This window comes from Pongo pygmaeus, chromosome 12 (genome assembly GCF_028885625.2).
Source record: "Pongo pygmaeus isolate AG05252 chromosome 12, NHGRI_mPonPyg2-v2.0_pri, whole genome shotgun sequence".
NCBI lineage: Eukaryota > Metazoa > Chordata > Mammalia > Primates > Hominidae > Pongo > Pongo pygmaeus.
The window spans coordinates 45574628-45703196 of NC_072385.2; the positions used below are offsets into that span (position 1 = coordinate 45574628).

The following is a 128569-nucleotide window of genomic DNA, read 5'->3' on the forward strand; positions in this document are numbered from 1 at the left end:
AACAGCAACAAGATGTACATTTATTGTGAAATGCTTTAATTTTCTTTGAAATTTAAAATAAAGCCTATTTATAAGGGCCAATTTTACTTTCCTGTGTCACTTCGCACTGATTAGAAAAAAAGTAATTTAGTGGAAAAACACTTAACTATTACCTTTCCCAAATTCAGTTGTCATGAATTATAAATTTATTGTAATTCATTTGTTTTTATAATTATGTACCATAAGTGCACAAAAAAAAAGTTGTACCCTATAATGCTTCTTTAAAAGTTCCAATATTTAAAGTAAAATCTTAGACAGTTAAGGCATTTCAAAATATTTTCATTCAAGGAATGTTTGAGCTTCCAAATATGAAAAATTGACCCTTACATGTGTCAATGTTAAAATAAATGCATTTCAGATAGTTTGAAAATAACGTTGGTTGACCTATACCTTGTCGCATTCTTCAATATTTGTACCATATAAAAGAAATTTTTCTATCATGGATGTATCTTCATTCTACGCAGCATAGTGTAGAGTAGTCCTTCCAAAGAAATCCATAATATTTGGATTGGCACCATTTTGCAGCAGAATAGTTGCACAAGCCTCCTGCTTCAGTTGTACAGCCTGTCAGTATTAGACCGAGAAACATGCAAATACTGAAAAATCAAAATAAACACTCCATAGGATTTACTAACTAGTTATATAGTGGTATTCCAATGAGATAAATTCATTTTATCCTATGTGCTTAAACCAAAGCCATCTCATGCTCAAAGAGTCAGCTACTATATACCTTGATCAGAGGTGTCTTGCCTTTACGGTCGTAGCGGTTAAGTTCACGTCTTCTGGACACCAGGAGAAATACCATTTCCGGTTGGCCAGTGGCACAGGCCAAATGTAGGGCAGTCCTGTGAGAGTGACAGGACTTTTTAAAACATGTAACTGTAAAGCATTAATTAGCATGTTATTTCTCTGTCTTCAAACCAAATATGTAATTTTCTTGTGAAGAGAGTACAACATTTGTTAGCGCTTATTACTCACCACATTAGTGAAAGAGCAGGCTATTTAACAGAAAAGGCTTGGCTTTTGGATTCAGTTTAATTGGGGCTTAAAATTTACTGTAAGCTCTGTCACTTAGCTGTTATTTAGCCTTTCTTTGCTTCAATTTCCTTATCAATAAAATATATAAGAGAATAGTAGCTATCCAACAGAACACTGCTGTGATGCTTACATAAGAATCTATGTACAGCATTTAGAACACTTTCTAACACAAATAACAGCTCAATAATTTTTAGATATTACTATTTACAAAGACATTTTAATTAAGTAAAATGATACAATCATATCTACATTGAGGTATCTATTAAAGATTAGATGTATCATTGTATTTCATTCTCAGATGCTCATTTTCTCACCGTTCTCTTATATAAGCTACTATTCTCTTATATATTAACATCTGACATTGGAATACTGTTTACAATTCATTATTTATTATAACTGGCAACATTTTAAACATTATCTTATTGATATATAAAGTTATGTGGCATCACCCAATCTGTGATGCCTTACATTAAGTGGGATACAGTACATAGAACAGGCAGTTCTACTCATATAATTGGCACATAAATAAAGTACTGTGGAAAAAGAAGGCAAAAATAAAACAACAAATTTTTAAAACAAAGTAATTCTTACTTCAATTTTCAAAAAAAAAAATCCAAAGAAAACTCAGGATTCAAAGGAATAGGTATGGCTCATTTTTTTCAATACTTACAGAATGTTATGTAAATTAGGTATTTGCAATGATTAATAGTAGTATTTGAGACTGTCATAAGTTTTTGAAATGGCAGTTAAAGGTTATCTTTTACTATTTTCTAACTTCAGAATTGCTTTTGTTTAAAAAAAAAAAAAAAAGGAATAAAAGATCCAATTGGGATTCAGTCCTAATGCTTCCATTTTAAATCTCTCAGCTTGCTCAGGCTGGGCAGGTAAACATGAAGTTGTTAAGGGTGGAAGAGTCCTGAGAGATGGTGGAATGTGTCTGCTACATAATAGGTATTCAGGTTATGCTTGATGAATAACTGGATTGAAAGAATGCATACATACAGTTGGGGAGTTTATTATGAAAAAAACTATAAATTAAAGCAGTGCTTTTGGAATAGTGATAATCACTTATATTTGCTTGTTTTCATTTTCATGAGGACACTGATAAACTAAAATAATTAATGTAAAATTGTTTGCATATATGTAATAAAACTATAATAAAAACCTATATACTAAAATCTATGCATAATAAAATAATCAAGCACAAATAAAAATATTCCCTCTGCCTCTGAAGAGGCTAAAAGTTCACAGAAGATACCAATAAACAAAAAAATAAAAATAAGGCCAGGCACAGTGGCTCACACCTGTAATCCCAGAACTTTGGGAGGCCGAGGTGGGGGGATCACCTGAGGTCAGGAGTTTGAGACCAGCCTGGCCAACATGGTGAAACCCCGTCTTTACTAAACTATACAAAAATTAGCTGGGCATGGTGGCACACACCTGTAATCCCAGCTACTCAGGAGGCTGAGGTGGGAGAATCACTTTAACCTGAGAGGCAGATTGCAGTGAGCTGAGATCAGGCCACTGCACTCCAGGCTGGGCGACAGGGTGAGACTCCATCTCAAAAATAAACAAACAAACAAATAAATAAATAATAAAATAAAATAGGAAGTGAGAATTATTTTTTTCTTTGCAAGATTTATACTTCTTCTTTTCCCAAGGATAATTTCATTAATAAAAAATATTTACTAGAAGTTTTAAACATACTGATCATTTATACATCACAGATAAGAAAAAATATCACAATACACCTGCCAGAAAAGAAGAAATGTTATATTTTGTACACATATTTGGCTTACAAATACCACAGACTGTTTGTGTGTATGTATAATCAAACCAACTTTTTTTTCAAAGTACATCTTCACACCTCAACATACATCTGTATCTACTGACATCTGCAAAGCTCCCATATTGTCCCATCCTATGGATGCACTGAAATTTATTGATAAATTTATAAAATTTATAAAATCCATTATAAGCAGTTTTCCAAATACATTGCTATTTTAAGCAGTGCTGAGAAAAACAAATTGCATGTATCTCTATTTCCTAGAGATATTTTAGTATCATGGAATTGATGGGTGAAGGGCACATACATTTTTAAAGTGTGATACTTACCAACAAAGTGTCTATTTGAAAAGTCATCAGAAACGTAAACTTTAAACAGCAGTATATGTACTGCTACTCTTTACCCTCACAAACTTGTGGATAGAAAACAGTATTTCATTCCTTTTTTAACTTAAATACCTTCTCCTCCCAGGAACACTAAATATTTTTTCCTATGTGCATAGGTTGCTTGAATATCTGAAAAAAAAAACGCTTTGCTCTATTTTAAATGAGAGTTCTTATTTGAAGAATTCTTTGTAAAACGATATCACTTTTTTATCTAATATGTATATACACATATTGTCTTTTGTTAATTTTTTCTTACAAACTGGATGTTTTTTTATTTTGCTAAATCGACCTTCAGAATGTGTGCTTGTGATATTTGTAGGAATATAAACATGTATAAGTAGGCATTTATGTTTTTTTCTGTTATCTTTCTTATTTTGTGAATTTAAAATTTTTAATCTACATTCCATAATGAACTTGTTTCTGTGACATAAAAATCTAGCCAGATTTCTCCAAATAGCAGGCACTTCATTTATGAGTAATTCATCTTTTCCTACTAATATGAAATGTCACCATTATCCAATTCTATTAGATTGGTGCAAAAGCAATTGCGGTTTTCGCCATTACTTGTAATTGCGGCAAAAACCGCAATTGCTTTTGCACTAACCTAATAAATTCTTACACATATTGGTGTGTTCCTGGATTTTCTAACCTGTTCCATTCACTGATTTCTTGTTTCAGCTGTTAGTAAATAACTTGTGGAAATTAACAACACATTTTCATATCTAGAAAGGCAAGTCTTTTTTGACTCCATTTCAAAAGTTTTCTTAATGTCATCACAATAGTAAAAGACAGCACGAGTAATTCAAAAATGTTAACACTTTGATAACTTTATTTGGATTACGTAAAATTTATAAACACAGAAAGAGTTCAGAACTTTAGAAAAATGTGTCTTTCTATTCAAGAACACAGATCATCTTCCCACTTCAAAGTTTCCCTCTAAGGTCCCTCAGTGAAAACCACATTGACATAGGTGTCCATTGATATCAAATAAATATTGGATTTTTATCCAAAGAATTTTTAGTCAGGAAGTTGATATATTATGGAAATGATTTCTCTCATTATGCAACTTTCCATAATATATGTAACATTATGCTTTAAAATGTGTACATTAAAAATAAAATGCTGTACATGCTGAATTTTATTAGTGAAATCACTTTAAAATGATTTATAAAGAAGCAGCATGGTGATTGATTGGAAACCAGCTGAAGTTTTGTTTTTGTTTTGCTGCTCGTGAAAATGGCCTGGGTGCTCGCCCCCGCCAAGGTTTCCACATCCCAGGTGCGGCTGAGCCTGCCAGGAAAGAAAGTCCAGCCCCTTTGGTGACAGGACTCGCCCCCCTCACTTCTGCATCCCTTTCCCCCACCCCATTCACCCCCACACCTCACCCCCACCTCCAGTCCTCTATCCCATTGAACCCTCACCCCATCTCCCACCCCACACCGTCCACGCCCCTACCCCCCAAGCCTTCATTCCATCCACCTCAGCCCATTCACACCCCCACCCCATGCACCCCCTACTCCCCACTCCCATCCCCCAACTCACTCCACACCCGCCACCCCATATACCCCCACTCCCCAGGTCCCGCTCCACTCACTACCACCCCAGCCAGGCATCCCCTAGCCCCCGTCCATACCCCGAGCCCCGGACCATCCGCCCCGCAGCCCTCAGCCTGGAAGGGGGTACTTCTCCACATCCACAGGCCTCCTCCCGCAGCCCGGGCTCCCGGCCCCCATTACCTTTCCTCCTTGTCTCTCTCATTGGCGTCATGATACTTGAGCAGAAGGTACTCCAGTTTCTCCAGATTACCATAGAAGACAGCTCTGTGGATCCTCCTCAGATGAGACGATTTAATGTGGTATTGGGGAAATGAGAAGCCATCCGAGCACAAGCGCTCCCTGAGGGCGGGCCACCTCTCCGGCTGGTAGTCTTCCAAAATCGTCCGGCTGCAAATTGTAGCCTGGGAACGCTCCAGCCGTATTTCAGCTCGCCTTCGGGGATCGCGGCCTTCGGGGATCGCCGCCTCCGAAGCGCAACAACAAGCAATGCAGTCTGTCTACGGACCTTCGCACAGACTCTCAGCGCCTCCCGCCTCTCAGCAGAAACGCCCAACAGAACCGTTAGGACCAGTGAGCACGCGCACCTTAGCCGGCCCCACCCAACAGGCCCCAGGCAGAGAAACCGCCCTAATGGCTCTCTCGCCACGCCACGTGCAGGCGGCGGTTGCTGGGGAGGCGCCGCCGGCTGGTGTGGCTCCCTGGAGCGCGAGGCACGCCCTGCCCCAGGGCCTGTATGACTGTCGCCTGCGCGCTCTTCTCCTCTTCCACCGGCTCCTGACGCGCGGAGTCCCCCGCGCTGGGCCCTCTGCAGCCCAGGGATGGCGTTGAGTGGCGCTTCTCCGCCTGGTGCCGCCGCCAGACACACTGCCCGACTTCGCCACTGCGTCGCCCCGGGCCCCCGCGCTGATGGGCGCGAGGCGGAAGGACTGGATCCGGGGTTGCCACCGCTGCAGCCAGCGCACCACTTGCAGGTGGCAGCTGCAGCTGGGGCTCCGGCGGAGGTTGGCGGGGCTCACCTGGGATGGCCTCCTGGTCCCTGAGTGCGCCGCCTATCTGGCCGGAGGGTGCACGTCTCCTGCACCCCGGGCTGAAGCCCATGCCCAGCGCTCCTGCCGCAGACTGCCTGACTTGCCGCTGCCCGGCTGGCCCCGGGGTCCGCGCGGCTGGAGGCGCAGTCCTGGTCGGGGATTCCCAATCCTCGGCGACCCCTGCTCCATGTGCTGGTGGCGGCTGCAGCTGCAGCCCCGGTGGGCTGACGTGGCTTCCTGGAGCTGCGGCCGGCCGCGCCCAAGGGCCCCACAGGCTGCGCCGCCCTTGCCAGCTGCTCCTGACCCGCGCCCAGAGCGCAGGACCTGGGGCTTGGCACTCTGCAGCCACGGGGATGAGGCTAAGCACTGGTTCTCGGCCTCGTGGCGCCGCTGGGGCCACAGCCTGACTTCACCACCCCGTCGCCCAAGTCGTGTGATGGGCACGTGTGAGGAGGGGCAATCGAGGTTCCCATGGCTGCTGCCTGCATGCCACTCCGTGGCCACTAGGATAGGGCTGAGGAGCCGCCAGGGGATGAGCACGTCGTCGTGGCCATCGGGATGGGGCTGAGAGTCTATCTTTATCCTTATGCGCCTGCCCAGCTGACTTCCCGACAGCCACTAGCGTCCTGTCAGGGACCACAGCGTCCTGTCAGGGAGTCCTTGCTGCTGGGGCGGTGGTGGGGAGGGCGTGGAGAATCAGGGATGGTCTGGCCGTTGCTGCTGGTGCCTGACGTGCAGGTGGCAGCTGCACCTAGGGCACTGGCACGGGCTGGTAAGTCTTCTCTTTTGGATGGTCTCCAGGTAGCCCATTGTGCCGTGGCCAAGCCCGAGGGTCCACTCCACCTTAGCCCACACTAGGAGGGGCCACAGGCACGGGCACTGCTGGCCAACCAGAAGGGGATCAGCAGCCAGTTCAGCTTTCCTGCCCCCGCAGGGCCTGGTTGACAGTGGTGGCAGTGTCTGGCACCAGAGTCCGCAGTTAGGGTCCTGGTTGGGGGAAGGGGTGGGCAGATAGTGGTTGACTGGCCACTGCAGCCCAAGGGAGACATGCAGGTGGCAGCTGCACTATAGGTGCAAGAGCAGGCTAGCAGGGCTCCCCTGGGATGACCTCCAGGTTGCTGAGTGTACTGCCAACCTGGCTTAAGAGTCCACTCCTACTTCACCCTTGCCTGGAGCATGGACCGTGGCACTGGGCACTCTGCAGCCACGCGCATGGGGCTGAGGGGTGGTTTCCTGGGGTGAAGCCACTGACACACCGACTGCCTGACTTCATGCCATGTGAATAATTGCAACCATGTGAATAATTTCATTAAATGTAAATTAAGCACATATATTAAAAGAACAAAGCTGGAGGCATCATGCTACCTGACTTCAAACTATACTACAAGGTTACAGTAACCAAAACAGCATAGTACTGGTACCAAAACAGATATACAGACCAATGGAACAGAACAGAGGCCTCAGAAGTAACACCACACATCTACAATCATCTGATCTTTGACAAACCTGACAAAAAACAATCAATGGGGAAAAGATTACCTATTTAATAAATGGTGTTGGGAAAACTGGCTAGCCATATGCAGAAAAATGAAACTGAAACCCTTCCTTACACCTTATACAAAAATTAACCCAAGATGGATTAAAGACTTAAACGTGAGACCTAAAACCATAAAAATCGTAGAAGAAAACCTAGGCAATACCATTCAGGACATAGGCATGGGCAAAGACTTTATGTCTAAAACACCAAAAGCAATGACAACAAAAGCCAAAACTGACAAATGGGATCTAACTAAACTAAAGAGCTTCTGCACAGCAAAAGAAACTATCATCAAAGTGAACAGGCAATCTACAGAATGGGAGAAAATTTTTACACTCTATCCATCTGACAAAAGGCTAATATCCAGAATCTACAAAGAACTTAAACAACTTTTCAAGAAAAAAACAACCCCATCAAAAAGTGGGCGAAGGATATGAACAGACACTTCTCAAAAGAAGACATTTATGCAGCTAACAAATATATGGAAAAAAAGCTCATCACTGATCATTAGAGAAATGCAAATCAAAACCACAATGAGATACCATCTCACGCCAGTTAGAATGGCAATCATTAAAAAGTCAGGAAACAACAGATGCTGGTGAGGATGTGGAGAAATAGGAATGCTTTTACACTGTTGGTGGGAGTGTAAATTAGTTCAACCATTGTTGAAGACAGTGTGGCTATTCCTCAAGGATCTAGAACTAGAAATACCATTTGACCCAGCAATCCCATTACCAGGTAGGTATACACCCAAAGGATTATAAATCATTCTACTATAAACACATGCACACATATGTTTATTGTGGCACTATTCACAATAGTAAAGACTTGGAACCAACCCAAATATTCATCAATGATAGACTGGATAAAGAAAATGTGGCACATATACACCATGGAATACTATGCAGCCATAAAAAAGGATGAGTTCATGTCTTTTGCAGGGACATGGATGAAGCTGGAAACCATCATTCTCAGCAAACTAACACAAAAACAGAAAACTAAACACCACATGTTCTCACTCATAAGTGGGAGTTGAACAATGAGAACACATGGACACAGGGAGGGGAACATCACAAACTGGGCCTGTTGGGGGATGGAGATGGGGGGTTAGCAGAGGGATAGGATCAGTAGAAATACCTAATGTAGATGATGGGTGGATGGGTGCAGCAAACCACCTGACACGTGTATACCTGTGTAACAAACCTGTACATTCTGCACATGTATCCCAGAATTGAAAGTACAATAAAAAAAATTTTAAAAAAGAAGACATAAGAATTCTAAGTGGGCACATACCTAACATCTGAAATTTAACATATATGAAATAAAAATGGTTAGAACTGAAAAGAGAAACCCGCAAACCTACAATTGTAGTTGGGGCCTCCATTATAGTTGGAGAGTTTAACACTTCTCTCTCAGTAATATAAGACAAGCAGACAGAAAATTAGTAAGGATGTAAGAGAACTGTATAACATATTAACAAACTAGATTAGATTGATATTCACATAGCACTTCACCTCAAAATAGTAAAATATACATTCTCTTAAGTACATATGGAATAGTCACCAAGATAGCCCGTCCTGGGTCAGAAAACAAACCTAGATACATTTAAAAGAATTGGAATCATACAATATATGGTCCTTGATTACATGGAATTAAATTAGAAATCAGTAATAGAAAAATAAATGGAAAAACACTTAAATACTTGGAAATTTAAAAACTACTTCTAAATAACTGAAGGGTTAAAAGGAAATTTGAAGAGAAATTAGAAAATATTTTGAACTGAACAAAAAATGAAAATGCAACATATCATAATTTGTGGGATATTAGCTAAAGCATTGCTTACAGGGAGATTTATAGCACTAGATGCTTACATTAGAAAAGAATTCTTAAATCAGCAGTCAAAGCTCCTTCCTGAGAAGGCAGTGCTGCTTGAGCTGATAATGGTCAATGTGAGATTAAATGACTTAATGTAAGGGAAGTTATCAAAATGATGTTATACATAGAAAGAACACAGTAAGTACTTTCGAAGAGTGGATGAGAGGTGGTGATAACTTAGAGAAGTGGAGATGAAGATGAAAGATGTGGATAAAGATATTTGGGAGTAAAAATCAACAAAATTTTGTGATGGATTGGATATGGAGTGGGGAGGGGGAAGGGGGTATAAGCATGACACCAAGTCTCTGACTTCCACATCTGGATGGATGGTGGCAACATTCAGTAGGATGGGGAATATTGGAAGAGGATTAGGTTTGGAGGAGTTGACGTGGGCTTGGTTTTGCTCATGCTGAGTATACTGCTAACACCCAGCATGAAGAAAGTGCCTTTATTTCATCTGAACTCGGGATAAATGAACTTATGTTATGATAGTGATCCTCCCTCACTTCTGTAATACATTTTGCACAAAATCACTGCCACAAATGAGTCAGTAGGTGTCCTCCATGACCAAGAAGAGCTGAATTGCTTTCTTTTTCATACATAGAGCCTGCAGAGCAAGATTATCCTAAGCAAAAAGAACAAAGCTGGAGGCATCACACTACCTGGTTTGATACTTTTTCCTGTTCCTCTCCTTGTTCTCATATATAAGAACATAAAAAAGAATGGAATTTTGTTTTGAATAATGTATCAGAATAATGAAATGTACTTCATGAAACAAATTTATGTCAAATTTCCAAATTGAAAGTTATGGAACATATTTAATAGCTGCACAGATATGCATGCTGTTTATGGAAGAGTGTTTCTTTAATAAATCTAAACCTAGTTATGAATAAAAAGCCTTGTTGCTAAAACTAACTAATAAGACACCACTTCCAGTAATGGCTGAGTCAGCTCCTCTTGGACCAACCCGCCCAGAGACAGCAATTGTAAACTCTGGGAAAAATAAAAAGCAACTACCTGAAAGCACTGCAGAGCATTCAGAAGTGGGCAGACACTGGAGAGGGGCCTCAAGCCTTTAGTCCACTGGTTTATTTTTTTTCTCTTTGTTTTCTCTCTTTTTTGTTCCTCTCTTTTCTTTTTCCTGTCTTCCTGTATTAGTTTGTTCTCGTGCTGCTGATAAAGACATACCCAAGACAGGGCAATTTACAAAAGAAAGATTTATTGGACTTACAGTTCCACGTGGCTGGGGAGGCCTCAGAATCACGGCAGAAGGGGAAAGGCACGTCTCACGTGGCAGCAGACAAGAGAAGAGAGCTTGTACAGGGAAAACTCCCACTTTTAAAACCATCAGATCTCGTGAGATGCACTCACTATCACAAGAACAGTGCAGGAAAGATCTGCCCCCATAATTCAATCACCTTCCACTGGGTTCTTCCCATGACATGTGAGAATTGTGGTAGTTACAATTCAAGATGAGATTTGGTTGGGGACACAGCCAAACCATATCATTCCACCCCTGGTCCCTCCCCAATCTCATGTCCTCACATTTCAAAACCAATCATGCCTTCCCAACAGTCTCCCAAAGTCTTAACTCATTTCAGCATTAACTCAAAGTCCACAGTCCCAACATCTCATCTAAGACAAGGCAAGTCCCTTCCACCTATGAGCCTGTAAAATCAAAAGCAAGTTAGTTACTTCCTAGACGCAATGAGAGTACAGGCATTGGGTAAATGCAGCTGTTCCAAATGGGAGAAACTGGCCAAAACAAAGGGGCTACAGGCTCCATGCAAGTCCGAAATCCAGCCAGATAGTCAAATCTTAAAGCTCCAAAATGATGTCCTTTGACTCCATGTCTCGTATCCAGGTCACACTGATGTAAGAGGTGGGTTCCCATGGTCTTGAACAACTCAGCCCCCGTGGCTTTGCAGGGTATAGCCCCCATCCTGGCTGCTTTCACAGGCTGGTGTTAAGTGTCTGCAGCTTTTCCAGGAGCACAGTGCAAGCTGTCTGTGGAGCTACTGTTCTGGGGTCTGGAGGACGGTGGCCCTCTTCTCATAGCTCCACTAGGCAGTGCCCCAGTAGGGACTCTGTGTGAGGGCCCCAACCCCACATTTCCCTTTCGCACTGCCTTAGCAGAGGTTCTCCATGAGAACCCCACCCCTGCAGCAAACTTATGCCTGGACATCCAGACATTTCATACATCCTCTGAAATCTAGGCAGAGGTTCCTAAACCTCAAGTCTTGATTTTTATGCACCCACAGCCTCAACACCACGTGGAAGCTGCCAAGGCTTGGGGTTTGCACCCTCTGAAGCCATGGCCCAAGTGGTATCTTGGCCCCTTTTATTCACAGCTGGAGTGGCTGGTACGCAGGGCACCAAGTCCCTAGACTGCACACAGCATGGGAAACCTGGGCCTGGCCCATGAAACCATTTTTTCATCCCAGGCCTCCCGGCCTGTGATGGGAGGGGCTGCCATGAAGACCTCTGACATTTTTCCCATTGTCTTGGGGATTAACATTTGGCTCCTCGTTACATATGCAAATTTCTGCAGCCAGCTTGAATTTCTCCTCAGAAAATGTGATTTTCTTTCCTATCGCATTGTCAGGCTGCAAACTTTCCAAAGCTTTATATTCTGCTTCCCTTATAAAACTAAATGCTGCTTAGAAATTTCTTCCACCAGAAACCCTAAAACATCTCTCTCAAGTTCGAAGTTCCACAAATATCTAAGGCAGGGGCAAAATGCCACCAGTCTGTTTGCTAAAACATAACAAGAGTCACCTTTGCTCCAGTTCCCAACAAGTTCCTCATCTCCATCTGAGACTACCTTAGCCTAGGCCTTATTGTTCATATCACTATCAGCATTTTTGTCAAAAAGCCATTCATCAAGCCTCTAGGAGTTTCCAAACTTTCCCACATTTTCCTGTCTTCTTCTGAGCCGTCCAAACTGTTCCAATCTCTGCCTGTTACCCAGTTCCAAAGTTGCTTCCACATTTTTGGGTATCTTTTCAGCAACACCCTACTCCTGGTACCAATTTACTGTATTAGTTCATTCTCACGTGCCGATAAAGACACACCTGAGACTGGGCAATTTACAAAAGAGGTTTATTGGACTTACAGTTCCACGTGGCTGAGGAGGTCTCACAATCATGGCAGAAGGTGAAAGTCATGCCTCAAATGGCAGCAGACAAGAGAAGAGATCTTGTGCAGGGAAAACTCCCATTTTTAAAACTATCAGATCTCATGAGACTCATTCACTATCAAGAGAACAGTGCAGGAAAGACCTGCCCCCATAATCCAATCACCTCCAACCACATTCCTCCCATGACATATGAGAACTGTGGTAGTTACAGTTCAAGATGAGATCTGGGTGGGGACATAGCCAAACCATATCACTTTCTGTGTGTCACTTGAGCATTTTTTTTTCTTTTTTGAGACTGAGTTTTGCTCTTGTCACCTGGGCTGGAGTGCAATGGCACGATCTCAGCTCACTGCAACCTCTGCCTCCTGCGTTCAAGCAATTCTCCTGCTTCACCCTCTCAAGTAGCTGTGATTACAGGTGCCCGCCACCACACCCAGCTAATCTTTTGTATTTTTAGTAGAGATGGGGTGTCACCATGTTAGCCAAACCTCCATCAGTTCCCCCAGCCCTGGGACTGGCAAACTGTGAGTGAGACTCATTCATGGACTGTGACTCCATTTAGCGGATTATCAACCAGCATTAAGAAGTGAAGCCACAATGGCTCACACCTGTAATCCCAGCACTTTGGATGGGAGGATTGCTTGAGGCTAGGCATTTAAGGCCAACCTAGGCAATAAAGTGAGATCCTATCTCTAGAAAACATTTCAAAAAATTAAATCCCAAGTATTCATTCAAGCTGAGCACCTACTCTCTCTCTGCCAAGCACTGGCGATACAAAAATAAACAAGAGAGACATGGCCCCTGCCTATGGAGCCTGATGCATAATGAGGGCGGTGGAGAACAGCCAAGGAAATCTGTAAAGGTGCCATGCCTGTCACAGTCCAGTAAGAAACAGAAACCATGATAGGTGCTTCATATGGAGGGCATTCAATACAAGGACTTGTTGACACAGTTGTTGGAAGGCTGGATGAACAGAAAGGGGCCACCGAACAATCCAGAGAATAATAAGCACTCACAGCAGCTGCCACCCACCCCCAGAATCAAGGACAGAAGGGCAGCGAGGCTGATGCTCAAACATATAGATGAAGCTGTCTCTGCCTTCCCAGTGCTCAGACCAGAGTGGGGGTGCTGGGAGACAGTGTTCACCCTAAAGAAAGGGCACTGGGACCCTCATTTCCAGCTGCTGCTGCTGATTCTGGAAAGACAATGGCAAGGCCTGGAAAAGGCAGTAGGAAGCCCCCACTTCTCTCCTAACATCCCAGCCTCCCTCCAAGTCTTCCCCTGCCAGAACCTAGCAAGCATCCAACCGCCGAGGGAGCCCACACCACATAGCAGAGAGATGATGGGAACCACCTGGCCTGGCCCCGCATCCCTGGCCACTCCAGCCCCTGTCTGAACTTCCAGCCCTGGTCTTTCCCTGGCTGTCCAGCAGGACCATAAGCAGCCGTCCCTGAACCAGTGGCCTCTCTGAACTCGGCCAAGACAAACAACCAAGCACACTATCAGAAGGCCAGCCCACCCAGAGGGGTCCACAGAATTGACGGCTGCCCTGAAGGAGCCACCTGCTGCTGGCATGGAGCCTAACAGAGAGGCCCCGGGAAGTCTGACCCACTGGACCCAGGGCAAGCCCCAGATAAGGAGCCTTGCCAGTAGAAGTGCTGGCTGTCTCTGCCATTCTCAGGAGCTGTCTCCCTGGAGAACTTTCCCCTGGGCAGGGCAGATCTGTGGGAGTCATGAGAGGCTCCTAGAGTGCTGTCCAGATTGGCAACACTCAGGGCAAAGGGCCCTAGTGCGGAGGAGCTCGAGGACCCTGGCCTTTGCCCCCTCATCTCTTTCCAGCCCCTCCCCTGCCTCGTCCATCCCTGCCAGCCAGCCCCTAGCCTCGGGCCCTCTTTGCCTCCTGAAGAGACCAGCCTGTCCCTCAGTCACCACCTGGTCAGGCTCCCCCATCTCAGCCAGAATGGATGGCTGCTCAGGCCCCACACAGGCCCCACCTCATTGGACAGGGCCAGCCCTTGTACTACGTTCCACAGCACTAGCTCCCTGTGGCACCACTTCCTGTCCCCTGGCCACAAACTGTCCCTAGAAGATACCAGCGGGGTCCCAGAGTACAGCCTCAGTGGGATCCCCATCCAGAGGGGCCGAATATCATGGGTCTGGGACTCCAGTCTTCAGACCTCTTTCAAAAAAGGCTGGATTCTTTGAGCTTTGCTTTTTCACCTCAGCACTATTCACAGATTCCCCCACCAACCTCCCCCCAACACTGCCCATCTGGAATCTCTCTCTGCCCCAGCGATGTTGGGGGAGGTATGGAGGTGGGTGTGTATTAATTTGAGCACCGTCCTCTCTGACAGCACATATTTTAGTAGTGTGTCCTATGTACCAGGGCAGTGGGGCATCTTAGGATGACAAGGGGTGCCGGTGGGGTCAGGGAGGAGGCAGGGTGGTGGGAAAAGCCTTCCCGGGAAATCCTGAGGGAAGGTTGCTCCCTACCCTACTGGGAGAATTTCTGGGGCCTGGGAGGTGATGGAGCAGGAAATAGGTGAGGATGAAACAAATACACATCTGTCCCCATTTGGTTCAGGCTCCTGGCAGGAATGCTGGTCTGTGGCTGGGCCACAGTGAAAGGCCCAGAAGGCAGCAGGCGGTGCCACCTTCATGGGCGTCTGTCCCAGGAAGCTGAGGCTGTGAGCAGCTAGTGAGTGGTGTGTCCAGCAGCCCCCTCCTCCTTTCTCAAGTGAGTCAGTGACATGTACCAAGCACTTGCTTTATGCCAGGCTCCATGCTTTACTCCAGGGACAGAGACCTCCGGGCACAGTCCTGCCTGCAGGAGCTCAGAGTTCCAACAGGAGGCAGGGAAGAGACAAAGAGACACAATGAAAGTGGAGAGTGACCCTAAGGGAGGTATGCTGGGGGCTTGGTAGTCAAGGGTGGCTTCCTAGAGGAGGTGACATGGTCTGGTCCCTGCCTTTCAGGGTCTGGTCCATAGATAGACTGGGGGTCAGTTGGGGAAACCAAAGCAGGCAATCCATCAACCAGGACTAAGTGACCTGGTGCCTAATGAAGGGCTCATCTGCTGGAAGCACAGATGAAGGTTTCAGTTCAAACTGAGGGTACTGAGTGGACCTCCCTGGGGTAGCTTTCCACTAGACTCAACCCTCTGTGGGTTCTAGAAACATCTTAAGGCTATAGAACTCGACTTGCTCCAAGAAATCAGAGCCTTAAATAAGCCAGAACAGGGGCTATGCGTGTACCCCTTGAATTGTAGCTCCATGCTCTCCGATGCCATAGCCGCTCACCACAAGTGACCATGGAGCACTTGGAAAGTGGTCAGTTCAAAATGAGATGTGCCAAAGTTAAGTACACATGGCATTTTGAAGACTTCGTACAAAGAAAAAAATATGAAATACTCCTTATGTGTTAAAATAGTAATATTTTAGATATTTTGTGTCAAATAAAATATTTTACTAAACTTAATTTTACCTGTTTCTCTTAACTTTTCCAGTGTGGAGACCAGAACATTTAAGATTATGTGGCTGGCATTTCTCTCAAGCAGTGATGTTTCTGTTCACACCTGTGCTGCTCTGGGTCCAGCTCCTTGTGGGCTCTTGCCTCATGAGTGCTTCTCATGGGTTCACAAAGAAATCAGCAGCAGCATCACTGGCACAGAGGAACAGGGGCCAGATGCAGCTAAGCCCAGAGAACCAAGCCCTGGAACCTTCAGAACTCATCGGTGACTGGAAACTGGTCTCATCCTCCACTAAGAACAGCTTCTGAAATAAATGAGGATGCATGCCATTCTCCTATTTGAAACTCAAGCTGGAAAACCCCCAAACCTGAGAACTCTCAAAATGTATTCGCTCTGCCATCAGAGGGCATTCAGAGATATTACTGCCACTGCATTGAGGCTGACAGAGATGCAACCGGCCAGGACTTCAGTTCTGAGCTGCTTCCTCTCCCACCTTGCTGCTGAGCAGATGGTTTAGACATAACAGAATGGGGCTTCAGCACTGAGTTTACTCATCTGTCTACGTAATGCACTGTCTGCAGACACCAGGCTTTCCTTTCCTGGGAAGTCTTTTCCTTCCCTCTTTGGATTCTGCCTCCACTGCACTGGCCACGTAAACTGTCACACTTCCATTCCTCTCAAAACACCATTACAGATGTTTATTTGCTGAGGCCAACTTGGGCACATTTGAATACTAGGCTATATTGGAGTGTTTTGCTGCCCTGCAATACAACCCAGTTACTAAAAAAGCAAAGGCATTGAACCTATGTTTAAAACCTCAGCTCATCTGATTACTGCGTTAGTGGAAAGTGAAGGCTGACGCAATCCTAAATCTGGCAGCTTCAGCTACCAGGTGCGACAGGAAGTGAGCAAAGTCAGGTATCTGAGAAGCAAGTCACAAGAAATGGTTGTCATGGCACCAGTGAAGTCTGAGGGCTGGAGTGACATCTTGGGGTATCTGGGACCTGACTCCTGCACCCCAGTGCCAGGTACACACAACTGCTCAATATCAGTTAGTCAAAGGAACTGACAAACTCAGTATCAGTTAGTCAAAGGGTGGAAGAGTTGATTATAGAATGCTCAGGCCCTCTGGATCCTAGGGGCTTCTGCCATATCTTCAGAGACAGAGATGTTGCCCCAGATGGCTGGGAGCTGGCCTGGCTCTATCAGTCAGGCCTCAGTGTTGCTACAAGCTGGCCTGGCAGCCACAGCCAGGCCACGATGTTCTCATGTGGAACACAATTTCACCAGTATCAACATCAGACAAGGCCACTCCGTGACCATGATGAAGACAAAACCAAGGCTATAATCACACAGACAAAACATATTGTCCACATCACAAAAACTGCCCAACATCATTAATGAGTAGGTTACTCATTAATGTTTTTTACCAATGGTAGCTTTAGGTTCACTCCATTCTTCTTACTTTCTAGGTAAGAATTGTTAAAGATATCCAGTTATAGAAGTAGCCCTGCTTCCTGAAGGTATCCAATCCAGAGCTAAGCTCTGCTTCCTTGGGCCTAAACCTTCTAAGTCCTAATACTGAGATAACTGCAGCTTCCCATGGCGTGTGATTTCCCTTATTCAATGGGTAAATAAATCCAACTTTGTTCAACTGTGTGTGTGTTCCTGAATGGTCTTTGGCTACAAGGAATTAACAGTCCTCAGCCATAAATGCCCCTTCGCAGGCCAGCAATGCCTCTGGTAGCCACTGTGCCTAAATCATAGGTAGAAAGGAGGAAAAAAGGAGACAACGAGAGAGAGAAATCAATGGTTGTCAAGTTCCATTCCAGAGTGACAAATAAAGATGACTTCTACAAAGGGCACTTTCCTGCTGCCCACCCGAGGCTACGTGCAATGTTCTCCTCCTTCCTCCTACCAAAGAAAGCGCAGCAGAAGACAGAAATGGATTATTATAGGATTAACCATGAGCCTACACGCACAACCCAATCATTCACTAACTCCAGTACTTTAACAAATTACTTGTCACGCAAGTTACAACTTATGGACACAATTGAGGAACACAAACTATTCAAAGCCCTATAACCACCTTGAAGTAGGAACAAGGCCTAGAGCCAGAGAAGTCTGGTCCGCTTTCCAGTCTGTGGCCTGAACAAGTTACTTAAACTAAGCCTCAGTTTCTCACTCAGCAAATTATAAGAACAAACACCATAAAGATGCCGTAAGCTAACAGGGCAAAAACCCAAATAGTGCCTGGCACGCATTCAGGTTCAAATATGATAGCTCCCTGCTTCCCCTCCTTGCCACTTCAGGATAAAATTTGAAACTACTGAAATATAATAGTTCAATAAAAATAGTACATCAAAGCAAAGCCCAATCCCTGAAATAAAAGGTAGCTTCTTGGAACGATTACTCCAAACTTAGCTTTTTTGTGGAACTTGCCTGTCTCCATTAGAATTTTCCCATAAAAAGTCACAACACGCCATCTCTGGCACTTCTTGAGAGCAACTTAAGAGTATCCTCCCAGACACTACAAAACCCCCAACCTGAAGACCAGGGGTTCCAGGGCTGGCTCAGTCACTAACTAGCTCTGTCTGTGACAAGTGACTTATCCTATTCAGGCCTCTTTCTCCACTGTAAACTGACAGCTTATTTAACTTTAATTAGAAGCACTTTAATGGAGTCAAAACAAGCAAAGACTCCACGTAGGAAGCTGTTGCCAGACTCACCTGTCAGCCACTTTCCCCACCCATGACTCACCTCTTGCCCACCTGCCCACCATGTTCCTCCACTACATCATTCCTCCATCAAGGTGCCTGTCAGGCTCACCAGGCTGGAAGCCCCTGGAGCACAGGAGGATCTTACTCATCTATGTCCCATCCTCTCCCTCCCACTAGTGCCCACTAGGAACTGGCCCATGATGGGAGCTCAAACAGTCTGATCAATGAAGAATATAAAAACTTAATGAGAAGTTGTAGCTGAAACCAAACTGAATAGATTTTATTCAAATCAGAGTGATTTTCCTCCTTTGATACCTTCCAGAAGTGTGACTGCTTACCTTCATTATAACCATTTCCCAAAAACCAAACTTACAGCTCACCCTTGCCCCTGAGATTCATCATTAAGCACATGTACTGGCATGTGGGTCACAGGAAAAAAATTGTTTTTTCCATCTAATTTATTCCATCTAACTCCCCAGAAAGATCGCATTTAATGAGCTTTAATGAAGAATCTTTAGTCAAAATGTACCTCGCTGTACGTGTGCCTAAAACATAGCACGTGTTTTGTTTTTTTCAAGAGAAGAAAACCATAACATCGACATTCAAAGGAACTGCAGATCCATCACAGGTGCGAATGCCTGTGAAACCCACAGAACATTTACATGTGATGTGGTGCATGCAGGTGTTTTTCAGAAATTCAGCTTAACTTTGTTGTTTATCTTTATTCCTAAATTTAATCCATGCCACAAGAGCTTCAAAGGATTATGTCAAAAATTAGTTCTATCAAGATCTCAGCTAAGATGTAGTGCCCGTTTTGTGCAAAAATTATAACCCAAATTAAAAGAAAATAAAGTATTCTTAACAATAGGCTTCCTAACAATATGTGAGGCAACTATTTTTAAAGAGCACCTTGAGAGTGAAGAGGGAATTCTGAAAGAAATAAGCATCTTTAATGCTTTCTCTCCTGATTAACTTTCATTCTACAACTTGATTTAGCAAGAATTTAGATGCCAACATGTCTGATCATTATTATCCAAGCATCAAAATAGAGAGTAAAATGAAGGAAATGACTGTTCCAAGTATTGTGCAAAGTTAGCAAGGGGAAATCAGGGTTCTCAGCATCAAGACTCTTTAACAGCAGGATGGATTCCTTTGAGCCTTGTCTAGAATGCTCACTGAGCTGGTCAGGCCTTTCCTTTCCCTGTTATGAGGCTCTTTTCTGAAGAGCTGACTGTTTATTAAGCAGACTGTCTGCAGATTACAGAGTTGGGGGTGCTAATGAGGAAATTCAGGTTGGGGGTGCTAATGAGGAAATGCAGCAATATGATTTGCTGCATATCAGCTTCCATGACTAAAGAAGGTTTCACTAATATAAAACGTGGAGATAATTTGTGACTTTTGTTCATCTGTGTTACCCTTCATGCATGAAGAAAATTAATACCTTGCCTGACAAAGGGCTATGGCATATTTCCTTAGATAACTGACATATCTGGAAGACAGCTCTCCCAGAAATAATGAAAGTATTTACCTATTCTTTGGTTCAAGATTTCTTGAGTGAATTCCACCCCTTATCACAGATCTGGGTGGGCAAAACTGATTCCTCTCCCATCTTGGCTTTCCTTCTGTGGCCATTTAAATTTAAATTCTACAATAAAGACAAAAGAGTCAAAATGGCACCACACTGTTTTATTTAAACCTGCAAACAATATAAAGAGGTAAGGACTTCTGATGCCAAATCATGCAAGTAATAACAAAGGAACAGAGAAAAATATTAATAACAAAAAGAAAATCATTAAAAATAAAAAAAAACAAAGTACTTCACATTTCACAGCAGTGCTTTGGCAGTACTGGCAAGCATTTCTGGTCAACTGCTTCCAACAGCAGGAATATGAAGAAACCCCCAGATCTTAGCAAAAGTGTAACCACATTTTCTCCCTGACAGCTTACATTCCGAGTCATTCCATACTATACCGCTCCACTCCAGTTTTATAAACCTGATCTTAAGATGTAACTAGGTATTAGGTGTGCTCACAATAAAAACTAACTAAAAACAAATCAGAGGGTAGCAGACAAGTAAACAAAGTTTCCAGTAAGGCATCAAGAGATCACTGCTGGTGGGCCTCTCACTTTACCAGCTTAAAGAAGTTTTGATTTTTATTTCTCAGCAAACTCAATATTCAGAAGCTTTACCAGCAGACTCAAGTCAAAGGTTTTAAATACAGTTCACCTCTCTTTTTTTTTTTTTGGTAAATATTTCATATAAAACATGAACTCAAGTTCTACTTCATTTAAAAAACTGAATATTTTAATAGTAAAAATATATGTTTATATTTCTCTTTTTAAAAAGACATTTAATAACAATACTTCATAAGACTGGATTTAACTTCCCCTCCCACTCTTCCCCCCGCCCCCCCACCACAAGTTGTCCACCCTGGCAGAGATACATTAAGGCAAAGGCTCCTAGAGAGGTACGTCCACCTTGGCTGTGGGCTGGAGACTCAAGGTGAACACACTCTGCTCCTTGCAGGGTCAACAGAAAGGCTTCTCCCTCATGTTCACTGAGCCATCCTGCATCCCAAAGTAGACTCTCTCAGCCATGTTGATGAATAGGCCTGTGTCCACCACACCTGCAGGACAAAGGACAGAAAGAAACATTGTTTCAGCCTCCCAAAGCAAAAACAGACTCAAAGACTGCAGGGTCACTAGAAGCAACTGTCATACACAGCATTGGACGAATGACAAATCTAAAGCCTTTCTCTCCCACAGAGCAATGAAAAGAGATTCTGATTATCTTCATTTCTTCTTGCCACCTCTTTCTCCCCTCCCACTTTGGCCTTCTTTCTGTACCCAAACATGCTAAGCTTTGTCCTGCCCTGAGGCCTTTGTTCATGCTGTTCCCTCTGCCCGAGCCAGTCATTGTCAAGCGCTTCAAGGGGCTGGCTCAGCTCTGTCCTTCAGACATATCAGATGGCAAGTCATCCTCTAGAGACCCTCCATGACTACTCCAACCAAGAAGCCCCACTACCAGTTATTTTCAATCATACCACCAGCCTTGAAAGATTTCCTCGGAATGGGAGGAGATATTTGCAAAGCATATACCTGACAAAGGACTCATATCAAAAATATAAACAATTTATAAATCATCAAGAAAAAGACAGAATCCCCATAGAAAAATGGGCAAAAGACTTGAAGAAGTACCTCACAAAAGAAGCTATCCAAAATGGCCAATAAACATTTTAAAAGATGCTCAAATTCATTCACTGAAAGGAAATACAAATTAATATTACAAGATACCACTACACACACACTGGAGTCAGTGTAATGAAATTCTGCTGGGATGCAAAGACACTCATACACATTGATGGTGAAAGCTGAGCTGGCAAAAGCACTTTGGAAATGTTCATCTTCCAAAGCTGACGGATTTAAACCTAACCACTCAGCAATTCTACTCCTCGATATACAACTGTTAGGCTTACATTTGGTCATCAAAAGACATGTGTAAGATGTTGATAGCGGCACTTTTCCTATTAGCTAAAAACTGATAATACCCAAATGTCCATCACGAGTAGAACAGAGACTGGGTATGGTGGCTCATGCCTATAATCCCAGCACTTTGGGAATGAAGCCCAGGAGTTCAATGGAGCTCCAGATGGAGCTGATGGAGCCCAGGAGTTCGAGACCAGCCTGGGAAACATAACATAGAGATGGCAGCTCTACAAAAAACACAAAAATTAGCCAAGCATGCTGGCACATGCCTGTAGTCCCAGCTACTCAGGAGGCTGAGGTGGGAGGATCGCCTGAGCCCAGGAGCAGAGGTTGCAGTGAGCCATGATTATGCCACTGTACTCCAGCCTGGGTGACAGAGCAAGATCCTGTCTCCAAAAAAAGAAAGAGAAAAAACTAAAAGAGTAGAATAGATATAAACTTTTTTTCACACACATACAGATGATGGAATATGATTCAGCAGTGAAAATTAACAGCTACACACAACCTTTACCAAGAATATTTACATATACTCACACATACTTCAATGACATAAACTTTAACTGTAAGAGTAACTGTAACTGTAAGAGAAAAGGTATAATGGACCAGGTATGCAGGGAAACAGATACCTGCACACACTGCTGGTAGAAGGCTAAGTGAATACAAGCTACAGACGGCAATTTGGTACCATCTAACAAAAATCACAGACACATTAATCCTTTCATCCAGTGATTCCCTGCTAGCAAAAATCTGCAAACATAAATGACCACTAGTGGTGATCCAGTTAAGTAATAATGTTACATAGGTAAAGTGGAATACATGCAGGTATTCAGAAAAAAAAGGAACAAGGAAGCTCTTTTATAAGCCAGTGTGTAATAATCTCCAAGACAGGCAAGGCAGGAAACAGAACATGTATAAAGCAGGCTACCGCTAGTGTAAAAAGGGGTGGGGCGGGAGGAGTTTCAATTTGTGTGTTTATGAAAGTCTATCTCAAAGGCCACACAATTTTGGTAACACTGGCTGCCTCCAGATAGGGTAACTAGTTGGTTGGAAAAGTGGAAAAGAGGACTTGCCACTGTTTAACTCATAATTTTAAACTACACAAATTCAAAAGGATAAATACAATGAAAACTTGCAGGAAAATGGCAATAGAAGACAGGATTAATGTGCAGCACCCACTTGGACAGACAGAACAGTGTGTGGAGACACACATTGTGAACTTTTGCTCCAAGAACCACCACAGGAACACACCAGGAAAACCAAAAGAATTCACAGACCCTTTGAAAGAAGTGGCTTGCTGCTGCAAACTCCATAAGACAGCCAAAAAACTGTGAGTTCCCAAAGTGTGAGAGGGGGAAAAGTTTGCCTCTGAACATACATCCCCACCAGGGAACCTGAAAAATCCAGATCACAGGAGACGGATTTAACTTTACCTAGAGCTGAAATGGATTTAGAGAGCTGAGCAAACTATAAAAGTAGAAGCAGCAGCAGGAAGAGCCCTGTAGACACTCCCAGTCCCCAGCTTGAGCCCAGGGAAGCCATCCCTGGCTCTATCTCACAGGGGTCCTTGGGGAAGAAAAGGCAGCCAGCAGAACTGGGAAGGGGCCACAGGGTGAAGGAAGCTTCTAGCTGAACTTCGTAATAATTTCAACTGAGCACAAATTTTCCTGAGCAGAATCCGGTGGGGGACAAATGGGAAGTGCAGATACAAATGAAGAACCCACAGCCGAAGGTGCAGGCAGGCAGGCAGGGAGGGGCGAGGCCTGAGAGGCCTGCTTGCTTTCTCAGTAGGGAGGCCTGTAGCCTGGGGCAAGATCTCAGCCCTGCTCACCATGGTGGGGCATGGCGGGAGTGAAACTGGTCTTGCTGGCTGTGTGGCAGCTGGGTGGGGGTCTGTCACTGGCGGCTTTCTCCTACTTCCCTGGCAGCCTGTATGACGCAGAAGAGGCAGCCATAATCCCCCTGGGAACATAACTCCATTGACCTGAGAACCACCCCCCCACCCCACACAGTGGCCACAGCAAGCCCTGCCCAAAGAAAGTCTGACTCAGACCCACCTAACTCTGCCCTAACCTGATGGTTTTTCTCTACCCACCCTGGTAGCCAAAGACAAAAGACATAAACCCTTGGGAGCTCTATGGCCCTGCCCATTACCTAAGAAACCAAAATACTTATCCTGGCCAACGTAGACAAGCTTGTATCCCCCTATACTACTGCAGCTGATGCTTTCTTGAAAGCACCACCTCCTGGCTGAAGGCCAACCAACTCAAGCCACTACAGAAACTCGTAACAGAACAACCCTGCTCCAAAAAGGGGAAAACAACAGCTAATTCCACCGCCTGCAACATCCTGGCTAACCAGAGATCCTGAGTCTGTCCACATGGCAACTTCACTGCTAGCATAAACCAGCATTCAAGAAAACCAGTGCACTAAACAAAAATACAACCAGGGACTTCCACAGAGTCCACTTCACTCTCCTGCCACCTCCACCGAAGCAGGTGCTGGTATCCACAGCTCAGGGACCTAAAGACAGATCACATCACAGGACTTTCTGCAGACATTCCCCAATACCAGCCTGGAGCCCGGTAGCCCCACTGGGTGGCTACCCCCAGAAGGGCATAACCACTGCAGTCCAGCTCTCAAGAATCCTCATCCTTAGGGGAAGGCGGAGAACACTCCATCAAGGGATCACCCCATTGGACAAAAGAATCTGAACAGCAGCCCTTGGATTCCAGATCTTTCCAATGAAACAGTCTACTCAAATGAGAAGGAACTAGAAAACAAATTCTGGTAATACGACAAAACGAGGTTCTACAGCACCTCCAAAAGATCACACTAGCTCTCCAGCAACGGATCCAAACCAAGAAGAAATCTCTGAATTGCCAGATAAAGAATTCAGAAGGTTGATTATTAAGCTACTCAAGGAGGTACCAGAGAAAGGTGAAAACCAACTTAAAGAAAATTTAAAAGGACTCCAGAGAAACAGATATCATAAAGAAAAGACAATCAAACTTCTGGAAATGAAAGGCACATTTGAGAAATGCAAAATACACTGGGAAATTTCAACAACAGACTAGAACAAGTAGAAAAAAAGAACTTCAGAGCTCGAAGACAAGGCTTTCAAATTAACCTAATCCAAGAAAGACAAAGAAAAAAAGAATCAAAAAAATGAACAAAGCCTCCAAGAAATGTGGGATTATGTTAAACAACCAAACATAAGAATAACTGATGTTCCTGAGGAAGGAGAGGAGAGAAATCAAAAAGTTTGGAAAGCTTACTTGAGGGAATAATTGAGGAAAACTTTCCTGGTGTTGCTGGAAATCTAGACATCCAAATAAAAAAGCTTGAAGAACACTCAGGAAATTCATTGCAAACAGATCACCACCTAGGCATACAGTCATCAGGTCATCTAAAGTAAGACAAAGGAAAGAATCTTGAAAGCTGCCAGGCAAAAGCATTAGGTAACCTATAAAAGAAAGCCTATCAAATTAACAGCAGATTTCTCAGCAGAAGCCCTACAAGCCAGAAGGGACTGGGGTCTTATCTTTAGCCTCCTTAAACAAATTAATTATCAGCCAAGAATTTTGTATCCAGCAAAACTAAGCTTCATAAATGAAGAAGAGATACAGTCATTTTCAGACAAACAAATGCTGAGAGAATTCGCCACTACCAAGCCAGTCCTACAAGAAATGCTAAAATGAGTTCTAAATCTTGATACAAAACTCACAATACACCTAAATAGAACCTCCTTAAAGCATAAATTTCACAGGACCTATGAAACAATATCACAGTGCAAAAAAACAAGGTATCCAGGAGACAACTACCATGATGAATAAAATAATACCTCATATCTCAATATTAACGCTGAATGTAAACTGCCTAAATGCTCTACTTAAAAGGTACACAATGGGCCAGGCTCGGTGGGAGGCCAAGGCAGGCAGATCACCTGAGGTCAGGAGTTTGAGACCAGCCTGGCCAATATGGTGAAACCCCGTCTCTACTAAAAATACAAAAAAATTAGCCAGGCATGGTGGCGGGCACCTGTAATCCCAGCTACTCGGGAGGGTGAGGCAGGAGAATTGCTTGAACCTGAGAGGTGAAGGTTGCAGTGAGCCAAGAACATGCCATTGCACTCCAGCCTGGGCAACAAGAGTGAAACTCCGTCTCAAAAAAATAAAAAGATACACAATGGCAGAATGCATAAAAATCCACCAACCATGTATCTGTTGTCTTCAAGAGACTCACCTAACACATAAGGATTCACATAAACTTACTGTAAAGGGGTGGGAAAAGATACTCCACACAAATAGAAACCAAAAGCAAGCAGGAGTAGCTATTCTTCTATGAGACAAAACAGACTTTAAAGCAACAAGTTAGAAAAGACAAAGAGAAACATTATATAATGATACAAGGATTAGTCCAACAGGAAAACATCACAATTCTAAATATATATGCACCTAACACTAAAGCTCGCAGATTTATAAAACTGTTACTACTAGACCTAAGAAATGAGATAGATGGCAATACAATAATAGTGGGGGACTTCAGTACTCCACTGACAGCACTAGACAGGTCATCAAGACAGAAAGTCAACAAAGAAACAATGGAATTAAACTATACCCTGGAGCAAATGGACTTAACAGATATCTATAGAACTTTCCACCTAACAAGTACAGAATATATATTCTTTTCTTCAGCCTGGAACATTCTCCAACAAGACAGGCTACAAAACAAGTCTCAATAAATTTTAAAAACTCTAAATTATATCAAGTACTCTCACAGATCACAGTGGAATAAAATTGGAAATCAACTCCAAAAGGAACCCTCAAAACTATACAAATACATGGAAATTAAATAATCTGCTCCTGAATGATCTCTGGGTCAACAATGAAATCAAGATGGAAATTTAAAAATTATTTGAACTGAATAATAACAGTGATACAACCTATCAAAACCTCTGGGATACAGCAAAAGCAGTGCTGAGAGGAAAGCTCATAGCCTTAAATGCCTAAACCAAAAACTCTGAAAGAGTACAGATAATCTGAGGTTACACTTCAAGGAACTAGAGAAACAAGAACAAACCACACTCAAACCCAACAGAAGAAAAGAAATAACTAAGATAAGAGCAGAACTAAATGAAATTGAAACAAAAAATACAAAAAAGATAAATGAAACAAAAACCCGGTTCTTTGAAAAGATAAAATCGATAGACCATTAGTGAGATTAACCAAGAAAAGAAGAGAGAAGATCCAAATAAGCTCAATTACAAATGAAATGGGAGATACTGCAACCAATACCACAGAAATACAAAAGATCATTCAAGGCTACTATGAACACCTGTATGTGCATGAACTAGAAAATCTGGAAATATACAAGCCTCTTAGATTAAAGCAGGAAGAAACAGAAACTATGAACAAATCAATAACAAGCAGCGACACTGAAACAGTAATTTTAAAAACTGCCAACAAAAAAAAGTCCAGAACCAAATGGATTCACAGCTGAATTCTATCAGACATTCAAAGAATTGGTAGCAATCCTACTGAAACTATTCCAAAAGATGGGAAAAAAAAGGGAATCCTCTCTAAATCATTCTATGAAGCCAGTATTACCCTAATACCAAAACCAGGAAAGATCATAACAAAAAAAGAAAACTACAGACCAATATCCCTGATGAACATAGATGCAAAAATACTCAACAAAATACTAGCTAGCCAAATCCAACAGCATATCAAAAAGATAATACACCATGATCGAGTGGGTTTCATACCAGGGATGCAGGGATGGTTTAACATGTGCAAGTCAACAAATGTGACACACCACATAAACAATTTAAAACAAAAATCATATGATCATCTCAATAGATGCAGAAAAATCATCTATCAAAATCCAGCATCCCTTTATTATTAAAACTCTCAGCAAAATCAACATAGAAGGGACATACCTAAAGGTAATAAAAGACACCTATGACAAACCTACAGCCAGTATTATACTGAAAGGGGAAAAGTTGAAAGCATTCCCCCTGAGAACTGGAACAAGACAAGGATACCCAGTTTCACCACTTCTATCCAACATACTACTGAAGTCCTAGCCAGAGCAATCAAACAAGACAAAGAAAGGGCATCCAAATCAGTAAAGAGGAAGTCAAACGGTTGCTGTTCACTAATAATATGATCATATACCTAGAAAACCCTCAGGACTCATCCAAAAAGCTCTTAGATCTGATAAATGAATTCAGTAAAGTTTCAGGATACAAAATCAATGTGCACAAATCAGTGGCACTGCTATACACCAACAGCAACCATGTAGAGAATCAAATCAAGAACTCAACCCCTTTTATGACAACTGCAAAAAAAATAAAATACTTAGGAGTATAGCCAACCAAGGAGGTGAAAGATCTCTACAATGAAAACTACAAAATACTGTTGAAAAAAACCACAGACAACACAAATGGGACACATCCCATGCTCATGGATGGGTAGAATCAACATTGTGAAAATGACCATATACTGCCAAAAGCATTCTACAAATGCAATGGCATTCCCATCAAAATACCGCCATCATTCTTCACAGAACTAGAAAAAAAATCCTAAAATTCATATGGAAAAACAAAGAGCCCACATAGCCAAAGCAAGACTAAGCAAAAAGAACAAATCTGGAGGCATTACATTACCTGACTTCAAACTACACTATAAGGTCATGGTCACCAAACAGCATGGTACTCGTATAAAAGCAGGCATATAGACCAATGGAATAGAATAGAGAAGCCAGAAATAAAGCCAAACACTTACAGCCAACTGATCTTCAACAAAGCAAACAAAAACATCAAGGGGGAAAGGACACCCTATTCAACAAATGGTGCTGGGATAACTGGCAAGCCACATATAGAAGAATGAAACTGGATTCTCATCTCTTATACAAAAAATCAAATCAAGATGGATCAAAGACTTAAACTGAAGACTTGAAACTATAAAAACTCTAGAGGACAACACTGAAAAATCCCTTCTAGACACTGGCTTAGGCAAAGATTTCATGACGAAGAACCCAAAAGCAAATGGAACAAAAACAAAGATAAGTAGGTGGAACTTAATTTAAATAGAGAGCTTCTGCACAACAAAAGGAACAGTCAGCAGAGTAAACAGACAACCCACAGAGTGGGAGAAAATCTCCACAATCTATACATCTGAAAAAGGACTAATATCTAGAATATATAAGGAACTCAAATTAGCAAGAAAAAAAATCCCATCAAAAAGTGGGCCAAGGACATGAATAGACAATTCTCAAAAGAAGATATACAAATGGCCAACAAACATATGAAAAAATGCTCAACATCACTAATGATCAGGGAAATGCAAATCAAAACCACAATGCGATACCACCTTACTCCCACAAGAATCAAAAAATAATAGATGTTGGCATGGATGCAGTGAAAAGGGAATACTTTCACACTGCTGGTGGGAATGTAAACTAGTACAACCACTATGGAAAACAGTGTGAAGATTCCTTAAAAAACTCAAAAGTACAACTACCATTTGATCCAGCAAAACAACTACTGGGTATCTACCCAGAGGAAAAGTAGTCATTATATGAAAAGGACATTTGTACACACATGTTGATAGCAGCACAACTTGCAATTTCAACAATATGGAACCAGCCTAAATGCCTATCAACCAACGAGTGGATAAAGAAAATGTGATATATATACACATACACACACACACCATGGAATACTACTCAGCCATAAAAAGGAATGAAATAATGGCATTCACAGCAACCTGGATGGAGTTGGAGACCATAATTCTAAGTGAAGTAACTCAGAGATGGAAACCCTAACATAGTATGTTCTCACTTATAACTGGGAGCTAAGCTATGAGGACGCAAAGGTGTAAGAATGATACAACAGACTCTGGGGACTCGGGGAAAAGGGTGGGAGTGGGACGAGGGAGAAAAGACTACGCACTGGGTACCGTGTACGCTGCTTGGGTAATAAGTGCAACAAAATCTCAGAAATCACCACTAAAGAACTTATCCATATAACCAAACATCACCTTTTCCCAATAACTATTGAAATAATTTTTAAAATTTAAAAAAAACTCCCAAAGACAGCTCCCAGTAAACAAATGAAATGGAGTAGTGATCGAGTAACGAAAAGCCAACAGGCAGAGCAAAGAGTTGCTGAACACAAATAAAGGTCCCTGACACCAAACTGTGCCTATGCAACTGGATCCTTCCAAAGATGAACAAAGTAGCCACTCAAGACCCGTTTTCAAAACGTCTGCAGTATAAGGAGAAAGTTTCCACTGATCCAAAAGACAGTTAAACCAGGTTCAGAAAAGGTTTTAAAGAAAGAGCAGAGATGAATGGGCAGCAGTCTAAGGTAAGACTTTAGAGCAACTTCTCTTTCAATTACTGAGATGCTGGGTGTGACTGACCTCCCCCAACTCCTTGATAAAATATAGTGGAAAGAGCAGAGGATGCTAAATGTGAACCTAGGGGAAAGAACTCCAGTAGCCCTGGCCCTTCAATTCAGTCACTCTGCTCTGGGTGGAATACAACAAAACATCAAAGGGAGTTGTTCTCTAAGTGTCCTCACATACTGTGTACGAATGCACATGGTAACAGAGATAAACAGGGAAACTCGTCCTACTTCTGTTCTCCTGATACTTGTCCAGCCGTGAATCTAATGGACTCAATCAGGAAAAGAAAAAATGAGAAAAGATACAGCAAACCACTCTGATTGTCCTGTAGATATCACATTATATGATTTAATACCTAGGCTCTTTTATCATTTTCCTCACTTTAAGTTCCTAACAAAACTCTGAACGTCTTTAGGATGCAGCTTCTACATACTTTTTATGAAGAATCACATAAGGGAAATTTCCTTACAAAGGACATTTCAGAATCTTAAGAAGCCAAGAAAGGTCTAACCAGGAGCAAGAGTGACACCTAGTGGGCACTGCAAGAAATCCACCTATACGGCAGCCACATTGGTGAGCCCTTTCCTCCTGGGGCCCTGGGTTTGTTTGCATTATCACCAAGGACAAGTTCTCCCATTTTACTAACAGTGATTTGCAAATCTTCTCTTCCTCCTACCTTCTTGGCTGTTTAGTTCTTCCACTAAAGAGAGAACACTAACCAAGAAAATGAGTATAAGCCAACTCATCTTTTTGACTTAACGTGGTAAAAGACTGTCAATAAAAAACTAAAATAAAATAACAAACTAAAGTAGAATTGGGGCCAGGCACAGCGGCTCACACCTGTGATCCTGGCACTTTGGGAGGCCAAGGGAGACATTGAGCCCAGTTCAAGACCAGCCTGGACAACATCGTGAAACCCCGTTTCTATAAAAAATTCAAAACTTAGCCGGTCCTGGTGGTGTGCGTCTGTAGTCCCACCTACTGGGGACACTGAAACGGGAGAATTGTTTGAGCCCAGGAGGTCAATGCTGCAGTAAGCCATGATCACACCACTACACTCCATTCTGGGTGACAGAGCGAGACCCTATCTCAAAAAATTAATAAATAAAGTAGAACTGGAAGAACTAGCTTTTCATTACACAGCTTATATTCACACTATTTTAAATCCCAACTAGCACAGGTATATCTTAGAATCTTAGTATATTTAATTAATAGTAACAATAGTACTTTTCTTTCAAGGGATTTATTCATTCAACAAACACTTTCCCTTCTGCAATGGGCACTGTTTTAACTCATTTAATTCACCCAACAACCTTATAAGGTAGGTACTAGAATTAACTAGCACCTTCTACATAGGAAGAAACTCAGGCACAGAGATGTTAACTAACTGCTAAAAGGTAACATGCCAGAGCACACCTGGGTTAGGATCCTTATCCAGAATAGTCTACTCCATTAAACTGGACTGAAAGGTCCTGTCAGCCAGTTCTGGCCCAAGAATACTCCATGATAGGGAATATTCCGTTAGCCTCTTAGTCTCGCAATATCCTAAGAAGCTGATACCTCTCAAGACTGCCTCCTCCTTTTAATCCCCCTGTACGAGCCCTTGATACCTCCTCTAGCCTGGACCAGGACTCCAGCCTCATAACTCATCTCTACACTGCCCACCCATCCTTCACGCAGAGCCCCATCCTGGCTCTTATTCCATCATTCCCTGGCACAGCTGCATTAGAGGCTCCCCAAGGCTCTAAATGTTCATTTTACATAGCCTCTCCTCGCCTCCTGCTTCAGCAAGTAAGCATTAAACATTCAGGGTCTAGTGGCAGACAACTTAGGGTGCCCATCTTGGTGCTGTCTTTGGGCAAATGGCTTAACCTTTCTCAGCCAGTGCCCTGCTCTGTAACTACCTCATCAAACTGGGAATTAAAGGAAACATTTTTAGACACTTAGCACCGTGTTTAACTTATGTTATGCCAAGGCATGGATGAAAAACCACCTCTACACCATAGAACATCCTCACATTCTCCCAAAAAGAAACTTTTTGTGCACTCTAGACTCTTGGTATTCCTCTAGTAGAACTGAGCACATTCTATCTTATTTGTAGGCATGGCTTCTACACATACACACAGATTTCCCCAGGTTTACATCAATTCTCCTTGAGGACAGATTACAAGTCCTCCAGATCGAAGTATCCCCTGTAACACACAGCACAACATCTTGCCTTTGGCATGCATCCAATGAATGTGGATTAACTGAGTCATTTTCCCCCCTGCTTAAGAAGAGAGCCCACAAAAAAAGGCTGCAGTCCAGCTCCTGGAAGGAAAGGTTCTACCCACAGAACGATGGCCTTATATTTCAAGGCAAGTCCCCTCTGAACTTCCATCAGCTTCATGACTATCCCAACTCAAACAGGCTGTGAAATGCACAAGCAACAAAGCTACTAGGTAAGCAACAATTGTTGGTGGAAGGGAATATGGCAAAGGAAGTGAAGTTAAAAACCCAAACATGGTATAAAGGGAATTCTTCTTTCCAACCAAGCCTTACAAAGCCCATGTCCATTGTGCCTTCTGTGGCCAGATGTAGGGGCCAGTTATGAAGGGCATGGGTGTGTATATGACTGGTGAATGCCACTCATGTTACCTGGGATCATTTTGATAGCTGTGTTCACTTCACTCCATTTGTGTACCCGGTCAAACTTCCAGTCCAAGATAAAATTCCCATTATCTGTCACCACAGGACCCTAGAAGATAATTTTCCACAGTGACCAAGGATGCAGATACAGGTAGGCAGAGAAGGACAGGAAAGTAGAGGGGATAACCAAAGACAAGTATGCATTTTAACCTGCTCCCACCTTATGCTTTCTAGGTGTGCTGTGAAGTGGTAATAAGCAGGAGCTTTGAAATCAGAAAGACTTAGATTGTAGTCTTTTTTTTTTTTGAGAGAGAGAGAGAATACAAGCCTCTTAACAAATGTATCAAGCTATTTTTACTCACATGAGCTCCCACTATGACTATGTGAACATGTCACAATTATCACCACATTCCTATCTGATTTCTGGTTCGTTGTTCTTACTTCCTTAAGTTAGTCCAAAATTCATTGTTCTTATCTGCTTCCTTAAGTTACTACTTGGCTAATAAGAAAAAGGGCAAGAAACAGAGTCCAAAAGACAATAAGAACACTAGCAGCAATGTGGCTTTCAAATAAGAACTCTGACAGGGTCAAGGTTGAATGACTTCTCCATTTCGTGCTGCATTTCTTTCATGTGCCGACAATCTGAACGTCAGTCAGAGCACTGTACAATCACTAGGAACAGAACTACGGTTTTTTTTAAAGTCACAGAAACACTGGGGACAAAATATATCAAAATAAAAATGTATCAGGGTAGGGTGACAGATCTTTTCGATATCCTCCAAAATGTTTACGTAGTTACATATGTAACTGTGGTTAGCTTCTGGATTGCTGTCTTTGCTTATTTGTTTATTTAAGTATAAAAAGAGGGAAAAGTTCTGCGCAATCCACTTTAGAAGCTAAAGAGAAACACGAAAAATGTGGACCATCTGGAGAGTATTCCTGGGGAAGAGTTCACACACCCCAAGAAATTCTACTTCTTGTCACATTTAACCACAGAATGAGAGGAAAGAAGAGGGAGAAAAGAAGTTACACCATGGAACCTAAAAAACTTTCTGCTCCAAGCAGGTTCCCAAAGCCAGGGTTTCACAGCTGCCAATCAGGGTGTTCCAGGCCTCAGGCACAAAGGTCAGATCACCTGTGGGATGTCAGAACCTGAGGCACAGAGAAAGAATCATTCCCCTATCTATACAAAGGAGATGCACTGTATTAAGTGTGGTCTTGTCTACACGAGTTTGAATGCAGAAACTAACAGGCCAACTCCCCGAAAATAAACAAATACATCAATTAAAAATAAATAAAAGCCAATTGCCTGGTGGAAGCACACAGGACCCAACTGCAACAGAAGGGAGGACACCACACTGAAAACCTGAGTGCACCCAGCACACGCCCGGCCAAACCAGGCCACTCACAGCCTTGTTGACAGCCATTCGAAGTTCAACCACGCCCCCAAACTTCTGGCTCACAGCTCGGCTCACTGGGACATAGGCCATTGGAATGACCTCGATGGGGATTCCCTTGTGCCACTGATCCCCGAGATTCTTCGAATCTTTCCTGGAAAGAAGGAGTCAAAAAGTACAATAAAAGTAAATAAGCTCAACAGTACAGGCAAACACCAGATTCAGGAATGGGGTTAATTAGATGGTGGGAAGGCAAGGAAAGTGATCAAGGGCAATATACACAGGGCTTCAAATGAATTAGCTGTTTTCACTATATAGGAAAAGAGCTATTTGAAATAAATATGACAAAAATGTTAAAATCTGATATTGCTGGCTTGTGGGTATGTAGGTGTTTAATATTTATGCTCATCCTGTGGCTATATTTCACAAGTAAATATACACATACACATATTTGAAATTAACATGCTCAGCACAAGTGCTTTTGACTACATTCCTTGAAGGAGCATCTGAGAGCCTGGTCAAAGACTATCAATGACACCAGTCACCTGCGGCAAACCCTGACCCGAGAAGAAGCAGGGCACACTGAGTCACTGCCCGTGGGCAGGGCACACCCTGCCTCCTCTGAGGCTCCCTGTGAGGATCCAGTGAGTGACATGACACATGAGAGCATGCTCTGCTAACAGGGTGACAAGCTGTTTACCCGTTCCACTGAACACATGAAACAATGCTAGAGATCCTGGCTGCGGATAACAGTGCTGTGATTAGCAACATCTACCTTCAGCCTAGAAGCAGAACATAAGGTCTCCTAGACACTGTACTAAGTCCTAGCCATCAGTCTCAGAAAGTCAGAGAGTCCCTGCAGCTCTCCATTTCCTCTTTCACAAAAATGGGGATGAGGCTTGGGGGTCCAATCTACCTCCTCAGTTGGCAGTTCAGACACCAGAAACTGTACCTGAAATCAGCAATCACGATGAAGCGACTAGCATAGCCAGCCACAATCTTCTCCTGGGTCAGGCAGCCTCTGCAGATAGGAAAGAAGCAAAGGAACACAGGAGTAAGACAAAAATCTCAGTTTGGGAACTAAGGTCAAATACAGGAATCCCAAATCCACTCAATCCTGGCACTTAAAGAGAAACTTAACTTTTAATTTTTAAAGGGACATCCCCAGTCCCATCATGCTGCTCCTAGTAAATAGACTCTAGAAACATTACCCTTGTCTGGGAGAAACCTAGAAAGCAGACGGGTTCCCATTCAGGCCAGGCATAATTCCATCCAAATGCATCTGAGAGGGAGCATTGTGTTCAGGGAGACGTCATCTGGACATGGCATGAATGGGAGGGTCTAGAAGCTGAAGAGGGCACGCTTTGAACAACCTGCCCAGTCGACTATTTGCCAATGAGGGTGATGAAGTGGGGAGAGCCCAGAGCACTGAATCAGCAGATTTGGGTCCAGGTCTACCTCTAGGGTTTAGCAGCTAAACTATCTCACATCTGCAGTTGACAGGATTAAGTAACACATAAGAAAATCTAATAAACAGTAAAGTGTGATTTTAAACAAATGCTGCATCACTCAATGGTCTGCTTGATTATAAGAACCAGCAGAACAGGATTTCACCTTTTCCAACTCACCATTCCCACCACTCCCCAAATCAGCACTTAAGAAATACCCAATTAATGTTTTCCAAATGAACAAATAATATCCCTAACTGCTCACAGAGGTAAGCACAGCTTTAAAGCAAAAGTCACACACTGGTGCCCACAGACCTAACAATCTAGCCCAGTATTATTTTGATTTGGCCTTAAGTTTTTAAAGTCTGAATCAACAAAAGAACACAAATCCACAGAGAATCCATTACGATGAATGATCTCACTAAAGAGGCCCAGGTTCCTTGTCAGTAAATTGCTGCTAATGACCAGAAATGCTGAGTTGGGTCTAAGGCCATATGCTATCAATATCCTAGGAGAAAGACAAACTGGCATACATCACAGTGGCAATTTGTTTATTCTGTATCCATCTTGCTTTGCTAAGGATTAACTGGCAGATACTCTTTAGCACAGAAGCCCCCACAACACTCACCCGCCACCCTTGATGAGATTGAGATCAGCATCTACTTCATCAGCACCATCGATGGCAAGGTCAATCTGTATTGGGGGAAAGGTAAAGATACAAAAACCACTCGAGGGGAGCCTCTGCTAATTGCCTGAGCATGCAATAGCTCATCAGATACTCAGCAGCCCTATTAGCTAATTCTAGTACTCCCATTTAACAAATCAAGAAATTGAGCTACAAGAGGTTAAGCTGCTCCACTAGGATCAAAGGGAAACAGCACAGGACTTGGGACTCTAACCAGGGTGCAGTTCTTACCCACAAGACTATGTTCCCTTTTCTCATTGATGGGCTTCTCTGTGGACAAGCTGGCGTTATTTAGAGCACGTGTTCTCAGTGTGGGTGCTATCACCTCCCCCAAGAGGCAAAAATTAGTTTTTGGTGGGGGAATAAAAAATCTTAGACATTACAATGAGTTTTGTCCCACCAAAGGGCCAATACAGTAATATCTGTGCTACTAAATTCCATTGGGGGTGGGAAAAAAAAAAAAAAACTGATTCAGAAGTCTCTGTACTAACTGTGAGCAACCTCACAGGCAATTTCAAGTGGACATGAAGATCAAATGAAGAGATACATAAGAAAGTTGATGAGTTCCCGAACTGGAAATTACTGGGGCATTGCCACTAAGACCCCACTTGTCTGGGCTTGCCCGCTCCCTCTATTAGGAAGCTCCACCACAAGCCCCAAAAGCAGTTGAGGGGCAAATGGGTTCATCTAGCTTTCAAAAATCAAAATCAAGAAAGTTACACATTTCTCATCACTCATGGTACTCCACATGGACATTGTAGGAACCCCAAGTATATTTTTAAAGACAGCAAGCAGTATGCAGGGTACATATTCTATTCATGGTGCAGTTACTAAGTTGCTTGGCATGGCTGGCATGCCACAGGTGTAAAAAATACAGTTCCATATGGGTCATGCTTGCTTCCAGCCTTTTACAGATTCCAGCCTTTGTCTGAAGTTACAGCCGGCACTGCTCTCCCCAGGCCTGCATTAACCCCAGAGCTAGGCTGCACTGTGGCAATTCTCAGGGGTATGGAAAGTGGCAACCTTTTCTGTCTGGGCTCCAGGCCCACCTTCAGCCCAAACCACTCTCTTCACAGCTGCTGAACACATGATCAGCCTGTGCCGCTGGCTCTGCCCACAGAAATCCCCAAGTCCTTTGCATAGTTCTTACTAACCCCTGTGAGGCCCATGTGTATGACAGAAACATGGGCTACTAGATCACCATCAAGTCTCAACCTGCTTGGTTTTCCAGGTGCCATAAAACCACCCCACTTTTCCTATCCAGCTTTGCTTTCCCTCTCCCCGCTTTCCCTCTCCCCACTATGCACCAACGCAGTACACTCACTCTGTCCTATCACCCCAGCCAGTCCGAGCAGTGTCCATTTGCCCACATGGAGCTGTTCCTGTGGTTCCCATCTACCACTCTCTGGAATGTTCTCTCCTGCCCCTGCCACCTGGCCTTTATAGCCCAATTCAAACTTTACCTCTTCCCAAAAAACTCAAACTAGCATTAGTCTAGAAGAGATGTGCCTGAGTTCAAATTCTGATTCTGCCACTTAAAACCTGTGGCATTAGCCATATGACTTACCCAATCTGTGCCTTTTTCACATCTATAAAATGGGAAAATTATGATATCCTATCTTCAAGAATACTGGAGATGAAACAGTTTAATACAGGTACAGCACTTAGCACAAAAGCTGGTACATAATAATGGCTCAGAAAATGCCAGGTAGTGTGTGTGATACTGCTCACCCTCACGAACGTCAGTCTCCTCTGGACTGCCCCTGTGTTAGTCTTTACCACAAAACTTAGTTTTAATATTTTCAAATGTCCATGGCTGCCTCAGATGATTCTTCCATATTTCCACTTAGTGGCAAGCTCCATGAGCTGGCTCACTCTTATACCTCTGCACAAAGACCTCAGGAAGCCCTGGATACAGCCCTGGGCTTGCCCACTTCCCTTTAATACATTCACACTGAGCCCTCGGGGTTAAACCACAAGGAATGTGGTGGAAAGGAATCACCTCGGCACTTGTGATCTCAGCCAAAATTAATACTCAAGGTCCCAGGAGAAAACTTGGTACAACTAACTGACATCTTCCCTAGATTTTACAAGATATCTGGAGCCCATGAACAAGTGCAGCCATAAAAAAGCGGAGAGAAATACACAGTGGTCTGCCTCTGAGTGGCAATCTTACCTCTGGGTGTCGATCCAGATCACTGAGGGTCAAGCCATACTGCAGGATGAGCTGGCGGGCCTGCGGAGGACAGGGAAGAGCAACCACGATCATTTACTTCAGTTCATGGCAAGGATTCTCAGAATTCTTCTGGATTTAAGTGTCCCAAGTCCTACCCAGGCTCTCTCCCAAAGCCCAGCATGGCCCACCATGAGGTAGGACATCTAGCCCCATGAATGGCAAAACTAACTACTGATTCAACCTGGGAGCTAGGAAAAGGCAAACAGCACAGCAAAGACCCTGTTCCAATGCAAAGCTAAGAGCTCCTCGTCAGTGACTTGTGATGAAAGAGAATACCATGGCATCCTAAAGCTTCTGGCAAAACAAGTGTGACAAAAAATTCCTAACATAGAACCAAATCCACAACTTATTAGAAAAGCTTTTAAAACAATCCAATGGTATAAAAACAGACTGAGGAAGATCACTATGAATGGACATGGAGTGGTTCCCAGCCCACACTGTTAAGTAAATATGAGGAAAAGAATATATACACTTAAAAATGCCAGAATCCACAAAGACTAAGTGAGGAAGTCAGCAAATTTAGCACACTAGACTGGGAGAGATTTAGGATGTTTGTGAGAAAGTCAGCACCACAGACGTTATAGTCAAGCTTCAGAGCTAACCTTCTTAAAAAGGTGACAAAAGGGGAGAACAGTGGTTACAGCCATCAAATTTTGGCTCTGAGCAGGATTCATAGCTGGAATAAAAGTACCTCAAACCTTCATGTTTGAATGCCCAAGTCCCAGTGATGTGGGTTTATGTTCATGTCATTGCTTATAATGCACAGAAACCAAAGGATGGAAAACTTTTTTGTAAAGACAAGCCTTCACAATGTTTTCTGCTAAAAACAAAAAGCACCTGAGATTAAGAATCAGAAGGTCCAGGTTCCAATCTTAAATGAGCCAGCCCTGTGACCCTTGGCAATTTTTCTCATCTATAAAAAGATAGGGACAGATGAAATGACCAAGGCCAACCTTCTAATCTAAAATCGTAAGACTCTAAGGCTAAAACATAAAGATCTTGAAAATTGTAATGTTGGATCCTGATTCAAACAAACTAAAAAATGTATTTTTAAAGGATAAGACAATAAAACACTTTGAACCCCAGATTTGATGTTATTAAAAATTATTGATTTTATTAGAAATTATTGCTCTTTTTAGTATTGTTGTGATGTTTAAAAGACTCCCCATTTTCCAGAGACACATATGAAATATATACAATGAAATGATATTATGCCTGGAATTTGTTTCTAAATAACAAGAGTCAAGGGGATATTTAGGTATGGATGAAATAGGATTGGCTGTGAACTGATAATTATTGAAACTGGATGCTGAGTACATGGAAGTTCATTTTATTGTTCTCTCTCCTTTCTAAACTTTGAAATTTGCCATAATAAAAAGCTAAAATAAAATGCTGGCTGAATAAGCAAGTTCAAAAAAAACCTTATGATTTTGAACTTATTAAAGAGAAATATATGCTGAAAAGGAAAACAGCAAAAATAGTATTGCTAGATTATTTCTTAATTCTTAGATTTCTCCAAAAGTACTATCAGAACTATGCAGCCATTAAAAACAAAAAGAGAGAGAGATCATGTCCTTTTCAGGAACATGGATGGAGCCAGAGGCCATTATCCTTAGCACACTAGCGCAGGAACAGAAAACCAAATACCGCATGTTCTCACTTGTAAGTGGGAGCTAACAGAGGGCAACAATACACGCTGGGGCTGACTGAAGGATAGAGGGTGGAGGGTGGGAGGAAGGAGAGGATCAGGGAAAATAACTAATGGGTACTAGGCTTAACACCTGGGTGACAAAAAAATCTGTACAGCAAACCCCCATGACATGAGTTTACCTACATAACAAACCTGCACATGTACCCCTGAACTTTAAAGTTTAAAAAAGTGAAAGTAGTATTAGAGAAACCATCCTAACTTCAGATCTGAGATTATAAAAACACTGGAAAGTGGCCTCAAAGAGGGCCCCAATAATCCTCATCTCCTGACATTCATCCCTTTGGATCATCCCTTCCCATTGTCCCAGAGTTAGTCTGTGTGAGTGACCAATGGCACAAAGCGGAGGTGATGATATGACACTTCTGAGATTAGTTTATAAAGAACGCTGCAGACGGAGGGCAGGGGTAAGGCTGCACACTGGCATGCTCCTCTCTCTCTCTCTCTCTCTCTCTCTCACATGCGCACACATGCACGCACACACACACACACACACACGCACACAAGGGGTATTAAACCAATCATTAACACATTGCTAACAGCCATGCGCGGTGGCTCATGCCCATAATCCCAGCACTTTGGGAGGCCAAGGTGGGTGGATCACTCGAGGCCAGGAGTTCAAGACCAGTCTGACGAACATGGTGAAACCCCATCTCTACTAAAAATACAAAAATTAGCTAGGCATCATGGTACCTGTAACCCTAGCTACTCAGGAGGCTGAGGCAGGAGGATCACCTGAGACCAGGAGGTGGAGGGTGACAGTAAGCCGAGATAGTTAGTGTCACTGCACTCCAGCCTGGGTGAGACAGCAAGACTCTTTCTCAAAAACAAACAAAAAAAAACACACTGCTAATTGATAAGGACGTTTTAAAAATAGCTGTCATGTCCTGGACAAGGAGTTGGCTCTCCTTCCCCTAAAAGGCACATTATCTCTACTTCTTCTCTACCATATACTTATAAAATATTGCATACATGAACGCAGCATTAATTCTTTGAACATCTGTGGAGTGCCAGGCACCACACCAGACACTGAAGATAGTAACACACACTCTCCATGCACAAGGGCCTCTATATTCTTATATAAATGTACCTTAAATCAGGGGTGCCCAGCCTTTTGGTTTCCCTGGGTCACGCTGGAAGAATTGTCTTGGGCCACACATAAAATACGCTAACACTACCAATAGCTGGTGAGCTTAAAAAAAAAAAAAAAAAAATCACAAAAAAACTCAATGTTTTAAGAAAGTTTATGAATTTGTGTTGGACCACATTCAAAGCCATCTTGGGCCATGAGTTGGACAAGCTTGCCTTAAATGATCACTACAACCAACTGAGCTATGCCTCCTCACCACAACCACCAGCCGCCCACCCCAGTACCTGACCAAAGCCTGGCATATGAGAAGGGCCTGGTCGGTGAGCACTGTCTGTTTCTGCAGCTGGGAGGCCCACTGTGATTCCACTGCATACCCCCATACTCCACCCTCAACTTCTGCAAGCCCTGAGACTCTCCCATCTTCCCCAACAGACAATAAGCAACAACACAAGGGGAGCATCTGTACTCCCTTAAAACAGTTCTGTGCCCCACTTCACAACACGAAGCTCAGGAATTCTGCCGGTTTGTTAAAATAGTCAACTGAAGTCTGGGCCCCTGTACAATGACTTCAGGATCCCACTAGGAGAGAACACTTTAAGCCTGTTCCCATCAGCAAGTTCTCCAATTCTCCCTTCTCCCCACCTATGACTTGCCTCCCCACAGGAGTGGTCCAGCAGCACAGCACTACAGAGAAGTCCTGATTACAAATGGTGTGAGCCTCATCCTTCCTGAATGTTAGGTTGAATTGTGTTCCCCCCAAAAAAGATCTATTGGAGTTCTAAGCCTCAGTACTTCAGAATGTGATGTTTTATGGAGACAGTGTCTTTAGAGAGGTAATCAAATTCAAATGAGGCCATTAGAGTAAGGTCTAAATCAGTATGACTGATGTCCCTATTAAAAGCGGAAATTTTGACACAGAAACAAATAGGCCCACAGGAAGAACAACATGTGAACATGCAGGCAGAGATCAGGGGGATGGGCCTACAAGCCAAGGAACACCAAAGGATATTAGCAACCCACCGAGAGAGGTAAGAGGAAGGCACAGGACAGATTCTCCTTCACAGTCTCAGAGAACCAATTCTGCTAACACCTTCATCTCGGACTTCTAGCCTCCACAACTCTGAGACAATACATTTCTCGTTTTTTTTTTAAGCTATTCAGTCTGTGGAACCTTGTTATGGCAGCCTTGGCAAACTGATACATGGAGTTCAACAAACAGCATAAGGGTTTTGACCCACTACTGGCTCAGTGAGCACATGCAGCCTCTGGTGCTCCACTGAGATCTGCATCTGCTAGACACCAGAAGCTTCTAACAGGGAAGCATAAGGGTCTCCGGAGCATGTAGAGTAAACACCCCTGCCTGCCTCTTCTGGCCAGAGCTCTGGAAAGTGCAAGGAGCAGGAAAGCTAATGATTAGCTTGTGATTCTGAAGAAAGGCAAGAAGCAAACCCCACAGCTGGTACCTCTAAACGTCTCGTGATTAGGGATAGTGGCACTTGGCACGCAACTGGCACTTCTGTTTTCCCTTAATTTTATAATAAAACCTGAAAATGTAGTTTTATTATTTCAAAAAATGTGGTTTTCAGGTTTTATGGTGCTTACACAGTAGAAGCGTAAACATTTTCCCTTCTACTACCTAATCAAGGTAGAACCGAAGGCAGAGTGAGCAATAAATGCTGTTTTTGGTTTAAACCAGTTCTGGCTTTCAAGTACTTTACCTTCTTCTTTACCTTCTACCTTTAAAGTTAAAGGCCTTTAATTTTAAAGAGCAAATCCACCAAAATCATTTAAATCCCTACAGGTTTACTTGTTTAAAAAGTAGGGCATGAAACTGTTAGGGCTCAGGATACCCCAAAATAAAAGCCTCAGAAACATCCTCAGGAGCTACCAGGCACAGTGGTTCACTCCTGTAATCCCAGCACTTTGGAAAGCTGAGGTGGGCGGATCACCTGAGGTCGGGAGTTCGAGACCAGCCTTGCCAACATGGTGAAACCCCATCTCCAGTAAAAATACAAAAAAATTAGCCAGGTGTGGTGCCATATGCTTGTAATCCCATCTACTAGGGAGGCTGACGCATTAGAATCACTTGAACCTGGGAGGCGGAGGTTGAAGTGAGCCGAGATCACACCACTGCACTCCAGCCTGGGTGACAGAGTGAGACTCTGTCTCAAAAAAACAAAACAAAGAAAAAAGAAAGAAACATATTCAGAAGCAAAAGTGTCTTTCAATTATTCTGCCCTCCTGACTCTGGCCCCTCATGCTCCTGAGGACAGCCATAGAAACTAGAATCCCTCCTTCCCAAAGCAGGTCACAGAAACAACAACCACTTTCCTTTTCCCTTTTCCCCAAAGCCAGACATAAAACTGTGAAAGGAAAATAAAACCTGAGGCCCCAAAATCACTCAAGGTGAGAACTGCTTAGGGCAAACCTGTCTCCCATTCTATTCAAAGTCACCTCTCTGCTCACTGTGATAAATGCATATCTGATTGCCTCCTTTGGAAAGGCTAATCAGACACTCAAAAGAATGCAACCATTTGTCTCTTATATACTTATGACCTGGAAGCTCCCTTCCAGCTTCAAGTCTTCCCGCCTTTGCTTGAGTTGTCCCACCTTTCCAGACCAAACCAATGTTCATCTTACATATATTGATTAACACCTCATGTCTCCCTAAAAGGTACAAAACCAAACTGTGCTCTGACCACCTTGGGCACATGTCGTCAGGACCTCCTGAGGTGTGTCACAGGCACGCGTCCTCAACTTTGGCAAAATAAACTTTCTAAATTACCTGAAACCTGTCTCAGATTTTCAGGGTTGACATTTTGGTAACCACAGAGGGATTCTGAGTAGAGGTACCCCTGACCTTTGACAAATCTATCAGTGCTTGGTACCAGCATGAGCTAATTTTATGGCTCAAACCAACAGGACAATTTGCTGAGGTCTGGGAGTACACCCTCCAGAGAATCCCTGATCTCCCCAAATATGGTCAAAATCTAAAGTTTATTTTGCTGTACAACTCCCCCCACCTTTTGTTTTGTTTTGTTTTTGGAGTTTTACTTGCTTCCAACAAGGAATGCAAGATTTCCTGTTTCCATGACGATGGAAGGCAGGTAACTCCTTTATGGAGTTTGAGCTCACTCCCAGCAGGGAATATGAGTTCAATTTCTTTTGTTTTTTTTTTCTCCTGCTTCTAGAGTGGTAGAAAGCAGTCTTTAGCCTGAGACCCATCCCTAGGTAAGTAGTTGAATTGGGGTTTTCTCTTGTCTAAAGTTTAACAACTAGTTGGTCTTAATCTCTCCCTACCATTAGAGCACTCGGTGATCATATTGTTAGGGTTTTTATTGTTGTTGTTTTTTGCAGTTTTTCTCCAACAGATTTGACCAACTCTACCTGACTTGATCAAATCCAAGTAAGAATTCCAAATTATGGGTAACAAACCCTTTCTAATTTGGCTAAAATTCCTCACAGCTGCAAAAGAGGGAAAAATAAACGACAACAAAAAAAAACACTATGCACTTGGTTTCTGTTTGCTTCCTGTCTTAAAAAAACAAACAAATGTTCTTTCATTTACTTCTCTTCTACCCTATACCTCCTCCTTCCCCCTTTGCCATCTGCAGTACCAAAAAAATTCTAGAGGTTTATAATGATTTGAACCCCTTTAAAGAATTCAGAACAAAGGTGCCACTCACCGCAGTTAGGGTGTTCTGTTTTCTTTGTGGAGTTTCAAGAGTCATGGGCAGATTCTTCTTAGGTCTAAAGCTCTGTTTTCCTGTATTGCGTGACCTGACCTCTTTGGCTGTGGGGGTACCAGAGATCACCTTGTACTGTGAGAGGATCTGACCATGGCATGTATAATGGCAAATGAGACAAAGGACTGTTACGTCTTTGTTTCAAAGCTAAATTACAAACTAAGTTCCTCCCAAAGACCAGGAATGAACAAGGACAACGTAAAGGTTAGAAGCAAGACGGAGTCTGTTAGGTCCTATCTTCTTCACTGTCTCAGAATTTTGCAATGGAAAGTTTCATAACTTTAATGACTATCAAACTTTTCATAAATAATCTAGATAAACAATTAAAATAAGTAAATGTAATGGGATAAATACTTGTAGACAAACTTGTCATAATTTAGAATCTAAAGTTAAATTATAGATATTTCATTATTTGGGTATTTTCCAATAAAAATATATTGTAGGAAAATATTCTTTCAAAAACAAGTGTCCTTAAAAAGGTAAACAATTTTTGTTTGGTTCAAAGCTATTTTATAGGTTATGTATAAAACAAGGTAAAAGGAACCACAAAATAAGAGAGATGTAAAGAAAGCTATAAAAATAAAGGGTTTTTTTGGTGAAAAAGCTTAAAGAAAAATAATTTTGTATGAGAAAAAATCTTGTATGGTTAATTTGGACCTAGAATAAAATGACTGGTTGTTTAAGAAAGAGGTATGTTCAGGACAAACCAGAAAGTCCAAGCATGTCATAAAGAGTCTAAGGCACAATAAAAGGATTAAAAAAAAAAACTTTTATAGATCAAGCTGTCTATAATTAAACGGAAATTATAATGGTCTCTCTGGAGACTGGGTTTGATATTTAAAAAAACCATTTATATACTAAAGAATTTATTAGAACAGTAAGGGATTGATTTCTTAAGGGATCTACTCAATAAATTATTAGAGATTTTAATTATGTTTTTAAATAAATATATGTATTTAAAGATATATTTGTTATTAATATATAATATGTTTCAATACATAATTATAATTATATAATATATATGAACTCATCCTTTTTTATGGCTGCATTCCATGGTGTATATGCACCACATTTTCTTTATCCAGTCTATCATTGATGGGCATTTGGGCTGGTTCCAAGTCTTTGCTATTGTGAATAGTGCTGCAATAAACGTGTGCATGTGGGTGGGTGTGTGTGTGTGTGTGTGTGTATATATATATTATATATATCTAAAATATATCTATTATGTTTTATATTAACATATATTAATTATAATAATAAAACATACTAATATGTTGTATTTTATATTAATTATACTAATTATATTAATAAAATATGATATTAGTAATATAATTAATATATTTATAAGTATTAAAGTATAATTATTAAATTTATTTTTTTAAATTATGTTTTAAGTTCTGGAATATATGTGCAGAACGTGAAGGTTTGTTACATAGGTATATACATGCCACGGTGGTTTGCTGTACCCAGCCACCCATCATCTACATTAGGTATTTCTCCTGATGCTATTCCTCCCCTAGCCCCTCACCCCCTGACAGGCCCCAGTGTGTGATGTTTCCCTCCCTGTGTCCATGTGTTCTCACTGTTCAACTCCCACTTATAAGTGAGAACATGCAGTGTTTGGTTTTCTGTTCTTTGTGTTAGTTTGCTAAGAATGATGGTTTCCAGCTTCAGCCATGTCCCTTCAAAGGACATGAACTAATCCTTTTTTATGGCTGCATAGTATTCCATGGTGCATATGTGCCACATTTTCTTTATCCAGTCTATTATTGATGGGCATTTGGATTGGTTCCAAGTCTTTGCTATTGTGAATAGTGCTGCAATAAACATACGTGTGCATGTGTCTTTATAGTACAATTATTTATAATCCTTTGGGTATAATACCCAGTAATGGGATTGCTGGGTGAAATGGTATTTCTGGTTCTAGATCCTTGAGGAATTGCCACACTGTCTTCCACAATGGTTGAACTAATTTACACTCTCAACAACAGTGTAAAAGCATTCCTATTTCTCCACATCCTCTCCAGCATCTGTTGTTTCCTGACTTTTTAATGATAGCCATTCTAACCAGTGTGAGATGGTATCTCATAACTATTAAATATATTTCTATATATTTAAATAATATATATTTAAGATATATTTAATAATGTATTTTAAAATAATTTAAATTATTTTTTTAATTTTGTTTTAGAAGTTTGACATTTATTACATCTCACTATGTTCAGTTTTCTCCCCCCTTTTAAAAGAAGCAAAGTAATAATGTTCTCCAACTCATTTTCAGCTCATATAAGTTTTTTTCCCCTCAAGTTCCATTTGTTGTGGCCTGATGCTAACAATAATTTCTTAAAGGTCTAAAGGAAATGTTTTCTTCCAACATAATATTCTGTACACTGCAGACGGTCTTTCCTTTTGCCTTTTGGTAACTGGCCTAACAGATTTTACATTTTATGGAAATAATTCCTACAGCATTAAGTTTTGGTTTGCTTAGGAAAAAAAAACTAACACTAAATTTTTTTTTTAATTAAGGTTATTACATCCACATATCTTTTTGTATGTGCTTTTAAAGTTCTTGTAACATTAAGTTACAGGGCTTTGACTCTTGGGTCTGAAAAGGATACCAAGTCCTGTGAAATCTTAAATACTGACAGCAATTAAAGCCTCATCATCAGGCCCCATAGAAGATGCCAATCAAAATAAACTGCATTCCTGAGACACAGGCCAGAAATTAAAGCTATTCAACTCCTCAAGGCCAAGGGACTATTGTGGAACAGGTGGCTGTGTGAGATTGTAAGGGCCAATTTTGAGAGATAAAATAAGTTCAGTTTCACTATAAATCAAACATTAATGTCAAAAGCACACTGATGCAAGACCTGGGCACCTGGGTAAGATTAACAAGGTTATCTTGAGGCATTAACCGACTCCTTAATAAAGGTTATAAAGTCTATAAAAGGCTTATGGAAGTTATATCCTATGTTCAAGATTAAAATTTTATAAATTGTTTATAAATTTTGGAAAACAAATTTAATTAGCTTCATGTTTTTATTAGGGCTTATTGTTTGAAAAATTACGTCTCCTCTCTCAAAAAATAAAGGTTTTTGACTTTTTTTTTTTTTTTAAATCCTTAGGTTATCACTTTGGTTAAATGAATGACTTATTTTACAATGACCTGTGATCCTCTTTTGTGATATCAAGTGTTTTAAACCTTTGATATTTGACAGTATTTCCAAAATCAAATTATAAATTATGTCTTTTTCTGACCTAATTAATCCTTTAAGATACCAGGTTCCCTAAAATCTAAAACAATGACATAATTTTGCTTATTTGGTATAAAAATTATACAGGAAGCATTGTCAAATATGAAATGGTGTTTGCTTTTCTCTGGGCTGTATTTGTATAAATGTTATTGGTATGTGTTCCAAAATTATGGGAAACTCCTATAATTCTGATATGACTTAATATATGTTATTGGTAATAATTATAATTGTTATGTTAAATTACTATGTGCCACAGAGGTAACAAATTTCCTTGTCAACTGTGTCTTGACTATGGCTGCCCTAAAACTTTTTGTTTTGTTTAGGTTTGCCCTAAAACAAGACCATGACAATTGTTGTCTTGTTTGGTCCTCTTTAGAAGGTGGCTTTATAATCAGCTATAAAACGCTTAACAGGTGCTCTTGAATACAAGTTTCTCACAACTTTAGAGATTGTAACATCAGAATAAAGGAAAAACTTTCAGGACTCAGAGAGCTGAAATATTCATGAATATCAAGCAGAACAGGAATTAACTGCAGGGACTAAACTAATAGAAGTCTGAAGTAATCTTTTTAACGTTTTGCTTAAGACGTTGCTGATCCTTTCTTTTATTTTTCAGAGTCAAAAAAACTTCTTTTAAGCTATTTATAGCTTTTAACAATTTAGTAAAGTATACTCTTATGATCCAAATTTGGGGCATATTTGTTTTTCTCTACCTGATTTCTATAAAATCTGAGGAGTATTTGTGACTATTCTTACCTTATGACAATACAGTTATTTGCATAAGTGCAATAAGAATCTGTTTTCATTTGTAATGGGGCACAATTAAAGAAACTGGTTATTTTACCAAGGCTTTAACTTGAATGGTGTGTCTTCCATAAAGAAATCAAACTGACTTATGGAGCCAATAAAAGCCCCTTGGAAAAACTGACCTTACACCTTTGTCTATGCAGTCCCTGTACAGGGTTCCTGAGCTGTGGTAAGTAAAGAATGTCACTTTCTGACAGGCCTAGGAGGCCCAAGTTTATCTTAGAACCTCAAGAGGAAAGGAATTCACCCAACTCATAGTATTTGAAGGTACAAATCCATAATGGCTGGGCTGGGCTTTAAAAAAGGAGTCTTATCTGAGATTCCTTCTATGGAACAAAGTTCCATCAAAGCCAATTTAAAAGCCTATGTAAAAAAAAGTATAATTCTTATTCTTGCTGCACTGTATACAAATAATAAGCCCAAGTATAATAAAGCAAATCAGTCCTACCATGATTTGTCTTTAGTAAAAATGGGAAACTAGAGAAAAATTGTTTCAAAAACTATAGCACACTTGTTGTTAGATTCTAGTCTTGCCTATGTTTTTCAATTTTATTATTTTCTAAAATTTGAACCAAATTCTAATTCTAATTCTAATTTTTCTTGGCTACAACCCTGCAAAATAATGTTTTCAGGGGTTTTTTTCTTTCTTTTTTCCCCACTGTTCTGAATTTGGAGTCACCAAAAACTAAGCTGTGCTTTCATAAAGCCCTGCAAACTGAAGCTAGACAACTTAAACTTCAGAAGAAAACAAGAGCAACCTATTTACATACATAAGCCACTTTCATATCTGTCTACTAATGTATGGACTTTAGAGTAATGTGGCCTATATCAATTTTCCAGGATTGTTCTTTTGTTTGTTGTTGCTTTTCTCCCTTCCTCCCCCTATTTTCTCTTCATAGGACATGAGACTTTTAAAATGAACTTTCCTAATAACTCAGGACCTACCTTTCTAGGAATAAACAATCCTAGCCATAAGAGATCAGAAGAAACCTGAAGCCAGAGACTCATTTTCTTCTAAAATGCTTTCTCCAAAAGATTTTTTAAAAGAAAGGGGGGAAATGTAAAAGGAAAATAAATCTTGGGGCCCCAAAATCACTCAAGCTGGGAACTGCTTAGGGCAAACCTGCCTCTCATTCTATTCAAAGTCACCCCTCTGCTCACTGAGATAAATGCATATCTGATTGCCTCTTTTGGAGAGGCTAATCAGAAACTCAAAAGAATGCAACCATTTGTCTCTTATTTACCTATGACCTGGAAGCTCCCTCCCTGCTTCAAGTCTTCCCGCCTTTGCTTCAAGTTGTCCCGCCTTTCCAGACCAAACCAATGTTCATCTTGCATATGTTGACTGATGTCTCATGCCTCCCTAAAAGGTATAAAACCAAACTGTGCTCTGACCACCTTGGGCACATGTCGTCAGGACCTCCTGAGGTGTGTCACAGGCACATGTCCTCAACTTTGGCAATATAAACTTTCTAAATTACCTGGGACCTATCTCACATTTTGGGGGTTCACAAAATTTAACAATATTACTCTAACCTCCTCCCTCCCTAATCTTTCTATGCCAAAACTGGACATAAAGAAATTATCTCACCTATTTTGTCTGACTGTAGGTCATAAGACCCCCATTCCAAAGACGGTTCTGCCCCATACCAAGGAGGGAGTGCTGCAGAGAGACCAGGAAGGATCTAAATCAAGGGTCTTGCTGGGTTTCTCAACTCAGTCTGTATCTACTAGCATTAAATAATATCCTTTTTGTCCAATCGTATCTCTACATGGCTGTCCATACTTTGCTGAACCTAAGCATAAAAATGGAGAGTTTCCTCTGATCTTTGGATCTTCATTCTGAAGGCACTTGTGCCACATAAAACAATGATCAAACACATTTGTATGCCTTTTGTCAGTAATTTTCAGTGAATCTTCAGAGGGCAAAGGGGAAGTTTTCTCTTGGCCCCCACAAAATATTTTGACTTCCTTTCAACCATTTCCAGAGACTGTATCTGGCTAAACTTAACACAAAAATAAGTTTACGTTTGAGTGGGAAAAAAAGTAACCTGAACAAGTGAATTTTAAAAGGCCCTGTGAACTCTCAATGACTCCTCCACACAGTTAACTGGAATGGGCCAGCATTTTCCAGTCTGGATACACTGTTATCAATTATCACCATAAAACTCAGTTGGGTGAGGAGTGCTATCTTAAAAACACAGGATCAAACTTCCAGGTAAAGATGGCAGTTTGAACACCTGCATTTAGCTCAGCTCTGTAAACCTGTATCTGAGACAGGTCACAATCAATTTAGAAAGTTTATTTTGCCAAGGTTAAGGATGTGCCTGTGACAGAGACTCAGGAGGTCCTGACATGTGCCCCAAGGTGGTTGGGGTACAGCTTGCTTTTATACATTTTAGGGAGACATGAGACATCAATCAATATGTATCAGATGTACCTAGGTTCAGTCTGATAAGGCAGGACAACTTGAGGCGGGGAAGGGGTCTTCCGTGTCATAAGTAGATAATAGACAAAAGACTGCATTCTTTTGAGTCCTCAAGCGGCTATCCACTGAATACACAATTTAGTCTAGCTCAATATCTGCATTTTTACATAAACAATGGGGTAGAGGAAGCAATCAGATATGGATTTGTCTCAGGTGAGCCTCAGAGGGATGACTTTGAGTTCTGTCTTTTGTCCACAAGGAATTTCCTTGTGGGCAAATTTTGAGGGAGGTATGTAGCTTTTTAATTTTGTAGCTATCTTATTTAGAAAGAAAATGGGAGGCAGATTTGCCTGACATAGTTCCCAGCTTGACTTTTCCCTTGGCATAGTGATTTGGGGGCCCAAGATTTATTTTCCTTTCACAGCTCCTTCTCAAAACCTCTCTGAAACTACAATAAAGGATTTTTTCTTAAAGGCATAAACCTCATGAAAGAGGAGAAAATAGCAACGAATTTTAAAAGTTGGAACACTGATGGACAACGGTAAATGCAGGAATAAGAAACAAAAAACCTAGGCCAGTACTAAAGAAAGCTAAAGAAGTAACTAAAATACCACAGAACCTCCCAAAAGTTTCAGGAAGCAGTGATATTTTCAACTGCAGGATGTGAAGCCAACCTCACAGGGTTAACAAGAATTCCGACAAAAATATAGTTATAATTAAGCATTAATCAGGCTGCACTTTGGCCCACTTCCTTGTAACCAAAAGTCATGTAGCTCTGGATACTAATCACTTGTATCCTCACTGTTCCTATAGATAGAATTTCTGACATTAGAGTCATGGGCTTTTAAGAATTAATTGCATCCCCCATTGTTCTTATAGACGGGATCTCTGACATTAATTAGAATCATAAGGCTTTTAAGAATTGCTTATGATTTTTTCAGATCCTGAATTCCAGTTGACATCAACCAGTTTGAAGCCTCCCTTCCCCCCGAAGAGGAACAAAATCAGCATGAGAATACTGTTTCTTCCTCTCCTGTCCCTTGACTTCACCTTGCACTCTTTCCAATCATCTCCACACTTCAACCCATTCCAAAACCCTTAAAATCCCCAGCCCCCAACTACTCAGGGAGATGGATTTGAGGATTCTTCTTGTCTCCTTGATTGGTGGCCCTATGGTTAAACCTTTCTCTGCTACAACCCAGTGTCTCTGCGTATTGACTTGCTGTGTGCATTAAGTGACGAACCTATTGTGTGGTTACAGTAGGAGTAAAAAAAAGAGAAGATTGGTTGAAAGGCTAATTTAAAACTTGTTATACCTCTAATCCTCCCTCTGTACTTCCAAAACAGCATGCTGATTCTCTAGAGGTCAAACACTGGTCTTAGGACTGAGTGGCCAAGCACTTTCGAGGACAAGGGTACCCTATCAGTGAGCTACTGCTGAACAGCAGCTATCCCAGAACTCGGTGGCTGACAAACAAGTCACATGTTCATGCCCAGGTTCAGGAGATGCTGCAAAATGTTGTAGGCACTTTCTCTCATCCACCACAGGTATTGTATTGAAAACAAGAGAATTAAAAGCAAGTTTACATCCAGAATACTGACAGACATCTTCTAGTCCTCTTTACCTACTTGACTCCCAGGCCATGGGTAGCCATGCATACCCATCCCAAAAAGAAATGGGGCGGCCTTCTCTAGGATATCTGACCAGCCAGGGGAAAGACAAATGATCTGACATCAGGAGTTCCCCAAGGTAATGGCCTGACAGACAATCCTCATCTTGAGAGCTGGCTGACAATCAGGTAGCCCAGCACTCTTCAAAGGAGCAGACAGGGGCTAGGCACAGTGGCTCACACCTGTAATCCCAGCACTTTGGGAAGCCAAGGCGGGCAGATCACTTGAGGCCAGGAGTTCAAGACCAGCCTGGCCAACATGGTGAAACCCTGTCTCTACTAAAAATACAAAAAAATTAGCTGCGTGTGGTGGCAGGTGCCTGTAATCCCAGCTACTTGGAGGCTGAGACAAGAGAATCACTAGAACCCAGGAGGCGGAGGTTGCAGTGAGCCCAGATCGCGCCACTGCACTCCATCCTGGGCGACAGAGTGAAACTCCATCTAAAAAACAAACAAACAAAAACAAACAAAAAAAAACAAAACAAAAACAAAAAATGAGCAGATAGAGAACAGACATAATTTAATAGACCAAACAATCCAACAATATTTTCATTGTGTTGGTTATTACATGACTGTGCTTGTCAAAACTAAAAATTATACTTAAAAGGAGTGAATTTTACTGTGAGGTGTACCTCCCATGAACTGGAAAAAACAACTGAGGAAACCTGTACAAGAAGTCCCTTAAACAAAAAATCATTAACGTCCTCAGTGAAGAAATTGAAAAAAAAAAAATTAACCATAAAACAAGAACAAGATCCTACTAAGAAAAATTTTCAGAAAACAAACAAAAAAGAGCTGTTAGAAACCGAACACATGAGAACAAAGAAAGCTCAATAAAAGGGTCAGAAAAAGGCAAAGCTAAAAATGAAGCAAAGGGACAAAATAAGACTGTCCACAAGCACCAAAGTCACAAGAAGGGTCCCAGAAAGATGAACCAGAAAAAAGAGGGAAGAAAAATGAAATAAACAATAGGGAAAATATTCCCAAAATTGCAGAGTGTGAATACGCATGACGAGCTGTCCCAGCAAGTGCCCAGCACACTGGACGAAAATAGATCCACACCAAGAGACACATCATGGTGTTTTCAGAATGCTGGAGAAAAACATGGTAATAAAAGGGTACGTGAGTCCTTAGAGAATTAAAAATAGATTTCATACAAAGGATCACAAATCAGAAGGGTATCTACCTCCTTAACAGCAAATTAAAAACCAGAAGACAACAGAGAAATGCCTACAAAATTCCTGAGAAAGTATTTAACATAGTGCTCTGTAGAGTCAAATGATGACTGAGGAAAAGTCACATAAAGATATTTTCTTAGCCAGGTGTGGAGGCACACATTTGTATTCTAGCTATTCAGGAGGCTGAGGTGGGAGGATGGCTAGAGGCCAAGGGGTCAAGGCTGCAGTGAACTGAGATTGCACCACTGCACTCCAGCATGGGTGACAGTGAGAAGACACTGTCTCAAAAAAAAAAAAAAAAAAAAAAAGGCCTACTCATAGCTTGAAAAAAAAAAATATAGATATATATATATATATATATATATTCAGACATCCAAAAAGTCATGGTCAACATAGTGAAACCTCGTCTCTACTAAAAATACAAAAAAATCAGCTGGGTGTGGTGGCGGGCACCTGTACTCCCAGCTACTTGGGAGGCTGAGGCAGGAGAATCGCTTGAACCCAGGAGGCGGAGGTTGCAGTGAGCTGAGATCACGCCATTGCACTCCAGCCTGGGTGACAACAGCAAGACACCATCTTAAAAAAAAAAGAAGAAGAAGAAGAAGCAAGGGCAACCCAAAACAAGAGAAAAGAGAAGGAAATTTCCTGACTGTGAAGGGAGACCCCAAGAATGCAGCCAAGTATAGCGGCTTACAGTTGACCATCCCAGATGACCCAAACAGCCTTCACAAAGCAGATGAAATTGATGAAGTGGGATACCCACTGTGCTGGAAAAAACAGATTTCACCACTTTGGGGAAAACAAAATATTGGGCAGGCAAGGAAAAGTAATCATACATAACACACCGTGTGGTTCTTGCACAGTTACAATTCTGTAAAAACCAAGTAAAACCTAACTAAAATGTAACTGTACTGGGACAATTAGGAGAGGGAGGGTGAACTGTGAGAGCAAGGTAAAGAATAAGCAAATGTTCATCTTCCATTTATCCATTCAGAATTACAATTACCTAAAGTTGTCAGAAAAAGAAAATCTGAAAGAATTTTAAAAGCAGCTCAAGATGGCTGCAGGTTGAACACAGGTAAAAGAAACTAGGCCTATGAATTCAAGATGAACTCTCACTTGCAAGGCTGGAATTTGCCAAACATTTCACTAACATGTGCTGACTGTAACCTTCTTGCCTATCAGATGAAACACAAATGCAGGAGAAAATCAATCATTTCTCTCCAGATCCTGAGACACCTGCATACCGGTTAGCTTTTTACCCTATATACATTGTAAACCAAAAACAAAATTCTATGCCTCCCAACTGACTGATGGACCTCTACTCTTAGCCAGGGGCATTTCAAAGAAAACCTGAAAATCAAGTTCAGGTGATGATGGGAAAGGGGAGTCGGATATGCCTCATTATACCATCTTCCCTTTGGAATTCAGGCACAACTGACAAGCATTAACATTAAAACAGATTTTTGTTCTTAATCTCTTTTTAGAAATAGGGTCTCACTATGTTGCTCAGGCTGGTCTCAAACTGAGCTCAAGCAATCCTCACACCTCAGCCTCCCAAAGTGTTAAGATTACTGGCATGAGCCACCACTCCCAGCTAAAACAGATCTTAAGATGAAAAAAACAAACTATTTGTAGCAATAAGACACCAAATTCCAACCTGATCCTAGTATAGAATCACATGACAGCAGGTCCTGAAAGAAACTGTATCTTACCCTAAAATGTATTTCTTTGACCTATTTTGAAATAGCCCAGTAAAGCTGTCTCTTGTAGGGAAAAAAATCTACATTCTGTAAAGAATCCCCTTCCCTTTCCAGGTCTTTTCCTTGACCCAGGGGAGAATTAATTAAGACTCTGGCACTTTTTAAGTCTGATAAGAAACATTTACAATCTATTCTAACATCTGCTACCTAAAAGCTTCATCTGCATAAATAAGAACCTTGGTCTCCATAACCCCTTATCTTCACCCAAACATTCCCTTCTATTGATTCCAGGTCTTTAGATAATAATTATTACAACCAATTGCCAGTCAGAAAATCTTTGAATGCAGCTATGACCTGGAAATCCCAACTCTGCCCTGGAGCTTCAAGTTGTCCCACCTTTCTAGACTGATCCAAAGTACATGTTACATGTACTGACAGATGTCTTATGTTCCCCTAAAACATATAAAACTAAGCTATAGCTTGACCACCTTGCGGTGGTTTCTTTGACTAGCTGAGTGTTTTTCTTTTCAAAAGCTCCTTTGTCTGCACCAATCCTTTACATTCTATATAAGAGCAACAGAGATAAAAATTGCTCCGAATATAAAGGATGCTTGCACCCACCAGCCCGAATCTCAGGTATTTTTAAGTGACAAAGAATCTTGCGGAAGGGTCAGAGGAGATTCCTCATGACATGTAGTGGTTCCAAAGGGCTTCATCATCAACAGGAAAACACTTAAGTTGTAATAGCTCCTCCAGGGAACTCTCATAATAGGCTGGTCGCCTAGCGTTCAGGGCACCTCACTGCTTCAGCAGGTGAGTTTCTCCCGAAACACCTAAGAGAGCAGACCAACTCAGGGGTGAGCAGACCACCTCAGGGGTAAGAGCCCGAGGAGTGAAGCACATAAGCAACACATTTTTGACCCTGAACACATTCTTAATCTGGTGCAGACAAGGGAGAAGGGAGAGACATTTAAAACAAGACATCTGAAGTTGAAGCTACGAAGGAGAGTTACCATCTTCCAAGACACCAGCTAGGCTTGTGACTAAAAATTATAGCACCTCATCTTATAAATTTTTTGACTCATTGAACCAACATCACTAAAAATTAAATTAGCTTAACTTGGCCAAAATGGGGCTCATTCAAGACCCCAAAACTGAATTATTTACGTGCACAACTGGGAGGAGTGGCTTAAAAATTAAACACAAAGAATGGGATAGTTACTACAATGGTTTTTAAAAGCCTCTAAAAGTAATGATAAAATTGCTTCCATACAGGAGGTGAACCAAAAGATCTTGGAAACTTTCTTGACTGAAAAAATCGTCTCATGTTTCCACTGTCTCACCTCCTCCCCTCCGCCTGCTCCTTCAGAACCCTTATTCTTTCCTTTCAGAACTGCCTTGGCAGGGCGCAGTGGCTCACATCTGTAATCTCAGCACTTTGGGAGGCTGAGGTGGGTGGATCACTTGAGCCCAGGAGTTCAAGACCAGCCTGCACAACATAGTGAGACATCGTCTCTACAAAAAATTTTTAAAAAGCTAGGCATGGTGGCATGCGCCTGTAGTCCCAGCTACTCAGGAGGCTGAGGCAGGAGGATCGCTTGACCCCAGGAGGCCGAGGCTGCAGTGAGCTGTGATCATGCCACTGTACTCCAGCCTGGGTAACAGAGCAAGACTCTGTCTCAAAAAAAAAACAAAAGAACTGCCTTGCCCAGATCAAATGATCCTTACTCCCTCCTCTACCCACATAAGTTTTGATAGCACCTTTTAGAGAAAATCCTGACCCAAAGGGAGAACCTTCAGTAGTTTAGACCCCCAGGACGAGGCAGAACTTAGAGCCCCTACTAAGGAATTTCCAGAAAAAAAAGGGGGGGCTATTATTAAGATTCCTGGACACTCCAAACTCAGCCCTTCAGAGAAAAAGTATTTTGTTGACGCAGCAGCCAAAGGCTGCTCTAACACTAATAGCAGATGAAACTATACAGGTGGCTATATTTTTTTTAAATGAGCTCCATTGAAAAGGAACTCCAAGTGGCTCAAGAAAAGGGTTCAGAGAAGGAAAAGCAGATATGGCTAACAAAGGAGACACACTTTTCCCCCACTTGCAAATTATAGTATGGACTCAACAACAGACTTGTTTTGCCTTTGGAATTTATTTCAATTTCCTGTATTACAACATTTCTATCAGCTCACTCACTAGGGACCTCAGAAAATGACTGCCTAAGAAAAACAATATTACTGGAAACAGTCACCCACAATCGGCTCATAAGACTTATGCTAAATGTGCAGTTTGTCCTAAACATAATCCAGGACAGCCTCTTCATGGATATCAAGGGCATTTTCCTTTGCCCACCAGACCTTCTGATATCTGGCAAGTGGATTTTATCCAATTACCTCCAGCCCAGAATTATAAATAGGTACTGGTTATGATTTGTATGTTCTCTCACTGAGTTGAAACATTTCCTTGCAGAAGAGTCATAGCACACGCAAGAGGAAAATATCGTTGAAGCAAATAATTCCCTCTTGGGGAATTCCTTCCAAATTACATAGCGATAGAAGAACTCATTTTACTAGAAAGACAGTCCACTCAATTTGTAAAATCTGGCCCATTTTCCAACATTTTCATTGTGTATACCAACCTTAGTCTTCTGGATTGGTGGAACAAATAAATGGAATAATAAAGATCCAGCTGGCTGGCCGGGCGCGGTGGCTCACGCCTGTAACCCCAGCACTTTGGGAGGCCCAGGCAGGTGGATCACAAGGTCAAGAAATGGAGACCATCCTGGCCAACACGGTGAAACCCCGTCTCTACTAAATATACAAAAAATTAGCCGGGCATGGTGGCGGGTACCTGTAGTCCCAGCTACTCGGGAGGCTGAGGCAGGAGTATGGCATGAACCCGGGAGGTAGAGCTTGCAGTGAGCCAAGATCACGCCACTGCGCTCCAGCCTGGGCGACAGAGCGAGACTCTGTCTCAAAAAAAAAAAAAAAAAAAATCCATTTGGCAAAATTAACAAAAGCTTTTCATACTGGGCCAAAGGCTCTTCCATTGGTTTTGCTTAACCCAAGAGCAACTTCTCTTGGATAACATCAATTACCCACTTAAAAGATAATTACAAGTCAACCTACGAAACAGGATAGCAATTTATATGAACCAACTTTATTGAAAGGTGCTATACTCAGTTATTGTCAAGGCTTAACTAAACTTTTTCCCCAAAATAAATTAATAAAAGATTCTTTTTACAGGGTACTCCTGGGAGACGAAGATCTTAAATACCATAATGTCTAGCCAAGGGACCTTTTTTTTGGAAACGACAGCAACTAAAAGACTCACTTGAACCTCACTGGAAAGGACTCTATCAGGTATTGTTAACTAATTGCTGTGCAGCAAAACTTGAAGGAGTTGACCCCTGGATTCACATTTCTCATTTAAAGAAAGCTCCAACAACTAAATGAACTTATAAGTCCACTGGAGACCTCCAGTTAAAGATCTCTAAGATTCCTGACACCTCTGAGGATGGAAAGCAGACAAGACCTGATAGACAACATTGCCCAAATTACCAGACCAGGACTGAACTCACAATGAATTTCTTCTGCATATACCTTTTGTTTTTGTATTTTCCTGCATGATGACTGAATTTCTACTAACACTCCCTCATTTGTTTGATCCCCATTCCTCTTAAGGGAAATTGCTAATCTAACTGATGTGAAAGTAAGACAAACATTTTTTCAATATCAAGAAGATACTGGAACCCGGACATCAACTTCTTAGAATCAGTCCAATGTTCCCATAGCCCATGGCACCAGTTTTTCAAGCATAATAAACCATCAAGAGGCCCCCACTTAGGGAAAGATATCCAGGAAGTTCTTCCCAATTCCATGCCTGGTCTGGCAATTTTTAACACTTTACAAATAGATCACTATGTTACTGTGAATACAGATGATCACTTACTATACACTTACTATACAAACTCCTGGAAGACATTTAGCTGCAGCTTATGTGCCTTGCCATAGTATCTCTTGTCGTAGGAGTCAGGGACCTTGTTTTTGTGACTGGTCAACACAATTCTAATGAAACTGGAAATCAAATAATGAGAGCTACTTGGTGGACAAGAGTACCACCAGAGGATACTTGGGAATGTTACCAGGGAGAATGTGAGAAGGCTTACAGTGTACTCAAACTAAACTGTATCTAGGGGTAACTGCTGCTCCTCTCACCTTAACTTGGAGCACCCAACATTATTGGGTTTGTAACCGGTACTCAAATTGCACTTCCATTATAAATGCTCAATGGCAACAACATGTTTGGTGGATAAAACAGCACTAGCCAACTAAGGCAAAAAGAACCTTAGGTCCAATAAAGGCAGGCCTTGAGATGTTAGGACAAGCTAAAAGTGTATTTAACAACGACAAAAAAAAAAAAAAAAAAAAAATCACAAGAAAAGTCAATACTTACCAGTCTAAATAGATTAAAAGAAATATTCTTTCAGAAGGAAGGTATGGGTTGGGAAGCTACACAAAAAGACAATGACACTATTGTTAAGAAGGTAAATCAACTACTCAACTAACAATGAGCCATGCCAAAACCCAGCGATGGAAAATTACATGCATCCAAACTCAACAAGGTTTACTGACCATGCTTATCCAAATGGAAACTGAAGTGGCCTCTAAAATGTGCCCTACAATTTTGGATGCAGAAACACAAGGTATACATTTATGCACAAACATATGAGCCCTCTTCTTCCTGGAAAATTACTACCAAGAATATGTAGCTTAATTCACTGTACTCTTACAGCATTAGCACCCCACATAGACAATAACTAGACATATAACATAGTGTTAGTAGGAATAGAGATTTTTTTTAATACTACCCATATTTTCCCAATGGGGAGTTGAAAGCTCATATTAAATAATACTTGGAGTCCAATTTCAGTTCTACATCGTAAACAAATTCAGGAAGTTGGTGCTGTCCCCATAATGTTTGGAATCCTGAAATCATATAAATATGACCCTTAATTTCTTTTTTTTTTATTTAAAATTCCAGGATACATGTGCAGGATGTGCAGGTTTGTTACATAGGTAAATGTGTGCCATGGTGGTTTGCTGCATCTATCAACCCATCACCTAGATATTAAGCCCTGCATGCATTAGCTATTTACCCTGATGCTCTCCCTCCCCCACACCCCCTAGACAGGCCCCAGTAGGTGTTGTTCCCCTCCCTGCCTCCATGTGTTCTCACTGTTCAGCTCCAACTTACAAGTGAGAACATGCGGTGTTTGGTTTTCCGTTCCTGTGTTAGTTTGCTGAGGATAATGGCTTCCAGCTCTATCCATGTCCCTGCAAAGGACATGATATCGTTCCTTTTTATGGCTGCATAGTATTCTATGGTGTATATGTACCATATTTTCTTTATCCAGTCTATCATTGGTGGCATTTGGGTTGATTCCATGTCTTCGATATTATGAATAGTGCTGCAATGAACATACATGTGCATGTATCTTTAGAATAGAATAATTTATATTCTTTTGGGTATATACTCAGTAATGGGATTACTGAGTCAAATGATATTTCTGGCTCTAGGTCTTTGAGAAATCGCCACACCATCTTCCACAATGGTTGAACTAATTTACATTCCTACCAACAATGTAAAAGCATTCCTGTCTCCACAGCCTCCTCAGCATCTGTTGTTTCTTGACTTTTTAATAATCGCCATTCTGACCAGCGTGAGATGGTATCTCATTGTGCTTTTGATCTGCATTTCTCTAATGATTAGTGATGTTGAGCTTTTTTTCATGTTTGCTGGCCACATAAATGTCTTCTTTTGAGAAGTGTCTGTTCATGTCCTTTGCCCATTTTTTAACAGGATTGTCTGGTTTTTTCTTATAAATTTGTTTAAGTTCCTTGTAGATTCTAGATATTAGAACTTTGTCAGATGGATTGCAAAAATTTTCTCCCATTCTGTAGATTGTCTGCTCACTCTAATGATAGTTTCTTTTGCTGCGCAGAAGCTCTTTAGTTTAATTAGATCCCATTTGTCAATATTGGTTTTTGTTGCAATTGTTTTTGATGTTTTTGTCATTAAATCTTTCTTTGCCTGTGCCTATGTCCTGAATGGTATTTTCTTCTAGGGTTTTTATAGTGTTTTTCATTTTCTAGGGTTTTACATTTAAGTTCTTTAATCCATCTTGAGTTAATTTTCATATAAGTTGTAAGGAAAAGGTCCAGTTTCAATTTTTGCATATGGTTAGCCAGTTCTCCCGGCACCATTTATTAAATAGGGATTCCTTTCCCCACTGCTTTTGTCAGGTTTGTCAAAGATCAGATGGTTGTAGATGTGCAGTCTTATTTCTGAGATCTCTACTCTGTTCCATTGGTCTGTGTGTCTGTTGTTGTACCAGTACCATGCTATTATTGTTTTGGTTACTATAGTTTGGAGTCCAGTAGCGCGATGCCTTCAGCTTTGTTCTTTTTGCTTAGGATTGTCTTGGCTACACAGGCTCTTTTTTGGTTCCATATGAATTTTAGAGTAGTTTTTTCTAATTATGTGAAGAATGTCAATAGTAGTTTAATGGGAATAGCATTGAATTTATAAATTACTTTGGGCAGTAATTTGGCCATTTTCATGATATTGATTCTTCCTATCCATGGGCATGGAATGTTTTCCCATTTGTGTCCTCTCATTTCCTTAAGCAGTGGTTTGTAGTCCTCCTTGAAGAGATCCTTCACTTTCCTTGTTAGCTGTATTGCTAGGTATTTTATTATCTTTGTAGCAATTGTGAATGAGAGTTCATTCATGATTTGGGTCTCTGCTTGTCTATTGTTGGTGTATAGGAATGCTTGTGATTTTTGCACATTGATTTTGTATCCTGAGACTTTGCTAAAGTTGCTTATCAGCTTAAGGAGCTTTTGGGCTGAGATGATAGGGTTTTCTAGATACAGAATCGTGTCATCTGCAAACAGAGACAGTTTGACTTTCTCTCTTCCTATGTGAATACCCTTTCTTTCTCTTGCCTGACGGCCCCGGCCAGAACTTCCAATATTATGTTGAACGGGAGTGGTGAGAGAGATGACCCTTAATTTCTATACCCTGCTCAATATAATATATGGTATAGAGGTGATATGGTTTAGCTCTGTGTCCCCACCCAAATCTCATCTTGAATTGCACTCCCGTAATTCCCATGTGTTGTGGGAGGAACCTGGTGGGAGACAATTGAATCATGAGGGCAGTTTCCTCCATACTCTTCTCATGGTAGTGAATAAGTCTCATGAGATCTGATGGTTTTATCAGGGGTTTCTGCTTTTGCGTCTTCTTCATTCTCTGCTTGCTGCCATCCATGTAAGATGGGACTTGCTCCTCCCTGCCTTCCGCCATGATTGTGAGGCTTCCCCAGCCACATGGAACTGCAAGTCCAATTAAACCTCTTTCTTTTGTAAATTGCCCAGTCTCAGGTATGTCTTTATCAGCTGCGTGAAAACAGACTAATACAGTACATTGTTACCAGCAGAGTGAGGCGCTGCTGAGAAGATATCCGAAAATATGGAAGTGACTTTGGAACTGGGTAACAGGCAGAGGTTGGAACAGTTTGGAGGGCTCAGAAGACAGAAAAATGTGGGAAAGTTTGGAGACTTGTTGAATGGCCTTGCCCAAAATGCTGATAGCGATATGGACAATAAGGTCCAGATGGAGATGAAAAACTTGCTAGGAAGTGGAGCAAAGGTGACTCGTTATTGTAGCAAAGAGACTGGCAGCATTTTGCCCCTGCCCCAGAGATTTGTGGAACTTTGACCTTGAGAGAGATGATTTAAGATATCTGGCAGAAGAAATTTCTAAGCAGCAAAGCATTCAAGAGGTGACTTGGGTGCTGTTAAAAGCATTCAGTTTTAAAAGGAAAACAGAATATAAAAGTTTGAAAAATTTGCAGCCGGAATGCGATAGAAAAGAAAATCCCATTTTCTGAGGAGAAATTCAAGCCAGCTGAGGACATCTGAATAAGTAAGGAAGAGCCAAATGTTAATCCCCAAGACAGCGGGGAAAATGTCACCAGGGCATGTCAGGTCTTCACGGAAGCCCCTCCCATCACACGCCCAGAGGCCTAGGAGAAAAAAGTGGTTTTGTGGGCCAGGCCCAGGGTCCCCGAGCTGTGTGCAGCCTAGGGACTTGATGCCCTGCTCCTAGCCACTCCACCACTGCCTGAAAGGGGCCAATGCAGAGCTCGGGCCGTAGCTTCAGATGGTGCAAGCCCCAAGCCTTGGCAGCTTCCATGTGGTGTTGAGCCTGGGAGCACGAAGTCAAGAATTGAGGTTTGGGAACCTCTGCCTAGATTTCAGAAGATGTATGGAAACACCTGGATGCCCAGGCAGAAGTTTGCTGCAGAAGTGGGGCTCTCATGGAGAACTGCTAGGGCAGTGCAGATGGAAAATGTGGGGTTGGAGCCCCTGTACAGAGTCTCTACTAGGGCACCGCCTAGTGGAGCTGTGAGAAAAGGGCCACCATCCTCCAGACCCCAGAATGGTAGATCCACTGACAGCTTGCACCATGCACCTGGAAAAGCTGCAGACACTCAATGCCAGCCCATGAAAACAGCCAGGAGGGAGGCTGTGCCCTGCAAAGCTACAGGAAGGGAGCTGCCCAGGACCATGGGCACCCACCTCTAGCATCAGCATGACCTGGATGTGAGACATGGAGACAAAGCAGATCATTTTGGTGCTTTAAGATTTGACTGCCCATCCTGGATTTCAGACTTGCATGGGACCTGCAGCCCCTGTGTTTTGGCCAATTTCTCCCATCTGGAATGAGTGTATTCACCCAATACCTGTACCCCCAATGTATCTGGGAAATAACTAGCTTGCTTTTGATTTTATAGGCTTATAAGCAGAAGGGACTTGCCTTGTCTCAGATGAGACTTTGGACTGTGGACTTTTGAGTTAATGCTGAAATGAGCTAAGACTTTGGGGACTACTGGGAAGGCATGATTGGTTTTGAAATGGGAGGACATGAGATTTGGCAGGCGCCACAGCTGGTTGCAAGCTGCCAGCATTCTGTCCCCACCCAAAGCTCATCTTGAATTGTACTTCCATAATTCCCATGTGTTGTGGGAGTGACCTGGTGGGAGATAATTGAATCATGAGCGTGGTTTCCTCCACACTGTTCTCATAGTAGTGATTAAGTCTCACGAGATCTGATGGTTTTATCAGGGTTTCCGCTTTTGTGTCTTCCTCATTCTCTTTTTGTCTGCTGCCATCCAAGTAAAACAAGACTTGTTCCTCCTTGCCTTCTGCCATGATTGTGAAGCTTCCCCAGCCATGTGGAACTGTAAGTCCAATTAAACCTCATTCTTTTGTAAATTGCCCAGTCTCAGGTATGTCTTTATCAGCAGCATGAAAATGGACTAATACAATAGGAAAAGGATGCTTGCATTAGAAAGGGAGGAAAAATGAGACTGTAGCTGTTTTAGATCTTACTTGCAACCAGACAACATTTGATTTAAATTATACTGCCATCTGGTACAACACTGGGTTAACAGGAAAGTTACTTTTATGATGAAGTAATACTTATGATAATGAAAATTAGAAAATTGGAACTCAACCCTCCTCAAATTGTACTCCCAGCAGAAAATGGACAAGCAATTAGACATTATAAATCATCAGCTAATTACAGTTGTAAATGCAAAGATATCATAAAGTACAAATACAAAGGGAGGAAATTTATCTAATTAGTCACAGACTATCAAAATCTATGTTCAAGATTCTTTTCTATGATAATTGTTTCTTTACTTCATTGTCTTTACCTCAGTGGACCTCTAAGTTGCTCATCATATTGTTGATTATCTTTCTAATATTCCTACGTTACAAATATTATAAATACTGCAAAAATGTTACCAAAAGAATAAAACTCCAGCCAAAATATGTTAGCTCATCAATTTGAACTACAGCCACAGAATGTATGTAAGGGTGGTCCTCTATTGTCTGTTTTATTCAACACACTCTTTCCTCTAATTCTGACCTACTGAATTACAACAGAAAGGGACATGCTCCCGGTTTGCTCTGAGTCTGTGTCCCTGATCTATAGTCCTCAAACTTAGCTCAGAATAAAATTAACTTTGACTTAAATCTATAGTGGCTGTTATTTTAACCTTTTGGGTCAACCTAGTTCAGAAAAATTTAAAAACAGCAAGAAAAGCATGTAGTTTCAAAATACTGGAGCAAATATCCAATCACCTAAAAGAGCTAAAAGTATGTCCATGTAAAGAGCAAGAAATAGTGGAGGTCAGGGGTGGGAGGTGAGAAGAGTGTGCTTTCTAGGTAGTGGTCATCTAGGGGAAAGTGAGGGTAGTGTGCTTTTTTTTCTTTTAAATAAAAAGACTTGAATTATTTGTTTCTTCAATCCACGTGCATATCTAACTTTAAAAATAAGCACCAATGTAATTTATTAACTAAGAAATAAAAATACTTCATGATCAAGTCAGTTGGAAAAATTAGATACTTAGCTTTTCAAAAGACTAAGAAAATCCACCACAAGCCACTGAGGCTTTAAAAGCATCTCCTCAAGAAAGCAGGATTTAAAAAAAAAAAAAAAAAAAAAAAAAAAGCAATATAAAACACTTAAGATATTGCCTTCAGTCCCCTGGGTGGCCATCCACTTTGTTTAAGGTCTCCAAGAGACTTAACAACAAGGAAGCTCCAACAGTATGCACTATCCAACTCCCTAACCTGTCTACCTGGAATCTCTGCCTTACACCCTACTGTTAAGCTGAGGCCAGTCTGGTTTAGAAGGAAGCTTAACCTCTCTCCCTTCACCAGAGCTGGTTGCATGCTGCCAGCATTCTGTGCCTCCAGGATTGGGAGGGTTTCCTAAGAAACCCAGCTATCCAAGCCTAAGTCCATAAAGTCCCAGGAGCATCAGTCACTCATAAATCTCACCTCCTACCCCAGTGCATAGTATCATCTTGACTAATCCAGCGAGAGATTATACACATACTCCTCCCTGCAATGGCCAGATGAGGGATGAGAGTTGGCTCCATCTGAGCAACTGTCTTCCCTTCCACTTCCCAAAACCTCTCTTTCCTTATCTCTCCCTATATTTAACTGGCTCCACTGTTTCCTCCATCAGCTCCTACTATTTTATGGTGTACTTGCATTACTGACACATTGCTTAATTCCTTTTAGCCTGATTTTTTTTTTCTTGAGACAGGGTCTCACTCTGTCGCCCAGGCTGGAGTGCACTGGCACAATCACAGCTCACTGCAGCCTGGACCTCCTCGGCTCAAGGGAGATCCTCCCGCCTCAGCCTCCCACATAGTTGGAACTACACGTACAAGCCACCACACCCAGCTAATTTTTGTATTTTTTGTAGAGGCAGGCTTTCACCATACTGCCCAGGCTGGTCTTGAACTCCTGTGCTCAAGTGATCTGCCTACCTTGGCCTCCCAAAGTACTTGGGATTATAGGCATGAGCCACCACACCTAGCTTAGCCTGATTTTTTTCACCTATAAATAGGAATAATATTCGTTGAGGAGAGAGACTACCTGGCCATCTCTGCATACTCCGTAGTGCCTAAACTCAACATGCACTGAAATATTCACCGAGTGATTAAACAAATGCACCTAAAACTACAATTCCAAGAAGGAATCCTTGGTCAATAAACTCTCCTATTCCTGGACTCTCCGACCTAGAACAACCTTGAGGTACAAGACAAGGCCATAGGTCCACAACCCTAGGGAACCAGAAGATACAGCAGAAGCTGTCACGATGCAGATGGAAAGCAGGACATACCTGGAAGGAAGTGGGAATACAGACGAGGTTCAGATTCTCTTGCTTCACCCTTTCAGCTGTGGAAACAAAAGCCATATTGGCAGTTTTTCACTCTCCTTACTTTATTTTTCTTGTCACATGTGTTTGCTCAAATCCAACAGACAAGGGAAGGTCTATTTCCCAAAGACAGCTGCCTTTCATCCTGTGTCCCCCTCCTTGGTGGGAAAGCTGGTGACTGCACCTCACACATCAGAAGACAGGGACACAAGAAAGCCTGGAGAGGTAAGTACTGACCACAGAAAGCAGTGACAGTGTTTGCCATTGTTATGTGCCTGACAACATTCTAAGAACTTCGTATATACGAACTCTTAATCCTAACAACCCAAAAGGTAAATTAAATTATTTTCCGCATTTTGCAAATAAGGCAACTGAGGTTCAGAGAGGTAACATAACTCGGTAGTTACACCGCTAATAAGGGGCACAGCTGGGACATGATCCCAGGCTATGTAGCCACACAGTCTTAACTCCCCTATATTGCCTGTTCTAGGAAAAAGCCAGAACTTTACTTTTGCATTTTAGTAAAAAATATACTTATTTGTAGGCCCCAGAGAGTGGCTAAAGGAGATTTATTTTTTCAATTTGGATTTGTACCTTTCAGGAAAGTTTGATTTAAAAAAAAAAAAAAAAGACTTCGGAAAAAACTCATATTAAAATTTCAAGTCTTTTTAATCACTGAGTGCATCTTGGGAGGTTTGGGTGCCACTATTATAAAATCCATAGTAACTCCTGTGCCCTGAAAGTATTCTCCAGATACTTGGTTAAGATTGAAAGGTATATAACACAAAAGCTCCTATTTGGCCAATGAGAAGGCTTCCAGAAGCCATCACACCAGCACTAAAACTACTCCTTGATAACAAAGTGTTCCTGGACTTTACCTCCTGGGCTCTGCCCCTTGGCACCTAGAAGAATTCAGCATTCAGGCAGGCCTCTCCTCTGGGCTTTGTTCTTACAAACAAAGAGCAGGGCAGTAAAACCTGTTGAGCAGCCATAGGGGCTGATAATTCCTGAGCCTTTCCTAAGCATAGAGACACTCTAATCAGTGTGAAATGAGCACCTACAGGAACCAGCCATCAATGGCAGGAGTCCCACATCCACTCCAGGGTCATGGACAGGGCAAACCCACTGTGGCCTCAATTATCTGCCTGAGGAAGTCTGAGATCATGCAAAGAACTCAATGGTAGAATGCCATCAACATGATTAAAATTATATTGGGACCTCAAGCTAAGTCAGCTCCTCCCCTCCAGCTGAGCAGAGTAAACAAAGGCAAGGGTGTCCTTCAAAGTTGGATGAAGAGGCCCAAGATTTCCTCTCTCCACAAAAGAGCAGAAATGCTCAACTGACCTCAGGTAGTCCCTCTCTCCAGCTCTGTACTGCTGAAGCCAAAAGGGCAATGCTAAACCTGTGCACCACTTCCTCCCTCTCCTCTACCTCCCTACCCCATCATCACACACAAAACATCCAGTAGACAGTGAGAGAGCATACCTATTCGCTGCACAGCATGGACAATTGTAGAACCACTTCCAATTCCCAGCACTTGGTTATTCTGCCAAAAAGGGGGAAGAAAAAAGAAAACTTATTAATACCATATTTTACTCCTTTGTCAGCCCACTTTCTAAAGTTATAAAATTATTATGAACAGCAATTCACCAACACAGGTGCAAGACAGGTACTGTGCCTATTTTATAGGAACATAAACACTGAACCTCAATGCTGTACTTTAGCCAATGCATGCTGGACAAATGTTCAACAAGGCCCTCCTCCCTTCATTTCTGACACTGTCAACACCACCACTTCCTCCCTACATTCTACCAAATAATTGGTGCAATTACTTGCAACTGAATAGCAACTTGCTTCACCCTCACAGAAACAGCTTGCATATAAACACTTAAAGATTCCTGACATTTCAAGCCAGCAACAGTGTGTTTAAAAAAAAAAAAGAAAGAAGAAGAAGAAAGAAAAGAAAAAGATTCCTGGCCAACCACAGGGAGGCAATTAGAAAAACACCTAAGAAAAAACAATAGAGCCTGGAGCCTGGGTAAGGGAGGAAAGCTAAGGCTTCTGGCTTCAGTGTCTTCCACAGGCACCTTCAAGTTGGTAGCACCACAAGACACATCAGGCCCACCATCTAGAGCTCTCCCAAAGTCAGCAGATAAAGGGAGGGCCTGAAGTAACCTCAAAATAATAAAGTATGTCAGCATCTGTCTAGGTGACACCAAGGGGTGCTCATTTTGCATGAGCCTTCCTCAGAGAAAATGGGAAGAGGGCAAAGGCTTAGTTAAGAACATGAAAAATAGTCTTCATCTGCAATAGAAAGGATCATAATAAATGCAGAGCACTTCCTGAGTACAAAGTACAAGCAGACATCACAATACTGAGCCTACCACCTTAAGAAACAAAGAAGGTACCTACAAGCAGACCAAAAACAGAGTAAAAGCTCAGCTGAGTCTACTAGACCACAAAGAGCAAAACGAGGCCAGGGTACTAACAGTCAGGAACTAATATGGAGCTCAGTGCCTAAGCAACTTCCTGACATCTATCTCCTGCCGTTGCAAGGCAAAGCCAAGTGAACACCAAAGCAACAGCTACCATTTATTAAGCACCTACCAAGAAGACTTATAAATGTTAATATAAAGCCAAATCTCACAACAATCACTTATGACCTACAGACACACTATTCCCACTTTATAGATGAGTTCAATATTGTAAGGAAAAACTTAAGACTTTGAAGTGAGCAAAAGAGACTACTGGATATCCTTCCAAAGGGATGCTGGAACCTGCTTGTATTGTCTGACTCTAAGTAGGTATGTGCCTTTGTCTTTAAGATATATGACAACTGTATAGAGATACACTTTAACTTGCAGGAAACTGTTAACAAAGCAAGTAATTTTTGTTCATATAAATGCAAATTAATAGTGTTCTGTGAGATACAATTATTAACAGATCTTCTAAATTCATTTTAAGATTTTTTTACTACATATGAGCTTACGGTTGACTTCTCCTGTTATGCTTTGAACATCTCCACCAAAACTCATGTTGAAATTTAATTGCCATTATAACAATATTAAGAAGTGGGACCTTTAAGAGGAGATTAAGTCAGAGGGCTCCACCCTCATGGGTAGGATTGGTGCCCACCCATAGCACTTCAACATCTGTCTCTCTCCCCAGATGCCAGCGCCTTGATATTGGACTTTGTAGCCTCCAGAAGTATAAGCCAAAACATTTCTGTTCATTATAAATTACTCATTCTCAGGTATTCTATTATAGCAGCACAAAATGGACTAAGACACCTATGAATAGGTTCTAATAACTTTTCCAGTTCCCTCATTAATTTAGTGAGTTAAATAAAATCTTTGACATATATTCACTTTACATATGTGTGATTTTACCTGTTTTAAATATATATACAAGATATATAATATATCTTGTATATATATTTATAATATATATAAACAATATCAATGCCCCCCCACACACACACACATACAAACTCATCTTCAAACTCCTGGGCTCATACAATCCTACTGCCTCAGCTTCCCACATAGCTAGTACTACAGGAACATGCCACCATGCCCAGCTAATTTTTTAATTCTTTTAAAAGACAAAGTCTCACTCTGTCAACCAGGCTAATCTCAAACTCCTGGCCTCAAGTGATCGTCTCACCTCTGCCTCCCAAAGTGCTGGGATTACAGGATGAGCCATTTCAACCGAATAAGCAACTTCAGGAAGTTCAATTTGCTGAAACATCAATCTATTTCAAATTTCTTAAGATTTCCAACAACTGATTAACAATTAATTTATTTGACAAAGGAAAGCCCATAGTAAAACCTTCTTTTTAGGAAGAAGACAAGTCCTGAAGGGCCCTCAGGACAAGCAGGGCCACAACTAAAATCCTTCATTCCCCACAGGACAAAGGCCATAGGAATACTTAAAGTCAGCCCCTAGGCCTCACATTAGATATGGTCCTTCTCAAAGTCTGACTACATCTATAACTAGAAAAGATTAGAAAGAATGACCAACAAGTAGAGTTACCAAAAAAAAAAAAAAAACAAATACTAATGTCCCCACAACCACATACATGTATACTAAAAATGCTTCTATAGCCTCTCCTACCTACAGAAGACTTTATCCAACAACTTTTGTGTTATTGACCTGGTGGAAACTGCTTTTACTAGCTCACAGTTCCAAAGGCACTGAATACATCAGGGGTTTGGGCTGTCAGAACAGGGCTCGCACTAGGTCAGGATTCCACCTGTGCCAATGCTCTCAAGAAGGCAATGTGTCTAGTAAAGTTGTTTAGCTACCTGGACAATCCCCAAAGGCAAGGACTTCAAGACAAGTAAATGATACATCACAGTACAGAAACATTCAAAATGGCTAAATATCTCACGTATAAAAATCTTCAAGGAATGAGAAAATGTCTTATCAAGGCCTATGTCTGAGTGTGGAAAAACTCAAACTTTTTCCTCTGCTCTCACACCACAACAATCATCAACACAGAAGACTTCTGTCACCAAATGTATGGGGATTTCTCCCCTTATCCCAAGCAAGCAATCTACTCTGCAGCAGACAACAGCTGGGTATCCACCAATTCAATTTCAACACTCTCTACCTGGAGATACCATAAGGTTCCACTGGTTGAGGGCTCAGCTCCCAAGATTGCCTCCTCCTTCCTACCAAATGCAAGTCCAGGCCTCCAGAACTTCTGACTTGACAGCTTCAAGTTGGAGTTTCCACAACACTCTCTTTGGATTTGATTAACTTGCTAGAGTGGCTCACAGAACTCAGGGAAACATGTTTACCAGTTTATTATAAAGGCTATGATGAAGGATATGGATGAAGAGATGCATAGGTAAAGGTACGTAAGAAGGAGCACAGAGCTTCCATGCTCTCTCTAGGCACACCATCCTCCAGGGATCTTCACCTGTTCTGCTCTCCAGAAGCTTCCAAACCCTGTCCTCTTGAGCTTTTCTTTTTCTTTTCTTTTTTTTTTTTTTGTTGAGACTTTATCGAATAGGTATGATTGGCTCTTGGAAAAGACCAGGAATTGCAAGGGCCTAGAAATGTGACTGGACAAAAAGGGCATGATCCAATACTAGCAGACTGACTGGGGAAACCCTGCAAGGGCTGTCTGTACAGATTCTTCTTCACCTGCAGCATTCCTTCCTCCAGGGTATGGAACAGCAACCCTTCTGAAATGGGTATCTTATGACGTACAATCAGACAACATAGGTCACAGGATTTCTTTACAGCCAGCTCCAAAACAGAAAAGCATTGGGGAAGAGAAAGGAGCAAGTGGAAGGAGGGCAGGAGAAGGTAAGAGAGGGAGATTCTGTTTTCTGAGGCCTGCTTTGGGCCCTAAAGCACCCCAAATATAACAAAAGACTGTAGCAAGGGCTATGAGTGTTATGAACCAAGAGCCATGGATAAAAACATTGTGTGTGTGTGTTTAAAATATCACACTAGATAGACTTAACCTGACCTTCACATATTACCTGAAGCTAGGAACTCTAGCTTTACAGTAATTCAATCACCAAATTCCTGGTTACCAAGTTCAGCCATAGATTCATGTCACTCACAGTCCCCAGCAGGCAAGTGGCAAAGAGGTGAATTCGGATGAATCAAACAAGCTCTGTATAAGGCTCCTTCTTTGCCTTTTGGAAGAGACCAGGAATTGCAAGGCCCTGTCAGGCCTAAAACTCTTTAACCATGTGATCCCTGCTGCCTTGGAATCAAATGACTGGCCCAGGAATCAGTGCCCTTGCCAAAGCCAACCAGAGGTGACCAAAGGCTGCCTATGAGGTGGCCCAACAGCAGAAGACTGCCAAGCAGGTCCTGCTAGAGGAGTGGCCCCATTCTAATGGGCAATATTAAACCACATGTATGTGCAACATCAGAACTTCACTCAGCTTGTCGAATGGAGTAACTTTGGAAATGCTACTTCTGCTAACCAACTAGAACCACTGCCCATCAGCTTCCTCAACCAAGCCACTCAAAAAACAAAGCCCAGGCTCCAAAAAGAACAAATGGATGAGGCTACAGACGTTCAGAAGAGCCTAGTTCTGTATGGTGACCCATCCTGGGTGGCTACACCCCCAGAAACAGACAGAGCTGGGTCCAGGGTGGCTATACAAAGGATTCACCTGAGAACTCTCCATGTTTTCCATCCACTCAGACATGGAAGTGGTCACCATATTGGAACTCCAATGGACTAGGGAACAGGAAGCCCTACTCCCAGAGATTCTACACAAAGAACCTCCAGTAACCCCAACACTTTCATATTTGTGTCCACACTGCACACAATTGAACAAACGTACTGGGCAGGCCCCACTGTGACCAATGCTAAATGAAGGTTAACTACCCTCCAGGAGCTTACCCTTTAAGGGGCTGGAAAAAACGAACACAGAGATGACCAAAACATGAGATACAACATAAAGCACGTAAGAGGCATGAAGTGCTACAGAATCACGGAAAAGAAATCTTCCTCTCCTTAGGATGCTAAGGAAAAACTGAAAGGAGGAAATGGCCTTTAAGCCAAACCCTGAAGGGCATATATGATTTTAACAGGTGCCCCCAAAAGGTCACTGTAGATCTCCCCAAAATCACCTAACTTCATGAAATGATGTGGTCAGAATCCAGTGTTTTGGGGCTCTAGCCTAAGGTCAGGGCTTGCAGACTTTTATTTAATCAAATATATAACTATAACACAAAGGTCAGGGAGATGTGTCACCAAATATTAATGTAAATTCATTAACAGGACAACTTAGATATGGGGCTTTTCTAATTGTATTCTCATGTGGATTACATTTATCTATTAGCTATTCACTTTATGCAGATATTTTGAAATTTCAGCTTATTGTCTCAATTTTACAACTGAGGCACCGAATCCCAAAGGTAGGGTCAAATTAACACATTTTACATTATCTCTGTTAATCCCCATAGAAAATCCTATTGCCAATCAGACTTACAACAGGCTACACCAGAACAGGGTAGCAGTGGAAAGGGTAGAAGGTCACACTGGAACACCCCTTCTACAGAACTGGCTGAGCCACAGGTTACCACATTGTCCACTCCCACTCAAACAGGCTGTGGTGAAGCTCATCCAACATCATCTAAGCAAAATAATTTTGTAGAGTAAAGCATTAACAAATGTAAAGAACTATTATCGGAGAAGAAAAGGGACTCTAATACCACTTTCTAATAAGTAGAAATGAGAGATAAAAAGCCAATAAGACCAAGGAAACTACACCACAGGGCAGACATACTCCACTTGGCTTCCTTATTATAATTAAGATACTTGATTGGTGACAGCAAAACCACTTGGATTAAAAAAACTCCACTAGCCCTCTCCCTCTCCCTCCTCCCCGTCCTCCCCCCTCCCCCTCCCTCTCTCCTCGGTCTCCCTCTACTTCTTTCTTCGGTCTCCCTCTGTTGCCGAGGCTGGACTGTACTGCCACGATCTCAGCTCGCTGCAACCTCTCCACCTCGGGCTCTTGTGATACTCCTGCCTCGGCCCGAGTGCCTGGGATTGCAGGCACACACCGCCACGCCTGACTGGTTTTTGTATTTTTGGTGGAGACCAGGTTTCGCCGTGTTGACCGGGCTGGTCTCCAGCTCCTGGCCTCGAGTGATCTGCCCACCTCAGCCTCCCGAGGTGCTGGGATTGCAGAAGGAGTCTCGCTCACTCAATGCTCAATGTTGCCCAGGCTGGAGTGCAGTGGCGTGATCTCAGCTCGCTGCAACCTCCACCTCCCAGCCGCCTGCCTTGGCCTCCCAAAGTTCTAAGATTACAGCCTCTGCCCGGCCGCCACCCCATCTAGGAAGTGAGGAGCGTCTCTGCCTGGCCGCCCATCGTCTGGGATGTGAGGAGCGCCTCTGCCTGGCCGCTCCCTCTGGGATGTGAGGAGCGCCTAGGCCCAGCCACCCCATCTGGGAAGTGAGGAGCGCCTCTACCCGGCCGCCCCGTCTGGGAGGTGAGGAGCGCCTCTGACCGGCTGCCACCCCATCTGGGAAGTGAGGAGCGCCTCTGACCGGCCGCCCCGTCTGGGAGGTGAGGAGCGTCTCTGCCTGGCCGCCCTGTCTGGGAGGTGAGGAGCGTCTCTGCCCGGCCGCCCCGTCTGGGAGGTGAGGAGCGCCTCTGCCCGGCCGCCACCCCGTTTGGAAGAAAGTGAGGAGCACCTCTGCCCGGCCGCCCCGTCTGGGAGGAAGTGAGGAGCACCTCTGCCCGGCCGCCCCGTCTGGGAGGAAGTGAGGAGCGCCTCTGCCCGGTCGCCCCGTCTGGGAAGTGAGGAGCGCCTCTACCCGGCCGCCCCGTCTGGGAGGTGAGGAGCACCTCTGCCCGGCCGCCCCGTCTGGGAAGTGAAGAGCGCCTCTGCCCGGCCGCCCCGTCTGGGAGGTGAGGAGCGCCTCTGCCCGGCCGCCACCCCGTCTGGGAGGAAGTGAGGAGCGCCTCTGCCCGGCTGCCCCGTCCGGGAAGTGAGGAGCGCCTCTACCTGGCCGCCCGTCTGGGAAGTGAGGAGCGCCTCTGCCCGGCCGCCCCATCTGGGAGGTGAGGAGCGCCTCTGCCCGGCCGCCCCATCTGGGAAGTGAGGAGCGCCTCTGCCTGGCCGCCCCGTCTGGGAGATGAGGAGCGCCTCTGCCCAGCCGCCACCCCGTCTGGGAGGAGGTGAGGAGTGCCTCTGCCCGGCCACCCTCTGCCCGGCCGCCACCCCATCTGGGAGGAAGTGAGGAGCGCCTCTGCCCGGCCGCCCCGTCTGGGAGGTGAGGAGCGTCTCTGCCCGGCCGCCACCCCATCTGGGAGGAAGTGAGGAGCGCCTCTGCCCGGCTGCCCCGTCTGGGAAGCGAGGAGGGCCTCTACCTGGCCGCTCCGTCTGGGAAGTGAGGAGCGCCTCTGCCCGGCCGCCCCATCTGGGAGGTGAGGAGCGCCTCTGCCCGGCCGCCCCGTATGGGAGGTGAGGAGCGCCTCTGCCCGGCCGCCCATCGTCTGGGATGTGAGGAGCGACTCCGCCCGGCCGCCCATCGTCTGGGATGTGAGGAGCACCTCTGCCCAGCCGCCCCATCTGGGAGATGTACCCAACAGCTCCGAAGAGACAGCGACCATCGAGAACGGGCCATGATGATGATGGAAGTTTTGTTGAAAAGAAAAGGGGGAAATTTGGGGAAAAGAAAGAGAGATCAGATTGTTACTGTGTCTGTGTAGAAAGAAGTAGGTATAGGAGACTCCATTTTCTTCTGTACTAGGAGAAATTCTTCTGCCTTGGGATGCTGTTGATCTATGGCCTTGCCCCCAGTCCTGTGCTCTCTGAAACATGTGCTGTGTCAACTCAGGGTTAAATGGATTAAGGGCGGTGCAAGATGTGCTTTGTTAAACAGATGCTTGAAGGCAGCATGCTCCTTAAGAGTCATCACCACTCCCTAATCTCAAGTACCCAGGGACACAAACACTGCCTAGGAAAACTAGAAACCTTTGTTCATGTGTTTACCTGCTGACCTTCTCTCCACTATTATCCTATGACCCTGCCACATCCCCCTCTCCGAGAAACACCCAAGAATGATCAATAAATACTTTAAAAAGAAAAAAAAAAACTCCACTAACAGCACCACACCTGCCACTTAACAAACAAGTAGGGACCACGACCTGACTGAATAACAGCTAAACATCTCTGCAGCCCTGCCTTAAAAAATAAACCAGCATCCTCCAGACTTAGTCCACCCCCGCCCTATGCAAAGAAGGAAGTTTGAAGCCCTGGGTCTTCCCTTCCCTCCAAGAGTACACTCAGGGGCCGGCGCGCACCAAGCCCAGAACCTCCTTCGACTGAAATTTCAAAGCACTAGCAAACCAACTCTCCGCCGGCTTCCGGGTCAGTAAAGAGAAATGAAAACCTCTCCGCAGTCCCAAAGCCCACCATTTTCCATTTATTGATAAGGACGCCACAAGGCAAGTGCCTTTAGTCCCCATTCCAAACATCAGACAGCACCAGGCTCCACTTTGCAAACTGTTCCAGCTGGACAAGGAGTCTTTAGAAAGCTCAAGTATTAGAAGATTCGCCCCCAACCGATTCCACATCTAAAAGGTCTTTAAGGAGCAGGAAAGAGGGGTCTAAACTCGGGTAAAGTACACACCCTCTACCCTCTCACTCAGCCCCCGCCCTGCCAGGAGCTAGGCGCGCCCCGGCAGCACCCAGAACGCGCAACAGGAGCCCATCACGCCAAGGACATGCGCCCCGCGCCCCGCGCCCCTCGTCCAGAGGTGCTCACCCTCACATGGTTCTCCACAGCCGCGCGGCCCGCCAGCTTCTTGGCCTCCTCGGCCTTGGACATCGTGGAGGGGGCCGGGCAGATGCTGTTGGAGTCCCCGCAGCTGGTGCTTGTGTTGCCAGCACCGCCACGGGTCCCGGACTGTGCACGCCCCGGCAGCCGCACGTGGGAACCCGGGAGGTCCCAGCTGTTCCCTCCTCCGCCGGAGGCCGCGCCCCCGGCCCTCCCGGGCAGCGGGGCCAAGACCCGCCCGTAGAGGGTGCTGAAGGGCCCAGGGCGCTGCATCCCGACGCCTCGCTCCGGCCTCCGCTGAAGTCCCGCCCCCGGCTCCCCCGGAAATCTGGTCGCTTACGCACACAGTCTGCGTGCCCTGCTGCGCGGGCCTTGCTGGGAAATGTAGTTCTGTGGCTTCGAGGACCCGTATCTGCGCCTCAGCCTGGACTACCAACCCCATAATGCTCTCCGCGACGGGACGCGCAATCGCCGGCGACGGGCTCCGGCACTTCGCTCTGTGAAGTACCATTAGTCTCGGGAATATCAGTGTGGTGACTCCTTACCCGGGGGAAGTGTACTTAGGCCACGGTTAGGTGAAGCCCAGGAATATTTCTGTTCGCCCATGCATCCGAGAAAGGAGTGTTAGACCTGCCCCTGTTGTTTCTCCCAGCAGTGAGAACGTGGCCATGGACGAGAATTCCAAGTAGTGGCACTTCTGTAGACGACGCCGCCCTTTTGGGGTTACTACTGCCCAGGAAAGTCATGCGACACGGGCGCCAGCTGAAGTCCATCTAGACCCCCGCAGACCCAAGGTCACAAGTTGAGAACCCCCTGCCGTGGACATTTCTTCTGCACCTAGTGGTGGAGCAGGTAGAGCTGCACCTTGCTCCGCCTATTTGGAGACTGGTTCTGCACATATGAGTGTGCCCTGCAGCGATCCTGCAATCCTTCGTGACTAACAAGGACTTTCTGTGAAAACAGATTTATCTTTTCTTCTCTACCTTTAAGGTTTCTTGCTGTTGAGAATAGTTAAGGGATGAGGAATTCTTATTGCCCCCATTTTACAGGCAAAGAAACTAATGCTGACCCCAACCTTACCGACCACTTGGAGGTCCCTAAAAACACATGACCTTTGTGTTTCTCGGCTGTTAGTGGAATCCTTTCTGTCTGCTCATGAACTCATCTTCAAACGCATTCTAGGTCTTCAGAACTCTTCCGTGAGCGCAGGTCACTGGTATGGGCCACTGTTACTGCCGCTTATCACCTAGATTTTCTTAACTATGCTTTGCCCCCTGAGGCCGTGAGCTCCTGAATCTTCACCTTAGTCTGTAGGAGGAACAATTATTTGAGATGATATTTGAATCCTTCAATTTAGGCCAAATTCAGAACATAGCAGAAGGTTCTGGCTAACATGCAGAACAATATGTCTGGACTCCCACTGCTGTTGGTCTGCAAAGTTGACGGTTACTCTAGGCAAATGTGTCACCTTTAATGTATCTCCTTAGGAGGAGTCTTTCACCTTATTCATGCTCCTCAGCACCCACACCAAAAGATTCATGAAGCAAATGTTAGCTAGTCTCTGCTTTACCCCATTACCCCCGGCCTGAGGACCTTTGAACCATTTTAAATGCTCTACCTGCCAGCCTGGCCATCTATGCACTCCTTGCTCCATCTACCCTTCTGACTCAGCTGAAATACCACCTTCTCAAAGAAGTCTAAGTGACCACCTCATCTAAATTGGGTTTCCTACCCACCCATCCTCTATCACGTCGCACATGGTTGTGTTTCTATCACAGAACTTCCGTCCATCATTGTTTTCCTTCGTTTTGTGCTTGTTTATCATATATCCTCTGTAGAAAAGAACATTCTGAGAAGACGGACTTTGGGTGTGTTTCTACAAAATCCTCCATTCCTAAAACTGCCTGAACTGTAGATGGTCCTCAACAAATATCTAAAATGTTTTAAATAACAAATAGATGTCATGCTTTAACCCTACACTCCACCTTCGGCCATACAGAATTTTAGTCTCTGCGTCCATGCTCTTACCTCCGTGTTTTTGTACACTCTGTACCCTTCTAACTCAGATATTCCTCAAGACTTCATTCTGTTACTTGTTACTCTGCAACTCTAAACCCCACTCTTAGTTGAGTTGGCTTCTCTTCAGTGCTCACAATCACCTATAACCTCTCTGTCATAACCATCTCACTCTATTTTGACTGTCTCACTCAAAAGACATGTCCCTTGATGGCAGAGACTTGCTCATAACATGGACAGTGCATTGTTCAATTGCTGTTTTGGGGTGACAAGGTCTGTCTGTGCCTCTTTGTGTTCTCTTTCCTTCTCTCTTTTCTCCATGTTATACTTGTCTTTCCATTTCTGTACCCCTTTTAATCCTTTCCTTAGGTTGTTATTCATGCCTAGTGATTCTCATGGACATTCTGAAATCCCGGTTCTTAGGGCTGAAGACTGCCGATCCGATCTTTGAAATAATATGAGTATCGCATTCTGATCACACTTCATTTGCATAATTACTGATAATAGTGCCAGGTATAATGCTAAGTGCTTTGCAGACTTTATCACATTTAATCCTAACTTCAAGAAGTGGATACCGTTAACTCCTGGCCAGGCACAGCCTTAGCACTTTGGGAGTTAACTCTTAGGAGTTAACTTTGGGAGTAAACTCTTAGCACTTTGGGAGGCCAAGGCAGGTGGATCACCTGAGGTCAAGAGTTCGAGATCAGCCTGGCCAACATGGTGAAACCCCGTCTCTACTAAAAATATAAAATTAGCCAGGTGTGGTGACACACACCTGTAGTCCCAGCTACTCAGGAGGCAGAGACAGGAGAATCACTTGAACCTGGGAGGTAGAGGCTGCAGTGAGCTGAGATGGCACCACTGTCAGCCTGGGCAAGACATAGTGAGACTCTATCTCAAAAAAAAAAAAAAAAAAAAAAAAAAAAAAAAAGTGGATACTGTTATCCTCGTTGGCATAAAAGAAGTCCTCACTTTGGGAGGCCAAGGCAGGCAGATCATGAGGTCAGGAGTTCAAGGCCAGTCTGGCCAACATGGTGAACCCTGTCTCTACTGAAAATACAAAAACTAGCTGGGCATGGTGGCAGGTGCCTGTAATCCCAGCTACTTGAGAGGCTGAGACAGGAGAATCAGTTGAACCCAGGAGGCAGAGGTTGCAGTGAGCCGAGATCACGCCATTGCACTCCAGCCTGGGTGACAGGGTAAGACTCCATCTTAAAAAAAAAAAAAAAAAAGTCCTCACTTACTCAAGGTCACTGCTTGTAAGCAAAGCTGGAATACGAACCTTCAGTGATTCTAGGACCAAACACTGACCTAATAGAATCACCTAGATGGGGATTTATTAATCGCACCACCCCACCCCCAATATAGCCATGAACTTTGTATAAACCACACAGGTAATGCCTTTTCTCTTTAAAACCACAAGTAATAGCAGTAAATCTTAAGACAAAATGGTTAAGAGGGGAAAAAAACTATAAATGAGGAAGTATTAAATGAAGGGAAGTGCACAGGTTTTGGATGATGGACCAGATTCAGGGTCTGATAAAAGTAAGATCAATCTACTTTGTAACTTAATAACCCACTCAAAAGCCTTTTTTAAATTACAAGGGCCATACTAATCTCTGTGTCTTGCCAGTTTTAGTATATGTGCTGCCAAAGCGAGCACTAAAAAGTCTTTTTTTTTGTTTTAACTAGATTGCACTAGAAAGAACCACACGGGGTTTATTCTTCCCTCTTTCAAGAAACCTAATGAAATTGGGCTGAGATTCCAAGGAACTCCTGGAAAAGAGAGTGCCAGAATGAAGGATCCTAGAGGGCAGAGCCCACCGTTCTACTCTATTTATAGTGGTGAAAGGTAAGGCCTGCGCCTGCATGGGCTTTAAGTATTTACTCCCATGATAGTCCCAGTGTGGTCCAGCCTTAGAGGAAACAGAGGCAATGGGCACCATGGCACTTCACTTAATGCTGGTGTATTAGTCCATTTTCATGTTGCTGATAAAGACATACCTGAGATTGGGCAATTTACAAAAGAAAGAGCTTTAATGGACTTATAGTTCCACATGGCTAGGGAAGCCTCACAATCATGGCAGAAGACAAGGAGAAGCAAGTCACATCTTACATGAATGGCAGCAGGCAAAGAGAGAGAGCTTGTGCCGGGAAACTCCCATTTTTAAAACCATCAGATCTCGTGAGACTTACTATCACAAGGACAGCACAGGAAATACCCACCCCCATAATTTAATTATCTCCCACCAGGTCCCTCCCACAATACGTGGGAATTATGGGAGCTACAAGATGAGAAATGGGTGGGGACACAGAGCAAACCATATCAGCTGGGATGTAGGCACCACCAGGAAGATACATAGCCATCATTGTGTGCCTGCCCAGGCTTCAGTGAAGCAGGAAAAACTCTTGCTTTCCACTTCCTCATTTCCATTTCCTCTCCTTTCTCACTCTTATTTTCTTCAAAGTTTGTACATTTTGAAGATGATTTCCATGGAAGACTGTACAGAGCTACAAACTAGATATTGGAATGGATTTGAGGATCCTGCCAGAGACTGAAGATGCCGGCTCAGATATATCTCAGAATAGAGTTTGGCTCACCCTACTTTCATTCAACAGCTTCACTCATTTAGACATAGCAACCCAACTTCACACCCTCCACTCTCACACCGTTAGAATGACCCTTTGGAGCCTCAACTTTTGGCCTGCCTTGCTCCAACCCCTTTTCACAAGGGCAGGTTTATTGTCTACTGGCAATCTTGACTAGGGCCTTGGAAGAGGATTGGACCTTATTCACAGTGGTCTAGTGATCAAAACAAGTCATCGTTAATACATCAGTGTTACTACCTTGCTATGCACGTAACACTGGAAAACAGCATAGTCAGTCCATTTACCAAAACCAAATCTTACTGCTAGTTGACCAACACCATGTAGTCCTGAGAAAAATTTGTATAGAACAATCCCTTACTGCTGTATGAAACCATTCCTTGCTTAAGGATCACCTGACTTTTGATATCTTTACACCAGTGATTGTCAACTTGGAATGGTTTTTGCCCCTCCCCTCATGGGGCTATTTGACAATGTCTGGACACATTTTTTATTGTCACAATTGGGAGAATGCTACTGGCATCTAATAGGTCAGGGCCAAGGACACTGCTAAACATCCTTCAGTGCACAGACAGCCACATACACAAAGAATTTTCCCAACCAAAGTGTCAGTAGTGCTGACATTGAGAAACTGCCTTAAAGAATCTACAGGTGGGATTACGTGGGAGGTTCTGTTAGCAGTAGTGAATCCATACAGGTCTGCAGCAACCTCAATTCTTGCCTCCTCAGAAGAAAGAATTCAACCAAGGAGGCATTAGGCAATAGGAAAGACCAATGCAAGTTTTAGGACAGGAATAAAAGTTTGTTTAAAAGCTTTAGAGAAAGAACAAAAGGAAGGAAAGTCCACTTGGAAGTGGGCCAAGCAGGTGACTTGAAAGACAAGTGAGTGGTTTGACCTTTTGACTTAGGGTTTTATATGTTGACAAACTTCCAGGGCTTGCATTTTTTTCTCCCCTAATTCTTCCTTTGGGGTGGGCTGTCTGCATGTGCAGTTGCCTGCTAGCCCTTGCAAGGGGAGCATGCATGGTGTGTTTACTGGAGTTGTACACATGCTCACTTGAGGCGTTCTTCCCTTACCAGTTGAATGTCCCTAGGAGGCCATATACCAGTTCACCTCCGCCATTTTGTCTCTTAATGCACATGCTTGAGCCCACTCGTGCAACTCCTGAGATCTTATTGGGAAGCTGTTGATTACCAGTTTCAGGTTTTTTCTATCTGTTGGGAGACTGCCTTTCCCTGGCACTGGCAGCAACCAATTATTATTTTAGAGAGGCAATTAACAGCTGCCTGACCATCACCTGATGGTCACCTGACATTCCTTGTAGGGGTTTGGGCAAGCGCTCTCCTGCCATGCTCATGACCGACTAGCTACCCACTGTAGCATTTCTCCCCTCGAGATTCCAAGACCCCAATTCTTTGGGAAAAATGGATGATCAGTCTTCCGTAAATCCCTCCTGCTGATGGTGGGGCAGTGGTGGTTGTTCTGTGGGTCTTGGCCTGTTGCTAGCTGTCAGGGAAGGAGAGTCGCTCCATGGGTTGATGAAAGCACTATCCAGCCAGGTCCAAGGGAGGCAGGGGCAGAAATTTATCTCCATCATGTATCCCTGGTGGACATCTAGGGGTCCCCTGTAAGAGGGTGACTCTTGAATATTGAGCACATGGTATCGCTCTCTGAGGATTATCTGGAGCTTGATGGCCTGAAGATGAAAATAGACAAATTGGGTTATTAGATTTAGTAGAATGTTAAAATGAAATAAGGAGGTGAGGACAGCTCCAAAAAACCCCAAGCCTGCCGGCACACCCAGGTAACTGATGGCCATAGTCATGCCTGCCAAGACTTGGGTTTATTGGGTTGCTAGCCAATTCCAGTATGTGCCCAGAATTAGCATATTGATCCAGATTTGTACGTTACCCATCCCTTTTGTTTCTTCTGAGCTGTAGCCAGAGATCACTAGCTGATTCACAGGAATGAGGGTTAGTCTAAATTGCAGAGAAAAATTCAAAAACAGCTGATGAGACTAGAATCTAAGAACAGGTGTACCATAGTTCTTGAAACATAATTTTCCAGACATGGTGGCTCATGCCTGTAATCCCAGCACTTTGGGAGGCCAAGGTGGGCAGATCACTTGAGTTCAGGAGTTTGAGACCAGCCTGGCCAACATGGTGAAACCCCATCTCTACTAAAAATACAAAAATTAGCTGGGTGTGGTGGTGGGTGCCTGTAATCCCAGCCACTCAGAAGGCCATGGCAGGAGAATCGCTTGAACCCAGGTGGCGGAGGTTGCAGTGAGTCAAGATCATGTTTCTGCACTCCAGCCTGGGCAATAGAGTGAGAGATTCCATCTCAAAAAAAAAGAAAAAAGAAAAAAAATAATAAATAAATAGAATTTTTCTCTCCAGTCCTCATTTTTATTAAAAACAAATCATGACAGGACAGATTTGTTTGCAAAATAAACTTTAGTCTTCTTATACTTGGCCTAATTATTTGCATGAAGCACAGCAAGAATAATTATTTCCCATATAGGCTCCTTTTTAAATTGGCTTTGATGGAACTTTGTTCCATAAGGAATCTCAGATAAGATGTTTTTAAAGCCTTAAGCCCAGCCATAGGTTGGTGCCATTAAATACCTGTATGAATTGAATAAATTCCTTTCCTCTTGAGGTCCCCAGATAACCTGGGGCTCCTGAGCCTGTCAGAAACTGGTATTCTTTACTTACCACGGGTCAGGAACCCTGTACAGGGACCATGTAGATAAGGTATGTTTTCCTAGGGGGGGCTTTTATTGGCTCTATAAGTCAAATTTGATTCCTTGAAGGAAAGCACACCATTACAGTTAAAGCCTTGGTAAAATAACCAGTGGCTTCAATTTTGTCATTGCAAAAGAAAACAGATTCTTATTGCACTTATGCAAATTACTATCTTGCCATAAGTTAAGAATACTCACAAATTGTTTCCAAATTCTGGGGAGTCTGGAAGAGAGAAATATGCTGCAAATTTTGTTTACAGGGGTATACTTTGCTCATTTGTTAAAAATTGTAAATGGCTCAAAAGAAAAGCTTTCTAGGCTTTGAAAAACAAAGGAGTAGCCATGTTTTAAGCAAAAAGTAATAAGAGGATTGTTCTAGTCTTTTATTAGTTCAGTCCATGTAGTTAACTCCTGTTCTGCTTGATATTCATGAACATTTTAGCTCTCCATGAGGGTCCTCAAAGTTTTTTCCTCTATTCTAATGTCACAATATCCAAAGTTATCAGAAACCTGCATTTAAGAGCACCTGTTAGATTCCCATAGCTGATTATAAACTGCCTTCTAAAACAATCTTTTAACCGTCTAAAGTAGGCAAAAAAATCCATGTTCCCATGAGTTCTTATAACCTTTTCCCAAAAGCACATTCTACCTTCCTTACACACCTTGCATGTAAAACTGTTTTTCCAATAGCCTCAAGTACATATTACACTGTTAAGTCTTAGCAATTTTTACTTTTGGTGAAAAACCTGGTAAGTAAGTGATTTTAATTATGTGCTAGGTTTGGAGCCTAGGACGCCAGACAGAAGTCCAGATAAGATTTGACTGTTTTCAGCATAGCAAGGGGTATGGCTAACTCTGTATGTTCCCAGGCCTTACCTAGCTTTAAAGCAGGGAATTTGTACAGTTAAGAGCCATAGTGGCAGTTTGTGAAGCATTTAGAAGGCATAGTAACCTTTAAAATTGTATAGTAGTTATTTCATAAATTCCCTTTCACAAATCTTTTTTAACAACTTACACAGACCACCTACAACATGCTTGGACTTTTTTACTTGTCCTAAACATCCCTCTTTTTAAACCACCAGTCATTTTACTTTAGGACGAGAATTTACCATACAAGATTTTTTTTTGTTCTACAAAATCTCTTCTTTATATCCTTCCTTACCAGAAATACCACTTTACCTTTATAACCTTTGAATTAGACAAAAGTCATATTCCTTCTGTTAGAAAGTTAAGGTTTGTACTGCATGTTGCTATGTGAGTCCTGTGGAGGGGGAACAGATAAGGGAGTTATCTACATACTGTAGAAGTTATTCCCCACTCAAGAGTTTGCGCAGTTAGATTTTCACTAGAACTTGTCTGAGTAAATGTGGGCTATTTCTAAACCCCTGAGGTAGGACTGTACAGGTTAAAGTTATTGGTTAAAGAATTAGGTGGTTTTGAGGCGAGAGATAGGGCTATCAGAAGAAAGATGAATTCAGAGGGTGGATAAATATTGAGTGAGCACCCATTTTGGAAAGTATATTTTTTCCCCAAAGAGGTGAGAGGACATTGCCAGGGACTGGTGGGAGAATAGTAATTGGTCCCTTAACTAATATAAAGGGGTGTGAATCTTTTCTTTTGGAGGGGGGTGCCATTTGCCCCCATTGCCTGACAGGATTTTGAAGAGAGTTTCTCAGAGAAAGATATTAGCACAGAATAGGCAGCTCTTGAACCCAAAAGGGAAATTTATAATTTTACTTGCCACCTGCAAGAGTTGCCCTCAGCTTTATCCTGTTGATGATGATGTGTGATTTGGAAGGCAACTAGAGCAGAGAGCACCTTCAGCTCAAGGTTATCAGGGGTTGGGATTCTGTCCCAAGGGCCCTTTGGCCTGTCAGGGCAGTCTCATTTCCAGTGGCCAAGCTTGTGGCAGAGAGGCAAGCCATTAGAGGCTTTTTCCCATTTATCCCATTAGGGCACTTTGCCTTCCAGTGGCCTGGCTTCCCACACCAATGGCAGTTACCTGGAGGAGTGCCCTTAGGGCAACCTGGAGGGAGTTGGTGGGCTTGCAGAGCAGCCAGTACTTGAGCCCACCTCCTTTCTCTGTGTTTCTCCTTTTTCTTAGCCTTGTCCTCCTTATTCTGCTCTCAGTTATAAAAGACTGAGGAGGCTAATCTGAGGACCTCCTGCACAGGGGTACTGAGTTCTAAGGCTGACTTTTGCAATTTCCTCCCAGTTCATTCTTAAGCCAAATAATATTACAAAGGAAAACTAGTTTTTTGTTTTAAGGTTTGGGGGAATCAGACTTTTCCCAGTTTTAGGGGGCACCTCCAAGGGGCGTGATCTTTAATTTGGAGATGCTATTATCCATCTGCAAAGGGCAAACAGAGGAGAAAAAGGGGGGGAAAATTTTTCCTCCACTTTCCTATGATTCTGAATGAGGCATCCTCCATTGTCCTTAGGGTTCCAGAATAAACCGGTCTTACCATGTACCCTTGGTCCATCTCATCACAATTACCCACTTGAAAACAGAGGAGATACTGGAGTGAAGAGTGGGCCCTCTGTTCATCCCTGAGGTTCTGGAATGAACTGGTCTTACTGTGTACCCCTAACCTTGCCTTCATCTCTGTTCTAATGGTAATCTGTTAGCCTAGGGCTAAACTTCATCTGTGTCCAGTGGGTCTCTTGCACCTGCTGCCTTGGGCCAGCCTATATCCTTGTCTCCATGACCCTATGGTGACTCTCACTTCAGCATTTTAGCAACAAAATGATTATCTATTTTCTCATGTTCCCATTTCCATGTTCTTCAAGTAGATGAGAAGCCTGTTTTTCAGTTAATTGCCCCAAGGGGCTAGACTTCCCTCCCTGCAAATATGACCTTGAAGGTCTTGATGTATGTTAAGAAGGGCATGGAAGTGATTAGAGAAATGGAAGCTACAAGAGGAAGTGGGAGGAAGCAAGAGGAATACTCATGGAAAGCCTTCATATCCTCACAAAAACAGCAGCACTTGGATTAAAGAGGGCAACATTTATTTGCCCTCTTGACATAAAGGAGTAAACTCCAGAGGATTTGGGGCTTGGGGTAAGAACTTGCAAATGGAAAAGGAAGAATTTGTCCTCCTCCCAATGGGTGCTTACTTAAAAAAAAAAAAAAAAAAAAAATGCAAGTAGACAAGTAGGTGGGATCCTTAAAGGGCCAGAGTGAGGTCCTATGCAGGCAGACAAATTGCTTCAAAAGCCACTGGAAAACTTGGCCCTGGGGTGTAAAAGGAACAAAAAGCATATAGTAAGTTATAAGGAGCTGGCAGAGCTACAGTTCCAATTAGTGTCTGTCCCAGCAATGTGCCAGCAGACAGGGGAAGGGTTGGAGGTCATCTGAGCTGGTAGGATAAAAAAACAAGTATAAATCTCAGGGGCTATCTGCAAGGGAGCCTGTGTCTTTTCTGCGATGAAAATTCAGCAAGAGCCATGGACACGTGAATAACAGAGAGTGTGTGTTTAAGAAGTCATGTGGCATGTGAAGTGAAAGCAAAGAGCCAGACTTGCCCCCAAGGCAGACGGTCTGGCTGGGTGTTCAAGGCCATTTCAGAACACACAGAGAAAATAGAAGAATAGGCAGTGCAGGTTCTTGGGGAAAAGCTGATTTTAGTTGAAAAAGCAGAGCAAAACCCAGACATTGCACAGTTTTAGACTTTAGCCCTACCACTTTCATGAGCCTCCTGCCCAGGAGGGCCATTAGTTCTACTCAGTGTGGACCCCAAGGTCCTTCCCACTCCCGTAAGCTACCCATCAGGGTGAGCTGAGAGATCAGCTGGGGGGAGTAGAGCCACTGTAGCTGAGAGGAATTGTTTGTGGGGTTGGTTAGTAAGCAGGAGAGCAAAAAGGAGGAGGAAATCACGTAGAGGGGTTGAATGCCTCCAGCTGAAGCAGGCAAGGCATATAGGTCTCGTACTACTAGGGAACTTATCCGAGTCATATAGCACCAAAGTATGTTAGCGGTGGCAAATTCATACAGGTCTGCAGCAACCTCAGTTCTTGCCTCCTCAGAAGGAAGAATTTGACTGAGGAGACGGAAGACAGGAGAGATCAAGGCAAGTTTTGGAACAGGAATGCAAGTTTGTTTAAAAGCTTTAGAGAAGTTACAAAAGGAAGGAAAGTCCACTTGGAAGAGGGCCAAGTGGGTGACTTGAAATATCAGTGCGTGGTTTGACCTTTTGACTTAGGGTTTTATATGTTTGCATAATTCCAGGGTCTTGCGTTCATTCTCCCCTGATTCTTCCCTTGGGGTGGGCTGTCTGCATGTATGGTGGCCTGCTAGCGCTTGGGAGGGGAGCATGCACAGTGTGTTACTGGAGTTGTAGGCATGCTCACTTGAGGAATTCTTCCCTTACCAGTCGGATGTCCCTAGGAGGTCATATACCAGTTCAACTCCACAATTTTGCCTTAATGTGTGTGCTTGAGCCCAGTCGCCCAACTCCTGATATCTTATCATGAAGCTGCTGATCACCAGTTTCAGGTTTTTTCTGTCTGTTGGGAGACTGCCTTTCCCTGGCATGGGCTGCAACCAATTATTTTAGAGAAACAGTTAGCAACCGCCTGACCATCACCTGATGAGCCCCTGACATTTTTGGTGGGGGTTGTGGGGAGCCCTCTCTTGCCCCGCTCATGCCTGACTAGCTACCCACTATAACACCTCATCTATCTTGTGCAGCTTGTTTCACCTGTTTCATCCATTCCCAGAACTCCCACGTGATCACCTTCTCCAGACCTATCTTACCCCCAAGGAACTCCCTAGCTCCCAGTACCCCCACCAACATTGATTGTTCCTTGTTTGCCAAGGCACTCTCTGGAGCTCACCTCTTTGTCAGTGTTGTCATTTAGTTCCATCCATTTGTTTTCTCTGGATGGAGCTGGAGGAAACTTCAGATCCATATGGGTGGAAGAGGAGAAAGATGAAGGAAACCAAGCTTTGCCAGTTTGGTCAGGTAGGGGTGAGGAGCAGACATCCACAAAAAAGATCATTCCTTTCCACGCTGGCAGAAGAATCAGCTCTAGCCCTGATGCCTGCACTGGTGCCAAAGGGCCCCATCTCTGTTCAGTCTTGAGCATCAGCCTAACTTACCAGTTACCAAGCCCTGAAAAGACAGAATGGATGTGCATCCCACCTCAAGGAGGTGGTGAGAGGAAGAAAACAGACTATTCTGCCACTTGAGTATATACATTCTGTAGCAAAGTCAGAGGGGCACTTTCTAAGACTGGACCACACATCCATGGACCTTGTTGAGTCTGAGAAAATGATACACCAAGATAAAGGTCGCAGAAGCAAAAGTTTTCTCTGACCTTCTCCTGCCCTCCAATCTCTGGCTGCTTATTCTCCCCCAGGATAGTCACAGAAACTAGAATCCCTCTTCCCCAAGGCAGGTCATAGAAACCAGAACCCCTTTCCCCGAAAGCAAGCCATAAAGCCTAAAAATATTACTCCAACTTTCCCCCACGTTTCTGTGTGAAAAATTGGCCATAAAGAAATTACCTGACCTACCATGTTAGGGATAACCATTCCAGAGAGGTTCCTGCCCCATACCCAGAAGGAAGGAATGCTCCACAGAGAAGCCAAGAGTCATCTAAGCAGACAGGCCTTGCTGGGTTTCCCCACTCAGTCTGTTAGCATTAGATCATAACCTTTATGTATGATCATATTTCTACATGGCTATCCATAGTTCTTGAACCTAAGCATAAAAATGGGCAGTTTTCTCTGTATTTTTGAGTCTTCATTCTGAAGGCTCCCATGTCGTGTAAAATGATGATCAAATACATTTGTACTCCTTTTCTCCCATTAATCTGTCTTGTGTCTGTTGATTTTCAGTGACCCTTCAGAGGGTGAAAGGGAAGCTTTCTCTGGGCCCTTAAAACCTTCACAAGGCTGGCTCCCTTACCTTATTCAGGTTTAGCCGCAGAGGTCTTCCCTGATTTACTAACAAAGTACCACTGCCCCAATCCTCAGCCCTCCCATCTCCCCCTCACTCTCATCAAATTATCCTACTGTGCTCTGTCATCATCTTGCTATCAAGAAAGAAAAATAGCTTAGAGCTCTCTGAGGAATGTGAGGTCTGTAAAATGTATCAGGCCCAGAGAGTATGGAACTTCAGTCTTCCCATCTTCTCCTGCACCCATTCCCAGAGGCAATTGTTTAAAGGCATTTTGTTTTTTCTTTCCTTTCCTGTAGTTTCATAATGTAACCCTCACCCATTATCTTCATATTCCTGGAACTTGTCATACAAAGAACAACATATAGGCAATCACCAATCAACATTATTTCTGTAAACCAATGAGAATCCTTGACAAACAACTTCATATCAGTCCACTCCTTATCCCTCCTTTAGGTCTATAAAAACCTGCCTGTTAACAAAGGCTGGATGGAGCTCACATCCAAGGTTACTTGGGTCTGAGTCTTCTGGGCAGCTGTCCTCCTCATGGCTCAAGTAAGCTCTTTAAAATGACATTTTGTGCCTCACCTTCTTGCTTTAAATCAACATTATGTTTTTATTTATTTACTTATTTATTTATTTTTGACACATGGTTTCACTCTGTTGCCAAGGCTGGAGTGTAGTGGCACAATCATGGCTCATTGCAGCCTCTACCTCCTGGGCTTAAGTGATCCTCCACCTCAGCCTCCCTAGTAGTTGGCACTACAGGTGCATACCACCATGCCTGGCTAATTTTTGTATTTTCTTTGTAGAGATGGAGCTTTGCCATGATGCCCAGGCTAGTCTCAAACTTCTGAACTCAAGCGATCCACCCTCCTCAGTCTCCCAAAATGCTGGGACTACAGGTGTGAGCCACCATGCCTGGCTGACATTATGTAATCTTTTGTTTGTTTGTTTATTGTCTATACTTTCGCCATTCTAAAATATAAGCAGAGAACTCACCTGGATCCCAGCATTTGCAGAATGAATGAACTCAGGGTACCAGCCCTTAACACCTCCTTTCTTTCATCCTCCAACTCCCCACCTTCAGCCTCATGCTACCTCAGTCAGCCTGGAATTTCTCACTCTTACTAGCTCACAAGCAGTTTCACATTTAATAATCCTACCAAGAAACTATGATTTTTTAAAATGGACCGAAATAACTCCATCCAACATGCTTCTCCTTCTGCATTTCTGGAACAGTTTGCCATTTATAAAGCACACCATTGGCTCTATTGGGTGCTCTATACAGTGTTTCTGATATCTTTTACAGCAACTATTTTCTTGCTGGTCTCCCCAACATCACACCCAGTGAGAGCTTATAGGGAAGGAGTTGCTAAGGCCACTGGGCCTAGGGCAACATCACACAAAGGCAGGTGCAAGTTAGAGAGGAACAGACCTGAGGTCAGCTACCTTTTTTCTCTTCACTAGAAAAGCAGGGCAAGTCTTGATTGCCATTTAGATATGGACTGACATATAGTACTACTCATGGAAAAGGAAGATTCAGGAAATGAAAATTGTTTTTATTATTTCAGGGAGGATAAAAGCAAAACAAATTGCTAGCTCTCTCTGGATGTTTTTCTTATGTTGTTTAGAAAGTTCAGGCTCTCTCAGCCTTCAATTTTTATGTCAACTTCCCACCATGACTTTGTACATTTTTTTAATTACCGAACATTTGTTAGAGATAAGGCTAAGTGTCTAAACATTTAATGCTGTTAAGGAAAAAAATTACTCATGCCACTTGTGAAGAGTGGTAAGGCAGACTTATTTGAGAGGAGCCATGTTGATAGGTATAGGGACCACTGCAAATGGGTCTTGCAGTGGGAGAGGGAGATTGGACTCAATTCCAACTCCAAAAAGGACAAGCAGGGATTTGTAATCAAGGAGCAGGGCCCAAGCATAGTGGCTCATGCTTGTAATCCCAGCACTTTGGAAGGCCAAAGCAGGAGGATCCCTTGAACCCAGGGGTTCAAGACTAGCCTGGGCAACATGGTAAGATGCTGTCTCTACAAAAAAATAAAAAATTAGCCCGGCATGGTGGTGCATACCTGTAGTCCCAGCTTCTTAGGAGGCTGAGGCGAGAGGATCACTTGAGCCCAGGAGGTTGAGGCTGCAGTGAGCTGTGATCAAGCCACTGCACTCCAGCCTAGGTAACATGAGACCGTGTCTCAAAAAAAAAAAAAAAAAAAAAAAAAAAAAAAGGAGTGGGATGGGAGCCGGTGGATAGAAAATTACTAAGGGGAAACATCAAGGATAAGGTTTTCTGGCTAAACTGACTTGATAGGATTATTGCTGAAGGCAGGCTAGGGTGATAAGATATTGAGGGTGGTCAGATACCAAGGGTGCATATTTTTGCTAAACTGACTTGGAAAGTTTCTTGCTCAAACTGGATTCTATAAGGACAGAGGAAAAAGCCCAAGGTCAAACCTAGTCAAAAAGGACTCCAGGAGCCTCAGTAAAGTTTTGGTCAAAGGAAAGAGCCTTTGTAAATGCTATTGCCTCAAGAGAGTCTGTTTTTAACTTTTGGAAAATTTCAGGGAGAATAAAGAAGCCAAGTGGTTGAGGAACTTTTTATTAACCATCTCAGTTGATTATTATAATATGTTTAGTTAGAGCACAGAACATGGTGGAGGTACTTCAGGGTGGTTTAGATTGTAAAAGGAATAACAAATGAAGTCTGGGAAAGAGGGAGGACCCAGATGTTTTTATTTTCAGCACAGCTACTGACTGGCTTTGTGACCCTAGTGAAAGCCCTTCATCTCTCCAAACCTCACCTTCCTCCTATTAAATGAGAGTTGAACTCATACAAACATAGAGTTCAAGGATGGTAGGGAGTGGGGTATGGGAGAATGAAAGTTGAAGTAAATTATCTCTACGGTCTCTTGCAACATTAACATTTTACACAACTGTTTCTGATAGATCATTCCATTTAACCCATATTTACAGAGGATAAAGCACAGGGTGAGATGTAAAGGCAGAGTGTACCCTAAGTCCCAACTCTGAGCTATAGGGGATCCTGCTTTCCCCAGTCAGAAGAATTCATCACTGACACCTTACTTGTGACATAATTCTGCAAATTCTGCAGGACTCCAGATGGGGTTCCCACAGCCCATTCTGCTGAATATTACCCAGGAATAAAAATGTATACAGTAAACTTTAAAAAACTTAAAAGACTAATACAAGTGTTGCAATGGCTATTCACTGCAAGAAAGAAAAAAAAATGATAAAGTGTAGGCGATCCCACCATCATTCCTTTTAATGATCTCAGCCAGCCTCAATTCCAATGAGACTCAGTTTGAACATTTTGAGGCCCCAAATGTGAGTCTCGTGTTCAGCCTGATCCCTAATGCATGAGCCTACAACTTCACTTGGTGCTGGCAGTGTGTTAGTACCTGGAAGAAAAGCTGGCTGCTGTGGACCTAAGGAGAGACTCAACAGGACTCTGCAGCATGCTATTTTCAGGGGGAATTTTCAATATTAATTTTCCCGATAGTTTAATTTCATTATCTGCACTGAAATTAGAACCTAAACCCTGGTTAAAATGAGGCTCTACTATTAGCCAGGCATGGTGGCAAATGTCTGTAGTCCCAGCTACTCAAGAGGCTGAGGCAGGAGAATTGCTTGAACCTGGGAGGCAGAGGTTGCAGTGAGCTGAGATCTTGCCACTGCACTCCAGCCTGGGCAATAAAGTGAGACTCCAGCTCAAAAAAAAAGGCTGTACTCTATGTCCTTTATTGCTCCTGCTGCCATCTTCAATAGCAGTTTGATTCCAGTTATTTTCTGTCACTATAAAAGTTGTCAGAATCAAAATAGAGTCACTTGTGTTAAAAGCCCTGAGAAATGGAGCCAGGGAAGGCCACAAAAGGAGGGTTCTCACATACAAATGCCAGATGACAAGAACTCTCACAAAATAACTCTGAAAAAAGCACAACCTTGCAAAAGGGCCATTACAACCTTACACACAGAAAAAAAAATACTTCTGTGAGGACATTTGCCCAGCAATTGTCTGTCCCACCTCATTGTTATTATTGATCCTTGTAGCCAAGGATAATTATCTCAAGACAATTCTGTAATTCTCATTTTTCTTCTAAAAACTATCTGTTCTTCTAAATATGCTCAACTGCCTAGGCTGGCTCATGTGATATGCTCTAGATAACAAATGATACAGCCACCAGCAGGGGAAGGGCCCCAGGTGTGCTGGCCCTTGGAAGTTGAACACAAGTTTCTGCCCATTATGAAGTCCATTGTTCCCTCTCCTTAAGGAAATCTCCCCTTCCTTGTTCCCATAGAGAACCATGTCTTCTCTCTCTCTCTCTTTTCCTCCTCAATCTACACAGCCTAAGCAGAAGGTTTTCATTCAGTTGCCTCATCTATTCATTCAACAAACATTTGTGCAGCACTTACTACATGCTGGGTGCAACTCCAGCTTCCAGGAATACAGCAAGGGGCCACAGAGACAAATGCAGCTGATTTTAAAGCTCACATTCAGTCCCGTGCCTCAGTTGCCATGGCCCAGGCACCTTCCAGTGGAAATGATTCTGTTCCCTCACTACCTCAATGGTGGATAATGTTGTTGAAAGAGAATTTCTTTAAGTTAAAATATAACTCTCATACAGATAAAAAATAAACACATGTTAATACTTTATTGAACTCATTAATAAGGAATCTGGTGAGGTGTTTCAACTAGTTTAAAGAAGTTCTAAAAAATCACAAATTATATGGAGTAAAGAAATGTTGAAATGAATGTGCCAATGGGGGAAACAGAGCAAGCTTGCTCCCTGTTTCCACACTGCTATAAAAATACTACCTGAGACCAGGCAACTTATAAAGAAAAGAGATTTAATTGACTCACTGTTCCACATGGCTGGGGAGGCCTCAGGAAACTTACATTCACATGGAAGGCAAAGGAGAAGCAAGTACCTTCCTCACAAGGTGGCAGGAGAGAGAAAGACCAAGGAAGTGCCACACTTTAAAATCATCAGCTCTCCTGAGAACTCACTCACTATCACGAGAACAGCATGGGGGAAACCTCTGCCATGATCCAATCACCTCCCATCAGGTCCCTCCCTTGACATGTGGGGATTACAATTTGAGATGAGATTTGGGTGGGGACAGAGAGCCAAACCATATCACTCCACAATAAGACAAGGAATTCAACTGAACCTCTGCCATACAAAGCAGATTTTGCACGTCTTTAGATAAAAATTATTTTATATTGCTGTTATTTGTTCATAATTTACAAAACTGAAAAATAGCTTTCATGGAATCAGATAACCTGGAAGGCTGTCCTGCACAGTTCAGATAAGGCAAAGTTTTCCACTGAAGTACGAAATTTTCCCTAAAATGCCAACTTCAAGATTCCCATGTACCTATCTCTCCAAAGCTGCAGGAAGCTATTAGAGGATTTCACAAACTCAGCAGTACAGACATTTTGAGCAAGATAATCCTTTTTTTTAATTAAAAAGACTTTTTTTTTTGAGACAAGGTCTCACTGTGTTGCCCAGACTGGTCTCAAACTCCTGGGTGGAAGGGATCCTTCTGCCTCAGCTGGTATTTTACAGTAAACAAATGAAAGCTGATTTACGATGTTATTCTAGTTAAAGTCTATCCCAAACTACATCAATTCCCTGGAAATATCTGTATTTCTTTGAAGATGATAAATTTAGGTAACGAACAAGCAAAAACTGTTTGCAGTGAATGAATGTACAAATTCCAAGCCAGGGTTCTAGGAATAGTCCTCTCTTTCACTATATTCCATTAATCACATTCTACCTACACAATCTACCTCCTTTATAACCCTCAGACCCAGCCCTTGTATTTATGTCCAACTCCAGCTGCTCAGTACAGGCATTTATCAATTCGTTTTTCTTTTTTCTTTCTTTTCTTTTTTCTTTCTTTTTTTTTGTTGTTTTTTTTTTTTTTTTTTTTTTTGAGGTGAAGTCTCACTCTGTTGCCCAGGCTGGAGTGCAGTGGCACAATCTTGGCTCACTGCAACCTCTGCCTCCCAGGTTCAAGCAGTTCTCCTGCCTCATTCTCCCAAGTAGCTGGGATTACAGACATGCACCACCCCCACACCTGGCTAATTTTTGTATTTTTAGTAGAGGCAGGGTTTCACCATTTTGGCCAGGCTGGTCTTGAACTCATGACCTCAAGGAATCCACCCACCTCGGCCTCCCAAAGTGCTGGGATTACAGGCATGAGCCACTGTACCCAGCCATCAATTCTAGATTATTACAACAGCTTCATAATTTTTCTCCTTTCCTCCAATTTCAATGCCCTTCTTCAGCCATCAGAGCAATTAAAAAAAAAAAAATCTGATCATGTTATCCTTGTTTAAATCTTACAATGCATCTCACTGTTTTAAGGTTAAAGTCCAAGCTTCTTAACAAGGCATGCAAGGGCTTTTCCATGAGCTGACCTCTTTTTCCCTCAGCATCATCCTCCTCCACCAGCCCCCTTTTACCACCTAAACTCCAATTATAGCCAGCCACTCAAAGGTTTCTGTAGCATACCATGTTTTATTATGTCTCCATGCCTTTGCAAGAACCAGTGCCTCCGCACAGAATGTCCTCACTATAAACCCTCATCCTACCAGTCTTCATCTTCATCTGGCTAAGCCACCTTCTAAGGCAGACAAATATATATGTATATATGTATGTAATTGCTGCACCAGGGTACGAGGTGGAAAAAGAAATAATTGCTATGCCTATTTTTGCCCACTAGAGGGCAAGCTCCTTGCTTGCAGAGCCTGCATCTATTATTTTTTACGTCTGTATCCTCAGGGCTTTACACTGGCACCAGTATGAGGTTACTGGATGGATGAATGCATGGATGGATAGATGATGAATAGATAAAATCATCATGTTAGAAATCCCAGTACAGCGTGGTGGCTCACGCCTGTAATCCCAGCACTTTCGGAGGCTAAGGCAGGCGGATCGCTTGAGACCTTAAGCTCAAGACCAGCCTGGCCAACATGGTGAAACCCCGTCTCCACTAAAAATATTTAATATTAATACAAAAATTACCCAGCTGTGGTGGTACATACCTGTGATCTCAGCTGCTCAGGAGGCTGGGGCATGAGAATCGCTTGAACATAGGAGGCAAAGGTTGCAATGAGCCGAGATCATGCTACTGCATTCCAGCCTGGGCAACAGAGACTCCATCTCAAAAAATAATAATAAATAAATAAAACAAAATCCCAGTACAACCCAGAAATTGTATAATTGCTTACAGTTTATTAAGATACGATTTAATGGTCGTATAGTATAATGGTATAAAAGTTCATGGTATAATAGATAATGGAAAATAAAAAATTGAGTTAGAAGAACCAATTTTTAGTCCTCTCTTGGTCACAAACTGGTAGAGGTTGCCTACATTTCTTGGCTCATGGCTCTTTCTCTGCATCACTCCAACATCTTGGTTCCACGGTCACATCTTCTACTCACTCTGATCTCCTGGTTCCCTCTCACAAGGGTCCTTATGATGACACCCAGCCCACATGGATAATCCAGAATCACTTCCCCATCTCAAGAACCTTAAAGTTAATCACACCAGCAAAGGCCCCTTTGCCATATAAGGTAACATTCTCGGGTTCCAGATATTAGGACGTAGACATTATTCAGCTTGCCATTGATAAGTATAGGCAAAACTAAACAAAACAAAAGGTTGGGTGCGGTGGCTCATGCCTATAATTCCAGCGCTTTGGGAAGCTGAGGTGGGCGGATCACTTGAGGTCAGGAGGTCAAGATCAAGGCTGCAGTGAGCAGTGACTGTGCCACTGCACTCCAGCCTGGGCGACAGGGCGAAACTCTGTCTCAAAAATAAATAAATAAATAAAAATTTTAAAAACCACTTAAACCTCACACTTTATACAAAAATTAACTCAAAATGGATCACAACTTTATTTATTTATGAGACAGTGTCTTGCTCTGTTGCCCAGGCTGGGGTGCAGTGGTGTAATCTTGGCTCATGGCAACCTCGACCTCCTGGGCTTAGGGGATCCTACCACCTCAGCCTTCCAGGTAGCTGGGACTACAGGCGCATAGTACAGGCACTAATTTTTGTATTTTTTGTCAAGAGGGGGTTTCACCATGTTGCCCAGGGTGGTCTCGAACTCTTGAATTTAAGCGATCCACCCACCTCGGCTTCCTGAAGTGCTGAGATTATGGAGGTAAACCACAGCTGCCAGCCCCAGTTCTGTATCTTGATCACAGTGATGGTTATGTGGATTTACCCGTGTGATAAAATAGCATAGAACTGTACATATATCCTGTGCCAATATCAACGTCAGGTTTTGGTATTACACTCTAGTTATATAAGATGTAACCATTTTTGCAACTTCCTGTGAATGTATAATTATCTCAACATAGCAAGTTTAAAACATACAGGTATATTGCATGTAAACTATACTGCAATAAAGTTATTTCTTATAAAGTGATCTGTTAAATATGTGACAAAATGCAGTGTAACAGCCTGAGATCATACTTTGGAGCCAGAAAGAACTGAGGTCGAATCAACTGTGCCCTTTATTTTCTTGTTTCATCTCGGAGAAACACCTTAACCTCTCTGAGTATCCATGTTAGCATCTGTAAAATTTATATAATATTATCCATGTTACAAGGCTGTGGGAGAAATCTATGTAGACGTCTAGTTCACATGAATATTCTGCAGATTTTAGTTCTCTTTTCCCTTTCCCTCACCCCATTGTGAGATTTCTCACGTACAATAATTCACAAATAGTTTTAAAATATTATTTGTGAAGTTTATTTATTTTAGTGGTTAAAAATACAGTCAAAACCTAAGGCGCCTCCAGCTCTTATAATTCTATGCCCAATTAATTCACCCAACACAGGAATTGTGCTTTACCAGGGAGCAATGTTATGAGTTACCATCAGGTGGCAGACCATCCTCCCTATTGACCGATCAATTTGGTCAACAGAGGTAACGGTAATCACCTATACTTAGATTATGAAGTCTTTCTATTTCCTGCTGTGAGGAATTTCTGGAACAGCCCAGTTTCTTCAGATTTTCTGGCCCTGAAGCTTTAAAAGTGATCTGATAATATACTCAGCTAAACTTGGCTCAACAGTTTATCAAATCTTTATCAAGCTCAGACAACAGGTGCTGTACAAAGGATTTGGAGTCAAAACCATATTAAATGTTCAGTATGTGTGGCACATTTGCTTTTAGGGTGTATGTGTGTGTGTGTGTGTGTGTGTATGTGTGTGTGTGTTGCAAGGTATTCTTCTAACAAATCCTCCTATATAATGTCATCCAAGGTATTGCAAAAAGTATTTGTTTTTCTTTGGTATCCAACTTCTATGACTTAGACAAAGCTAAAGAGAATTAAATTGAATGGTCAAAGGTGATTCAATTGGATTTTTCACTGTTGAACTTCCTCAAGAGATCTCAGATCATAGGGTAACCAACTTGTCCTAGTTTTCCTGAGACTTTCCCAGTTTTTTATTTGAAAACCCCATATCCTATAAAACCCTGGGAATCTGGGACAGTTGATCACTCTACCAAAAGATAGCCTCTCTTTTTCTCCCAGTCCAAGGAGTATCAGAATGAGAAATGGGAGTGGATTTCAGAATGATCTTGTCCCGTCCTTTCACTAAGCCTGTCTTGTCATGGGGCCTGCCAGTCAGGACACCATGTCTAACCATCAGGCAGACCTAACGCTGCCCTTTGAATCTTGGGACAGCATCCAGAGCAAATATGAGTCAGTAAAGCCTGGAAAACTCTGGTGATAAGGTGGAGAATACATTGGGGTGGGGGGGCTTTAGTTTGGGTCATCAGAAGGCTACTCTGAGGAAGTGACATTTGAGCTGAGCCCTGAAAGAAGGGAAGGAGACAGATATCCAAAGTTCTGTAGGGGAAGGCATTGCAAACAGAAGAAGCAGCAAGTGCCAAGGCCGTGCAATGGGAAGAAATGTAAGATGTTGGTGGAACCAAAAAAATGCTCAGTGTGGCTAGAGCAGAGCGAGAAGGAGAAGAAGGGTAGGAGGTGAATTTGTCAGGGCAGGCAGCAACTGGTCCATGGAAGGTCTTGTGGGTCTTGGTAAGGAGTTTGGATTTTGTTCTTAGTAAAGAGAAGCCACTGGAGATCTTAAGAGGGGGAAGGACATGATCAAGCTTATGTTGTAAAAAGATCCCATGGGGCTAAGGTGGGGACAGGTAAACCATTCAAGAGGCACCCACTGTTGGAATCAAACTCATGGTATCAGACTGGTGAGAACCCCTGTGCCATCATCTGAGAGGACATGCTGCTGTAGGGGAGAGAAGGTAACAGCTTTTCCTCACCCATCACAAGGTTCGTGACTGATCCTCCCATGACAAAAGACAGATTAACAAGAGAAAAGCATACAAGTGTATTTCATATAAGTTTTGTATGAGAGCCTTCAGAAATGAAGATGCAAAGAAATGAAGACAACTGTATTTTTATGAACAGCCATGCAGAAGTATGATTAGAGAACCAAAGTGTATGAGCTGATAGTAACAAACTGAGGGAAAACTTAGCAAGGTTGGTTTGTTCAGATTCTTCTTGGCTCTCCTGTGTAAAATTCCTTTTCTCCAAGTGTAGGATGGGCACCTCTCACATGGGGATGTTAGGATCTGCTTCAGGAGAAGCTCAGCTTAGTTTCCTGATCTGCTTCAGAGGATAAGAGGTGAGGGGAAAGTAAGAGTGGCCTTCTTGCTTTTGCTGTTTTCTCAAATGCCAAGGTGCCACATTTTGTAGTAGCGTGTCCTGAACCTCGTAAGTATCAACAAGGAAAGAGGGCTGCCACTAAGAACAGCTACCCAACCAGAATCTCACCCCAGTTTCCCACACCCTGCTTTAGAGCCAAGAAGCAGCTCAGTCACCCAGCATTAGGCCTCACCAAGAGCAAGGGATGACTCCCCAGAGACAGCCACGAAGCTCCTTGGACACTACTGTCTATATGTCTTTACCCTGAAAGCATGCAGAAGAGGGAGAGATGAGAGAGTGAGGAGATGTGGTCAAAAAATGAGAGAAACTGTAAAAGCATGAGCACTCTTTAGTGCTCTTCGTCCTGAAATGCCCTGCAATACACACTCACTGCTCACTGCCTCATCCCACTAGTTTTCCTCTTCCGTCCATCTGATGCTGGAGCTGAGTGGAAGACTATTGGAAGTGTCTTGCAGGATCTCAGAATGCATCTACTATCATTCTTGAAATGAATAGGAATGTGAATGTGAGATCAGCCAGCCTCCCCTAGCAGCAGCATGGGCACATCCTGACATGCCAGGCTATTGGGGTGTCAAGTTTTAAAGAAGAGTAAAAATGGTGACACTGGCTGCCCCAAGTAGGGGGCATTAGCGAGAATTCTGGTGGCAAAGGCAAGATCTCTGAGAGAGAGAGGTAGATAGATAGATAAATAGAGAGAGATCTTCAGCAGGTCCTCAAATAATCATACCACCTGCTCTTCTGGGCACCCCATTTTACCCTTGGATTGGACATAGGCATTGATTCAGGAATGAAACTTGTGGGTGAGAGGAAAGAGGAGATGAACTGGTCAGCTCGTGTTAATAAAAACACTCAACTATACACACTGTTGGTCTTCAATACTCCACCCCTCCAAGGCCAAGAAGTTTGTGAACCACACAGCTCTGCTTTCTGCTATAAAGAGTGCTGAGTTAAACTTGGTTAAGAGCTGCCACCAAATAAATGCTTGGAATGAGTTAGGGTGATTGAGGAAAAGTGATTCACCTGCGCCAAGAGGCTCTCCTGGGTGATGTCTGGTAGGAGTGCTAGAAGTGTGGGAATTCAGGGACAGTGAGGCCGAGGAGGCAATAAGCCCTCAGCATGGAGTCCAGTGAGTGTGTCCATGCACAGCCTGTACCTTAACAATGGATTTGCTGCGGAGACTGGGCCAAGGTTCCAAGGTAAGCAAGACTCATGGCCAACTGCATCTGCGGCTAGTGTGTTTGATCTGGCAGGGACCAGGGTGGGAACAGACACAGGCATCCCATGAGCATGACTCATACCTCTGCTATTGACAGCACCTGAGAATGAGGGCCCCTGAGAGGTGCAGCAGCTGGGGAGGGTAGGAGAGCTGCCACCCAACCACCTTTGGAGAACCTAGATCTGGACTGGACTAATCACAAGGTATTGTTGGACAGAGTCATTCTTTCCTCCATCCTCACTGGGGTAAGGTTATCTTACCTGTGATACTTAAGTCTATAAAGATAAGACTTCTGGCTAGGCACCGTGGCTCATGCCTGTAATACCAGCACTTTGGGAGGCCGAGGTAGGCGGGTCACTTGAGGCCAGGAGTTTGAGACCAGTCTGGCCAACGTAGTGAACCCTGTCTCTACTAAAAATACAAAAATTAGCAGGGCATGGTGGCACACACCTGTAATCCCAGCTACTTGAGTAGCTGAGGCACAAGAATCATTTGAACCTGGGAGGCGGGGGTTAGCCTGACATAAAGTTTGTGTAAAAGATAGTGGATAAATTATTGAATCTTCCTTTTGATTTATAGGCCACTGTCACTTCCAACATGGTCCCAATTGATAACACCCCATCATATTTCTGCCATTAAATTTGATCACCAGTATATTTATATGTCTCCCTTCCCACTCGCCTGTGAGCTTTTTGAGGGCAAAAGGGTGGTGTCAAACATCTCTGGAACCTAGCACTCTGCTTGGCACATAATAAATACCAAATGATTGTTGTATAAGTCAATGACTGTATCCTAGTCCAGGACTTTCTGTTTTTTGCTTTTATGCTGCTACCATGGACTGCTTCCAAGTGAGAATTTATTTTCTCCTCTCATAATCCTGAGTCAGAGGCTCGATGGAGCCTTCTTAATAAGAACAAAACCCAGGTCCTCCAAACTGGACACTAGACCAAAGGATCTCCATGTGAGGTGGGGGCATGTGGGCCATGAGGTTGCACCTTTGCTCAGACTCTTTGGTCTAGTTCCTGTTTGCCCAGCTGTGAACAAGCTCTCCTTCCTACACCTTATATCACAGCTGAAACATGCAAACCCAGCTTCAAGAAGGACTGGACAATCATACCCAATACTTTGTTATGAGGACGCTTTATTCATTTGTGTAAAAAAAAACTTGCCAATATCTACTTGTTAGTAATTGGTTTGTTGTTGTTGTTGTTGTTGTCTCACTCTGTCACCGAGGCTGGAGTGCACTGGCGCGATCTTGGCTCACTGCAACCTCCACCTCCTGGGTTCAAGCGATTCTCCTGCCTCAGCCTCCTGAGTAGCTGGGATTACAGGTATGCATCACCATGCTCAGCTAATTTTTGTATTTTTAGTAGACATGGGGTTTCACCATATTGGCCAGGCTGGTCTCAGACTCCTGACCTCAAGTGATCCACCCACCTTGGCCTCCCAAAGTGCTGGGATTACAGGTGTGAGCCACTGCACCCGGCCTAGTAATTGTTCTTCTAGTATTTGTTGACTAATAAAAGTCATAATGAAAAATTAATAAGTTCCCAATGATTTAAAGCATATTTGCATTTTATTAATCATGCTATTTCTAGATTCATTAGATAGATTGTCATATGTATGTGTGAGATATATTGTTTATTCAGCCCATAGCCAAAAGCTTGGTGATCCTGTGGGTTTTCCAAAGCCTTGTCCCTCTCCAAACCTCATATCCTGATAACTCTGGTCCCTTGAATCCCAACCTAAGGGACCACAGAGTTATAAAAAAGAAGGTACCTTGCCTAAAAGATAAGGCTTGACTCCAAACTTAGGAGACACCCATTTATATGAGATTCTAGGAAAATAATACCACTCAGGAAGCTTCCCTTCTTCGCCTCTCAACTCTTCCTTCTTCAGTATCAGCCCTGGGTCTCCCAACCCTTCCAGAAAGGTGTTCTTTCAGGATCCCCCAAAGACATATTTAATAACTTCAGTAGTTCTTAGGGGTTGGATGCCAGCCCCAAGGTCTTAGTAGAAGACTTATTTTGTCTAATATAAAATAAAACTAAGCAAAATAAAAGATGAGGACTTTCTCATATAGGGAGAGTTCCACACTCTTTAAAAAACTCTAGCCGCAGTGGCTCACACCTGTAATCCCAGCACTTTGGGAGGCCAAGCCGGGCGGATCACCTGAGATCAGGAGTTCAAGACCAGCCTGACCAACATGGAGAAACCCCATCTCTACTAAAAATACAAAATTAGCCAAGCATGGTGGTGCATGCCTGTAATCCTAGCTACTCAGGAGGCTGAGGCAGGAGAATCACTTGAACCTAGCAGGTGGTTTGTGGTGAGCTGAGATCGTGCTATTGCATGCCAACCTGGTCAACAAGAGTGAAACTCCATCTCAAAACAAACAAACAAACAACCCCTAGATATTGTCATACATGTCCATAAGAATTCCTCTACTACTTTTCTCGTTGTAAGCTACTTCTATTTTGACCTCAATTTTACCTTTATTCCAGATGTTACTTTTGACTTATTCAATGTTACTGGTTTGCTATCTCTTGTTATGACACCTGGTGTATTGGTCAAGAAGCTTCAGAAAACAGAATCCACTCCAACTAGCTATATTAGTCCTGTATTAACTAGCTGTATAAATGAATATTCGAGACTGGGTAATTTATAAAGAAAAGAAGTTTATTTGACTCACGGTTCTGCAGGCCATACGAGCATGGTGCCAGCATCTACTCAGCTTCTGCTGAGGCCTCAGGAAGCTTACAATCATGGTGGAAAACAAAAGGGGAGCCAGCACATCACATGGCGAGAGGGAGCAAGAGAGCAGGGAGGTGCCAGGCTCTTTTAAACAACCAGCTCTCATGTGAACTAATAGAATGAGAGCTCACTCATCACTGAAGGGATGAGGGATCCATCCACATGACCCAAACAACTCCCACTAGGCCCACCTCCAACACTGGGAGATTACATTTCAGCATGAGATTTGGAGGAAACATCCAAACCGTATCACTAGCTTATGCAGAAAGTATTTAATTCAGGGTATTTAAAAGCTTACAGCATTGTTGGAAGGTTTAAAGACATAGAATCTAGATGGAGCATTCAGAAACAACTCCCAAATTTGAATTAATCAAATAGGTGGCCACAGGCTCTGCTCCATTGGGAGGTTGTCACACAGCCCTCCTCCCATTCCAGCCAGTGCTAGCACTTCTAATTTTGCCGCCTTTCCCACTTAACTCAGTTCTGAATTCAAATGTCACATACGTGCTTAGGATTAGTGGAATGAGAATGAGATTCAGAGCCCTACATGAAAGGGGAAATGTTTTTAGGCTTCTTGCCTCTGCAATACAGGAAAGCACACAGGAAGAGGCCGAAACAGAAGTCAGGGAGCAAAAGCACAGAATCTTCTGCATGTAGACACCCTTCATCTTGACTCTATCCCTGATTGGAGGTCTTGGAATCCTACCCAGATTTTCTGGGACTTTGCTAATCCAGTGTGATCTGTGGACTAGTAAGTTAAACACCTCTTGGGAGCTTTTAGAAATGCAGACACCCAGGCCCCATCCCTACTTCATTAGAATCTGCATTTTAGTAAGATCTTCAGGTGATTTTTATGATGTTAAAGCTTGAGAAGTAACAGTTTGGTTCTCAGACTTGACTTCACATTGGAATCACTGGGGAAAGTTTAAAAACCACCAATGCCTGTTTCCCATCTTCAGAGCATCTAATTTTATTGGTCTGGGGTAGTCTGAGCATCAGCTTTTTAAAATATGATATGCTCAAAGTTAGAGAACTACTAGCCTAAGAAAACAGAAACCCTTGCTTTGGACTTTGCACACTAACCTCAGTGCTGAGTGTTCACTGTGCTTGCACTTCACTGTCTCATGGAGTTTGAATGCCAGGACCCTGTCAGCCTGGGGTCTCAAGCAATCACAGAGTTATGTTACTCTTCACAGAATTTTCTATTTAATTTAAGAGACTATGGAAATCAGAAAGGTGCTGAAATTTCCAAATTACCATGAAAAATAAATTCCAAGACGAAGGAGTTGCAAACAGGACTACACCCTTTTCTTAAAGGCTCCTCCTTGGATATTTAACCCAACACCTAGCACATTACATATGTCCATTTAAATGCCACAAAAGACTGGGCACAGTGCCTCACGCCTATAATCCCAGCACTGTGGGAGGTCAAGATGGGAGGATCACTTGAGGCCAAGAGTTTGAGACCAGCCTGGCTGATATGGTGAAACCTCGTATTTCACTAAAAATACAAAAATTAGTTGGATGTGGTGGCAGGCACCTGTAGTCCCACCTACTTGGGAGGCTGAGGTAGGAGAATCGCTTGAACCCTGGAGGTGGAGGTTGCAGTGAGCTGGGATCGTGCCACTGCACTCCAGCCTGGGTGACAGAGCAAGGCTCCGTCTCAAAAAAAATAAAATAGAATAAATGTCACAGAAGTGATTTTTGGATACTGACAATGTACTATGTTTCTTAATTGGTACAAATGCTTCCACACTGGTCAGATTCATAAGAGTATTTACTGTAAAATTACAAGTTGGATTAGAACAAACTTTCATTGTGATGAGACTCTTGGGCTCCATGTCATGGGGCACAGTAAATGTGTGGTCCATTGCATTCTACAGCAGTTCAACTCTTGGTTTAGTTCCAAGACAGACCCATATTATAATAAAAATTTTTAACAAAATGACATCCAAGAAACGTTCATTGAATTGAACATGTGGTGTTATGTGTTTTACAGGATCTTCATCTATGCAATGTCTTTTCTAGTGTAGATGCTCAGAAATATTTGCTGGCTTTGGATATGACTGGTTTTTCATTCAAAGCTGGTAAGATTGCATCTACAAAGACTGAAAGGTGCAGCTACATAGGTGATGAATATTGTCCATTTCCCAAAGTGTACAGCCATGCCCCCTCTGCCTCTCTGGCATTTATATCACCGTGGCCTCCCACAGTTCATAATGAGGTCATTTTTGATCAGACAATAGAATTAAGTGGCTCACTGCTCTAATCTTCTTTATACAGTGTTTAATAGGCAGAATTAGAAAGGTTAACATTTCACAATGGACTAAGATGCCTGAGCTAGTTTATCCTCTAAAGTGAACAAGTAGTATCAAAATTAGTTTGGGAGTTGGTCACCAAGCACCGTTTAGTGACAGGGGCCTGGAAAGGTTAGGATTTCAGAATGGGAAGAGGAGAAAGAAATAAAATTTGGAGAATATTTGGTAGATCAAATTATGAGATACCAAATGACAGTCTTTATGAACCTGAGGTTGAGAGCCTAAAGGTAGGTCTAACCAAATCACTATGGTTGAAAATATTCTCTGCCCCTATATGGACCCAGAGTTTGATACAGGTTGCCCCTCGCCCTTTGTCCCACCTGCCTTTCCCAGCATACATTGACATCCCCAAATCTTCCATGAGTCCTTTTATTCACTCTTTAGAGTCTAGAGTGATTAGACGGTGGTGGTTGCCTCTGTGCTATTGACTGGCAGCCAGTAACTTATTCTCCAGTTCCGTGTTGGCTTTCTATTGAGATTTTAAGAATTAAAACTTGTATTGTGTCAAGCATGAAGAAACACTTTGGAAAAAAGGACTTTAGAGACAAAACTACAAAATGTCATGACAACTAAGGTTGGTTTAATGGGTTCAAGAGAAGGGATCTGTCTACTTTACATATCACCTTGGCTGTGCCTGAGTTAAGTGTTTAGTTAGGGCCTTACCTCCATGGAAGTCAGATGACAGAGAAGGGCAAGCAGCCTGAGAAGAAAGTCACTCCGAGTGACCCGGAGCCTGGCAGATTGGGTCCAACTCTACAGTACATCTGAGGAGGTATGAGGGTTAATTTTACATGTCCACTCAGCTAGGCCACTGTACCCAGCTTTTTGTCAAGCACCAGTCTATGTGTTACTGTGAAGGTACATATATTTTAGATGAGATTAACATTAGAGGTTGAGTAAATGAGATTACCCTCCATTACGGGGTGGGCCTCATCCATTCAGTTGAAGGCCTTAAGGGAAAACACTGAGGCCCCCCTAAGAAGACGGGATTCTGCCTCCACACTGCCTTTGGACTTGACACTGCAACATCAACCCTTCCTTAAATTTCCAGCCTGCCCTCCAGATTTCAGTCTTACCAGCCCCAACAATTATGTGTGACAATCCCTTAAAACCTATCCCTCTCTCTGACACACACACCCTCCCCAACCTGCATACACACATACATGCACATTCTGTTCCATTTCTCTGGAGAACCCTAATTCCAGAGGAGATCCTCCTCCAGGTCTATATCTCCTCCATCACTCACATCTGGCATGCTAGTGTGTTGCTGTGCTTCAAAAGTTTCATTTCAGAGAGAAGATTCTGTCTTCTATTCTCCCATCCTCAAAGAGTCTTAGTTGGGATTTATGTCTATCTTCCTTGCTGAGCTGCTTATAGCTCCACAGCTCATTCAAGTTCATGCTGTGTGTGGCCTTTTGACTTACACAATTCTGGCCAGGTGTGGTGGCTCACGCCTGTAATCCCAGCACTTTGGGAGGCTGAGCGGTGGATCACCTGAGGTCAGGAGTTCAAGACCAGCCTGACCAATATGATGAAACCCCATCTCTACTAAAAATACAAAAATTAGCCAGGCATGGTGGCATGCGCCTGTAATCCCAGCTACTCGGGATGCTGAGACAGGAGAATCGCTTGAACCCAGGAGGTGGAAGTCGCAGTGAGCCAAGATCATGCCATTGCACTCCAGCTTGGGCAATAAGAGCGAAACTTCGCCTAAAAAAAAAAAAAAAAAAAAAATTCTGAGGAATGTGGGAGGCCAGAACTGTGTATAGAAACTGCCCTTCTTTCTGCCTTGTTTTCAGAACAAAGACTTTTTCCTATCAAATGGCAGTTCTCCCTACCCCCAACCCCAAAGAGAGAGAGAGCAAGGGAAGAAGGTGGAGGAGGCTCCACTTCACAGCCTCTCTCTGACCTCACTTTTCCAGCTTCTGCCAGTTCTCCCAGAATAAACTGGTAAATAAAGTCATCTGATCCTCTGAACCCCACCCATGAGCAGCAGGCCACAGCTGCAGCTGCCTTAGGCATTTCAGAAAAACACATCAGAGTCACTACTGGCCTCTCTCAAGGATCAGGTGACTGTCACCCTACTAAAAACACAATTTCCAAGCCAATCAAGAAGAGCTTATTATAAGCACACGTTTCCTGCTTTTGGGATTCAGGAGCTGCAAGGAAGCTGCTTTCAAAGTGAAAGAAGGATTTCAGGAAGCTGCAGACGGCTGGGAAAGGATAGAAGAGAAACATCTTACCTAAAGTACAGCAGCAAGAGGGGAAGCCCTTGTTCCTGTAGATGGACACGAGGGGCAAACTTAGCAAGCCGACCACCATCCACTGCAGCTGGGCCCTTTATTGATCATCTCACTCAGAATGTGGTTGGTAGAGGAAGTCATTAAAGCATGGGATAGTACTGGCCTTTACTGAACTCCTTTTTTTCCTGGAAATCCTTTAGCTCAGCACTAGAAGAGTGGAGGCCCCATATTCTCAATTCCAGAACAAGTCCAGGCAAAAACTCTTCATTCCAGTCATTCATTTCTTCATTTGTCATTTATATTGTCAAATATTTAAGGAGTACCTACCATATGCCAGATGGTTCATAAGGACTGAGGACACAGCAGTGACTCAGAGAGCCTGGAACTCCCAAGTCATCAAGTCCCTTATCTTCCTGAATGGAATGTGGGCCATACCCTGGCAGGGTGCAGCCCTGACTTACTATTCTTTAGAATTGGCAGTATTAACCAGTCACCGTGCTGCCAACAAAGAATGGATATGCAGGTCTTAGGAATGCAAATAGGTGGAAATGTAGAGCCATGTGAACTTTGTGTCAGAAAGGACTGTCAAGATTATCTCTCAACTTCTCCGTTTTCTGATTCCCAGCCCTGTATTCCTTCTGTTATACTCATGAACATGACACGACTGGCTCATAAGCAATAACATATCCACTTTGAATAATTTTTCTAGCTCTATGTCAGCACTGATTTAAACTATTTTTACCAACTGCGTTACTTTTCGAGTTCACTAAATGGAAATTCTGTAACTGTAGACTGGTGAAGGGGGGTTAAACTTTCCTATAAACATTCAAAGCTAAGGATTAAACACATGTTCTTGATAACATTAGTGCTCTGGCCTTATTAAAATAAATGTAGATGTCATAGGAAGCGAAGAGATAAGGAGGAAACGGATAAAGAAGTTGAGCTTCCTAAAAAAGCCAAGATCTTGCCACAGTGACTCAGGATGATTGCAAATAAAGCAAGATTGGAATTTTAAAATGCTGTCTTCTTGCCTTCTCATAACCACTCTGCCAAAGATTTTCAATCTTTCTGAAAACTGATGACTAATAATAACAGCCATCCATTCTCCAGATCTCGGCAACCAAGCTTCAGAATGCAAAAACAAGAAATTATGCAAAGTGCCCAAAGTGACATCAGAATTATAAATGAAACGCATATTATATTTTCTATTTTTACATTTTGGCTCTTAAGAGAATAAAGGACCTTAGGAAAATATAATATATATAAAATTAATAAAAATATAATAAAATATAAGTATATTTTCTGTATATATTATAAAAATATACAGGAGGCACCCAGAAAAGTCATCTTGAAGTTGCTATTTAGCTAAAATTTATTTTATTGTGTATTTAAAGATATCCAAGACGAAAATTCTGTGGCTTTCTGGATAAATTACTCCAATATTCAGTAACTTCCTTAACACTCACCTAATGTTTCTCTAATATATCTGGCTTTATGATCAGAAGTGGCACTATGCTATATTTTCACAATTCAGCATCACAATGCAATGATTATCAATGGGCAACACGAGCCTCTCAAATAGTGAGCTGGTGGTGCAGGTGAAATGGGAAGGACAAAAAAACAAAACAAAGCAAAAAACATCCTTTGTAACTAGGCCAAGGTATGGAACCTTCTTTGGCAGGAGCAGGTAGCAGAGCTCTTGCCTTGAGGTACTGTGAGTTACTGCACATCCTCCTGTCCAGAAACCTTTCATGTTGTTCTGTCTTATTAGTTTCAGGTATATTTTTTAATGTCTAAGGAGTTTTATCTCTGTTGAACAGAAAAGGCCAGCCAGTCAAATGTCCTCTGTTTCTCTAATGTAGCCTTTGCTTCTCAGGCTTCATCAACCAAAAAAAGTCAAGGGCCCAGTTTACCCTCCAAGGCCCACCTAGTCTTTCTGGAAACCCAACTCCATAGCTGCCCATGCTAAGGCCCCGCCCCAGAGTTCTTCCTCTTCTCAGTAGTAGACATCTGTTGTTTCTGTCTGCCTAGCATCCATCTCCCTATTTAGCTGATAAGGAACCCCAATTTCCCTTAGGAACACTCCCCTCCCCACCCACTCTGTGTAGTCATGAGGAGACTATTGACCAAGGGCCCTGCCCTCCACTAGCTAGAAATAGACTCACAATCCAAGCTAGGTCAACAGTCCGTCTCTCCAGGGAATGTAAACTTTGACAGTGTAGCTCCAGGAAAGAAAATTGAGGTGATTCACTCTTGAGAGATTTATCTTCCTATATTCCAAAGCTGCTCTGGTTCCTGTACTTTTGGAGGCTTGGTTGTTTAGCTTTTTCTTTAATTTTGTGAGCTATCCCATATCCTTCCAACAACAATATATCCTTAAAATTTTTCTTTAAAATGGTTAGAGTTGGTTTCTGTGGCTTGCCACAGAAGAGTCTGGACTGACATATTCCTCAAAGCTTTAGGGACAATTATCCTAAGATAGAACAAAGTATGACCAGCCACAAAATCAGAACACCATGGAAAGACAACCTTGTTGTCCCCTGGCTGGGCAATTCACCTCCTCCAGTTTCTCAAAGGCCTGGAGCCCCTGACAGGATAGTGCTGCTGACTCACATTCACATTCAGTCCACTCCAGAGCAATGCTTCTGGACAGCTCTGACTCCCTCCGGTCTCTTGTGACAACAACAATCTCCCTCTACACCACAGCTTGTCCCAGCTCATTTTGCCTCAAGTAGGATGCCATCTAGGAATCACCATATTTCTACCTGGTCAGGAATGGCTGACACTATAAGCCTTTTAGATTAATGTTTATTTTAGCAATTTAGGCCAAGCCTCCAGGAGCTCAGCTGAAAATCAGTTCCAACTGGAGTTGCATGTGAAATGAGAGTAAGGTTCTAAAGACAGAACTAAGGCAAACCCACATAGGACTGAAGGACTGAAACCACCCTATGCGATGGAATGCTCTATGGCAGCGAAAAAAATGAGGCTTTCTGTGAGCTGGAACTGAAAGATTTCCAAGATACATTATCTTTTTAAAATTTTTTATTGTGGAAAATTCCAAACATGTACAAAAGAACACAAAATAGCACAATGAAGCCCCATAGACACACCTGCCAGCTTCAACTGCCATTAACTCATGGCCAATCTTTTTCCATCTATACCCTTACCCACATCCAACCCTTCTCTTCAGATTATTTTGAAACAAATCTCTAACATACGTTGATATATATGATGCAAATATATATATATATATATATTTTTTTTTTTTTTGAGGGAGAGAGAGAGAGAGAGGGTCTCATTCTGTTGCCCAGGCTGGAGGGCAGTGGTGCAGTTATGACTCACTGCAGCCTTGGCTGCCTGGACTCGACTGATCCTCCCAACTCAGCCTCCCGAGTAGCTGGGACCACAGGCGCAGGCCACCATGCTTGGCTAATTTTTGTATTTTTTGTAGAGACAGGGTTTTGCCGTGTTGCCAAGGCTCTTCTCAAATTCCTGATCTCAAGCAATATGCCCAGCTTGGCCTCCCAAAGTACTGGGATTACAGGCATGAGCCACAACACCTGGCCCCTCAGCCATATTATTTTACCCACAACAATTTCAATATACATATCTCTTAAACACAATCATAATGCTATTATCACACTTGAAAATTAATTACAATTCCTTGGTATCATTAACATTGAGTTCAAATTTCCATGATTTCATTTGTTTGACTCAAATTCCAACTAAGGTGCTGTGTCCAGGGTCCCCAAGATCACCCCTAGGATCGGGTGGTCATTAAAAGCACTCACAGGACCTATACTCATGACTATGATTTATTACAAGGAAAGGATACAAAACAAAATCAACAAAGAGAAAAGGTGCATAGGGTAAAGCCCAGAGTAAACCAGACTTAAGCTTCCAAGAGTCCTCTCCCAGAGGAGTCACAGTGGATTCACTTAATTCCTTTAGCATCAAATCATGACAAGCGTGTGAAGTGTTGTCTACCAGGGAAGCTCATTAGTGATTCAGTGTCCAGAAGGAAAGCAGGTATTCACCATAAACCATATTGCACAACGGTTTAGGCACAATGAGCCACTCTTATCATGTAAGGGTTGGTAGGAAACGTCATGAACTCCAAGTTTCCATATGCCAGCCAATGGCTAACCTTACAAGGGGACCTTTCCAAGAATAGCAGTCTCAGGCCTGCTGTGTCAACTTTTTTCTTTACAGGTGCATACACTGCGACAGGTTAGCATCTCTTAAATCTCTTTTAATCTATGGGATTCTTCTCCGTCGCTTTTTTCCTCCTTGTAATTATTTGTTTCTCATAGTCTGGATTTTGTTTACGCATTTTTGTAGAGTCATTTAAAATATTCCTCTGTTCTCTATCTTTCCCGTGAACTGGTAGTTGTATCTACAGATGTAATCCAACGTGGGTTCTCTGTTTTTCCTTTTTGAGGGGTAGTAAGATGACTTCATAAGTGGTGTTGTGTACTTCAAGAGGTCTATTGCATCAGGCTGCCTCTCTGTTGTGATGCCACTGGCTCAGCCCTTTGTCCATTAATTCATGAGGGTCCAGAGCAGTGATATTCTGTCATTCCTTCTTCATTAGCTGGAGTATTTCTATAAAGAGAAACTCACCGCATAATACTTGATGACTCAGTGCTATAGTTTGTATAGAAATGCTTGATTCACCCTCTTATTTTCCAGTTTTGAAACTAATGATGTCCTCTAGAACCCTCCAAAGATGACATATTTTTGAATATCATTACGAAATTAAGGACTTAGACATATTTGATGGGTGCCGGATGCAGTGGCTCATGCCTGTAATCCCAGCACTTTGGGAGGCCCATACCAGTGGATCTCTTGAGCTCAGGAGTTCAAGACCAACCTGGGCAACATGGTGAAACCTCGTCTCTACAAAAAATACAAAAATTAGCCAAGCATGGTGGCATGTGCCTATAGTCCTATCTACTCAGGAGGCTGAGGCATGAGTATCACTTGAACTGAACCCAGGAGGTAGAGGCTGCAGTGAACCAAGATCACCCCATTGCACTCCAGCCTGGGCAACAGAGTGAGACTCTGTCTCGAAATAAACAAACAAAAAATTAAAAACTAAACATAATTGATGGTTTTCAATCTGTCAATGTCCATGTTATGCTGTTGCTGCCCATGATGAGCCTCTACAGTTTCAAACCTGAAACCTTTACATACGATTCTACTGGTCTTTGAGAGCTTTCTTCCTTTCTTAGGAGACAAGTTTTTCCCGAATCATCTTGTGTATTTCCTGTCCAAATCTGGAATGAGCAGTTTCTCCAAGAATTCATGGTTCCTTTAAGTGAAAACTGGTATTTAATGTTTACAATCTGGGTGCTAAGATGCCTAAATATTCTTACATTTAAAAAAAAGTGCAAAATAGAACACAGTATGTTAATATTTGTGCAAAAAGGCGGAAAAAATAAACAATATTTTCATTAGCTGGACTTGTATAAAGAAGTTTTGGGGGCCGGGCATGGCGGCTCATGCCTGTAATCCAAGCACTTTGGGAGGCCGAGGCAGGTGGATGACTTAAGGTCATGAGTTCAAGACCAGCTGGGCCAACATGGTGACATCCTGTCTCTACTAAAAATACAAAAATTAGCTGGTTGTGGTGGCACACACTTGTAATCCCAGCTACTCAAGAGGCTGAGACAGGAGAATCGCTGGAACCCAGGAGGCGAAGGTCACAGTGAGCCAAGATCACACTACTGCATTCCAGTCTGGGCAACAGACTGAGATGCCATCTCCACACCCACCTCCCCCAAAAAAGAAGTTCTGGGAGATGTCACAAGACTCTAATAAAAGTAGTATCTCTATGGAGGTAGGAGGAAGGAGTAAGAAGCAATAAATGGATTTAAAAATCACCTTTGAAAAATCCCTCAAATACCACAAAAACAGTATAGAGATAAATAAGCTCTTAATAAGTCAAACATGGTCAGTGTTGAAACAGATTGCTGTTTCCTCAGATGAACACCAGATGAAGTTATAGGCTTAAGTTTGGGGGTCATTTTGAGTGACAAATATGTATCTTTAAACATTAGAATCACACTCAGCACAGTATGAAGTCACACTGGGAACAGTGAGTTAGAAACCAAGACTAGCTGCAGAGATTCCCAACTCTAGCTGCATATCAGAATTACCTGGGAAGCTTTTACAATCCTGGTGCTCAGGCCATACCTCTAACTAACTGATTATATCAGAATTTCTGGCAGTGGGTTCTAGGCATCTGCGTTTTTTTTTTAAAGCCCACCTTGTCATCCCAGTGCAGTCAAGGCTGAATCCGACCACACTAAAGGTAAAATTGATGTTAATTCTTCCTTCTCAAGCTTATCAGAGGCAACCCTGAGTGGAATGTTGAGTAGAATAACCTGTACATTAATAAAGGTATAGAAACCTGCATTATTTACATACTTATTTCTTTTTTAAAAAAAAAAAATCTATTTTATTTACTTACTTTTTTTTTTTTTTTTTTTTTTGAGACGGAGTCTTGCTCTGTCACCCAGACTGGAGTGCAGTGGCACGATCTCAGCTCACTGCAACCTCCGCCTCCCGGGTTCAAATGATTCTCCTGCCTCACCCTCCCGAGTAGCTGGGATCACAGATGTGTGCCACCACTCTTGGCTAATTTTTTTGTTTTGTTTTGTTTTGTTTTGTTTTGTTTTGTTTTGTTTTGAGACAGAGTCTCGCTCTGTCGCCCAGGCTGGAGTGCAGTGGCGCGACCTCGGCTCACTGCAAGCTCCGCCTCCCAGGTTCACACCATTCTCCTGCCTCAGCCTCCAGAGTAGCTGGGACTACAGGCGCCCGCCACTACGCCCGGCTATTTTTTTATTTTTTTATTTTTTTTTGTATTTTTAGTAGAGACGGGGTTTCACCATGTTAGCCAGGATGGTCTTGATCTCCTGACCTCGTGATCCGCCTGCCTCGGCCTCCCAAAGTGCAGAGATTACAGGCATGAGCCACTATGCCTGGCCTATTTACTTACTTTTTGAGACAGAGTCCCACTCTGTCATTCAGGCTGGAGTGCAGTAGTATAATCTCAGCTCATTGCCACCTCCACTTCCTGGGCTCAAGTGCTCCTCCCACCTCAGCCTCCTGAGCAGCTGGAACTACAGGTGCACACCACTATGCCCAGCTAATTTTTTGTATTATTCGTAGACATGGAGTTTTGCCATTTTGCCCAGGCTGGTCTTGAACTCCTGGACTCAAGTGATCCACCCGCCTAAGCCTCCCAAGGTGCTGGGACTACAGGCATGAGCCACTTGCCCATTAAATGGTTATTTCTCTTAGATCTCATTTCTCCACCCTTCCCACTTTTGCTTTTCCCCTCATCCACCCTTCCTCTCTGCCAAACATATCTAGTTGAATTTGTGTAAGTTCAGCACTTGTGTGATGCTCTGTCCCCTCTCCATCCATCTGTTTTCTGAAGCATTCATGCCTTCATAGCCTTCCTGCCTCCTAGTCTGGAGGTCTAGTTCCAGTCCTAATCCCTGCCAACCCTCTTTACACTTCATTTCAGAGAAATATACCTCTTACCTAAGTAGACCTGCCTGAAGACGTGCCTTGACCTACAGCATTCCTGAGATGACTGTGCCAATCAAGTCCCTTTGGAGCCCTGGTTTTCTCATATTCATGGTGTTGGGTATTCAGGGCTTATTAAGGCATGCAAGTTAACTGAAGAGAAGAAGCTTTCTTTGTGTTCTCTGAGAATAGGTCTTATGGGCTTGGTTGTTGACCAAGTTGGGTGTCAAAGTCAGAAAACTTAAAGGAGATGAAAAGATCAAAGCTCCTGCCCGAGGCCCCCTTTGGGCCCTTAGGGACCCAATTTTGAAAGACATAACACCTGCCCTAAGGAAATCACAGCCTAAGAAGAAGGCAGGTATTTAAGCAGGTGAATAAAATACCTTATGGTAAGTGCTCTGCTAGTGGTGAGCATGCATTTGACAGAAACTAAGAGAACAAAGCTACCATGGAAAGGTGGGGAGAGGGTCAAGGAAGACTTCTTGTAGGAGGTGCCACAAATACTGTGTTTTTGTTTTTTTATTTATTTGAGATGGAGTCTCGCTCTGTCACCCAGGCTGGAGTGATCTCGGCTCACTGCAACCTCTGCCTCCTGGGTAAAGGCGATTCTTGTGCCTCAGCCTCCCAAGTAGCTGGGGCTACAGGCATGTGCCATCATGCCTGGCTAATTTTTGTATTTTTAGTAGAGATGGGGTTTCACCATGTTGGTTAGGCTGATCTCGAACTCCTAACCTCAAATGATCCTCCCACCTCGGCCTCCCAAAGTGCTGGGATTACAGGCGTGAGCTACCTCGCCCAGCCCATTTTTAACTTCAAAATACACGGGTAATGTATGTTCACTGTAGAAAATTAGAGTGAATTAAAAAGAGACACTGAAGATGAACATAAACACATTTTTTAAATGTTCTAAAGGCCAGGCATGGTGGCTCACATCTGTAATCCCAGCACTTTGGGAAGTGGAGGCAGGAGGATCACTTGAGCCCAGGAGTCTGAGACCAACCTGGGCAACACAGTAACACCCCATCTCTATTTTTTTTAATGTTCTGACTTGTGCCAAGTTGGAGGGAGTTATGAGACTAAGCATGTAATCGCTCCCTTGTACACGATCCTCTTCTGGAACATCACGCTTGGTAATGAGTGTCTAAAGATGCTGCCAGAGCAGTGTGCTGTATTAATAATTCCCCAAACTTGGAAGAGACCAAGATGTACTTTAGTAGGTGAATAGATAAACTATGGTATATCCGAATAATGGAATATTACCCAGCATTAAGAGGAAATGAGCCAGGCACAGTGGATCACACCTGTAATCCTAGCACTTTAGGAGGCCAAGGCAAGCACATCGCTTGAGCCCGGGAGTTTGAGACCAGCCTGAGGAACAAGGCAAAACCCCATCTCTAATAAAAACACAAAAAATTCGCCAGGAATGGTGGCACATGCCTGAAGTCCCAGCTACTCAGGAGGCTGAGGTGGGAGAATCACCTGAGCCCAGGAAGTCCAGGCCTCATTGTGCTATGACTGCACCACTGTGCTCTAGCCTGGGCAACAGGAGTGAGATCCTGTCTCCAAAAAAAAAAAAAAAAAAGGGAATTAGCTATCAAGCCATGAAGAGATATGGAGCAAACTTTCATGTATACTATTAAGTGAAAGAACCCAGTCTGAAAAGGCAACATAGTATAGAATTCCAACTGTAGGGCATGCTGGGAAAGACAAAGCCATGGAGACACTGAAAAGATCAGTGGATCCCAGGGATTAGGGGAAAGGGAGGGATGACTAGGAGAGTGAAACTATTCTGTATGATAGATACTATAATGGTGGATACATGTCATTATACATTTGTCCAGACCCATAAAATGTATAACACCAAGGGTGAACTCATGTAAACTATGGGCTTTAGATAATAATTATGTGTCAATGTAGGTTCAACAATTGCAACAAATATACCACTCTGGTGTGGGATGTTGATAGTGGAGGTGGCTGGAGAAAAGAAGTATGTGGAAAATCTTTGCACTTTCAACTCTATTTTACTATAAACCTAAAACTGCTCTAAAAATAAAGTCTATTTAAAAAATTTTAAAGAGTCATTTAGAACATCAGCTTTGGGCCAGGTGCAGTGGCTCACGCCTGTATTCCCAGCACTTTGGGAGGCCGAGGTGGGAAAATCAGCTTGAGTCCAGGAGTTGAAGACCAGCCTGGGCAACATAGCAAGACCTCGTCTCTACTAAAGATAAAAAAAAATTAGCCAAGCATGGTGGTGCACACCTGTAGTCCCAGCTACTCAAGAGGCCGAGGCGGGAGGATGGCTTGAGCCCAGGAATTCAAGGCTACAGAGAACTATGATTGGGCCACTGCACTGCAGCCTAGGAGACAGAGTGAGACTTTGTTACCTAAAAAGAAAAAAAAAACACAAAACTTTGACAGATATTATTATGATTGTATCAGCTTGCTTTCTTTTCTTTTCTTTCTTTTCTTTTTTTTTTTTTTTTTTTTTTTTGAGACAGGGTCTCCTTCTGTCACCCAGGCTGGAGTGCAGTGGTGTGGTCTCAGCTCACTGCAACCTCCACCTCCCGGATTCAAGCCATTCTCCTGCCTCACCCTCCCGAGTAGCTGGGATTACAGGCGTGTGCCACAATGCTCGGGTAATTTTTGTATTTTTGGTAAAGATGGAGTTTCACCATGTTGGCCAGGCTGGTCTTGAACTCCTGACCTCAGGTGATCCACCCACCTCAGCCTCCCAAAGTGCTGGGATTACAGGCATAAGCCACCATGTCTGGCTTGCATCGGCTTTCTTTTTGCTATTGTTTACATGTACATCTTTTTGCAAACACACCTTACCATTAAGATATGTCTTGTCTTTTATCCAGTCTGACAAGTTTTGACTTTTAAGAGGGGTACTTACTCCATGTATGTTTAATGTAATTACTGATATATTAGGGTTTTAAATCTACATATGTCTGGGTGCATTGGCTCACATCTGTAATCCTAAAACTTTGGGAGGCCATGGCAGGTGGATTGCTTGAGCCCAGGAGTTCGAGAACAGCCTGGGCAACATGGTGAAACCACGTCTCTAGTAAAAATACAAAAATTAGCTGGGCATGTTGATGCATGCCTGTAGTTAGAGCTACTTGGGGCGGGGGGGTGCTAAGGCAGGAAGATCACCTGAGCATTGGGAGGTTGAGGCTACAGTGAACCGTGATCATGCCACTACACTCCAGCCTGGGTGACACAGTGAGACCCTATCTGAAACAACAACAACAGCAAAACTACAGCTAACTATTCTTTTTGTCTTATCCCACCTGCTCGTTTGTCCTTTTTTTTCTCCTTTCTTGCCTGCTTCGGTAAAATTATATTTTTTTATTATTCCATTGTTCCACTCTACTAGCTTGGTAGTTATACAATCTTTATAATTTTTTTCTTTAATTTTATGTATTAAAAATATAGAGACAGGGGTCTCACTATGTGGTTCAGGCTGGTCTTCAACTTGGGGACTCAAGTGACCCTCCCACCTCCACCTCCCAAAGTGCTGAGATTACAGGAGTGAGCCACCATATCCAGTCAATCTTTATAATTCTTTAAGTGATTACCCTAGAATTATAACATGCATTCCTATTCCTGACTGGTTACAGTATAATATAAATTAGTACTTTACTTTGCCAGACAACACAAAGATCTTCGCTGCTTTAACTACTGCCACCTTTTGTGTTGTAATTATATATATATTTCTTTTTTTTTTTTTTGAGATACAGTCTCACTCTGTCCCCCAGGCTGAAGTGCAATGGCGAGATCTCAGCTCACTGCAACCTCCACTTCCCAAGTTCAAGCGATCCTCTCACCTCAGTCTCCCAAAGTAGCTAGGACTACAACTGCAAGCCACCATGCCCAGCTAATTTTTGTATTTTTAGTAGTGATAGGGATTTGCCATGTTGGCCAAACTGATCTCGATCTCCAGTGATCAAGTGAACCACTCACTTTGGTGTCCCAAAGTGCTGGGATTACAGGCATGTAGTTATATATTTTAAGATTACATGCATTCAATATTACGCATATTTAAAATTCCCAAAGACATTAGTACTCTACAAAACAATAAGTTTTCCTTATATTTACTCCTAAACTTTTTTAAATTTAACTTTTATTTTAGGTTCAGGGGTACATGTGCAGGTTTGTTCTATAGCTAAACCTGTGTTTAGGAATCACCACACTGTCTTCCACATGGTTGAACTCCCACCAACAGTATATAAGCGTTCCTTTCCTCCCCAACCTCGCCAGCATCTGTTATTTTTTGATTTTTTAATAGTGGCCAAGCTGACTGGTGTGAGATAGTATTTCATTGTGGCTTTGATTTGCATTTATCTAATGATCAGTGATGTTGAGCTTTTTTTCATATGCTTGTTGGCCGCGTGTATGTCCTTTCTAAAAAAAAGTGTCTGTTCATGTCCTTTGCCCACTTTGTAATGGGGTTGTTTGTATTTTTCTTATAAATTTGCTTAAGTTCCTTATAGATGCTGGATATTTGACCTTTGTCAGATGCATAGTTTGCAAAAGTTTTCTCCCATTCTATAGGTTGTCTGTTTACTCTGTTGATAGTTTCCTTTGCTGTGCAGAAGCTCTTTAGTTTAATTAGATCCAATTTGTTGATTTCTGCTTTTGTTGCAATTGCTGTTGGTGTCTTCCTCATGAAATCTTTGCCTGTTCCTATGTACGGAATGGGTTTTCTATTTATTTCTGGGTTCTTTATTCTGTTCCATTTGTCTCTGTGTCTGTTTTTGTACCAGTACCATGCTGTTTTGGTTACTGTAGTATAGTTTGAAGTCACATATTGTGATGCCTCCAGCTTTGTTCCTTTTGCTTAGGATTGCTTTGGTTATTTGGGCTATTTTTTGGTTCAGTATGAATTTTTAAATAGTTTTTTTCTAGTTCTGCGAAAAATGATAGGAACAGCATTGAATCTATATATTTTTTCGGGCAGTATGGCCATTTTAACAATATTGGTTCTTCCTATCCATGAGCATGGAATGTTTTTCCAATTGTTTGTGTCATCTCTGATTTCTTTGAGCAAGGTTTTGTAGCTCTCCTTGTTGAGATCTTTCACCTTCCCGGTTAGCTGTATTCTTATGTATTTTATTTTTTTGGTGGGAATTGTGAATGGGATTGCATTCCTGATTTGACTCTTGGCTTGACTGTTGTTGGTGTACAGAAATGTTAGTGATTTTCGTACATTGATTTTGTGTTCTGAGACTTTGCTAAAGTTGTTCATCAGCTTAAGAATGTTTTGGGCCGGGCGCGGTGGCTCTTGCCTGTAATCCCAGCACTTCGGGAGGCCAAGGCGGGCGGATCACGAGGTCAGGAGATCGAGACCATCCTGGCTAACATGGTAAAACCCCATCTCTACTAAAAATACAAAAAATTATCCGGGCATGTTGGTGGGCACCTGTAGCCCCAGCTACTCGGGAGGCTGGGGCAGGAGAATGGCGTGAACCTGGGAGGCGGAGCTTGCAGTGAGCTGAGATTGTGCCACTGCACTCCAGCCTGGGCAACAGAGTGAGATTCCGTCTATAAAAAAAAAAAAAAAGGTTCTGAGTTGAGACTATATGGTTTTCTAGATGTAGAATCATGTCATCTGCAAACAGCAATAGTTTGACTTCCTCTTTTCCTATTTGGATGCCCTTTATTTCTTTCTCTTGCCTGATTGTCCTGGCCAGAACTTCCAATACTATGTTGAATAGGAGTGGTGGGAGAGGGCATCCTTGTCTTGTGCCAGTTTTCAAGGGGAATGCTTCCAGCTTTTGCCCATTCAGTATCATGTTGTCTGTGGGTTTGTCATAGATGGCTCTTATTATTTTGAGGTACGTTCCCTCAATACCTAGTTTATTGAGATTTTTTAATATGAAGGATGATTGAATTTTATCAAAAGCCTTTACAGCATCTATTGAGATAATCATGTGGTTTTTGTCTCTAGTTCTGTTTATGTAATAAATCACATTTACTGATTTGCATATGTTGAACTAACCTTGCATCCCAGGAATAAAGCCTACTTGATCATGGTGGATAAGCTTTTTGATGTGCTGCTGGATTCAGTTTCCCAGTATTTTGTTGAGAATTTTTGCATTGATGTTCATCAAGCATATTGACCTGAAGTTTTCTTTTTTTGTTGTGTCTCTGCCAGGTTTTGGTATGAGGATGATCTAAGCCTCATAGAATGAGTTAGGGAGGAGTTCCTCCTCCTCAATTTCTTGGAATAGTTTAAGCAGGGATGGTACCAGCTCCTTTTGTACATCTGGTAGAATTCAGCTGTGAATCTATCTTGTCCTTGGCTTTTTTGTTGTTGTTAGGCTATTTATTCCTGACTCAATTTCAGAGCTTGTTATTGGTCTGTTTGGGGATTCAATTTCTTCCTGGTTCAGTCTTGGGAGGGTGTATGTTCATAGGAATTTATCCTTTCTTCTTGTTTTTCTAGTTTATGTGCATATGGGTGTTCATAATACTGTCTGATGGTTGTTTGTATTTCTATGGGGTCAGTGGTAATATCCCCCTTGTCGTTTCTCATTCTGTTTATTTGAATCTTCTCTCTTTTCTTCTGCATTAGTCTTGCTAGTGGTCTATCTATGTTATAAATCTTTTCAAAAAACCAGCTCCTGGATTCACTGATCTTTTGAATGGTTTTTTTGTATCAGTTTCCTTTAGTTCAGCTATGGTTTTGGTTATTTCCTGTCTTCTGCTAACTTTGGAATTTGTTTGCTCTTGGTTCTCTAGTTCTTTTAGTTGTGATGTGAGGTTGTTGACTTGAGAGCTTTCTAACTTTTTGATGTGGACATTTAATGCTATAAATTTTCCTTTTAACCCTGACTTAGCTGTGTCCCAGAGATTCTGGTATGTTGTATTTTAGTTCTCATTAGTTTCAAAGAACTTCTGATTTTTGCCTTAATTTCATTACTTACCCAAATGTCATTCAGGAGTAGGGTATTCAATTTCCATGTAATTGTATAGTTTTGAGTATATTTCTTAATCTTGATTTCTAATTTGATTGCACTATGGTCTGAGAGATTGTTATGATTTCAATTATTTTGCATTTGCTGAGGAGTGTTTTACTTCTGATTGTGTGATCAATTTTAGAAGATGTGCCATGTGGCAAAGAGAAAAATGTATATTCTCTTGTTTCTCAGTGAAGAGTCCTGTAGATATTTATCAGGTCCATTTGATTCCGTGCTTAGTTCATGTCCTGAATATCTTTGTTAATTTTCTGTCTTGATCTGTCTAATATTGTCAGTGGGGTGTTAAAGTCTCTTTGAAGATCTCTAAGAACTTGCTTTATGAATCTAGGTGCTCCTGTGTTGGGTGCATATATATTTAGGATAGTTAGATCTTCCTGTTGAATTGAACCATTTACCATTATATAATGCCCTTCTTTGTCTTTTTCAGTCTTTGTTGGTTTAAAATCTGTTTTGTCTGAAACTAGGATTGCAACCTCTGCTTTTTTCTGTTTTCCATTTGCTTGGTAAATTTTTCTCCATCCCTTTATTTTAAGCCTATGTGTGTTGCTGCATGTAAGATGGGTCTCTTGAAGACAGCATCTCAAAGGGTCTTGTTTCTTACTTTTTTTTTTTTTTTTTTTTGAGACAGAGTCTCTCTCTGTCACCCAGGCTAGAGTGCAGTGGTGTGATCTTGGCTCACTGCCAGCTCTGCCTCCCGGGTTCATGCCATTCTCCTGCCTTAGCCTCCCGAGTAGCTGGGACTACAGGTGACCACCACCATGCCCAGCTAATTTTTTGTATTTTTACTAGAGACGGGGTTTCACCGTGTTAGCCAGGATGGTCTCGATCTCCTGACCTCATGATCCACCTGCCTCAGCCTCCCAAAGTTTTGTGGGTTTTTTTTTTTTGATACAGAGTCTCACTCTGTGGCCCAAGCTGGAGTGCAGTGGCACAATCTCAGCTCACTGCAACCTCTACCTCCTGGGTTCAAGCCATTCTCCTGCCTCAGCCTCCTGAGTAGCTGGGACTACAGGTGCATGCCACTACGCCCAGCCAACTTTTGTATTTTTAGTAGAGACAGGGTTTCACCATGTTGGCCAGGCTGGTCTCAAACTCCTGACCTCAAGTGATCTGCCTGCCTCAGCCTCCCAAATTGCTGGGATTACAGGTGTGAGCCACCGTGCCCAGCCAGGTTTGGTTCTTTATCCACCTTGCCACTCTGTGTGCTTTTTTATTTTTCTGAGACAGAGTCTTGCTTTGCCACCCAGGCTGGAGTACAGTGGCGAGATCATGGTTCACTGTGACCTCCACCTCCTGGCTTCAAGCAATTCTTATGCCTCAGCCTCCCAAGTAGCTGGGATTACAGGTGTGCACCACCACACCCAGATAATTTTTGTAATTTTAGTAGACACGGGGTTTCACCATGTTGGCCAGGCTGGTCTCACACTCCTGGCCTTAAGTGACCTGCCTGCCTTGGCTTCCCAAAGTTCTGGGATTATAGGGTGAGCCACTGCACCTGACCTCTGTGTCTTTTAATTGGGGCATTTAGCACATTTACATTGAAGGTTAGTATTGATATGTGTGAACTTGATCCTGTCTTCATGATGTAAGTGGGATATTTTGCAGACTTGTTTATGTGGTTGCTTTATAGTGTCACTGTTCTGTGTACTTCAGTGTGTTTTTGTAGTGGTCAGTAATGGTCTTTCCTTTCCATATGTAGTGCTTTCTTCAGGCAAGTCTCATGGTAACAAATTCTGTCAGTCACACTGGAGGTGGTGTTCGCTGGGGGTGGGACGCTGGTGGGTGCAGGTCTGGGTGCCTTCTCTATGCTTCACAATTAGTAGTGGTTGCTCAGGGCTGGGTGGACCTGCTGTTTTCTATGCAATGCTAGCGTAAGGGTGGTGCACTGACAGAGGTGGGGCTGGCTGGCTTTGTGCCCACCAAGGCTCCATCTGCAATGATGGTTGGCAATGGCGGGGGCGGGGGGTGAGAGACTGCACTCCCCCATGCTGGTGGGGCAAGGAAAGCAAAATCTGCCTGTGCAGTCATGCACCAGCAAAGCTATGTTGGGAGATGTGGTGGGCCCATGGGAAGCTACAGTATGGGGATGGGGTGTGTGGGCTGGTGTGTGGCCATACGGGCCACCCCATTGTAGCTCTCCACTGGTCAAGCGTGGTCCACAAGTGCAGAAGGTATGATACCCCCCAGGGCACCCTAGACTGCCCTGCAAGCAGGTGTGAACAGGCTGGGGCCCCGGGAGAGGCCAGCATACCAAGGAGTGCTCAGGTCGGACTGGCTCCATCTGATCGGCAAGACCACCCTGCAGAGTTCAGTTTCTACAGCTCCCCTAGAACTAACGTCTCCTATGGGAGCAAGGAGAGCCGAGGGGGATGGCCGTCCCTAGCTGTGCTCCACTACAGACGCTCCCACATCAAACCCTCTGGGCTCCACATCAGCTGGTGTGCTGCCCCTACCGCTTCTCTAAGCAGCTCTCCCTGCCAACTCGAGTGTCAGTGGTGGTCAAGGTGTCTTCTCCTGCCAGGGTTCCAGAGGCCCATGGCAAGAACAAGTTCCTCCTTGCCAGTTCAACTCACTCATTTCCCCAGAGCCATTGGGTGCCAGGAACAAGTCCCGGTGTGCAATAGCCCTATCCAGGGTTCCCAGCTTCCTCCCGCTTCAGCCCAGCTTCTGTGTCTTCCCTCCATCCACTCTCAGTGCCTTCCCTCTGAAGATCTGTTAGGAGCATGCCAGTTGTCTCAATCCCTTGGTGGGAGCTGTTCTACCTGGCTGTGTCTAGTGGACCATCTTCCCTCCCCCACTTTACTCCTAAATTGACTCTTTCCCATAATAATCTTCAGTTCTCCTCCCCTTTATTTTCAAATTTCCATCTTGGGCCATTTTTCCTCCATTTAAAAAGCTCCATTTAGTATTTATTTTACTGTAAGTCGATTGGAAACAAGTTCCTTTGGTTTATTTTTAAATGTCTTTCTC

General features: G+C 42.8%; 1 protein-coding gene across 1 annotated transcript; it reads right to left on the reverse strand.

Moving 5' to 3' along the window:
• Positions 1–20244: 20244 nt before the first annotated feature.
• Positions 20245–78839, reverse strand: RPIA (ribose 5-phosphate isomerase A). Its single transcript, XM_054472479.2, has 9 exons — positions 78512–78839; positions 69740–69800; positions 68219–68274; positions 38805–38864; positions 36572–36636; positions 35448–35516; positions 34508–34649; positions 33108–33207; positions 20245–21200 (listed from the first exon to the last, which is right to left on the reverse strand). Exons 1-9 carry the CDS (start codon positions 78794–78796, stop codon positions 21103–21105), a joined length of 936 nt encoding a protein of 311 aa, XP_054328454.1. The 5' UTR covers positions 78797–78839; the 3' UTR covers positions 20245–21102.
• Between the last annotated feature and the right edge of the window lie 49730 nt (positions 78840–128569).

Coding starts and splice junctions, on each gene's coding strand:
- RPIA (XM_054472479.2), bottom strand. CDS start 78,796: ATGCAGCGCCCTGGGCCCTTCAGCACCCTCTACGGGCGGGTCTTGGCC. Junction 35,517..36,571: donor AATCTCATCAAGGGTGGCGG/GTGAGTGTTGTG, acceptor TCCTATCTGCAG/AGGCTGCCTGACCCAGGAGA. Junction 33,208..34,507: donor GAATGGCTGTCAACAAGGCT/GTGAGTGGCCTG, acceptor ATTATCTTCTAG/GGTCCTGTGGTGACAGATAA.